We start from the raw sequence: 105,400 nt of genomic DNA on the forward strand, positions 1-105,400 counted from the left end.
TTAAGATACATCACTATATCGAAATTTCAAGCTGGTCTACTGGTAATGTATCTGATTGTCTTGCTTGAGGCAGCCCTCCTAAATTTGAAGGTACAAACACACTTACCAGATTTATCTTGCGAGTGAGTTTCAATGTTGGCGGGTGACTTAGGTGCCCGCTTGCGCAGGAATCTACTAAGAAACCAAATTCTGCAGCAAAAACAATGTTCATTCAGTAACATGTTTAAAGTGATACAAACAACTGTTTGCATCATGCAGAGAGTGGCGGTGTACTTCTCAGGGGTGGTGAGTTGTGATTGGTTGGACCGCTGTAGTCTTGAATCCTCATTGGAGCTCCTGGCAGGAAGGCTGTACCTGGATCCGTCCGGCTCTGTGGGCATCTGCGATGTAGGCAAGTGTGTCAATGGCGTAAAAAAATAAAAAAATTAAAAATTTTAACATTAAAAAAAAAAAGGGGGGGGGGGAGAAAAAAAAGCGGAAGACTTTCCTCCCTCTCATCTTTAGTAACCCCAGCCCATCTTCTGCTGTTCTCCCACCACCACACCATTTGCTTGGCACCTTCACCATTAAACACATTTCATTCAAAACTGCACCATGTGTTATGGCCACCAGCACTTTCTCGGCCTCCTCATGCACACACAAACAAAAAATTAGCTTTTATTTATTCATTTTATGTACTCTACCAGCCTGTATTATAACCACTCAAGTGTGTGCATAATAAACATAAATGAAAACAAGAAAAACAACAACTTACAACTAACATGCCGTTTTTCATTTTTTATGGTAAGCAACAACCTGGCTACAGTTGTTGACAATATATATATATATATTTATAATCAACCTATTTTGTGTGTGTGTGTTTTTTTTTAATGGTGAGCAAGCATTGGTCCCATTCAAATGAATTGAAGGGCTCACATGATATTTTACAACGTTAAACAAAAAATTAAATCAATAATTCAAATGATAAATAAATGGGGAGGTGGGGGGTGGGGACACATTTTGATTCATGTCTTGGTACAAACCATATAAACCTAACTGGATGTTTGTTTTTTAAGTACAGTATATATCTCATTACAATTAGTTGAGAACACAACAGGATGACATGATTTGAAAAAATAAAAGTTTTAAAAAACCCTCAAAATATACATTTTTAAAAAGTATGAATTGTAGGGCAGCGGTTTGCATGTCTGCCTCAGAAAGAATAAAATCTCGGCATAGGCCCTCCTGCATGGACTTTGTAGGTTCGTGTATTGATTACTTGCTAAAGAGAACTTAAATGCGTAAGTCAGAATTGTGAGGTCAGTGTCAATGAATCAGAAACAAGCTATAGAAATAGAAAGAAGTGTTCCCTTTTCTTTCAAAAAGCATCAGCGCATTCTTATGCTCATTGACAAGTCCCACAACATTGCAGCCATCCATCTCTTTTTGGGGAACATGCACATGCAAGCCGTGCAATGCGCAGCAGCCTCCTCTGCTCTGTACCTTGACCCGAGATTTGAAGGCACGGACGTCCACGCTACTGGCCGAAGTCTTCAGGGTGGAAGCGCGGGGACTGAAGGGGGGGAGCGGAAAGCTCCAGTACTCGTTCTCCTCGGAGCCGGCAAAGTTAACCATCAAGCCACTGCGGGCGTAGGCTAAGCGCCGCTTGCGCCTGGGATTTTTGCGCAAGCGCACCCTGACCTGACAGGGGGCCAGGGAGATTTTTGAAGCACGTGTCCTCAAGAGCTTGCGTGGTTTAATACACGAGGATCCTCCATTTGGGTGTCAAGTACAACTAAAAATGCAAATGTTTCTAAAACGTTTATTACATTACCTCGCTAGCAGACGGTGAGCTATCGGAGCCAGATGAGCTGATCTTGGACAGTTCATCAGCGGACATGGACTTCCCCTTGAGCCTGTGGCAGGTGAGTACATGATTGGAATGAAAACATGAGACTTCAGGTGAACTGTATCCATCCATTCATACCTAAAAACATCCCATCTGTACATTTGAGTAAAACAAATATTCCTAAAATATCCCTGTGGGTCATCAGTCCTTCTAGTGAATACAGGTGAGGTGAAGCTATACCAGTCTAAACATCCATCCTTATGGTGACTTCAGGGAGGTGCATATGTACTCGTCTCGTCTACACTTACCGGAAGTCATCTTCGCGTTTGTCTTGCCGCCTGTTCACCTCCGGACTCGACTCGTCGCTTATTCTCTCCCGCCACCTCTCGGCCTTCTCCTTAAAGTCGCCTGTGTCTTTGTAGCGCTGGAGGGAGCTGCTCTTCGGGGAGTCAGCATTTCCGGGCGTCTCGTCGCTGCTCACTCTGGCGTCCAAAGGCAGGGACAGTGGCCGGTTGAGGGGTGGCGGAGAACCGCGACCATCTCGCCTGTCCCTGCTCGCAGCGGACTGACCGTTGACAGTGTCAGCCTGCTCGCCTCTGTTAGGGCTCACCTCCACGTTGTGTTGGCGACGTAGTCCTTTTCTTGACAAGCTGTGCAGTGGACCAACGTTCTGGTGAACTACTCTTATTCATTCCTTTTTTGTATGGATAACACAGAAGAAAAAAAAGCCTACCTGGCTCGGGAGGGTCGACCTTCTGATGAATTCTCTTGACTGCTTGTTTTGTGCTCTTTCTCAGACCTCTTGAGTGAAGTCCGCCACGCTGTCTGGATGACTGAGGCGGCTTTACTTCGGTTCTCGTGAAACTCGCGCCAATTCCTCTGGAATGATACAATGAAACAATATGCTTGGGCACCTTTAGTCTTCTCTCTTGTTATTACAAGGTAGATTTCGAATAACTGATCAGGATGATAAACAGGGAAGTAACTCGTTTGTTTAGTTTAAGTAATACTGTGTACACTTTAAAAAGAGAATAGTTGAACCAACTTAAGTCTATAAAAAGAAGTGTTGACCAACTTAATTAAATTGCTTCAAGTGGTAACACACGATTGAATTAAATTAATCCAAGTTAATATATTAAGTTTAATTAATGATGAGGTCATTAAGTTTAATCACATCATCATTTAACTTAAAGAATCTTTGTGCAGTTTGTCACTTTTTTTTTTACTCGCGAGCATCTGTGTCAGGCTTGTCATGGTGCGCGTGCGAGTACGTGCACGATCTTAAAGCGACAGCCACAGTTATCAAACGAAGACATGACTTCAAATTAGGTAAGAAAAACTCTGCCCCCTCCACAAAGAATCTGTGGAGTGTGCGGGTCCGCACAGTCTACTATAAAAGGAAGGTAAAAGCTGATGGGTGCAGTCAGAGAAACAGTCAGGGCTCTTCGTACTCATCTAGGCATTGGTGGAGCATGCATAATGTAGAAAAAGCTTTAATATTACCTTTTCAAACAGCACAATACACCTTTAATATATTAATTTTGGATTAACTTCATTCAATTGTGTGTTACCACTTGAAGCAATTAAATTAAGTTGGTCAACAATTCTCTTTTTAGAGTGTAGTGTGTGAAAGCTACCTGTATAATGAGCGAGGCATCTCTCTTCTGCAGGAAGTGAATCCTAATCAGACATGCACGGAACCAGCGCTGCAGGACAACGATGCGACGCATCACTTCCTTGTTACGGGTGTCCTGTATCAGCTGCCTCTCCTTTTCTTTAAGGAACACCTATATTACAATAGTAGTGCAAAATAGTGAGTGCAAATGACGTTTTGCCCCTTAATTATACCTTAACCTACCTTGGTTTTTCCTATTTGGTAGGTGGTCTGATCCAAGCCCATGCTGGTGAATAGCTTAGTGATGTGTTCGGGAGACTCTGTCGCCTCTTTAGGAAGCAACATCCGGAATTTTTCAACAAATTCCTGTGATTTAAAAACAGTCATTAGTTCTCTAATGTACTGCAAACCAGATATAATAATAATAATAGTAATAATAATAATGGAGCACCTTAAAAGTATATTTTGCGTTATAGCCAGACTTGAGCACTTGAACCATGTGCAGGAGGCCGGTGTAGCGGATTTGCTGACGCACAAGCTCTTCATCAAAGTGTAATTCTTTCTGTAAAAACAAACAAAAAGTTAATTAAAGCTGTGAATAGCTATGAATGGAAAATAATCTCTGGAAAAAAAAACGGCGAAATAGCAAGGTTCAACCCAAGATAAACCCCATAATGTATGAATTTTGGACGCAAATACAAATAGTGAATTGCGAAGTAGCGAGGGACCACTGTATAGTTCTTCAGCATGTGAAAACCCGCAAGATGAAGATTCACTCGCATTGCCTGGTGCTCTGACCTGAATTACTTTCATGTGGAGAGCAACATTACATTATATAGCTAACATTGCAATTGGTGTACCTTTTCCACGTTGGAACGCAAGCAGAAAATGAAGAGAGGTTGGGCTTTTCCGATAGTGTCCATCAGCTTTGTGAGTGATGCCTGTGAGTAGAGCAAGGAGTGTCATCAATACATCTCTATATTTGATTTATTGACTAGGTAGTAAACTGAACAGACGGACCTGAAACTGAGCGCAAACGGTCACCGTTGCAGGCCGTAAGACGGATTTACGCGTGCGATTGTGCGCCACAAGACCCACAACGTGCTGGAGTGAGCGCAAATTCATGAGATTCTGATGTGAGGGGGAAAAAATGTTAAAAAACATTCCAGTCCACTTTAAAGCAACCAGGAGAATCAGATGATCACTTTACCTTTGGAATAAGTTGCTTCTGTCGACCGGCTCTTGTTTTCCTGCAGAAAATATATTGTGAAAAGCGCATATAGTGGTGTTGACTTAATCAACGCAAGTGCTGCCATTTAGGTTAGCAACAGAGTTCAAAGGGGTTAAGCAGCATCACTGAATCGAAGTTACATGTTTTTTTACTCACTTCCTCTTTTCAAAGTTGGTAAAGATGTCCTCAAAGACGTCAAGAGGATGTTCGTCAGAGCGATCAAAGGAGAAGTCCAGCGTACAGCTGTTGCTACAGAAATCAACAAACAATGCTTATACCGTATACTTAAGAGTGAGGTGCAGACATACTTGTTTAGTGTGTGAAAAAGCTACAACTACATCTCTTCTTCACAAGAGACCACAAAAAGAATAGTACAGTTCAACACCACAAAAAATGTAATGGGGACATTGAAATACCTGGAAAGTCTGTCCATGTGGCTGCTGCTCTGTTTCATGTCCCTGAGGGATTTTCGAGAGGCGTGTCGGGCGGCCACTGGGTTGAAAAACACAAAACACGCATAAAACATGCGGGCCGCGCTTCCAAACATTTATCCGCTAAAGCTACCCACTTTTCTCCGCGTGCTTGAGTCCCAAGCTCTTGAATACAGCCAAGATGCGGAAGATGGCTCGGAGCACACCCCAACGGAATAACGCCTCGGGACTGGACGCTACCAGGTGATGCAGGAACGCCCGTTCGCTGCCACGGAGAAGAGATACGACCTCAGGCTTCACATGCTCCGTGTTTTTCTCTAAGAAGCCCTGCAAGAACACAACAAATGACAATTAAATTGTACCAGTGCAATGATGCTGTTTTCTCTTGAAGTTACAGAAGTACAAGTGATATCATTAGCTGTCGAAATAGGCTGTGATGAAAGTAACTCAAAAGAGAGTTGAAGTTTAAGGGTGTCATAAATACTGCAGTACTATATTCATTAACTGGACTGCATTGTTTCCGCACAAATTTTTGGGGAATGTGTGTTCAAATTCATATACAACATCCATAACAAAAATAATACAGTAGAATCACCAGTTAGGGAACAAAATGAATCATTTACTTGGCCACCCCAGATTATCCTGTTATTCTGAGCTGCCTTATCTAAAAGCAAGTAAAGCCGTTAAACACTGAAATCAGTGAGAAAAACTGTCTCACCTTGATGCAATATGTAACATTGCCAGTAAAGTGCTGAATGACAAATGATAACTCGCGATCAATGGAGGCTGCAAAGAGCGAATCGTCCTTGAGCTGCAGCGTTAACTTGTCAAACAGCGCTTCATCTGTCGCTTGAGGGAGGCTAACAAAAACACAAAAACAGACATTTAATCGGTTTTGCTGAATTCTATCACATATTTCGCGAGACAAATGAAATCTGATTAAGTATGATCTCACTTGCTCTCCTCATCCAATAGGTTGAAGAGACCTTGACTGATAAGACAAATACACTTGCTGTTGTCACTGTACTCAAAGGTTTGCCAGCTGATGCCCTCGGCCTCATAATCTTCCTGAAAATTTTGTTACAATCAGTATTCACATTGCAAAAGCAGAACACGTTATCCAAGTGGCACAAAGAACCATACAATCATCAAATTCATATCAATATTTTTCCTACTTGCTGAAGCGTGAAGATTTGCCGGTTAATGTAACATTGAAGTTTCTCGTTGCTGTAGTTAATGAACAGCTGCTCAAAGCTGTTTGTGTGCAAGTTTTCCAGGCCAAACAGATCCAGAACCCCGATGGACAAACACTGAAAAACAAACATAATGCAACATTAAGAAACATAACAAAGCACAATGTAACGCACAGATCATACTGTAGATTAGATATTGTAGCATACCATAAGATAAGATAACATCACATCTCAATGTTTGATACAGTAACAAAACAAGATACCATGGCGTAACATAATATTAGAGGTGTCAAAATTAATCGATTAATCAACAACTACTAATAGACTAATTGTTTAGAGCGGTTGTTTAAAAATTATCCAAATTCCCAGATGTTGGCTTACAGAAATGGACTCCTCCAGGTCCCGCTTATTGTGCATAGCATGGTTGATGTGAAGGACGATCCAGTCAAACAGAGAGGCATACAAAGACTTTGCCATGGAGTCCCGTGCTGCCAGGGCCTTGAAACAAAATAAAAATGTAACTCCAGTTGCAAATTACAATGCACAATGCAGATGAACAACGAGTCATTCTGTACCTCCTGTAGTGTGCATTGTGAAAACACTGTGTCATTGCCCATTAAGGCCCTCTTCTTGGTTAAAGTCTTCACCAGCAGCTCTTTTTTGACCTGAAAAGAATAAAATCAGCTTTGATTGACAGAAGTAATGCACATAATACTAAACACAGCCTTGTTGAAAAACATTCCACTTAGAATTTCAACATACCTTGAGTAGGTCTGACAAGGTGGACAAAATGTCAGCTGGCCCCACCTCCAAAACTTCATTGTTCTCCGACGGAGTGAAGGTCACGTTGCCCAAAAGCAAGATAGCTGAGAGTATGGAAAATATGCTGCACACAAACACACACACAGACATTGTTTTAATGAACGTGCATCAAATTTACAAATACCGCTGACATTGTGTGCCAGTCAGTTTGCAGCATTATTCACCATCGAAACTGACACTGTCAGACACTCTCTTACAAACACGCCACATTTTTCTCCGATTGAGGCTTGGCGAGCTCGGACTTGTCGTCGACACTTTTTTTTGACGGCAGAAACTGGATGAGGTGAAATTAGTCACTCCCTCACTTTATCGACGTCGTTCCTGCGCTAAGACCCTTAAATTGCCAGTCTCTAATCTATGGGGCGGCGTGGCTCAGTGGTTGAGTGGTCATCTCCCATCTGTAAGGTTGTGAGTTCGATGGACCTGGCAGCGCCTTGCATGGCAGCAGTCAACCACTGGTGTATGAGTGTGTGTGTGTGAATGGGTGAATGCGAAGCTTAATTGTAAAGCGCTTTGGGTACCATATGGTGTAGTTTTAGTGCTATATAAATGCAGTCCATTTACCATTTAATCGAATGAGTAGCTGCACTTGGAAGTGTTCTAAAAGTTACCCACAGAGGCCATATAAACTCGATTGTGAACCAAAACAGCAGCAACTACCAAGGAAAATACAGTCTCTCAGATGAATTTAAGTGTGTAAATGAGTTCCCTGTGCGCTATTAAAGATGATTTTACACTGTCCAATGTCGTGTGTGCGTCTGTGTTTGTGATAGAGCAATATCAAGAAAGTGTGTTGACATGGTCTCGACCGAGAGACTAACATCTTTCTATGTCAGGGAGGAGGCAAGTATAGCCTGGGTTAGTGGAAGTTACGGAGAGTCTTCACCACATGTGCACATACACGCCACACAGTGCTTTTTTTTTCCAAAATCAAATATTCTGGAAGCCTTTTATTTTTAAGTATACTAGTGCTTTGAGATACACGTTTATTTTGTTCCATGACATGCTCATTACTTAAACACATCTCAAATCTCCCTTTCCAATTGAAATTAATGGAAATGCCCCCCCCCCCAAAAAAAAATTAATTGTAACATTTTATAATAAAAAAAATAGCACTATAATATTGGAATTTGTTAAAACATTAAGTAATGACATAATGATCACTATCCCAAGCTTAATGGGTTATAACGCCGCAACCCTGATGCTATTAGTTAGCCCGATATTGGCGTTTTGTGTTGTGTTAGCATGAAGCTAGCTTGCATTTTCAATGTCATCAATTTGTTTTGTAGAAATCAGTTAATAGGGTGCCGCACAAGTGCTATTTTTGGACCGGAAGGCAGCAGCGTGAACCGAAAGGGGGTCAACAGACGTACACTCGCAAACGACCCATGCTCGTAACTGCTTGTTTTTGTTCTCGTTTGTCTCAGAAAAAACATGCAAAGTAAACATTGCTGCTATGGAACTTGCAGAAACAACGACCGTCCATATATGAAGAATGCATTTCATTTTTTGTATTCATTCCCCGAAGCCAAAAACTCAGAGGGATAAATGTGAACGGGGGTTCAACTTGTGCGGACGTCCAAAAGACCAGTTTAATGCCAACGAGGTGAAGCCTTTCACCTTCATATGTAGTAAACATTTTGTTTGGGGCCAGATGGCAATCCTGATCCCTTGCTGGCCACCGCCGTTCCGAAGAGGTAAGCGATTTTCGTCTTTTTTTCGGCATTTGACCCTACCCCGACAAAAATAATGAATGATGAGAAAAAAATGCTAAAATAGCTTTGCCACTGTTGTTCACATGCGTCCAGCATGACTGAACAGCCGAGTTTGACGGCCGTCATTAGAGTCATGAATAGTAATTCAGTGTGGTGTTACGTATTCTGCGGTACGCTATTACTAATTAATCTTGATACGGCCCTCTTATAAAATAAGTGCCAATGTTTGCTTTATTGCTGAGGTCCTTTAAAACAATTTCAGGGGGCGTCACTAACTTGTGTTTTTTGTACAATAAGCGGCAGGGCTCCCCCGTAAGCCGTAAATATCAAAAGTTTACTGTACTTGCAAAAATATGTTAACCTTGAAAAGCGTACATACTGTTTCTTAGTGGAGGGCAGGAAGCCGACCATCTCCATGGCTTGATGGAGCCTCTTGTACTCCTGCACTAGCTTTTCCTCATCGTCCAAGGGGAGGTCTTCCTGAAGAACAAGTAGGACAGATATAATGACAATTCCCACAACATGGGCTCAAAAGCGTGTGAACAAGAGCAACCATATCGTTTGACTTGGTGATGCGGCATGTTGGTCATTAGCCAAGTGTTTTTGCACGCCTTGTTCCAGATGACTAAGCAATTGTATGTTTATCATCACGAGGCGGCTCCTGTTAGGTCTAAGTGAGATAGCGGAGGTGTCACCCTGAAGATCTCGTATAGTATTAAGAGGTGCTGCATTTAATCGATCAAATTAATTGATAACTAGTTGATAATCAATTAGGGTAATAGTTTCACTTGAAATTGCCCAAATCCTTGGCATTTCAGTAAATATTTTCAGATTACTATCGTACTCCATGAAAGCAGACTGACTGACTTCATTGAATGAAAACAAGACATTTGCAAACATTCACTTTTAGGCTGGAAAACCATCATCACCATTTTTCCCTATTTTCTGACACAAAATAGAGAACAAACCAGTAACTGAATTATAATCAAATTTGGTTAGTGCATTTTTTGCACTGTCAATTTGAAACAATGGCATGTTATTGAATAAAGGGATGGAAAAGAAATAGTTACATTGACATTGAAATCAACTTGATTGACACTTTAATTTCCTGTTATGCTCGTTTCTATGGTCTCTCGGGATACTTTGGTGAATATGACCTGCCGCATTTCAAACCATATGGTTGGGAAAGGCTTCTTTTATAAAATGTTTTTTTTTTTAAACTACAATTCCTTCAATGCAAATGCTATAGTTTCCGCACAGACATGAAACCACGGAATCAATTTCAACTCTGTTGCCAACCAAAACAACAGCATTTACCAGGGAACATAAACAGTTCCTTGGATTAATTGGATTATGGAAAACAAGTTCTCTGTAAAGCAGTAAGATTATGCAACATTTCCTAATAATATATTTTAAATATCTTTTCTAGTGTTAAACTTTAAAGTGAGAATTTTTTTGACCCACAATATAACAGGAGGGTTTTAATATCTCAATTTGAATTTCAGCTTCAGTAAAATGACTCCTTAGCTGTCTGCTCAAAACATTATGTTCCCTTTCCAAGGTTGGCTGATACTACGAGATAAGAAAGCTTTTCGAAGGCATTTCAAAAGACACATGAATAGAAATCAGGTCAGTTTCTCGCAGTCACTTAAAGCCTCCGAGTTATGCAAAAACGGCCTGCACGCTTTACATCATTTTACCTGATGTAACCACATATGCATATCCAGCGATTTAAATTATACTATAAAAGTGATTATTCAAGTCTCTAGTTAGTACAATATTCAATGCTCAGAACGTACTTCATCCGACAAAGAGCAAAGGTACCTGCTTGAGGTAGAGATACTCCTGAGGGGCTAACAAACAAAACTCCTCCCGCTCCTCTTTGGACGCTCCCGCCAGCAGGTAATAGAAGACGTGGTAGTTTCTGCATGTAAATCCAACAGTCATAAATGCGTTTGTGTTGGTGAAAAGATTTTATGATGTTGGCACCTGAAAAGGTGTATTTCACGTTTACCTCTCCCTCTTATCTCTGTGAACCAGTCGGGACTTTTCAAGTAGGTACTTCTCGATAACTGCCCTAAAGACAAAAGAGCGTTAACAGGTTGCCGATTACCACCTAGTATTAAACTCTTACCCTCGGATGACGCCGCTCTCCAGGTAGTTGAGTTGGATGAACTTCCCGAAGCGACTGGAATTGTTGTTTGCTACAGTCTTTGCATTGCCAAAAGCCTGTTGGAGACACAGGAAGACTGCTTTTGACTTTTGGTATGAAGCAGACATTTTTGAGTCATTCTGGTGAAAATGGTCATTTCCAAGTAGCCCTGGAAGCCACCGTCACTTGTGCACATGAAATTTTGGCATGCCATAAAAAAGCCTCAACAGAAAGTCTGCCCAAGTTGTTTTGAAGTGACCATTTTAGAGTCGTTTTGGTCAAAAATAAACTAGGGATGCACGTTAATATCGGTGGCCGATAATTATCGGCAATTATCGGCCAATTTGACGTCATACAGATAAACCAGATAATAAAGAAATCCACCGATAATAATAGACTTGCCGCGTTGGTCCATCTGTTGTGGTTGTGGCTCAGGATGTCTCCCCAAAATGTTACCCTCACAGTTTTTTGTAGAATTTTTAAAACGTGACTGTTTTGTGCGTTACAAATGTTTCGATGTATTTGTACTTATAGTAGGACTCGAAAGTATATTTGTATTCAAGTTAATTATGCAAATAATTATCGGCTTACTTATCGACATCGGCACGTTCTAAATGATTGGTTTATCGTATCGGTTGAAAATACCATTATCATGCATCCTTAAAATAAACCTTTTCAAAGCCCCTAGATTTTTTTTAGGTCAGCCCCTGAAGCCAATTTCACTTGGCAACATGACATTTGGTAGACATGTTTATTATGACATGTCACACAAAAAGTCTCAAGAATCCATTCCCAAAAAAGACAAAGGAAATCTGCTATCACAGACTAAACAATTATTATTAGGATGATGTTATCCATTTCCAGGGATCCTTCAAAAACAAACTTTCCTGCCTATTTTGTTAGATTCCTACCAAATACCTGTATGTGTTCGAGACAGGTGGATGACACTACTGTATATTGCGAAAAATGTTGTTTATGTGTGTGGGGCCTATGGGCGCATGGTAGTAAAACACAAGACTCAAGCAAGCTCCACAAAGTCAGATGCTATTTGACCTTTCCAGTCAGGAAGATTTAATGAAGGTGACAGCGGATCATTTCACCTTACATTATTTCTTTAGGGAAAAAATGGCTTTGAAATAACTTGGAAGCCAACCAGCATCATGGAAACGATTGTGTTGCATGTTGGAGGATCTCTGTTGACAAGCATAGCCTAAGTTTCCTTCTCATCTCACCAATAAATACACACACAGGTCTTTCCCCCACAGGGAAGCTAAACTATATCTGAGACCTGAGTCGTCGAAAGAAGGCACGGGTTGTTCCTCATTCCAGTGGCAATGTTGCTGAGGGTCGTGTCTTAACAGGCAAACACATACAGAACTCCGCTACACCTGAACACTACGCTCAAGATACACACTGGGCTGGTACTGTACACACTTAACAGAATCTCTGGAATGTTCCGCTTGGATGCTTTCATCTTTTTGCGGATATGCGGGAATAAAGATCGAGCAAGATGAAATACTTGTACTATCACCATGGTAACAGCTTTGTTTATATGTTACATATTGATATTGTTCCTGACTTATCCGATTAGTGCACAGACCTCCACCAAGGCCCTCTTGAAATGAACTCTATTAATGAACACGTGACAGGGTGTTTTGGTTTATGATGAACTTCTGGCGCTGACCTCCGAATTTGTAAGATGAACGTGCCATAAAGTCACAAACTTGTGCTAATGGTATGCTATGTAGTAGTAAATGGTAAATGGACAGAACTTGTAAAACACTTTCTAATCCATATGGTGCTCAAAGCACTTTACACTGCACCTCATTCACACAGCAGTGGTCGGCTGCCACCATACAGGGAGCAAATTATGGGTTCAGTGTCTTTCTCGGGGACACTTCAATTTCAACATGGTCACCAAGGCAAAGGATAGATCTCATAACAGTTGCATTGGGATTCAGAAGACAAATGCTCCACCACTGAGCCATGCTGTAAAGTCATTCAGTCAGTTGTAGTAAAGTCATTATTACAGTAAATATTTGAATGAAAAACACTTTCAGGCTATTGGCGTAAAGCAAGCCTATAAAGTGCTATTTTTACAAGCGTTACATATTGAGCGGAAGGATTACTACAAATTCCCTCAATATCAACTCCAGTTGTTGTGCCTTTTTTTTGCAAATTACTTCCTGCAGGCCTATAACTGAGTTAAAAGGTTGAATGGATAGGACTTGGCAGCCCGCACATAAATAAATATTACCAAATTTTTTTGAACATAAATCGTTCCTGTAAAGTGTTCAAAGTCCAAATTGTTCAACCTCCAAAACATTTTTTCCCATAGGAAACAATGTAAATGCAATTAATCCGTTCCTAAACTCCAAAAACAGAAAAATACTATTTTAATTTATATTTATGTTTTTTACATTTACAGTACAATACATATTTAAACAATAAAAAAAATCTTACTTTTTGTTGTTGTGGTGTGACGGCATCAGTGGATGATAAATGTTAATGCTTGCTTTAGTTCAGTGTTGAGTTTGTGTATTTTACATTGGGCATATTCTGTATTTTACATTGGGCATATTGTTAGACTACTAAGCGGTCCTTGTGTGTGTTGTTTAACGTCATGCACGTTGTTGAACAGCTAAGGGGGGGTCCTCGTGCCAGTATTTACAGAAGTAGTCACGGCAGTTACAACAGCGCGATAATCTCCTTCCTAATTCCATTGTGGTTCGTAGCACTGTATGTTTTTCTATGCTGCCACTGGCACTGTTGTCTTTCTTTGGGCCCATGGCGAAGAAAAAGCAAAATACACTCGCGAGTATGGAGCACCTCCGGGAGAATTCACGATCTGACTGGAAATGAGCAGTGCATCGTCTCAACTACCGCAAGGTGAGCATTTGGCATTGCTCGGTTTCGCTCGGCTACCCGTTTTCAAGGTAGGTTCGGCTTAGCTTGCTTTGCTTGGGTGTTCGAACTCCGAAAATTTGTTCAGATTCCGAGGCATTTTTTACTCCGATTTGTACGCGTTCCGAGACGTTCAAACTCCGAGGTTCAACTGTACATTAAATTTGTTGCATGTAATATTTATATATATCATTGTCTGCTTAGTCATTTTTAAATTGTTTTACATATTTAAGCGCCATTTGTCAAGTCAAAATCCTGTCTACTTGATGCATTTGAACAAAAACGATTCTAAATTGGAAGATGAAGGTAAAATACTATAAAATTATTTTAAAATAAAGTTCACACAAGAACTCAAGTAGCATGTAGTCACCTTCCTAAAATAATTGTTAAAAAAGTTATTAAAAAAATAATAATCTGAAAAACACAAAAAACAGAACCAAATACTGATTATATTTGTCAATTTCATTTGAATTGAACGATCTGATTAACTAAGGAGGATGTAGAACGATTTTAGCAGAGGTGGCCAGCCCAGCATCCTAATGAGGTGTTAAAGGCAAAAAAAACAAAAACATTAGGAGGCCATTATTTTATGAGGGTGACAAGTGTGTATGTGTGTGTGTATGCATGCGCGTGCGCACGCATGGCGTGATGTGCGCATTAAGCTGCAAACCTGGCCGAGCCTGTTCTGACACGTTTCACCTTCCCTCTGTGGTGTTACCTCTCCAAGACAACGCCCTGCATATTCCCACCGTGAAGCGCCACCCACCCGACACAACAAAATGCGCAGTTAACGTGAGTCATCGGGACAAAGGGGAATCCTCACATTGGGAGCGAAAAAAATGCACCAAAACTATTCCAGTAAATCGTAAACAACATCCCTTCACACTCAGACACGTGAATTCCAGTGACCACATTCCAATACGCTTGCACTTCGGTCCTAATTGTGATCAAATTACGAATGGTTTGGCTAAAGGCCACACCAATACAACCTCTGTCTTCCAATGCATATCAAATCAGGAAGCCAAACTAAAATCCACATAACGGGATTTGATTCAGCACACCAAGTTTTCCTGGTGAATGGCTCATCAAACTTTGACGCCATGATCAGTCGTTGTACAAATTGCAGCTAATTTGGGCAAATTCCTTAGTAGCAGTTTGGCAAAGTCCAAGACTTGGTGATTAATTTGTCAGAACAGAAGAATAACAGACACACTAATTCCAAGAGAGGCGTCGCACCACCTAGTGCAGTGGTGTCAAAACTCGGTCCTCGAGAGCCGGAGTCCTGCAGGTTTTGGATGCTTCTCTTCTCTAACACACCTGAAGCTCATCACCAAACTCAGCATAAGCCTGATAATGATGCTGTTCACTGGAACAGGTGCACTGGAACAGGGAAATATCTAAAACCTGCAGGACTTAAGGACCGAGTTTGGACATCACTGATCTAGTACTTGGGCACAAAAAAAAGCTGAAAACAATGATGACCAGACCCATGATTCTCTTTAGGGTTGGACCTTTATCACACACAAAAAACATTTGTGACCAGATTTTTACGACTTTAGCGTTTTATGGCTGCCATACTCCACTTACATAAAATGACAAAAACTCAAATCCATATGAAATTTGGCATTGCCCATCCATCTAGTATATGTAGCTCAAGTTAGGTCAAAATCAGATAAAAATTGCGAGGATTTTGTTCTTGAACCCCTGGAAGTGGATGACATGACACTAAAATGGCCGCTTTTTAAACCAAAATGGCAGACTTGATGTGTCTTTCATGCGTCTACTCCTAATAAACATCATGCCTACTAAATTTCATGTTACTCAATGAAACTGACTTTGAAAATATCCCAAGGAATGCTACCAAACACATTTTCATCAATATGACCTACAAAGGTGCTGTGTCATCATAATGCAGACTCTGATTTATAGATGTGCCTATCAAATGTCATGTTACCACTACTTGCTTCCTATAAGATCATGTGACCTACATACTGCAGATGTATGTAGGTCACATGATCTTCCTGGCCACGTTTTAGCGTTCAGCCTAGTTTTATATCCATGTGCACTCAAACAATGTTGCACTGGTTTGCCAACTGAAACTGAAAGCTGGTGCGACTACAGATTGTAATTACTACTGACTACGACTCACGTGTACAAAAAAGGTGACCATAGCACAAAGAGAAAAGCCACTTAAAGTTGACCTGTGAGAAACAGCAATGTGACGCTGACTGACTGAAAATAAAAAGGAGCAACAGCAAGGCTACATGTTACCTTGTTTGATAATCGGTCAGAATATCTTTGTTCATCTCATGTTATGTATCATGGTGAAAATGAATGTACTGAACACGAGGCCCCAAACATTTGCAAACACTTAACTAGGGAAAGCGCCCAAGTGAACCCCAATCGGAATCACGTTATGGTAGATTGTGGGCAATTTTAAAACGCAATTATGTGATGTGAAAAAGGTGAAATTATGTTTGCCCTGGTCCTAACCAACTGACACATAATTTATTGGCTGTGCCTATCGTAACAGGATGCAGTATTTTGACGAAGTCCGACTAGGGAAATAGTTCTTTAGTTTTGCTTTATATTCCAAGGCAAAAAATAAAAATAAAAATCTCCCACAAATGCCTACAATTGAAGGAACTTTAAGGGAGTTTCTCTTATAACAAAATATCACATTGGGGTTTCCAAGCTTTGTGATCACTCAGCACTTTTTAGTGACAGTCATGTGTAGAAAATAGAAATAAAAAGTGTTTCCCGTACGCATGATCTGTACTGTTTGCTTTCAGTTTTGGAGCAGAAGTGATGATGAATGCGTCCTAAAAATAAAAATAAAAGAGGATCTGAGAAAGAGGGTCTTTCTCTAAACTAACTAAGGAATTTCAAATATTCCTGCATTGTCTTGTACCTGGTCTTATATTCAATAGTATCTGATTTGCACTGACAGAACAGTGGAGTCCTGGAATAGTTGACATTAGTGACATATTTGATTTAGGGATGGATGGATGGATGGATGGATAGATAGATAGATAGATAGATAGATAGATAGATCACATTCACCCATTCACATACTGTCCACATTCATACACCAACTGGGTCCACTGGGAGAAAATTGGGGTTCAGTGTCTTGCTCAAGGACACTTCAACATGGTCACAAGGGTTGAGGATTGAACACACAACCTTCGGGTTGGGAGACGACCACTCTACCACTGAGCCATGCCATCCCTCGTCATCAAACATTTCTTCTATATAGTTTTTAAAATTACAGTATTTTCAGAGTACCAGTCGCACCAGTCAAAAATGAATCATGAGTAGAAAAAAAAACCTTATAAAAGTCATTCCAGAGTTAAGCTTTTTTTTTTTTTTTAGGGAAACTTCTTTTTACAAAACCAATAGACCTTTCATAGATGGACTAATCTAACTAATTATTCTTCCCATATGTGAAACGCCGTTATCGGTATTGTATGAGAAATGCGTTGCGTTACAATTTATTTATTAGATTCAAGGCTCGAAGTAAGCTTGCAAGACATTTTGCAGTGAAAAGTGTTGAAAGAAATATGCTCACACTCATGGAGTGACATTTGTATGTGAATGATGCACGTTAAACCTAGAGTTGGCCTTTTTTCTTTTTTTTTTTACATAATTCAATCATTAAAAATGTGTAGAATTATAATCTGAAGATATATCACCATACTCTCATATTTAAAAGTGTACAAAAGCATATGTTTTTCAGAAAGGTCAAGTGGAAGCTGATGATTCTGAGGGGTAAATATAGTAGTAGTTATGGCTATGATTTTGGCCATGATAGCATTAAGCAAAGTATATTTTAATAGCATTGGCAATTTCTTTTATCTAATATTGGTCATTTTAGCCCGCAACAATCATAAAAAATGCCCGTGAAATCCTGGAGGGACTGGCTAAGACTGTCTACAAATTACCTACAGATGACATATGTGCCACAAATCACCATCTATCCAGTATTTATTTTATTTGTATTATTATTATTGTGATTGCTGTAGTAACTGGCAGTGATAGAACATACATCACCACTCCAAATTTAATAAATTATTATTATTATTATTGTATGATGTGTCATATTATGGAGTAAGGCATTTGTGTGACATAAATACTCACAAAAATAAATGAAAACAGCCTATAAAGCCTGGACGTAATTTGAATTCCTTGTATTATAATATAATAATAATAATAATAATAATAATAATAATGTTTAAAAAATATATATACAAATTGTTTGGTATAAAAAAAAAAATTTTTAGTAGTGAAAATAGTTTTATATAGTTTTAATTTATTACTTTTATTATGAAGTAATTCAATCACTAACTCAGTTAATTTTTTAAGTAAGTAATGAGTAACTATAACTAATTACTTTTTTAAAGTAACGTTCCCAACACTGCTAAACACACAACTACTACTACTTTTTCTTCTTTTTTTTGGCACTTTGCAAACAATTTTGGGCGCATTACCGGTAACAGCCACTTTCTTCAGCTTGCTACAAGAAAGTAGAAAAAATCATGACATGAACTTTACATAGCGTGCCACCTCAACCCACAGACTGCAGGTTTCTCATTCCTAGTTTCATTAAAAACAAAATGAAAGGGGAAAAAAACAGCATCGTGGGCCTTACCTGCAGCACAGGGCTGGCCCCGAGGATTGCGCGCTCCATGCCGCTGCAGTAAGTTTGTTGGCTGAGTGCCGTCAGGCAGTGGACCAGATAGCTGCTGCTCTCAGTCTTACCAGAGCCACTCTCGCCGGACATCACCATGCACTGGTCTACCTTGTAGTTCAGCATGGCTCTGTAGGCCAGGTCAGCCATGGCGAAGATGTGCGGGCTGAGCTTGCCGAGCGGCTGGTTCTCGTACAACTTGACATACTTTGGGTTGTAGTACGCCGGCAGAAACTTGTTGGGATTGAGCGTGACCAGGATGTTGCTGGCGTATGTGTAAATTTTGTGCTTAAGGAAACGACAGCGTAAAACCTCCACGATGTTATCCTCGGTCACGGCCGGGAGGCTGCAAAGGTCGTCGTACACCTCCGCGGGGTTGTTCTCTGCCTCCTCCAGGGTGAAGTAGTACCCAAGGCTCTGCGAGTGCCACTTCTGGGCCTCCGGGGGCCACAACAGGACCCTCTCCATGGGGTAGTCATTGACACGCAGCAGCCGCTCCTCGTCGCTGCTCGTCCTCACCTCCAGCAGGCTGTACTGGCGGCTGGAGTCCAGCCCCAGAGTGACCACGGCGTTGGAGACCACCACCGCGGCCGTGTCTCCCGCACCCACCTGCAGCGAGCAGTGGGCGGCCGCATCCCGGCAGAGCTTCTGGTAAATCTGCACAACACGGGCCTCTCCATCGGAAGTACTCATCCTGACGCAAAGATGAAGCCAGATGGAATACAATATTTGTAAAAGCAACTTAAACTACTCACTTTTACCCTAATAGCATAATTGCATGAGTCATTTTTAATTTAGTCACAATAAATAAATAAAAAATGTAAATGCTCGCAATAAGTGGTACAGGAAATGGATGGATGGATAATATATATTATAAATTAATATTAAAACAAACATCAATACTAGAAAAAATAAAAAAATAAAGCATTGCATGGAAAATAGATAAATATCCATTTTGGCAGAAAAGTAGAAAAATACACAAATTATATATATGAAAATGAAACCTGAAAAATAAAAAAATTACTATATGAATAAAAAAGACTTTAAAATAAAAATACCAGAACAAAAACAAAAATCTTAGATTAAAATACTGAAAGTATACCAAAACATTATATTATTAATTCTGAAATATTGGGAAGGAAATACAAAAACAAGAGAGAAAAACACAAAAATATTAGCTACCTTCCGCCATGTTTCATAGCTGTTACAAATCATGCTCTTTACTGACCAAGTTGTATCTAGTCCACTTCTTTTCATTTGTTTCTTTGTTGCTATTGCACCACATGAGAGAAACGGAAAGGAACGCTTTCTCTCGAAGATGCTAAATAGAATAGCAACGATCAACAACTTTTAAACCATAATACTTACTGTTTGAAATGTTAACATGATTTACTGGTAGAGCATTTTATCCATACAAATTATGTTTTACCTGAGCTAAGAGATAGAGATTTTTTTTGTGTCACCTTGAAGAGTGTAAGTGATTAAATGGATAATTAATATTTTAATTTTGATTAACATTTTCAATAATCTGAATCAGTAAAACGTATATCAAATGAATCAGGATTTTTTTTTTATTATGTAGATATTTCCCCCCCCCAAATCTAAAAACAAAACATACACGTGTTCAAGCAGGTATGCTAAAGTTAATTGTCAAATAAATTATATAATATATGTATACGTATATGTCCATGTTATTTATTCCAACTTAAAGTATTTGTGACTCAAGTTATTTTAAATGTTTTGTGTATATATATATATATATATATATATATATATATATATATATATATATATATAAATAAAAGAAATAGATTCTGCATGGTGTAAAATGCTAACGTTCGAATGGATATCTTTTCCAATCTCAACAATTCCCTTAAGAGCAAACACACCCTTGTGATCAACTCTGCGACATTAGTTCATGTAACACTTTGCAATGATAAAATTGAGCTTACCTTTTAAGAAAAAAACTCTCATTTCATCTCGGGAAAGCACTTCTGTCGAGGAGTTTTCTCGTTACAAAGTATGTTAAAAAAAAAGAAAAAAGTCCAATGACACGAATCAGGGGGAAAAAACAAACAACTATCTTCACCTGCGTTTCTTCCCGGTGAAGGTAGGCGAAGAAATCACTCGAGTCCACTTTTAAATGACGAAAAAGCAACTTGGAAGCACTTCGGCGACGATAACGCTTCTTTTTCAGAGAAATGAGAAGTATGTAGAGAAGTTTTCAGGATTCGCGTGACGTCTTCTCTCCTGCTGCTTGTCGTTGGAGGAAAGTTGAAAAGTTACTTCCTATTTTCACCCCCACACCCCATTTTCACCTCCTCGAGGCAACAATTCACAGCTTTGCCTCAGTTTAACTTAAATGTGTGCCTTTTAAGTAAAAATTATATGAAAGAAGAAAAATAGTTAAAGCAAGAGCTTTTTTCTTATAGGTTTCAGCCTAAGAATACAGACTGACATGTGCATTCTAATGTAACGTGTCGTTACAGGTGAGCTTGAGGGCTTGAGCGCCCTCCAAAGACAGGTAAGTGTTACTACAAGATTATTTATTTATCTTTTGGCCAAACTTAATTTTATTGCACAAACCAACAACACACAATTCAAATAATAATGTACACGGCATTTACAGCATACATTCTTTCCATCTAAAACAAAGATTTGAACAAATTCATCCATTAATTTATTCACTTAAAACAAAGATTTCTAATGAACAAAAACATCTATCTATGTTTTAGAGCGCTTGTTATCATTGGACCCTATTCGAGATGGGCAATAGGCTGACCACCGGTCAATCACTGTCACATAATCACACAGTCATTTTACTAACTTACTGCTAAGCAATTGACAATAATATATATTTAAAATTTTTTTTTTTAGCAATTTTTGTGTTGCCGCCTTGGTTTTATAAGTAAAGGCCTCCGATGCAGAAACAGCCATGTTTAAAGTTACAGTGTGTAGAATTTACTGCCATCTAGTGGTGAACTAATAATTCATTAAAAAAACACTTAATTTCAATAATATGCCCAAAAAATTGTTCTATTACATCAACGTACATTTTTTAAATATATTAATAATATATATATATATATATATAATAGTAAGTCTTGTAATTGCTAATTATATTCCATAGCTCACCTTTAGGCTGACTTATTTCACCACCATCTTTCTGCCATGGATACCCAAAGCAGAAGAACTTTGCGAATGTAGTAATTTGTCAGTATATCTTTTTTCTAATATCCTATATTTGACATTTTGTCAATATTTTAGTACTTTTTGGTGTCACATTTTTATTATGTGTAGTGTATTTGGAATTGTTGCTGCTTGCTTTTTGTTGCACTCCAAACCTGGATGATCGTGTTGTAGCTAGCCGCCTTTATGAAGGTCGTCACAAGAGTTGTCACTCTTGTTCCTGCTGAACTGAGCCAGTCTTCCAAAAATGACACACTGGGTCCAGTTCAGTAGGCACAGGAGTACATAACCTAAAGTCTTCACAAAAGTCGAAGTGGACAGTTTTTTTGGTGTATTATGAATATTTGCAGGAAAAGACTCCAAGTGAAATCGGAACTGAGAGGGGAGGAAAAAGCATTATTTTATGAAATATGCAGGTAAAAAAAGAGAATTGAGTTAACACTTACATACATGTTCAGTCCTGTTACATACATGTTCAGTCCACGTGGAATTCCACGAGAGAGGTTGCATTTCATGGATAAAGATACTGGCTTTACCCAGCTCAGGTATTAGCACCCAATGCGAATAGCCAAAATTAACAAATCAAATTATTTATAAATATTAGTATCCTCAAACCTTGTACTCAAAACACTTAAATAAATCCTTTTTATTAGTTATTACAACACTTCCCTTTTGCAAGAATGCTGTAAATGTGGTCACTTTGCAAGCTGTAAAAATACTAATTACAGTAGCCTACAACTTTCCTCGCCTGCTTTGTTGGACCTCTACCAGAATCATGCTGATATTTGTCATCAAGCCAGCTCACCATCAAGTGACTGTCGCAAGAACTACTCCCACGATAATCTAGCACCTTCGGTGGCATCTTTGGGTGTTTCAGAAATTACCGCAAAATAGAAACCAAGGGTTCAGTTTATTCACCCTAACGTATCTTTTTTATGTTTTACACTTGTAAGGAATTAATACTCCAACAGTATTAACCTTACCCTTGCAGTCAGACGCTTTTTAAAGGTAGAAATAAAGTGGACATCCATCACTACAGAGTTATAAGAAAAATACTTAATTTCCTACCTACTTAAATGCATTGTAACAGGTGTAATGTAAGAAGATGAATTTGTAATGGTGCCTTGGGATAGAGAGGTTTGCGGTAATTTGTTATGTGATCTGAGATTTGTTGTGAATGTATTGCTGTTGATGTTTTATGTTATGTTTATTTTATGTTGTGTTTCTGTAAAGCGCTTTGTGATAGCCAAGGCTATTTGAAAGCGCTATATATAAATAAAGATGACTTGACTTGATCAGGCTCGTAACACTCATTTCTTAAATCATCGTTAGTTGGAAATGCAATTAATTCATTCCGGGCCCTTCCCAAAAACACCTTAAATTCGTTTTTAACATGATTTTTTATTTTTTTTTAAGGAAAATTGTAGGGGAGACCGGAGCTAGTTGTATCACAGATAAGTTGTCACATTGCAATTTTCTTCTCCACCAGAGGGCGCAACGAAAAAGTGGAATACTAGTTTTCTTTGTATAAATGGTCAGGGGTTGTGTACTGTCTGAGAAGAGAATAGCACAATGTGAACTGAGATGAGTGCCAATTATCTGTTTTGCGCAACCCAAAGTAAAAAATTTCAACTCCATATATCTTGAAACAGGCGTCGCACCTAGACAAATTCTAGTAGCAAATCATGTGGACTTGTTATAGGGGAAAATCAGGCATCTTGTCATACCTCAGTCACTGCTCTATTTTAAGATAACTTTAAACTAGAGCAAGTAATTGCCAACATGGTAGTTTGGGGCAACTTGTCTCAGTCATTTTGGGGTTTGTTGTCACATATGCAAAGAATGGGCCAATGAAAAACGCAGCACTGGCAATTCGGTTTACAAATGCCAGAATTGCCCTTAAAATGTCTTATTTTGAGGAAATTAGTTTTGTTTTATTGTCTAAAAAATGATTTTCCAGTTGTTGCTGGAACTACAGTATACCCACGTCAGGACTGGTTTAAGTTTCATGATGAAACATTTATCAATCCATTAACTGAAATGCTTTATTTTTTAAATTCAATTTAATCTCAAATTTCCAGTTAAAGGGGAGCAAAACAGGCATTTGAGGCTGAGAGCTATAACCTACATGCCAGCAGTTCCTAAGGACTTTAATCTATTTCATAAAAATGTATGTTAAAGTTTGCTCAGTGATGATGGTAAATTTTCAAGAACAATGACACTTTCTCTTGCTGTAGAAACAAACAATCCCACCAAAAAAATAACAGGGAAAAATTGATAATTTTGTCCTTTTAATCCAGTGTGACATTTTACCCCACATAGTGTGACAACTTACCCATTGGTGGGGCAACATGTCACATGTTCACTCCATCTATTTGATGGCTTATAACTCTGCACTGACACAAAGTATGAAAATGACATGAATACAAAAATATACCTAAGACTTTGGTCTTTCATCTGGTATACATTTTGTTTATATATGATGTATTGATTCCCAAAAATATATAAAAATTTAAAAATTCATACAACTAGTCCCAGTCTCCCCTACTCACCATTTAGTGATGTATACAATACTGTATATCAAACAGTAATAACATTTGTGCTCCACAATATACAACTGTACCAAATAAATACAATGTATGTCCTTGTTCCTTTCGTAACATAATGCACAACCTTATACAGTCCTGGAATAATGACGATCTTTTTGCAATGTGTGAATGAAAACACTTGGGTACACAGGTTAATTGGAACTTCTGCCATCCAGTGAAAAGGCATTTAATTTTAATCCACTAGAATACAGTAGATAAATTAGCAAAATATGCTACTTGTAGTAAACAATTATTACTGTGTAGGCACTTCATACTTACAATTAAGTGAGTTACTTTACTTAGATGCTACTCCCAACACTGATGTATAGAAATACATTAAATATTTTTGTGAGAGAAACTAAAACCTTGATCAACGGTATCTATGCAAGGTTACCTGAGACCGGCCGCCATTATGTCACTCGTCGCCTGGATGCTCCAGGGGCAGAAAAGAGGCAGCTGTGGCCTTTGTCGTCGTTCTCGGTTGCGGAGTAGACGTGTCATCACTGAGGCGGCTAACAATAACTGCAAAGCGCTTTCCTTCATGCAAGGCTGGTTAAACCTCAAGATGGAGGACAAATAATCGAATATATATAAAGGGAAAAACAATTCAAGATTCAGTCTTTTATCCATTTTGTGGACCACTTGTGTTGTAATCAAGAGTTTAACAGGTGTGCAGCGGAATATCTAGTCCAAAATATTCACAGTTCATTATTCATAAAATTCACCTATTTGAGTGTTTTTTGTTTTTTGGTGGGGGTGGCTATACTTGCTGAAAAATGCCTTTTTGGCATCTTGGTTTCACTATACTATGTTGAAGTGAGTTGAGGAGCTTCCTTTAGACAAAGGTAGTGAGGAGGATGGGGGCCGGGCATTAATTACTTGCAGATTTTTACTGTTTACTGCTCTCGGTTCAAGTTCCCCATGAATAGAATAGGGTTACACTAATGTATTTACTGAAAATAATGTACTCAGTAAATGTTGTAGAGTAAATTTTTACTCTAAACAGTTATTTGGTTCCACTCTAAACAGAGTAAAATTTACGCTTGGAAGAGAGTAAAATAAAACAAATTAATTTTTTTTTTAAAAAAGTCACTCAAGGGTTGATAAACAAACTCACAACTTCAGGTTGGGACACGCAGGTCCTACTGTGTGTTAGTATATCACTGGTGTCAGCTGGAATCTTTGTAACTCCAAGAGACCAAAAATGATGTTTTGTCTCCTTTTGGATATAAGCAAACAGTAGGAGTGGCATAGCTCAGGTGGTAGAGTGGCAGTCTCCAAAGCTGAAGGTCGCGAGTTTGTTCCTCATCCCTTGTCTATTTTTTGTTTTTGTTTTTTTGTAGCAGTAGTCAAAATCTCCCCTTACAAAATTTTCAAAAATATTTACTAGTTTTTTTTATGGGATAGGCAAATTCTCTCGTACACACTAAAAATACTTTGAGTAAAATTCACTCTGAATATTTTACTCTATTCCAAGTGTAAATTTTACTCTGTTTAGCACTAGATCTCCCAGAGCAGTCATTTTGATCATTAAATGCTTTTCCAGTCAAATAGGAAAAAGTCCATAATTTGATGTTTCAAATTTTGTTAAGTTAATACAAGATTGATACAAGCTCATAATTATTTCAGTATACTTTACTGTACTGCATATATTTTTTTCTGACAATTTTGTTTGGTGGAGTCCTAATGTAATAAATATGTGCCTTAGCTTAAAAAAAAAAAAGTTGGGAAACACCGATATAAATAATCATTCACTCTGGCATTCTCACGAATGGACAATTTGAAGTCTTCAACGAACCTAGCATGGGTGTTGTTGAGATATGGGAGGAAGCTGGAGTATCCACGCAGGCGTGGGCAGAACATGAAAAATTCATACTGGAAGCCTGGAGCTGTGATTCGTTCCCTAAACCTCAGAACTGTGAGGCAGGAATGTTACCCATAGCGAATAACAATAACGTGAAAATGACAGAGAGGAAAGCATGCTATCAAACCGTCCCAATTCCCTTTCCATTAAGTGTCCATCAGTCACCTATAAAGTGAGTAATTACCGTGGTGTGTTTAGCATGCTTACCAGCGCCTTCGGAGACGAGGCCTTCAAAGCTTTTCTACTGTAGGTCGTTTTTTTACAGCCTTGTGCTCGTCCAGCTGCACCGTGTAACAGTGAGTCGGGAGGAGAGCTTGTGTGGATAAAAAAGAGAGGAGTGGTAAGGGGAGGAGAAACAGGAGCGCGGTGGGAGGGAATGAGAGAGAATGATGGGGCAGGTGTTGAATGGACTGTCGGGTAGACTCTGGACTGGTCGTCAGCCATCAAATATAGACAAACAAGCATTCAAAGTCACTTTCACTGCGGAACTGTGAGGCAGATGTGCTAACCAGTAGGGCGTCATGCTACTAGGTTTACTTATTCAGTTGAATCATTTAATACATTTAAGAAAAGGGTCAAATGTGGTATACATTTAGCATACAGTATTTGTAATATAATGTGTTTTTAATACTTATTTAAAAAAGATTTGGTTCCAATTTAAAACAAATTCATTGTATTTGGAAAATGTCTTATTTTTTGATTATTTTTCATTTGTGTAATTATATTGCATTATATTATACTATATATTATATATGTTGTAATTGTGCAATAAGTACATTGAATAATAAGGCTTTCAGCTTAAAAACCTCTCCCTAAAATTTCTCATGTGTACCGAGTCAGCTTGAATGATATTGAGAATTGAAAATAGGCTAATAATAATAATAATAATAATAATAATAATAATAATAATAATAATAATACATTTGACATTGTATGCCTGACATTTGAGTTCAAGTTTGAGCTATAAGTCATTGTTGCCTTATGTTTGCATATGTCTTGTCTCTCAATAGGTCATTGTTTTTATTTTGGACTATGCAGCAGCTTGAGAGTGTGAAACCAGATCCAGTCTGGAATGACGGGCCGTGCATGGCGCGGATTCCTACGCTAATGGGTTAGCTGCCCCCCCCCCAGACTTGAGCAGTCCATTAATGTAGCTCTGGGTAGTAAACTTTCAAGGTAAACTGCTGCACATGGCCTTTACACACTGGTTATGTGGGTTAAAAGCCCTGATGTATTATTGCAGTTACAGTTACTTTTCTTGAATATTATTATTAGATTTGATGACCCTTGTTCCATTGAGAAGGTAATAGTATGACTATAAGTTTGAAAATGAGGAACTTGTCCTCTGCTTCCTGTGTATAAACTTCAGGATGTTGGCAGTTAACAGAAGCCTCTTTTGCTTTGTGTTTTTACACAGAACCCAGCGTTGGCCCAATAGTGCCACAGCTGTATGTACTTTCATACAGTGACACAGCACCAGAGCCACCACAGAAGTCTGTGTTTATCCTGTTTACGCATAACCCAGCGATATTACGCTGTTATCTTCAAGCAAGTATAATGTATTCAGACATAAATCTCAGAATTCATTTAATAGGTTCTTTAACTGGCTCTGCCTTTTACACAGAACCCAGCGAAGGCAGGATATTGCCAAGACTGTCTGCACTTTTCATGCAGCAATACAGCTTTAGAGCCGTGACGTTTATACGTCTTTTACACAGAATTGCGCAAAGCGTGGATATTGTCGTAACTGTGTGCGCTTTTCAAACTGTAACACATGAGCAAAACTCCAAGTGGTTTTCGTGCCCTGCCTTTATGGTATTCCTTCACACAACCTGCATACCCACTTCTGTTACGGGAGTAAAGGAGTAAAATGTCAGATTATACAGCCATTATGAAAAGGGCAGAAGTAACCACCATTTTGGAGCAGAGTGAAGTGAATTGCTTGACATTCTTCACATTCTCAACTTGGGGTAATGTAATACAGAAGGAGGATGGGCAGGCGGGCAGGCAGCAGAATTTTGGTTGCACTGCTACGACTTTTTAAGTCTGGGCAGTAGAGGGCACTGTTGCATTTATTAAAGAAAGCCCCCCTCATGTGACAAAGCAGCTCAACATCAACTGTATTTTTCAGAGTGACAATCGCAATCATCCCAAATGTAGTGCCTCCATACCCTAAAGCCTCCACGGTATCATTAGCGGGTAACCAGTTGCATGCACAACAGTAAAAACAACATCAGTGAGCATAGCATGGATGAACTTTGAACCCCACAGGAGCTCGTGGGAGTCAGGGACACATTCCAAGCTGTCACGTCTGCTGTCTTGCTCCCTGCTGCGACCACCCCAAACCTTTGATGCTCGTTGAGCTGAGGTCTTGCGTGTCTCAATTCTCAAATGTTTTTTTAAATATATTTTTCTCAAAATTCTGATTTGTACAACTTCAGGAGAATTAGAGTTCAGTGGCTTTGTTTGACTTTTTATGACACATTTGATCAGCTAAGACAGATTTGATCATTTACACAAAATCACTCAGTATCAGAGCCGCAACGGAAGACCTGCCATTTAGCTTCCTTTTATACAGAGCCCAGCGAAGACAGAAAATTGCTGCAAGTGTGCGCACTTTCACACAAAGACTTAATAACTAATCATTTGTGTACAACTCACAAATGTAGAGATTTTTTTGACAGTGATATGCAGATATGCATGTATTGACACATTTTATGAGTTTTTATTATTTTAACATTTTGAATATGCAACACTCACAAAAATTCTGGATATTGGGCTTATTAATTCAGTCACTCCCAGCCATTTTCACTGAAGCAACCCTCTTCGCTCCCAGCTGGTTTACTGGATTTTCACTGATTTGCAAAGCTCACAGAATATTGTGTTCTATTACTATGAAAACATGGGACCAACCAAAAGAAAGATTAGTCTCTTCTTTTATCAGGAAAAAAAAAGTGTAGCCTATTTGTATCTGTTTCCGTTTTGCAGCATTTAGCATTAGAATATAGCTACGTTTCTTTATTATTCACAAACCTGTTGAAAACAATGGGGAAAGGAGGTTGATCTCTTATACTCTGCTGTCACCTGCTGGCCGTTTTTGTAAAGTACCATTGCCTTAAGCGACCTCTTCAGGTCAGAAGCGGCATCAAAGCCTTCTGTATGCTTTAAACTAAATTTGACTTTAAACACAATCCAGAAAAGCCACGACTGTGCACTTTTACACAGCAACTCAGCATAACATCCATGACAGCAGACTGGTAATTTATCAACCATAGGCTTTTAAGTACGTAGAACCCAGCAAAGACAGAATATTGCCACACCTCTGTGCCCTTTCACACCGTGACCCTGTATCAAAACTGTAACTGAAAAACTGGCAATTACCACCCTTCGCCTTTCACACATAACCTAGAAAAGTAATATGTGCTACGGGAGCATTGCACTCACTTAACAGTCAAGCTTGAAATTATTCAAACCCTCGGCAAATTTTGAATATGTGGACATTATAGCATGGCAAAACCCCAAAACACACAGCAAAAATAGTTAAGAAATGGTTCACGGACAAAAATATTAACGTTTTGCAGTGGCCTAGACAGTCCAGACTTGAATGAAAACCTGTGGAGGGAACTAAAGATCAGCGTGATGACAAGAAGAGCTCATCGCTAAAGATGAATGGGCAAAAATATCCGCCGAGTCATGCATAAAGCTGATCAACAAATATCGGATGCGTTTTATTTGCTGTAATAGCCAATAAAGGCTTTTGTATTGATTTTTGAGGAGAAAGGTACGAATAATTTTGGGCGTGCCACTTTTTGTTCAAATGTATATAAAAGTTGAGATTTTTTTTCCCACAGAGACAGAGAGAGAGACTATAATGCAATGTATGTCTGAACTAAGTGTAAAGTTGATTATTCAGCGAGTCACACACACTGTAAACTACAAACAAGGCACATACGGTTCTATAAAAAGCCACCATGTGATACAAGTGTCGATATACAGTAAATAGGCTACCTTCTTTTTTTTTTTTGTTCAACTTGATGTATAAATGTCTGAAAATCACGCTGTTCCTCTCTACACTCTTTCGTCGTGATTCACCGACTTCCCTTGCTTCCGTGAGAAGAGGACTGAATTTAACGTAATGACAGCACTTTTTCTGTAAAGCACAAGGGCTTAGCTTTCAGACACCATTGGAATTATTCAGATAGCACAAATGGTACCGGAGTTATGGTAATCAAAAGTACACCTATGGAAATGGCACGCTCGGTAAAAAGTGTTCCACAGTAGCGCACGGGATTGAGGATTTAGGAAATCAAGTTAGCTTTTGGCATTCTTCCTAAAAAGCAGGACAAATTGTGTCCTGGGAAAGATTTTTTATTTTTTTACCAGCTGTACTGGTAAAAAAAAAAAAGAGAACAATTGTGGGAAAAACTGGACGGGTGGCAACTCTAGTGTTAAAGCAACACTGGCACATTCCAGAATGCTGTCACGTCAGCGTCAACAATAATTTAGAGACGCTGCAGCACTCGCAGACACGCCGGCACTAAATAAAAAGACCGTCACTTAGAAAAATAAGCGGCCCTGTCTGCTCTGAGCTAAGATGAGACATGGTGCCATGCCAATTCTGCATTTTAAAAAGCAAAGTTCTTCTTCAGAGCTCAGCTCTTCCTCCCAAGTGGTTCAGCCAAGGTCTCCCGGCGGTTGGCCAGCTCCCTTTTAGCGGTTGTTTGCACAAGTACATGGACGACTATACAAGCTTTCTCCAAATGAGGTCGTACATTATCTTAAGTGTAATCTCCATTGTTGGTAATTTACGGCAACACAGCAGATCATCCACAGTGGAACACAGCCCGTGATGTTGGTTGACTTACGAATTGTTTTTACTTTGAGTTCATTTTTGCTGTCACCATAAAATAAAATAAAAAGGCAAATAACATTTGCACTTTCCTAACTGTAGTACAAGTACAAAGATATGAACAGTTTTAGAGGTGTTTCGTGTCTGTCTGTCAAAAAACTGCCAAAGAAAAAGCAGGGATAGGGAACCACTGTCCTGCCTCTTTTCCATGTCTCTCACCTCAAACACAGCTGACTTAACCGATCAGCTAATCAGCAAGCTTTGTAGAAGCCTGATAACGATCTTGTTCATCAATCAGGTGTGTTGATGGAGGGAGACACGGAAAACAGGCAGGACAGCGGCTCTCGAGGACCAGGGTTCCCTACCCCTGCACTTGTGGAATAAATACTTATAAATAATATTAAAATTACTTATTTAAAATTAGGTGTTTATTTTTTTCTTTTATGTATTTAATTAAGTATTTGGAGGATGCCAGTCCGACCTGGCAGACTCCCCCGTCAGAAAGCGTTTCAGCACCCACCTCCGGCAGAACTTCGTCCATGTCCCCCCGGGGAGGTAGGGGACATTAAGTCTGAGTGGACCATGTTCTGTGCCTCCATTGCTGAGGCGGCTGATCGGAGCTGTGGCTGAAAGGTGGTCTGGGGCTGTCATGGCGGCAATCCCCGAACCTGCTAGTGGACACTGATGCGGTAAGGGATGCTGTCAAGCTTAAGAAGGAGTCCTATCGGGTCTTTTTGTAGGACTCTAGAGGCAGCTGACAAATACCGGTTGGCCAAGCAGAACGCAACTTTGGCGGTCACCGAGGCAAAAACTCGGGAATGGGAGGAGTTTGGTGAGGCCATGGAAAACGACTTCCAGGCAGCTTTGAGGAAATTCTGGTCCACCTTCCGGCGTCTTAGGAGAGGAAAGCAGTGCACCATTAACACTGTGTATAGTGGAGATGGGGCACTGCTGACATCGACTCGGGAGATTGTGAGTTGGTGGGGAGAATACTTTAAAGATCTCCTTAATTCCACCGACACGCCTTCCTTTGAGGTAGCAGAATCTAGGTATTCTGAGGTGACCTCTCATATATCTAGGGTTGAGGTCACTAAGGTGTTTAAAAAGCTCATTAGTGGCAAAGCCCCGGGACTGGATTAGATCTGCCCGGAGTTCCTTAAGGCTCTGGATGTTGTGGGGCTGTCGTGGTTGAAGCACCTCTACAACATCGCGTGGGCATTGGGTACAGTGCCTCTGGATTGGCAGACTTGGGTGGTGGTCCCTCTTTATAGGAAGGGGGATCAAAGTATGAGTTCCAATTATAGACGGATCACACTCCTCAGCTTTTATGGTGCTGGAGAGAAGGGATTGTCTGGAAGTAGAATCTTGGATTTCGGAGGAGCAGTGTGGTTTTCCCGGCCGTGGAACAGTGGACCAGCTCTACACTCTCGGCAGGGTCCTCGAGGGTGCATGGGAGTTTGCCCAACCAGTCTACGTGTGTTTTGTGGACTTGGAGAAGGTGTTCGACCGTGTTCCTTGGGGAGTTCTGTCGGGGGTGCGTCGGCAGTACGGGGTAACGGACCCCCTGATACGGGCTCTTTGATCTCCAACTCTCACAGGAATGGTTCACAACCGAGCGTGAAGCGGCTGGGATGAAAATCTGAGACCATGGTCCTCAGTCGGAAAAGGGTGGAGTGCCCTCTCCGGGCCGGGGATGAGATCTTGCCCCAAGTGGAGGAGTTCAAGTATCTTGTGGTCTTGTTCACGAGTGAGGGCAGAATGGAGCGGGAGATCGACAGGTGGATCGGTGCAGCGTCTGCTGTGATGCAGACTCTGTATCGGTCCATTGTGGTGAAGAAAGAGCTGAGTTAAAAGGCGAAGCTCTCGATTTACCGGTCGATCTACATTCCTATCCTCATCTAAGTTCAGGTTGGAGCCAGTTGAGGTGGCTCGGGCATCTGGTTTGGATGCTTCCGAGACGCCTCCCTGGTGAGATGTTCCAGGCATGTCCCACGGGGAGGAGGCTTTGGGGACAACCGAGGACACGCTGGAGAGACTATGTCTCTCGGCTGGCCTGGGAGTGCCCTGGGATCCCTTCGGAGGAGCTGGATGAAGTGGCTGGGGAGAGGGAAGTCTGGCATTCCTTGCTGATGCTGCTGCCCCTGCGACCTGACACACATCTTTTTTACACATACATTTAATGCGTATTCTCTTTTAATAAATAATTGATTTATTAATTTAATTTAAAATTTATTTGGTTAATTTGTTTAAGTCCATTTGGGTTACACATTAAGAATAGAACTCAGTCATAAACCTGTACAGAGCAGCTGGAAAACTGCCAGCTTTTACACGCAGTCTAATATGGGACTCAGTGGCCACTTTACATTCCAATCATCAAAGTCTTCTTCCGTGTGGTACTGTCTAATTAACAATGTACTGTGTCTTATCTGGGTCAGCATGCAAAGAAAGAAGTTCCAGTTTCGGAAGTGGCATCAGGCCCCGCCTGACCTTCCAGTGTTCAGACGGTCTTCATGCCGGATAACTGGATCCGTTTCGAGGAGCGCAGAATCATGCACTTACTGTAGTAGTTTGTCACCTTTTTATAGCAACATGCAAATATTTCCATGCGAGTATGGAAAATGGCTTCAGAAGGTTCTCAACAATGACTAACTGCGTCTTAGGTATTGAGTACTTCAAAATTAATATGCTTCTTATTTGCCGTTGGTTGCCGATTAGAATTCCATTAAGACGCATTAAAATTGATGGGGGTGGATTTACCTCTTAAAATGCTCTCATGAGGTTTTGGAGCAAAATCAGCTGCGGACAGGAAATAGAGTGGTCCATGGTGGCAACACCAGCTGTGACCGTCAGCAGAAGTTAATTAGTAAATGGTTCACCTTCTAATCAAACCTCAGCTAAAAACCTTCCTTTCAGGCATATTAACCAATTACATTCCAATCACATGCTGCTTTGCCGACCACATTTATTGATCATGTATAAATATTTTGGAGATAGAGAGAGGGGGGGAGGGGTGAATTGTATTGCACCTTATGTCCCGAGATATATATATCGTGGTCTTATATGCACACCTCTCGTCGTCTTTATTTAGTCTTTCACCTTGTCACCAGATAGGAGTCAAACTAGGTGAAAAAAACTTTCCCCCCCGCCCCGCCTCTCCCTGTACTTTATCTTCAAGTCCTCTTGGCGAGAGCAACCTCATGCCAACAGGACCAAGCAAGTCATTTTCGCTCTCACTTTGGTTAGCCTTTGCTGTGACAGCAACTGTCAGCTGTGCACTGCCACTTCTTAAGGCAACGCCACCTCCCCCCACCGTCATCACCCCGTCCATTAGTGCTTTCCGCTATTGTTGTGTGGATTCCAGGACGTTTTAGAGGCCTGACTCTTGTCCCTATGGCTTGGCGCATTAAGACAAATTGGCTGCAGCACCCCGAGGCCTCTTTGTGCTCGCGTACGTTATTTCATGAGATCCTTTGTAGTCAGAGTCAATGGACGCTGATTAAAGTAAAAAAAAAAAAAAAAAAAGATTACTTCCAAGTTTGAATACCGCAAAACTGTCGCAGTGTTGATTACTTGCCAGGTATCCTTTTAATTCTTCCATAAATAAACTTTATGTTGTTTGCATTTATTTTTGTCCCAAAGACACGAAGCTAACAAAGCGGATCTTTGATCTTCTACTTCGCAGTGCGGACCGGTTTCACCTAAAGGCAGGGGTCACCAACGTGGTGCCCATTGTGGAACATTCTCTCATTTGAAAATGTGAACACTGGCAGAGACTTATAAAAAAGTTAAAGTCAATCTTAAACATTTCTTGACAATAATATGTTATATGTGACCTCTCTAGTCTAAAAATGTCATTCTGATTAATATTGCATTTGTGGAATATGACTTATGAAGCAAAATCCAGCCGTTTTAATCCATCTCAGAGGGCGGCCATTTTGCCACTTGCTGTCGACACAAGATGGCATCAATCTTGCTCGGCTCAGGCAACGACCAATCACAGCTCAAATGTTTTCTGAAGCGGAGCTGAGCAACTGTGACGTCATTTTCACTCGACAGTAAATAGCAAAATGTCCGCCTTCTGATATTGATACAAACTTTGCTGCTTACCTCATATTCCACTAACACAATACTTATATTTAGACTAGTATTGCTGCATAGAACATATTGTTGTCAATAATTTTTGAGGAGGTTGACTTCCCCTTTAATAACATTTAAAAAATTGAAGTTTGTATCAAACTGGTACCCAAGAAGTAGTCCTCACTCAGTTTCAAAAAGATTGGTGACCCCTGACGTGAAGCAATATTTTTGATGGACAGGCATAGAAAATAATCAACAACACAGCTCATTACGTTGAATGCAGATAGTAATTAATGGGAGCCCCGCTTTTGTTGCTCTTCAACAAGCCAGTCCCGTTTTGGTGTATTGGGAGATAAGGAGTGTGTTATTTATGTCTAGTCTAATGCATCATTTAGTTTTCAGTCAATGAAGGAAATCTCACTTCACAAAGAGAGGATGATGGAAATAGAAGCAAGGTATTTAGTGCTTTTTTGGGGCCGCCATTTTGAGCGCTTGAGTGCCTTATTTGTCAGCCTGTCACCACATATAATACAGAGAAAATCACTTGTAAACAATAAACCTGTATTTTAGTACGACTGCTTAAATGCAGCGTTGTGCTTAGAAGTTGCAGGTTCTAACGTCTCATTTGGCCTTTTTCGCTTTTTGGAGAAGCTCTGCGAAGGTGTTTTATTGAACCCGCTTTTTACAAGCTTGTGGGCTGACCGGTGCTTTTTGAATACGGTATCACATGGCCAAGACGAGCAGTTTGACATGCACACAGAGGCATCGGCAGATACTCCGTGGAGTAGAGTTTCCACTGTTATTTGGTACCAAATGACCTTCAGATCAGTCCCAGTCCACAGTATTCGGAGGCCGCTGTCGTGGGTTGATTGAAAATGTGATTATATAAGCTCACAGAGCTCATTTGCATGCAGTGTTTCTGCTGCCATTCAAAGTAGGCTGAATAGCTTTTAAGACTAACTACAGCCAGATTGCTTGCATACTTCCTGGCAAAACTACAACATGCCAGTTTGTCTTTTTATACGCGATGATGAGTGCTTGCAGACAAATGCGTTACTTGAGATCAACATTAAAAATGGCCATTTTTGTCCAAGTCGAGGCAAAAGTCCCACCAGCTGTGCTTCCGCTACAAAAACAATTAGCAGATGGGAGCAGACTGCTCATCCTCCTGTTGGGACAACTGAACCCCCTTCATCCTCCTCTGCGCTTACTCTCTGCACAGCTCTCCTCCGCAGAACCTATTGTTTCCAGAGTTCCTGTTATTTTCTTTGAAAATAGACACTGGCTACACTTGGCGAGTACACGAGGGCCTCAACGAAGGCACATGACTCTTTAGGTTTTAGTCCTGTGCTTCAAAGTTTTCCGCTTTTTGTTCAGTCAGATCGAGAGTGATTTGTGGGAGTGGAATGAACTCTTAACTGCTGTTTTAAAACACCGCAGGGTTGACGTTCTTTAATGTTGCGCTTTGGAAGTTTGCTAAGTGCTCAAATTGGGGATAATCGGTCTTGAAATAGTTTCTGCTTGAAATTTCTGAAACTGCTGGAATTGTAATATTGCGCTTTCAAGTCTTAAGCAATTGTAAGCTATCATATTGGCAGGTTACTTAGAGGTGCTTTTCCTCATTTAGGTATGAGAAGTGAGAAGCTTGAATTTTGAAGAATTGAAAACAATTTGAGTTTGCTTGAAATTTCGGAAAATGCTTAATGTTGTGTTTTAGAGATTTCAGAAGTGATCATAAGATATTACAAGCAGGGGTTGTCTAGGTCATTGGCTTTTTGTGAAATTCTTGACTTTATTGTACTTTTTCTTGGAAGTTTGTAAAGTGCTTGAAACTTTGACTAATTGTGTGAAGGCTGTGTTATTCCTTTTTTTTTTATTCATCCCATTTTTTGGGCATCTATCTACTTCCTCATAATTCATCTGATTCTCATCATTCTAATTTTAACATATTCCAAATATTTGTACCATTCTTACTTACAGTTTTCTTATTCCAAATATTCACGCCTTACCCACAATTCGCAATTTCGTACCCTCATTTTCCCCATTCATTCTTAATGGCAGATCCAACATTACACATTTACATCATTTCAAAGTGATATTCAAATCATTTAACTCATTCATTTCACTTTAGGGATGATTATTAGTCCATTCCTTACTTGATTCTTCAAACCTTATTTCATACACTACTTGATTCTTAACACCTTACCCCTTTCTGCTTTTTCCACTACAATTTCTACTTACTTTCAACTGTTCAGCGTTTACCTGCCGACTATTTGAACATTTCTTGATTGATTCAAACCATTTCAACTTCAACATGCTCAGCTAGTTCCAGCTCATTGTATATCATTCCATGTCACTTATTACACTTCACATCATTCAATATCATTCCAGAACATTCTTGTTGTTCATTCAGCCTCACAGTCTTCACACGCAACTTCTTTAGAAATTGCACAATTTGTAGCTTAGGGTTGAAATTTATGAAGTTTTAATTTTTTTGTCTACTCGCGCATGTGTGGCGTTTAAAATTATTCCCCCACTCCCCCAAAAAAAAAAAAAAAAAAAAGTGGGCGCAGTGGTTATCCTGTTGCAAAGAAGTCCATATAGCTTCTTTACATTAACAGCAAATACAGATTTATGGAGCCCAAAGGAGAGCTTGAATGTACGGTAAACAATATTGCAGATTACACTACATTACATGGGAAACTACAACACTGTGCATTCTTGAAACCTATACCACCAGATACTGTATTTTCAATTGTATTTTATAGTTGTGTTTTTTTGTATTTTATCTTTAATCCATTTTCAAATGAACTTCAACCCAGATGAACATCTTCTTCGCACATGTTGAAAAACAGGTCGAAGTTGCAACCATGTGGGTCGCATGCTGAGCCCAGATATCAACATTTAAAAAAATAAGTAAACTAGTTTTTTTTTGGGGGGGGGGGGGGGGGGGGTTGGGGGCCAAGTTATCAAAATGCGTATTGTTCAGTACTTGAGAGTAAAATATAATTATTTTTTACTAGGAGTGTCAGGTGATTACATTTTTTAATCGTAATTAATCGCACGACTTCAATAGTTAACTCACGATTAACCACAAATTTGATAGCTGTTCTAAATATACAATAAAATATTTTTATATTTTAAAATAGTTTTCATACTCTTGTTAACATAAAAGTGGGAAAAAAATTTAACTAATAAAAATATGGCTGCATCTTTTAGTCATCGTTACAGTCATTTCATGATAATTCATAAGAATGTGTTAAAATTAAGAAGATGTACTGTACTGTAAAAATCGAGTGTGATAGTGGTTTGTGTTGAGGTCATTTTTGTGCCACTATATGGCATAATTGCATTTGTATGGCGTTGGTGACAGCTCTGTGCATTTTTCTTTTCATATTAAGAGCTATCTAACGTGAAGTCAATTTTGAAATTTTGCACATTTTTAAACTTGTAAAATACAATTTGACCCCAGTCTCCACAAATATATACATTATTATTAAATTTATTACTGCAAATTTTTGACGTGGACGTGTCTGCTGCGTTGTGACTGGAATTCGCCCAGTACAGGCTTTCAAAGTCATTAGTCGCACATTTAAAACAATTAGTGCCGTTAAAGGAACTTTAAATTAACTCAAAATTAACGCATTTATTTTGACACCCCTACTTTTTATTTTACTTTTGTATCACATTTTTGATAGTCTATACCTTTTGTTGAAGTAGCCTGTGCTTCTACTTAAGTACACAGTGTGAGTACTTCTGCCACTTCAAGTATTATTTTTTTGTCGATACATCGAATGGAAAATTAGTGGTAAGGATCAGGATCTTTTTCCCCGCACATAAACTTTAAACATGCAGACAAAGACGGAGTGACTTTGCTGTAGATGGCAAGGGACAAAAAAAAAAAATCGGAGGTAGTGCGTGAGCGCGTGCTGCAAACACGGCAGTGTCAATGTCTCCTTGAGTCAGTGTGCTGCCACTTCCATGCTGGCGTTGTTGGAAACCCCACCTACCCACTTTTTGCTTCTTCGCTCCCACCCCCTTCCCTACAATCCCCTCCTCTCTTGCTCCGTCTCTGACAGAGGAATCTTGGGCAGCGTTATTATTGCGCTGTGCGTTACAGGACTTAAGTTGGGCTAATGATCTGGGCTCCGGACCTGGCTCTCTTTCTCCACAAGGCCATATGGATAAGGCCATATGGAGTCCGTTTCCAGAGAACTTCTGGATTTCACGCGGAGACGAAAGAGGGGCTTCAAAAATCCAGGTACAGCCGACCATATGTGAGCAAATGAAGACGGAGTAAGAGAAAGAGAGGCGGAGGAGAGTGCAGGGGAGGGAAAAAAGCCGGAATACAGAGAGAGGCAGAGAGCGAGTGTGTGAGAGAGAGACAGAGAAAGACTCCTGAGGCAGCAAATGAGACAGAGCAAGGAAGCGTGAGAGGTAAAAAAAAGAAAGGCAAGAGGGGAAGGGGGGAAGGAGGAGGAGAGAGAAAGAAGGAAAAAGTTGGGAGAAAGAAAAGAGAGGGGAAGAAAAGAGCTGGGGAAGAGAAGTGGGGGAAACAACAGACAGGAAGGAAGGGGAGGGAGACGTCTTGGGTGGAGGGAGAAAGAGCTGAGGAGAAGTTTTATCGAAGGCACTAAATGAGGAAAACAGAATGAGTGAATGACGGGACTTCACAGAGCCAGCAGAGGTTTTTCGGACCCGTTTTCCATGCGAGCCTCTTTGGATATGTACGCAGAAGGCGGGCAAGCAACGGGACACCGACAATTTGTCCAGCCCAACGGCATCGCCGGCTCGTTCCCTTGCCAGCGCTGCACCCGCCACAGTGGATCGGGGTACCAAGCAGCATCAGGCAGACAGCCAGACCACCCACATCTGGATTGCCACAGAAACAGCCAGCTTCCTCGGGTTAAGGACGCAGGGGGAAGGGCATCCAGAGGTGGTTATTGCAGCCCCCAGAGACACCCAGTGTTCCTGGGGCCCGGCCCTTTCAGCCAGTCAGATGACTTGGCCCAACTCAGTCCCCCGTGGGAGTTCAACCCTGCCCAATGGAGCCGCTCGTCAGAGCTTGGTGCGAGACACTGCCAGCCTTTCAGGGAGCAGTGTGACTGTGTGACCACATACAACCACGCCAGGGCACAACCCTTTCACGTCCGGGTACCACATCCACTTCCTCATCTGCGGGTCAACGGTCAAGCGTATGGATATAGCAGGACTATCCACTATAATGTACTTGTGGACAAAGGAGAGGATGGTTCTACTTGCGTCCCGCAAAATGGCCATTTGGATCATTCTTTTCCCGTGGCTAACGGGCACTGCACACCAAAGTCTAAACCCTCAAAGAGAAGAGATGCCCATCAGAACTCTGGTGGATCAGGGGAGAACTGTAATGGACATGCTCACAAAGGTTTCTTCGCCACTGAAGTCCCACAAAAGCACTTCAACCGAGATAAACCAAAGGAAGTTTGCATCCATAGCCCAGTCGACGATAGTCCGGAAGTGCCAGTTGCCAACCAGCACCAGCGCCAAGATTCATCTTTGGCCAAGCAAGCCAAGGGGCAGGATTCAGTAAAGGATCAGATCCGACAAGTGGTGACGGATCTGGAGGACGTCTTGGGAGGTTTGAAGCAGGTTCAGGTGGAGATGAAAGAGGTAGGACTCTGCTATTGTCTTGTTGTCCCAACTTCTCAATTGATATTTCTCAACATAAAAGGACATTCAAGTCCACAAATAACAGCATATGCAGTGATGAGGTCACCCGCTGTGCAGTTCACGCTTCAGTTTATTTCTGCGTGATCACGGGACCGTATCGGTGTGTGACCGAGCGATTTACAGCAATTTTCACTGAACTTCCTTCGGAATGCTGCCATGTTCCCTGCAAGCCTGCCTTGAGGCCAACACTAAATATCCAGTCTTTATCCATATTTCCTTGATTTAAAAATGCTCTGTCGTCTTATGTTAGAAACCATTGTACTTGTCAGATATACCCATACAAGTTCTAATATAGTCTGTGTTCATAGTTCTGCCTGTATCAACTGGTACAGCGACAGGAACATTGTTATTTTACTTTGCTTTATTTAACCTTGTTTTGTTCATTTTGTTGTTGTTACTTTTTGTTTGTTTTCCATCAGGTCATTGAGCAGATTGATCATCTCACGGCCAGTATGGACCTCGGCGAGGATCCGCACAGGATCGCTTGTGGGTCAACAAGCGACGTTCACGCCTCCGCTCATCCGGGGGGAACTCCGCTGTCGCCTCCGTCCAATCGCAAGCAGGCTTCGGTCGAGTGTCCGAGGCGTTCCGACGAGGAGCGCATCATCCTGAGAACAAACTCCCCATCCCCTGTTCACATGGCGTCTGTGGTCAAAACTCGCTGCTTCACGCCGCCTGTTCACACGAAGGACCTCAAACACGCAAACGGACATCCACCTCTGCCATACCTCAACCACAAAGCGGGCAACCCAGAGTCCCGTTCGCACAATCTAAATCCTGAAGTTGTCATTGGCAACAGCACAACGATGCACTCGAGGACTCAAAAGCCTCCGCTGTACCCGCAGAATGGGAATGGCAGCAAAGACTCATACCCAGCTAGCAAAGCGGCGAGGACCCCCGCCAACGTCTGGAGATGCCGCAACAACAGCATGGTGTGAAGAAGGGGAGATGTGGTGGCAGCGGCGGTCCGCAGCCCCAGTGCCATGGGGGCTTGAAACATGATACCCCGCGGGAGTGAGTGGAGGTCAGCGCAATTCCAAGCAGGGGAACAACTTCATGGTAAGGTCACACTCAACACAGGATGTCTTTCTTAGTCCTTAGAGCAGTGACGGCTTTGCATTTGGTACCTGTGCCTTTCGTGGGGGCTTAGCTGACTTGTACCATTACTGTCATGTCCCAATTAATCAAAAACACAGTATAACAGCATGCGACAATGTCCAATACATTGCCCGGGGCTGTTCAGACATGACAAAACATAAATACATAAAAAATCATCAAAATACATCACACTCACCAAGAGAGGTAGCCTATTAATGTTAGCAGAATGCTACAGATTGGTTTTGCTCGTTGAACATGGCTGTAAAAGGTTTTTCTCTGAGGAAACAATCAAGAGGATGGCAAGATGCTGACATTTAAAATCGGACTGGATTTAGTTGAAGTTACATCAGCCAGCACTACTGATTCTGAAGGTGCCTGACAGCAGGTTAAATTGACAAGAAGGAACCTGAATAAACAACAACAACAACAACAACAACAACAACAACAAAACATTCACAAACTGAAAATGCACTTGAAGTGCTGCAGCCAAGGGAAACACTACGAAATTAAGAGAATAGGCTGTTGGCAATGAATTCATACAATTTTAAGGGGCAATGTATTAGAATTGAGATAAGACCACTACTGCTTTACAGTGTTGATGACGTGGGCCATGTTTACAGGCAGTTCAGTCACAGTCGGGAACTGAATTGCGTCTCTCTTGCCTGTGACTAAAAAGGGTTTTTATGTGTTTTTCATGTGTGTGAGGTTGTGTGTGTGTGTGCGTGCTTCAGTGAGTGCAGTTTCTGTGTGTGGGCGGCAGGGAAGGCAGCGTGTCTGCATTTGTTGATGTCACATGACTTCCCAGTCCACACTGTAAAAGCTGTCTTGTTGAAAAGATCCAATGTCAGTGGCAGCAAATAAAAGAAAAAAAATCTTCATTACTATACTTAATTCGATTTTTAAGGGAGCTGTCTTGAGCATTGTTTCTAAAGACTTTTGACTTTTACTCCTTTCATCTTAAAACAGATATCTATAGTTTCTATTCCTTACTTGGTCAAAATAGACTGGTTAGTTTTTTTTAACCTCGGCAGATGACACCATGACGTAAAAATGACATCAATAAGTCTGAAGTCAACGGTTGAGACCTTGATTGGCTGATCTCGGAGGCTGAGGGGAAAAACAATCTGAAAAAAATGCATCCAGGTTTTGTCTTATTTTTCAGGTATTTTGAGCTTTTTGTTTATCTCCAATGTTAACAAAGCTATTAGAACACATTTGATAGCTCAAAATCCATAATTTGCAGCTAGGTATATTTTGTAATCTCAAATATGAGAGGGAACATTGTATTGTATATAACTGACCGTAAAAAAATAAATAACAACTTTTGTACTAGTAAGTTTCTACGGAAGAGGATTAGGTCCAGTGAAGAGAGAAAAAAAAAGTTTTGTAGGGTTCTTAGAATTCTCACTTTATTCTCAGAATTTCTGACTTTAAAGTGAGAATTTTCACTTTAAAATCAGAATTATGAGAATAAAATGAGGATTCTCATTTTAAAGTGAGAATTCTGAGATTAAAGTGAGAATTCTGAAAATAAAGTGAGAATCCTGCCAAAATATTGTTTGCTCTCTTCACTGGCCCTAATCCTCTTCTGTACATTTCAGCCTATATATTTTTTTAACTTAAGTAAATGAGTTGAATCAGTACATCTTTCTTCACCAAAGTAATTTTTTTTACACTAGAATCCAATAAGTAATACACTGACTTCACCTTAAGTGCAGCATGCGAATCAATTTGCCATCTTTTTTTCCATGTACCGTGAATACAGTGTGTCTGCTTTCTTGAGGTTTTCAAACCCGGTAAGTAATTACATTTTATATTCTTGCCCATTCAGCATTAAAATCCGAGGACACAAAAGCAGATAATGGTGAAACGCAGCCTTTTTTTTTTTCTCAATGTGCATTAGTCATGCCTGAACTGGAAGCTGGCGGCAGCTCAGATGCACATTTTGGCACAAGAAGACCCCCGCGGCCTATCGCCTGCAGTCATGTGACACAACAGAGGCGTTATTGTATTTACAGGATGATCACAGCTCTGACTCAAAATTGCCATAATTAACCCATCGTCCACTTTTCTTCTTCTTGGTGATTACCCATGACCTCAGCAATGATAAATATTCACCCCTAAAAAAGACAACATTTGCAGATGTTTTGGCGGACTCCCTGTACTTCCCTCTTGTGCAGACTATGTGCAACTGCAGTATATTTTTCTTTTTGGGCAAGCACAATCTGGTTTTAATCATAAAACCCACTGGCCACCTGCCATACGGAGTGAGGCGAGCGCTCGGTATATTTGCGGCGTCCATGAAAATCCCACTGTGCCTCCTCCACCGCAACGAGGGGACATGAGCGTGTTTAGCTCCGACGAGTTTATTCACTCCGAATGAGAGTTGAATTTGTTTTCCAAAGAGGCATACATTATGATGCAATTGTTTTTGATGGGTGCTTTGGCTTCCTCTTACAGCCCAAAAATGTGCACGTTAGGTCAGGGGTTCTCCAATTGGAGTCCGCAAGCTGTGACTTGAGGGTCAATAAAATAATTAAATTTAATAAAGTGCATACCTGCTCATTAGAACTGGCACCAATATAACGAAAGGGACCGAGCCCATTCAAAAATGGCACAAATCTGCATGGAATTGATTGCACCACCGCAAGAAAAGGTTTCTAATTGCCTGGAGATGCTACTTCCAAATTTGATGGGGATTTGGCGCCATCTTGTGTTATGTTAGGGTGTTCAGAAAGAACATAAAGACAGCAAATAGTTGAGTTTTTCAGTGAATTTTGGAGGATAATGTAAATAAAAAATCAACATTGAACAAAATCTGCAAATAGTTGAGTTTGGGAGTAGTTACCTTGGCTTCGGGTTAATTAAAAGCTCTGATATTGTTGACATATTTTCTCTACATGAATAAAGCTTCTTAATTTTTTTTAAAGAACAAACGGGTTATTATTAGATGTATAAAATTCTATTGTGTATATATATATATATATAGTATATATACATATATATATATACATATATATATATATATATATATATATATATATATACATACACATGCATACATAGTATTAGAATAAATGAAAGGCATGATATAATAATACAAGAATAAAGTTGTATTTTTTTGAAGTTCTCTGTTTGAAAAGTAGATTTTTCTTAACCTTTTATTTACACTTTGATAATAAAAACAAAAAAACATTAGAAAAAAATATATATAATAATAATTATAATAATAATAATAATTGAAAGGATTTTTATTTATTTAAAGATGTTTAAAGGGCCCGAATCAAAGGCATGTGAAAAAAGCAAAGTTTTTAACCTGGATTTAAAAGCAGGACTCGAGGGCCGATTTCACTTCTGTTGGCAGCTTATTCCATTTGTGTGCAGCATAACAGCTAAATGCAGCGTCACCATGTTTACTTAAAACCCTGGGTATTTAGTGGTACACTGAGTAGTACTACACATTAAATTGGCATTAGGATTATGCGGGGGTCTTTGGAACAATCTCCCCCTTATAAAGCGTTCCTGGATCCACAAGGTACGAGAACTCTTATTTGAAGGCTCTAAATTGCGACGAGAATGTGAGTATGAGTATTTATTTAATGGTCTATTCCGGACCCTGAAATTGACTGGTGACTAGTCCAGCGTGTTGCTTGCCTTTTGCCCAAATCAGCAGGGCTAGGCTACAGCTCACCTATACAAGCCTAATGGGTACGAAAATGGATGGATGGATATTCACTGAATAATTTAACCAAATATTCCCATTAGTGGAGAAATTTATTGTGGGGGTGGTTAGATGTAATGTGTAATTTCACACTCGCTGGCTGGCCAGGTACTCCAGACACCAAACTATTTATAGAAAAGCAAATGAAAAGTCAAATTTTTGTCCCTTTTTAAGAGTCCTTCAGCATCTCTGCAGGCAGCGTCTTCCATATTCAAGTGATGCTGTTGACATTTCCAAGGATTTAGTCACCCAGAGTGGCTTTGATGTTAAATGGCTGCCACAACAGATTGGGTGCAATGTTACTCAGTCACACATGCACTATTATTCACTCAGGAATCCGGCTGCAATCGAACTGCCAATGTTGGCAGACCTCAAGTAAAATTTGGAATTTCTGATTATATATAGCACAATATTTCTCAACCTTTAAGTCAGGCACATATTTTACATTACAAAACATTTTACAACACTCCACCAAGCCAAAATGCTCCCTGCATTTCTGTCAGGCTTTTTCTTTTCTTTTTCTTTTTTTTAAACCGGGTTTTACTTTATTTATTCTTGTCATGGCATAATTTTTCTTTTCTGTGTGAAGGTCTGACAGCTCCGTTGGTATGTGCAGAGACTCTACCATGGATAACAACTTGATAATTTGATTTAAAAGAAAAAAAAGAAAAATGCTCAGCGCGAGTGAAGAGAACATGACTCACAAGGACACAGAAAAAAAAGAGGCCTTTTCAGCATGCGAAGAAATAAACACTCTGCTTTTTGGGACTATGCCCATGTTATTTAACAAGAAAATCCTTGAGCTGAAGTACAGCGTGTATGTGCAGTCTAATTCGATGAAAAGATATCAACTCAAAAAGGTGACCAATGTTGACCAATTTTTGTTTCTCTTGTGGGGATGTCTTTCCAGCAGGAGAAGCGGTGGAGCGTGGCCTCGGAGCGGGGATCATTCCGAGTGGAAAACTCTCCCTGTGAAAGCTGTACCGTTCTGGTGGTGAATCTGCCAAATAAGTTGATGGATAAACTGCAATCAAACAAGAGCCAAGAGGAGGTGCGCTGCTTCCCGGCAGGATGCGGGCCCACGTCCAGTTAGTGGCAAAAATACGTCTATCTTATGTAATTGAAGAAATGAAAGCGGACCGTGGACTGATTTAACCGGAAAACAGACAAATGGATTACAGGCACCAGTGGATCTTCAGTGATCCAGTAGTTCAGTGCAATCTTAGATTAGAGCTTCTCAAACTAGGGCCCCAAACCCTAACTTGGGGGTCTGCAAAATCATGACCAATAAATCTTATCATATCATTTTTAAAGGAGCGCTTACCTACACATTGGGATCATCACACCGATAAAAATCTCTCTACCTCAATTTTGAGTCCATTAAAAGCTTTGATATGATTGTGAGGTATCACTTAAATCTGACATTAGCATTTCTAGCTATCTCTCACACTCTTTTCTCATGTAGGCTTGTATGTCTTGGAAGCACATATCCCGGGTCAAAAAGCTCCCAACATGCTCAAATCACTGCCTTTGCAATTTATGAGGGGTCTAACAGCCATTTTGTTAGTGCATGTAAGTCAGCAATTAAATATTACATTGAAATCAATTGGACACAATTAAGGGGAAATTGCAGTTTTAGAAAATCTAGCAAGACTTGAACGTAGCCTCACTTTACTAAAATGCAACGCCCACAACCCCTCATCCCCTCCCACCAAGTCTCTGACCAAAGTCGCGCTCCTCACTTATGTGCACAGGCTTTGGATGTCTAAAAATAACCTCGACTAACAGTGGCCTCTCGTGGATGAAGTCAGAGGCCAGACAACATGTGTTGCCACTGTTTCTGACAACTTCTGTTTGGTTTTAGCTGAAAACACCGTTATCCGCATCGTGATTTATCGAGGTTATATGGTTTTACATTTCATAGTAACAGTCTCCTATTTACTGAATATTTTCCTGACGGGTTTTGCTTCAATCAAATTATTAACATAACTTGATGCATATGATTCTTTTAGTAGCCCTGGGAGATATACCTTTTGAGAAAGGATTTATAATCGCATTCTTACTAATGAAATGTGAATGTAGGGCTTCTCACAGACTTATTGATACACTATTGATACCCAGACTTATTGATACACTGTATGCCACACACTATTGCATTTTCAAAAGTGTGAAAAAGCCACAGAGAAATCACTCTGTATTCGAGTTAGGCACAAGTGCCAACGCAAGATGGCCGCCGGTGGCTTCAATTTTCACTACGGCAAGTAGATGGCATTTATTATTTGTTATTTTTAGACATCCGTGACAATTCTCAAACATGGCCGTTAATAAAGACATGCGATTGTGAAAGTGCGTTGCTGTTTTAGTTACAGAAAACTATGTCCAGCTTCAACAAAATTACAGCGCTAGCAATGCTAAGCTAGCATTAGCACTGTAAATGCGCCGATGTTAGCAACAGCTGCTATTTTGGTAGCATGACTTTTTTTGTAATAGTGTTACGATAAGCCTGAATGTTCAAAATTTTATTATCCTGGAAATTGCAATCAATTAAAACTCGAAAGAGTTGATAAACGTATCTGTCGCGCAGAAATGTTGCTAGTTTGTGTTGCTTCTGAATCCTCTCACTGTCTGAGGTCCCTTCGCTCTGCTTCTGTTTGCTCATCTGCCCCAGTAGTTGGCAAACTAGGAATGGACACTTCTCGGCAGCCATTTTCCAGTGGTTGATATCCCAAAATAGTTTTTGCAAAGGCCCTGAAACTAATGCTAACAGGTCAGCGTAAAGCTGCAGGGAGTTTCGCAGTGTTTGGCTATTGACAATTCCGAGCTTACGTCACAGTCAAAATGGCGGTCTTACTTGGTGAAATGATGCTTTCTGCTCATTGAAAAGTATTGGACTTTGGATCCTTGTAATTTGGTTTGGGAAGATTATTATACTATAACAATCTGTCTGGTTTGTATGATAGCCACAGGCAAAAACAATACAACCCACCGTTTGTTTTCATCGTATAAAGTAAGCATTTGCATTGCATTGCGGAAATATTAGAAATGTCCCAGATGTTCAGAATTGTCAATTAGAGTGCCTGTGAGTGCACGGCAATTGATTGACACCTCGTCTGTTACGCCTTTTGTCTCTGATATGTAATATTCCTTGGGCATGGTGGTTTCTTTAAAGAAAATAAAAATAAAAAATAACTCTACTGGTTTATGAATATTCAAGCTGAAATATTCAAAAACTAAATAATTCTCATGGTATTCACACACATGGTAGCAATGTTAAAAATAGCTGTTGTGGAATATTTTCTCCCTCCTTAAACCCAAAATGTTGAAGAACCCATGTGCTACCCAGATAGCCGAAAAATGATTTGGATGAATTACAAGCACATTTGATGTCCAGTCGTTCGTTGGCTATTGACAATCAGGACCCAGGATGGTTTTCCTGGCCTCTTAGATGTTAGCGTGTCCTTGCTAGCTTGCACATGTCATCCACCGCACAAAAATCCCCACCCACTCAGGTTATAATTGCTCAAATATTTGCCCTTTGACACTGCCGTTATGAGTCAGCTTGAGATCCACCGTACACCCAAAATCACGGTTCGTGTACAATGCATCACATTTTGATGATTATTTCAAGAATTTCCCACGAAAAGGGGTTGTGATGGCCAGTTAATCGCTGCTTTGAGCTTCAATTATACTCAAGTTTGAATGCTTCCACCTGTGTCGGTCATTTAAGTACAGAAAGCCAATTTTTAAATTTGCTAACAGAGCACCTAAACATACTTGCTAAGCTCATTCACAGGCAGGATGAATCAATGTATGCAGATATTAAAGTACATGCACAGTTTGAACACTAATACTGTCCTTAAAAAAAGTGTTTCTTAATTATTTGATTTAAAAAAAAATGCACATAAAGGATATAAAAATGTATGCCAGCAAATGTAAAAAACAAAACAAAAAAAGTCTTAAAGATGAAATGCAAAAGTATTGAGCTTAAAGTTTAATACAGCTAAACAATGCTTGTGATTCTTTCCTGTATCACTAGAGGGAGCCTGCATACCACACTTTATCACTGCTTTAAATTGATAAGGTGAAGATATTTGTACATAGGAGAAAAACGAACTTATCTTTTTATGACATGATTAATGTATTTCAGTTAACATCAAACCGTAGTTGGCAGCTCGAGATGTGTATCGTTGAAGCTGTTAAAAAAAAGGGGGGGGGGGGCGGTTGTGATTTTTTATTTATTTTTTACTGTGTGCTAGATGAGATAGAAGTGTAGTAAGGTTGAATTCGCGTGCGTGTGCGCGCGCGCGCTTGTGTGTGTGTCTCAAATAAATCAATTTGACATCTCAATTATCTGGTGGATGAGGTAATGCAGCTCTGAATGTCCCACATTTTAACTTTGAAATAAAATGAAGTGACTAGCATTCCTGTGTCCTCGTCAAGTGATTTATGGGAGATGGATTCCTGGGAGAAAAAAAAAAGCCAAGTGGGAATAGGGAATACTCCAGTCGATCATGAGGTGGCGCTGTGTGATCTCTCGTTTTAGCCGATGCTAGCTTGACCGTGGTTTGGCCAGCATCTGCGTGTGTGTTTGTTTAAATCTTGTCTGAGAATTTCACCCGGCTGCTCTCACGAGCGCCTGCTGATATCACAGCTCACCGCCTTGGCCCGGCAGCAAGTACAGTCATCTGTGGGCCAACTGCTTGATTCACTGAAAGCAAGCCTGTCAGGGTAAGATGGTCATATATGTGGGTCTTTGAAAAACGTGTTCCCAATTAGCCTTTTGTCAAGACACGCCCCAAAAGGATGACTTGCCGATCACAGCACAGAACAGCCCTTTTAAAATATAGTATGTGTATGATTTCCTATATTGATAGTGTGAATTCTAAATATAATGCAAACTATGATCTCAAAAAATACACCAGAAGTGCACCTGTGCATGCACATCTCTATGACTGCCACAAACAACCCAGGCTAAGTTTAGCTCCTCCCCTACATACAATGTTTAGTTTCTCAGCCAAGATGTATCACTTCAACATACTTACTTGACAGCAATGTACTATTTTCCTATTTCGACAGACATTTCACAGCATCTTAGGGAATTCCAGAAAGAGCACCCAAACCACAACAAATGTTTTGGTTTTGTTGTCGAACTCATTGTAGTTACGGGTCGGTTTCCTTTGGATGGCCGTTATGACCATATGATTGATTAATCACCTCCTCATACAGAGTACAACAAATAAATGGATTTTGATATTGTTTAAATTGCTCATGTAATAAGGGGTTTGGTAAGAAGAAAATGCTCACAATATTTCAATGATTCTTTATTACAAATGACAATTTTAAATGTTGATGCACATTTTAGCAAGCATCATGGAAGTTGATGTGCTTGATTTGCTTTTGCGAACCACCTGAAATAATGTGGCAGGCTAGATCTGCCATGAGTTTGACACTTGTGGGTTAGAATCAAACCCACAATCATCTAAACGTTAGATCAGGAGTGTCAAACTCATATGAGCTCAGAGGCCGCATTGGAGGAAAATATATTTCCAAGTGGGCTGGATCGGTAAAATAATGGTATACAATTTTAAAACAATTGCCGTCAATTATACACAGATTTTCGCTATTTGTGGGCCAGCCCTAAATTACAGATCTCAACTGTAATCATATTGTTAAAATTGCATATATATTGTTCCCAGAATGTATTGTGTGGCACAGTTAATGAAGTTATAAGGACATTAATCCTTGTCATATGTATTTGTGTTACCAGTTATTGAAATAGTTTCGTATTTTGAACACGTTTATGTCGGTCTATGATTAAAAAAATTTTTTTTTTAAACAAACTAACTTTTAGTTGTGTGTAAAATAATGACATCCAGGACGATTCCATGTACAAGTTGCATTGCTCATCTGAGGACTGCTTGCAAAATTACAAATGTATACGTTTTGATTGAGGCCAGCTGATTAATTGGTTCGACATTACTTTTTTAAAATGTATTATTTACTGTACAACATCGTCTCGCGGGCCGGATTAAACCCCTTTGCGGGCCTGATACGACCCACTGGGCCATATGTTTGACTGCATCAGATGAATCAGTTAAAAATCAATAGGATACATTTATATGGATATCCCCTCTACGTAATCAGTGTAAATTCACATGAATTACTTGAAGGAGACACCATGCTGCTTTGAGAGTTAGTAGAAGTAATAAGTAAGCTGTCTTAAAGTTCTTAAAGCTAAAGCAAACACTTGAGATGAAAAGCGGTTATGTGGCGGTGTTATAAAGCTCATGACGTTAGTGTAATCCGTCTGTAGTCTAAGCAAGCAATGCTAGCTGTTGGTTACAGGCTGTAACTTACAGCATTTGTAAGTTTACATAACAGAGGGGTAGGCTATGTAAACTTATGAGCGCACTCCATGGTGAGAAAAAGACTCGGTGCCCATAAAATCCAACATACTGTGGCAATGGTTAAATAGAGATGTGCACGTGAATCTGGGTGACGATTCATAGCATTTTTTTTTTGGTGTCATTAAGTGACGTTTCGCTTTTGTACATTTACAGTTGTGCTCATAAGGTATGTAAACTTTCAAGCACAACTGTATGTTGGCCTGTTGCTATGCTATGCTATGGTCTGTCCAAAGTCACCAGTCACCCCTTTGTATCCTCTAACATAAAGGAAAGGAAAAATGGACAAAAACAAAACAAAAAAACATAAGCAATACTGTACTTAAATGTTGTTGGATCAAAATGCTAGTGTTAGCCAGCTAAGCTAACAAGACTAGCTTCTGTTGCAACATCTTGTTTCTTCTTCTTCTTCTTCTACTTCTTCTTCTTCTTCTTATTATTATTATTATTATTATTATTATTATTATTATTATTATGTTGGTAACATTTGAGCTATAGCCTGCTTTCCAGGAAAAATGTTTCCCCTTAATATTGTTTTGCTCTGTGTGATCTGTGTTTCAAACTATTTCCTTGAGTGATTTTGATATGGCCTAAGTAACAACCCCGGCGTGGTTGCTGTCAAGGCTTTTCAATCACGTTGGAAAGAGGAATGCATTTTTAGCGTTTTGTAAATACCGGAGTTGTTCTGGCATTTCAGACAGCAAACCAAGAACAACACTCACCATTGTTTCCTTGCTTTTGTCTTGTGAGACTTTCAAGGACGGAGTACTCACCTTGTCTAATATTGTAGCTGCTTATTGCCAACATTAATTTTCAGTCCTTAACTCATCGTTGTGTTATGTTTGATCTGATCATGGTGTACACGATTATTAACGATTTAGTGGATGTGAACTTTTATTTTTTGAGGATGCACTGTCGGATCGAACAAGAGGTTGTACATTTTAAAACTCCAGGTTAAATGTTCTAAATTTGATTTTAGAAAAATATTTTAGGTTAGTGCCATTATGGAACAATCTTGAGTGATGTCATTAACTCATTTGCTCCCAAAAACGTATAAATATGTTCTATTTTAAATATTACCAGTGTCCTAAAAAATTATTTCTACTTTTTTTTTTTTTTTTGCTAGAGCATACAGAAGGCTTTGATGCAGCTTCTGAACTGAAGAGAACGCTTGAAGCAATGGTAGTTAACATCACTAGTCAAGTGACTGGTGTTGGGGTTGGCTGCTAAATGGATGATCCAGGGTGCACTAAACAGATGGTTCGCAGGTACACTAAAGGGGAGCCTTCCAGACAATGAAAAATAAAACACACTGCAAATCCTTAGAAGCATCCCTCAGTGAATACCACCCAAGTCACCATACCACCCAGCTCGAAGGAGAAACATTTCATCACGGGTCCCCACTCAAGAGTTGGAGCGTTCCAAGACGTCTGCACCGACGCTGCTCTTAATCTTGAGCGGATGACAGAAATGCCGAGGAGTTTCTCGACTCTGCCTGAACAGGACTGACGTGATGCTTTCCTGCCTGCCTGTCAGTTCTTACGTGGCCCCGGCTTTTTTATTTGTAGAAATATGACCCCGTACCAAAGGGTGGCCGAAGGAATGTCTCCAAACGCCATGTGGAAACTGTCTGCCCTGGTAACAGCTTTCTGAGTTGTGAAATGTTCTATAGAATCTTGCAAGCAATTGCAAAGCATGATTCAGGTCAAGGCACATACAAAAGAGCAGGCTGATTATTTTTTTGTACAATACTGGTTAGCATTAGCATTCTGACTTCTTCATGATTAATTTTGACAGTCAGCAACAGATTGCAGGTGTGGTCTCCAAGCAGATGGTGGACTGTGCCCACCTGTGTGCTGTGTTGTATTGGCACGGGCCAAACTTGTGCTTGCCAGCCTTCGTGTTTTCGCGCCTCAGTGCTCGCGCGAGGCCCGACTGGGTCCAGATGTTGGTGCGAAGGCCCGCAGCTGAACAAACAGAGGTGAGTCCTCTCTACGGCGCGATATGTTTAAAATGACACCCGGGTCTAAAAAGATGCCGGCCAGCTGAGTTGGGAGAACTGTACATTGAAGGGATTTGTGAAAATGGATGAAAATTCAACTGTCCCCTTTTCAGCATCACGAGCATGTTGCGGGCACACATGTATCGTTGGAAAGCATACACTTTCGGACAGTGCTTTTCAATTATTTTTTGTTAGATGAAAATATACCCCCCCCCCCCACCCCACCAACTCTCCGCCGTGACTAGAAATAATCATAATAATCAATTATCTGTAAAATGTTTGTAAATACAGTAGAGCTAATACTCCTTCCACACTCTGACAATGAGATTGGCACTGCCACCTACTAGGGTGGATGTGCAATTACACTTCAATTGAACTCATTCTGATAATTCTGATGTAGGAAAGTGTTCCTAATTCTGATACAGGGAAGTCTACACCACAACTGCTCATTGGCCATTTCAATTAACTTAATTAATTTTCAATTAACACATTTTTAATTTATCAAATTAAAATTACTTAAATATTTAATCAAATGAATGTGTAATATTTTATTATTTATATATGTTTGTTACCATTATCTTAAAATTTACATTGACAGTAAATTATCTAACTATTTAATAACATTATTTAACAATCATTTTATATACAAGAAATTTCCAATCAAAATGAAGTAACAAATATATCCTCTTTGCTAGTTTTTAGCTTAAAAAGTATTTAAATAGAGTTCTAACAAGTCTGGAGACATTCCTATCTGCCGCTGCGGTCCACAACGTTCTGATTTGAGCACAACCGGACAGGAATTGGGTGGACTTTCCAGTCACTTTGAATAACACAGACAATCTACTCTGGCAAGGAAGCATCTTGGCAGCATTGAGTGTAAATTTCAATTTGGGATTTATCTCGTTGCAGCTCTGCCACGGAGTGCGGTAAACAGCCAACATCTGTGGCTTGACAAGCATTGTTAGAAACCTTCAGATTTGTTCTCCCCAGGTTTTGCTTATTATTTCTCCCAAAACACCAGCAGGAAGGAAACAAAACCCTTTTGCATGATGACTCACTCTGGTGTGGGTTTGTTGTGCTTATGGCAACTAAAACCATGTTTCAATGAAGGTCGTCTTTGCCGGTGGCCTTTTACTTTTTCAACTGCGCCCTGGAGGAAGGGCGGCGGAGAAGGAATTCATTCATGCGGCTTTCACAGAAGCCTGTCAGCAAACATGCCGCCTCTGCCTGCGTGCCAACTGTCTCAATCTGCAGCCACCGAGCACAAGCACCAAAGCAAAAATACCTGGAAAGTCCTTCATCCTCAAATAGTATCCTCAAATAGTCCCAAGTAAGAATAAACTGTCAATAGCTCAGTTCACGGATGCTGTCGTTTACAAATGGGAAATGGTCATTAGAGGGTTAGCCCATTTGAGCACCATTGCCAAACAAAACAGCAGCACATTTAACGGCCTATAAATATTGGTTGATTTGTGATGTGGCTGCTCCACAGTGTTGTGTGAATCCAACTTTATGTTGTGGGATACTTTTGCACAACTTTTATATATATTATAAAATATATTGTTATATATATATATTGTTTTCTCCTGAGCCTACTGAATCGCTGTTGCTAACCAAAACAGCAGCTCCTTTAACAATGTTTTTTTTTTGTGTGTGTACAATGTCCGCAATCCTTACAGTTTATGGAATGACGCAACAGTTAACTCACTTCATAGACTAGCTGTTGTTATACTGAGCCCATTTGAACTCAGTTGCCAACCAAAACAGCAGCACCTACAGTTATGATTAGCGTTCCAGCAAACCCTGACGTGGCTGCTACGCAATGTTGTGCACATCTATCCAGACTGTGTAACAATTATCTCAGTTCATAGAAGCAATTGATAGCTGCTGAGCTCAGTTGCTAACCAAAGCAGCAGTCAAAAACAACTACCTTCTTAATACAGTTTTTATTGTGTCAAATCTGACATAAACATGTTCAAGCATTATTAATATATTATATTGTAATATATTGCACATCTCGGAACGTCCTCCTACACTTTGGCTCTTATTTTTCATTATTGCCAACAAATTCAATTACAAATCTCAACAAACAGTTCAATAATTATGAAGGAGTATTAAGGCCACCCTGGAAAAAAATATATATTTTAAGAAAAACTTATATTTTCAAGAAAATGGTTGTATCTTTTTGAAGAAAAAAAAGCAGCAATATCACTATTATTATATTTCTCATCTTAAAGTTGTCATAGTGCCAGCTAAGATAAGGCTAGTTGCAATGTAGATGGATTTAAAATGGGACCAAATGGAAAAAAAAAATCCTTTGTTCTGCCATTGGCGAGGGTACGGCGCAGCATCCTGGAGGGTAACGTAAGTTATTTCAAACAAATAAAGTTAACCTACGCTCCGATACATGCATGGTTGGGGAATCCAGGTCCAGAAAGTAAAAACCCTGCCACAGGTTGGCTTTAGCCACAGATGCTTCTCCGCAACTGGCAGGTAAACAAGCTGATAGAAGCGCCTGAGGCTAAAGTCAAACTGTTTCAGGGTTTGTCTATGACTATGACTAAGTTTGTAAACATATGAACATTTGTCAACCCTGGTGCTGGGAGCCCACTCTCCAGCAGCCTGTTTTCTACGTCTCCCTATTCGACACGCAGCTGATTCCAATGACAGCTCATCAGCAAGCTCTGGAGAAGCCAGATAACGATCCTCACCTGAGTTGGAATCGGGAGACATAGAAAACAGGCTGGATAGTGGGCCCCGGGGACAAGGGTTGAGAAAAACATTGGACTGTGGCATGTTTTTTGGCAAAAGTACGATGAGTTAGTTTGGTCATTCGGTGGTTAATGTTAATACGAATAGCGAGTCCGAGCTCTATAGCGGATACCTGTTTAGATGTATTTTGTATTTGTGCTTTTATTTGAGGATAGACTAGCATATTTTGTCTCTTTTTTTTTTGTGTGTAAAATATTTCCACACCCTTAAGGCACTGCTGCTAGTTTGCTGTGCAAACTTTTGCTTTCTGCTAGGCGTCCATTTTGTTCTCGCCAAAATACGTTTTGGCAGTTCATCAATTTCAAGCGCTAACTGTCACTCCAGAGTGGTAAATTCAACTCGTGGACTCATCGACAAATCGATGTAGCCCCGAAGTTCCTGGTACAATTGACTTTGACTAAACATCATATTAACAAAAAAAAAATAGAATATATTATCATCCTTTGACAGAAAGAAATAAAACATAGCACCACAAAAAAAGTAATTCAATCAATAAAAAAAAAAAACACAATTTAGGACCATGACATGTTCAATACAAAGCAACTGTATCAAATGCAGCTGGAATGACCGAAAAAAATAAAATTAAAATCTCATATGTGAGGAGTTTCTGTTGAAATCCGAGGGAATATTCACCCCCTGAAAACAAGAATAAAATATGAGTAGCACGCATTAACATTAATTGGACATGAGTGAATCGCCTTCCAGTACCTTGCTAATTGACAGTTGCGCGTCCGAACGTAAGCCCCCGTGTACGTGACGTCACATCTCACGATGTTGTTGGTGAAGTCCGACTCCAGTACATGGAAGTCTGGATTGACGGTGATCTGAGAACATTGTTAGAGACTGGTTACGAGAGCATCTCAATGAAATAAATTCACATTGTCTTTTTTTTTCTTTTTTTTTTACCTTCAAAATGTAGTTTCCTGGTGTGACGTCGGTGATGTCAATCCACTGGCAGTCAATGTTGGCGGCGTAGAGGTCGTGACAGCCTGGGCTCAATCCCTGAAGACAAAATGTTTAAAAAATAATAATTTACATCTCAAAACAGCAGGGAAAAAATTGTCTTAATGTTCCACAGGATGACCCCCGGGGGGGTTGTTCTTATACGCTTCTGTTATTCTTGATCACCTCCCTGACAAAAGACCTTATGAATTGAAATTAGAATTGACTCCACCCCACACGATGTTGAATTGAAATTGAATGAAAAGAAGTGGAACTGAATTCAGTGCAATTCGGAGGAATTCATTCTCATTGTCAGTTTTCTTCCAAATGGAAGTTCAGAGACTAACATTAAGTGTAAGGTTTTTTTAAATCTAGGAACGCTTAGCAATATATCTTCATTTCAAAGTAATGAAATGAAAAAAAAAATTTTGTTGTTTTTTTAGTTAGGAGAGGTACATTTTCAGGCTTGTTGCTATATGTCTGTTGGATCATCCTTTTGCTTCATGAATTTCTTTGAATTTCACTTCCATTCTATTTCCTCCAATTTAAATTTAAATTGCAATTCTGCTTCCTGTTTGTTACCTCAACTCAAATTCGAATTTGATTTCAAGAATTTAATTGGAATTTGAAAGTTTGCCCAGCCCTGGCACCTGTAGTGATGAAGTCAGGTGAGACTTCCAAGATCTGCTGTGAGCCTTTAAAGTCCCTCAAGTCGTACATTTAGGAGCTGATCTGAAAATTAAGTCACACAAAATTTGAATGGTTTAACTGCTGCCATGGATGAGGTCACGAGACTTTCAGTCGTTGAGTGAGACGAGATCTCACGAGATTTGAATAAATGTAAAAAAAATAATAATTATATATATATATATATATATATATATATATATATATATATATTAATTTTTGTATTTTTTAGATAATATTTTTTTTACGATTTACTTTATTTAAAAATGCCATTTTCCCAAAAAATTCTGTAGAAATTTTTAAGGTGTTAGAAAAAACAAAAGTAGATGAAAGTTTTAAAAATGACCTAAAAACCTCCAAAAAGTGACCATAAATTTTCTAATAAGAGAAAAAGCTGAAAATTACCATAAAATGTCCATGAAATCGCCAAAATATCAGCGAATTTAATTTTTAAAAAGGCAGAAAATAAAATTGTTAAAAAGTAACTATAAAATATCCAAAAACAAAAGATATCCTAAAAATTACCATAAAATGTCCACAAAATTGCCAAACAAGTCAGAAAATGGATTGAAGAAAAGGCAGAAAAGAAAATGTTCAAAAGGTAACCATAGAATATCCAAAATCAAAAGAAGAAATCCAGAAAATTGCCATAAAATGTCCACAAAATGGACAAAAATATCAGAAATTCAAAAAAGGAAGGCAGGCGGAAAATAACCAGAACATGTCGATAAAATTCCCAAATATATGAAAAATTTGACAGAAAGGCAGAAAATCTACAAATGTATTAAAAACAAAGCGTGAACATTTTAAATAATAATAATAACAAAGACGAAAGGTAGAAGGAAATGAATCTCGCACTTTTGGGCCGTGGAGAGACCGCCTCACCTGCGTGTGAGCCGTGCAGGCGTATCGCCGTCGGATCCCCGTGTCGCAGCCCGTGTCCTCAAGGCAAAAACTGGCCTTGTGTCCCTCGGCCACTTTGTGGCCGGTGGCGGCATCCAGGAGGTCGTAGTTGCTGAAGGCCTCCATGCTGTGGTAGTGTCTGTTGAAAATCAGAAAACATGGAGTTTGCCATTTGAGTATTCACCTATTTGGGGATTTTGTTTGGGGGGGGCTTACTGGTGACAGCTGTGCCATTCCCACTGATGCTTTGGCTTGACGGGGAGAAAGTCGGCGGTGCCCTGGTTCTTCACCTTCTGCGGGAAGCGTAGGAGCACCCGGAAGTCGATGTCTCGCACCGACGGACCGTAGGCCGACCTGGTCGGAACATTTACACTTCACTGACTGACTTGGTGCGTGCGTGCGTGTGTGTGCATGTGTGTACCTCGCCAGGCAGTCTTCCTCCGCCGCACAACGCAACGCAAACATCTGCATGCGCTGGACGTAAGCGCCCGCTTGAATGGCGTACGGGTCTGGCACCAGGTCAGGAAGCCCTGGGAGTCGAATAATTTTAGAATTGGTTATTCTATCCATTTTTCCATCGATTAATCAAATAATCAGATCCAATTTTATGTTGCAAGCATTTTTTCCTGATGGAGCTCACGGGACACCCAACCACTTTGGCTTGTCCCGACTCCCACAGGTGATGAGCCAATAGGAAGGGGGACCCACTTTGTTCTTACAGGCTGATCCATAAGGCCTTTGAGCCCCACATCCTGGCCTGTCTCCAGAAGGGGGCCACATCCGGCCAAGGGAAAACATATTCCAATATTTCTATACATTTGAGCCATGCTTTATTTTAGGACCCATATATAGCCTAATTTAGTTCCTTGGATTAAGAGGGAAATATAGTCAAAACAGGAAATAGAAAAATAGAGTACAGAAGTACATGACTGCTCAATATAGAAACATGATAGTGTTCGCTTGCATAAATTATCCAGTCCAATCTATCACCAGCGTTATTTTTTTGTTTATTTGAGTTTTGAGTGTTAATTTTGACATTTAATTTGTGATTAATCCAATTATTGAATAGACTTGCTAGGTTGAAAGCACTTTTCTTTAAAATATCAGCAGTAGAATACTGGGCTTAATAGAATAATATTCAATAATAATAATAATAATAATAATTAAGAACAGGTTTCAATCTTACGCAGAAGGCTAGTAGGCTACACCACATTGCTAAATGACAAAGTGTCACTCCAACGTGCGCTACCGTTTTGGAAGTATCTCGTCCCGTATCCCGCGTCTGGGGGTCGTCGCGCGTGGGTCCCTGCTCGTCCTCTGGGGGGGTACAAGTTGTACATCACCGAATTGGAGTAAGCCTGAAGCGAGTCGTCGTTAAACATGCTCTCCGACTCGTCGGAAGCGTTTTCCTCCAATGGGTAGTACGGCGCGGGGGGGCCCGGGTCTCCCTCCGAGTACCTGAAGGCAGGTCTTGCATCCGGCAGCGCCAGTAACGGTTCTTCCTCATAACCACGCGGGACCGAACCGTCCCCGGTGAGACCGTCGGCCCACCTGAGGGGGTCCCTAGTGAGGGCCACCATGGCGTCCACGACGTTACCGCGGCGTAGTCCCGTGCGCGCCTGGTGCGCCCCGGGTGCTCCATGTGGGATCCTCACCCTGCCGCCGGATCCCGTTGCTCGGTCCCGGCTGCTGACGTAAACGCGCGCCGGGCCTTCGAACTCGGAGCCGGTGCTGATGAGGCTGTGGATCTGGCCGTTGTTCTCCCACTGGATGCGGTGGCGCCAGGGGCCAGCGTGCGCCGGCTCGGGGTGCTGCTGTTGCCCGCTGATGACTTGGAGTCGTCCGTGCAGGGAAAGATAGAAGAAGACAAGAGACGCAATTGCCATGGCAACCAAACTACAAGCCTAAAAAAACAAAACTCGTGTACGCGTGAACAATTAAGAGATTCCACGCGCGTAAAAGTCTTGCGTGGCCCCTCAGGTCCACTTCTATCAGGACTCGAAGTGGGCTGGAACCCCCCCACCCCCCTCGCTCACTCTCTTTCTCTCTCTCTCTCAGTCATTTATCCGATTGTGCCCTCTGAACTCCTTTGGTTAAACCTTTATTAACCCTTCACTCGTGAGACAGTTTGCTGCGTAAACTTCACGCATGGGTGTTAACTGGCAGGTTGGGTGGGGGTGGTGGCGGGGTTATTTGGTGGGCCAAATTTCTACACACCACTTCACCCACAAGTAGTTGTATGGTAGGTTGAGATACACTAAACAATAGTGATCGAAATATTAGTTTTTCTGGAGGAGAGTCCAAAAGATAAAAGTCAGAAATCAGTACATTAATATCGAAGAAACCATTCCCCCTAGTGGCCGTCTTAATGCATGACATCACATGAATGAGAAACATTTTCACATTAAATATCTTAAGTTGCTATATTTTCTTTTTTCTTGCTGGACTTCTTAAATACATGAAAAATAAATACATTACATTAAAATATATTCGAATTTTAAATCAACACCCTCCCTCCCCGCCCCCTTTAAATCCTTGATTTAGTTCTAATAATTGAAAACACTGATTGGTTAGCACGTCTGCCTCCCAGTGCAGAAGACGTGAGATCGAGTCCGGGCTTCGGCCTTCCTGGGTGGAATTTACATGTTCTCCCCGTGCTTGAGAGGGTTTTCTCCGGGTACTCCGGTTTCCTCGCACATTCCAAAGACGTGCAAAATTGGCAGGTTAATTGAACACTCCAAATTGTCCATAGGTGTGATTGTGTGGATGGTTGTTTGTTTCTGTGTGCCCTGCGATTGGTTGGCGACCAGTTCAGGGTGTACTACTGCCAGAAGCCGGCTGGGATAGGCTCCAGCGCCCTCCCTTGTGACCCTTGTGAGGACAAGCTGTTAAGAAAATGGATGGATGGATGGACATTTGAAATTCAATACAAATATTGAATGAATATTAAATTGTAAAACTTTTGAATTTTTTTTCTGGACACACAAAACTATTGTGTTCGTGTTTGGCATTATCAGCAGAAGAACCTATAGTGCGTGTAGTTTTTAAATCTACCAGGCGAGGGCAATGTTGCCAAACTGATCTACCACTGCCCACGGGGATCTTGGGAATGTCGTGTCCACACGTTTATGAAATAATAATAATAATAATAATAATGATTTGGAATGGAAAGAAGTTATTTAATTCATAGTAGATAGCAATGTTCTAAAATACATTAACTCACGCACCACCACCCCCAAATTTGTGTTTCAAATCATGACTTTTGTTTCTAAAAAATATTTTTTCAAAATACAAAAAAAAAAAAAAAGTACAGTATAACTTCATAGTTTGCCACACAAATATAAACCCATGTTCTAAAAATAAATATGACTAATAGTACAAAGATATGTAATCAGTCAACATGAAACAAAAACATTTACACCTTGTGTATTTAAAACATAATTTAGCCTTTAAGTCTGCTATCTTAATGCTAATGGTAATTAGCATCTATGTTGTGGTGCTTTAATCCTTGGACTGAACATAACAATGCATTCACATGAAAGCTGTACTTATGAGTTTAGACTACTTGATTAAAAAAAAAAAAAAAAAGGTTTGCGAAATATAAACAAACTATCACAGGAAGTTTGGATGGAGCTCACAGAGTTAACATTGTCACACCGTGTCCATTCGAGCCGTCCTCTTGCCGCATGCCATCAATGCCGCTCAACTCTCGGCCCATCCAAATAGGGACAATCTGCTGTGTGGTTCTATTTTCGGTGTTGCACGTCCCACCCAGTGGCATTCCCGCTCGCTTTATAAGAGCCCCGCAGCCTGGGCACTGGTTTGGCACAAGACCTCCCAGAGCACAACATGTAAAAGGCACACATAATAGCCAGTAAGTATTATGATATCATGACGCTGTATTGAGACTTGATTGTGTGTGGAAAGTAAAGCAATCACATTAAAATGTTACCACCCAAAAAAAAAAAAAAAAAAAAGGCGGCAAACTAACCTTTACTTTCTGCTTTGGAAATAAAACACTTGAATACTTGACGCTTTGAATATATGTTATAATCTGTAGGTGTCCTCCATGGCCTTGCTTCATGATGATGATGATATATGGAATACACAACTTAATGATAAGAGCCACACACTGCAGGTGAGATGCTGAAAACATTATTTTCACACAATGCTAGCTAGCTAGATAGCTAGACATCTAGCCAGATAGATAGATAGATAGATGTGATGTGTGATTGACAAGTGCCAATTTTACGCACCAGCCTTCACCTTTTGTCTCATGTGTCTTTAAACGTATCAGCGTGACTTGATGGTTTATTATAGCAGGGTAGCCTGTGTGTGTGTGTGTGAATGTGCGATCATGCGATCATGCGTGTTTGTGTGCAGTCATGCTTATCCAATAGAAAGGCACGAGACTTGTATGGCAAACTGCAATAATAAAGGGTGTTTTTTGAGCGACGAGCTCCCTAACCGTGTCAGTGAAAAGTGAGCTTTCTGATCTTTTCCATACAGATCTTAATTGTATTGGATCTCATTAGAATTGTGCAGTGTCGTCTGCCACTTATTTTACTAATTGACATTCATGACATGGAGCAGACTTTACATTAGATGTCATTGCCACAAATCTTAGAGAGAAGTATAATTTAACATTATTAATATTAATGTACATTGCAATATTTATAATATTAATACATATACCTGTATAACAATTGTTAGGGTTTTTTATTTATTATTAAATAATTTGCTACTAAAAATATGACTATGATTTTCTAATTAGGAATTATTATTTTTTAGCAAACACTTGGACTTTTGCTCAATTAGAAAATGTACAACTATTTTTCTCATTAAATTACAATAATCTAAAAACTAAACTCTTTTCAAAAATACAAAAGTAAGATTGTAACTTTGTACCTAAAAAACAATAAATTAAAAAATAAGTTTTACAAAAAAAAAGTGTGAAAAAACATTTTCTTAAGAATTTAGGATGACAACTTTTTAATTAAAAACAATGAATCAAAAATGTTTTTTTTATGAAAAACACAGCTTTTTATGAGTAATACACTTTCTTCATACAATTACAACTTTTTATAAAAACATATTAATTAAAAAATACTTTTAAAATGCAACTTTTGAACTTTTTCTTTTCATATGATTACAACTTTGTATATACAAAAAAAACCTAATAAAAATGTTTATCCAACTTTTTTTTTATAGCATTCCCAAAAATTGTAATCTAATAAATACATTAAAACCTTTTTTTTTTTTAACATTTTATGGGAAGGATACACTTTATTATATTAAATTTGAATTTCGAAAATACATTTAAAAATCAAAACAAATTATTTTAGCCTTAATATGTACCTTTTAAGTGAGAATTACACACACACACACACACACATACATAATTTAAAATTAATATACAAGTGGTATATATATATAAGTGTCTATTTATTTTTCTTTATTTTTTTACAGAAGTAAAGGAAAAAAAATTCTAAACACTCAGTCTGCCCTTTTATAACGCGAATGACATCACTCCCACAAGACACACACATTCATACACACATTTATCTCCCATGTCCACCAAGTAAGGAGGGCCGGACTGTATTTTTGGTAGTTGCCATGGTGATGGCTGACGTGAGGGCCCGTTATCGAGTTGTCACCTTACCCTGCCCCCGCCCCCGCCTCCGCCTCCGCCCAGCAACCGACCTGTGGTCCGGTGGCGTGTTTCTAAAATAACTCCCTCCCACCTGACACTTGGCCTGAATATAAAATGTCAGGCCAGCTGCCATGCACTCAAGAGCTGGTATGTCAAGACCAACGCCCCCTCAAACATATCACAAGACCCACTTCAAAAGTGTTTGTAACATACTGTATGTGCTTACGAATAGATATCCTGTACATTTTGTCCGACTGAGTTTTGGACAAGTATTTGACCCCTGCACTTAAATATTAGCAATTATCAAATACATTTTAAAACAGTGGTACCTCGACTTACAAATGACCCCACTTGTAATAATTTTTTTTTTTTTAATGCCCATTACAGCTTGAATTGTTTTCTTGACTTGTGAGCAAAACTTTTTGAGTGACGAATGCAAGTTACGTGGCAGCAAACTTCACAAAAACGTCATTTCTGCAGCTAGTCAACTAGCTTAATGCTAAAACGCAATGCAAAAAGCAATAGATGGGCTAACGAAACTAGCATTAATATAATTATAAATCTTTAAACAACTTATATTTACACAAGTGGTTGCAACACATGCAGACAGAGCCTACAGCAATACTAGCAGGTATATTTTCTTTACCCACAGAGAAAAATTAATGAATAGTTTTGCACTTTAGTTGCAAACTTCTTCTGTTTCTACATGTACTATGGTGCACAAACTCTTTAACCGCTGTAGAAGAATTTTGGAGCCCACTTTTCTTTGCAGAATCAGCCATATTGGAGCGTTTTTGAGAATGTACTGACCATTAAAATGAATGATTGAGTGAGTGAATTTATTTCAAATGTATCAAATTCATTTAAAGTCATACCACAGAAGCTATGACCAATAAGTGCGTGCTTTTGCGTGTACATGTGTGTGTGAATGACTTTTTTCTTGCCAAATATTATCTTATCTAGTTTGCTCATTATACATTATAATACATTATCTATTAATTAGTGCTGTCAAAGTTAAAGCGTTAACTGATTAATTAATCACAAAAAAATTATCGCATTAATCATAAATTAACGCAGATTAATCGCACTATTAATTTTGACCATAGATTATCCTTTAGCGTGACAGCGGATGGCTACGTTTAAGGTAGCACAGGTTATGTTTGAGCAATAAACATAATTACATGCATTACAGTAAAGCATTTAATAAATGTTTGCGTATCACATTTAGAATATTTTTTCATGTCAAAATATTGGGGTCATTTTTTCCCCATTTTAAATTATGCAAGTAATTAACTGATTAGAAAAAGAGGAGGATGAGCGTGTGCAGTGGATCCAAAAATGTTGAAGACGTCCTCATAACATTAAATGCCAAAAGAAACAACACATAACCGGTGCTGAAGAAATTTCGATAAAAAGCCGTTTTTTCAAATTAAGCAATTATTCAAAATTCTACAATGTGATTAATCTGATTTAAAAAGCTCTACTATTGATATATGTATACAGTAATCAGTGTAATATCAACACATTTGATATTTGATCATATACTGTATGATAAATTAAATATCTTTTTTGTTATTTTTATATTTTCAAAATACTATGTGTATATAATATGCACTTAAAATATATCATATATATTGTACAACAATAATCAGTATATAAAAAAACAACAACCAATATCTACAAATAAATAAATAAAACATGTTGCGCTTTAAAAATACATGTTTTGCAGGAGTTTTATTCAATTGGTACTTCGGGTGAAACGGCAGCTGTTGTAAAAAAATAAAAACATAAAAATAAAAAAAGGTAACAATGGCTTGTTGGTTTTCCTGCTGTTTATTGCATACCATAAATGTTTATGATCTATGATTTGATCTGTAGTCTCATAAAACATAAAAACGACTGAGTGAAAAAGACAACAGGAAACAGACTGGAGTGCAACGTTGAATTTATGTGTTTTCGGTTTGACAAACGTGTACAGCAACATGTACATGGATGTTCATTCACCCCGTGCTGAAGCAGGGGAGGCTTTTTTTTTTAATTATCTTTTTCGGACAGAGTGATATAAAAGACAAATGTGTGCTGCTCAGCACAACTATTTACACATTCTACAAGGCGTACATGTCATCAAAATGGTCGTTGTTATTTACATTATCTATACACAAGATCCTCCCAACCGTCATCCTGCTGTGGAGAGACGAAAACAGATGTCAGTGCTAAATATCTATGAATAAATAAATACAAATAAAGTAAAAAAAAAAAAAAAAAAAAGTAACCATCAGAAATCACAATAACCATAATCTATAATATTATCATGATAGTGAATGTACCTATAAATTGTTGAGGAGGGTGTTCTGGATGCTCTCAAACACGATGGAGTAGATATCGTCTTTCGGCATCATTCCGTCGAGGTACTCTAAAAGGGGAATTGAGTGGTTAGACAGCTTTTAGGATGCTGCAAACGAGTCCATTTTATATTTGGGGCAAATGAGCCAGTGCCCCACCAGATCCAGAAGTTAGCGCTTAGATGCAAAGCAATAAATTGTTTCGAATTTCCTTTGTAAACAAAAAGTTAATTTTTCTCTGCTGTACCGCCAGCCAAGTAGACAACGTGATGGTTCTGACTGCCGTTAGTTTTTCTTAATAGGCTCACTCAAAAGTACAAATAATGGAGCCCTGTGAAGTCTGCCAGTTAACATGCGACTGTATGTTTAGGTTTATGTACATGTTTGGTATGTACTGTATATCTTCGTCTGCTTACCAGCTTGCTTACTAAGATGGACTCCACATTGTGAGATTTTGGATGACTTCTTTTCAGTCCAATGATTAGCTTGGTTTAGCAGTCACGCTAACTTAACAACCTATTCTTTTCTGTCCATTTATGTATTTTCCGAACCGCTTATCCATTTCCAGCAAATGTTTACAGCCAGACTAAACTTTAGTAGGAACAATTGCTTGTCCAATACTATAGCCACGTAGCATATTCTTCTTTATCCATAGCGTAGCCTAGTTGTTGCTACTATCAATATTTTTGTTTTTTTGTCCTAGCAGCAGGCATGCTAACAGCAGCCAATTATTTCCTGCCCAGATAAGTAGCTAGCTACGCTAGGTTAGTAGGTCGAGTATATTGTCCAGTAGTTTAGTTATGTACCTTGTTCTTTTATATCAGAAGTTTAGCCATGTCCTTTTTTGTCTGATTACCCAAGCTAATTTCACAGGGAGGCTGATTAGCAGCCTATTCTTTCCTGTTTAGTAAGTAGCTAAACTTTACAACTAAGCAGGTGTCTGTTGCCCTACTTATGTTGCGTACATGTTGTTTTAGTCTTAAACAGTTTCCTTTCTTTTTGGGGGGGGGGGGGGGGGGTCTGAGCTAATTTTAGTCCATTGATTTTTTTTATTTTGTTGTTGGTCTGAGCTAATTTTAGTCCATTGATTCTCCTGGTTTAGCAGTCAGGCTAACAGCAGCCAAGCTTGCTGAGGAGGCAGGGTACATTAGCACCTAGCTAAGCTAACAGCTTGTTCATTGGTTAGCCCAGTTATAGTGGGCTGGTTAAACACCGTGTGGTTTCATTGATTATTATTTTTTTTAACTATGTAGTCTATCAAAAGGGAAAGGGGCTGCTATCCCACCATTGCTCATCTTCGTACCTATTCTGTCACATTGGCTCTCCATTTGCTTACGATGCTTCAGATACATGGGCCAGACATGGCCGTCGAACAAACCGGGAGGGTCGGGGACCGTGTATGTTCTCGTACTGCGGAGACACAATCAAAACCGTATTAGAGGACTGCTGCGACCGTTGCCATGACAACGGCGAGATTGTCCGCTACCTTCTCCTCGTCCTGCACTCCTCATAAGGAAGAGAAATGTAGAAGCAACTGTCGTACACGTCGATAAGAGGCCTGCAGAGAGATGAGATCCTGTTACGATGAGCTTTTTGAGGCCTGGAGGTTGCCAGTGACGTGTCAGCAGGAGGGTGACCCACTTGTAGTTGTAGATGAGGAAGCCCTCCACGAGGAGAATATGGATCCCTTTCTGGTCCGAGCCGTATTCCTCGGCTTCTGGTGACAGGCTGACGCCATGGGAGCGGGCAAACTTGACCGGGTTCTCCTGCCAGCCTTTCACTGTGCTGACCATGGCTTCCATGTCCAGGGCCGAGATGACTGGCAGGGAAAGAGAGAGACAAAGAAAAGGCAGTTTCAGCACATTGGTGAGGCCAACACACATTAGTCACTGTTAGCGAATGTCTCTGGCATTCACATGTTCACATTGTTTTTAGATTTAGGATTGGATTGGTTACCAAACCAAAAAAAAAAGGGAAATGTGCAGGAAAGGAAAAGTACATGACTGCATATGGTTTTCCTACACGGAAATCCATTCTTACCATCCCACTGTCTAAAGCCGTCTTCCCCGACTTCTATTTGACCGGGTTTCTGAAATAACAGTCACCAGTAAAACATTGCTGCAACCTAGTAAGCCTGTCGCAGCTGATCACACCTGGACAGGGCAAGTCAAGGACCCGTCTCCACCTAAAGGAGTGCGCCATCTTTAGGGGGTTATTGTGGTTGGAGTCGTACAGGATAGTTAAGCATATTTAAGGGACTCTTTAATGCGAGGGTGCTTGAAAAGATCGCAAGAGGGACAAACAAAAACGTGGGGGTTCATTCATCCTCGTAGCAGAAGAAGGATGAGATGAAAATGTTTTGGGGGGTTAATTTAGTGGATCCTACCGATGAGGTATTTCACAAGCAGGTAACGCAACAGAGGGATTCCAAACATTTGTGCAGCTTTTCATTCATCAAAACCTACAGACCACATATTTCAGGTGGTTCATTTGGACGATTGTATCGAGTCGATTCAGTAAATCCTTTACACAGCGTATTTCGCCAAACGGAAAAGTAAAGGGGGGACAAGATCGGGAGTCACTGAGAGTCTAGTGGTACACATGGCGGATTCCTACTCAGTTACTGTAGACCAGTTAGATTTTCTGTCTGACCGCAAGATCTGTGATCGATTGGCGATGGATCCTGAAATGGTCGCTTACTAAAGTGACCAGTTCCCCAAAGTTCTCGATACAAAAACCTTGACGGTTGCTGTCGTAGCCAATCAAAGCTCACGTTTCTTTTGGACTTTAAGAGGGGACGCTGGACCTTGATGATTGGCTGTCCAGGAGACAATCAGCCGCTCGCGTTACTCGGCTACTGCCATGGCAGGACAGAATTTTCGGCTTGTGTCCTCATGCGCAATCGGTGTATAGCGTACCTTCATCGCCATCAACTCTTACCTTGAAAAAGTCATCCTGGTGCACCACGCAGCAGTTGGGCAACGTCCTGAGTAGTTTGTTCGTCAGGGTGGTTTTGCCACCGTTGGTCACGCTGAGGAACGGACACACGGAAATGACCGGTGCTGTCAAGAACCTGGACTTCAGACGGGCTCAAACGGATACTCACCCTCCAATACCGATGATGAACTTCATGTTGGTCGCCTTTTTTTTTTTTTTTTTGAATTCAGTAACTAAAAGATGGGGAACCCCGCTACGCTAAAGCTCTCTCAAAGCCTTCTGCTCTCTCTCGGACCTCTGCCGTTCCCCCCCTTTTACTACTTCATTGATAGACAATCTCGGCGTGAGCTATTTAAAGGACGAGAGCTGCCCGCAGCGCCAATCAGATCGCTTCGCCTGGAGGAGGCAGGCTCTCATTTGCATACAAGCCCAAAAATGTTCCACTTGTTGGGGAGGAGGGTCAGGGGCAGGAATGTGGCACCTCAGAAGCTTCTTAAAACGTGATTTGATGCCAAGCTGCCAACATGGATGAGATTTTAGCAAGTAGTCCTAAATTTAAACACTTCAAGTGAATCCAAAGTGTTTAGGGGTTTTCAAGGGGGAAACCATGGTGGCGCTTTCATGGCGCTATATTTAGCTCACTCTGCGTCACACATATTTCTGATGCAACTGGACGGATTGTGTGGCAGCAAGCCATGTGACTGGCAGCCTGAGCGAGTCATTGCCGCTCTCAGGAGTCATAAAAAAATTAAATAAATAAATAAATAAATAAAAACCTTGCAGAGAGGTGCTGACTAACTGCAAGCTGCATGTATCTCATGTTTGTCGCGTTTATGGCTAGAAATCATTGGTTAGCTTATACAGTGGTACATAATTCGTTCCTGCGAAGTGTTCAAAGTCCGAATTGTTCAACCTCCAAAACATTTTTTCCCATAGGAAATAATGTAAATGCAATTAATCCGTTCCCAAGCTCCAAAAACAGAAAATGCTAGCTTTAGTTCAGTGCCGAGTGTGTGTATTTTACATTGGGCATATTGTTAGGCTACTAAGCAGTCCTTGTGTGCGTCAGGCACGTTGTTGAACAGCTAAGGGGGGTCCTCGTGCCAGTATTTACGGAAGTAGTCGCGGTAGTTACGGCGCGATAATCTCCTTCCTAATTCCACTGTGGTTCGTAGCACTGCATGTTTTTCTTTGCTGCCACTGTTGTCTTGGGCTCATGGCGAAGAAAATTGTCATGGAAAAATCCAAATGCACTCGCGAGTATGGAGCACCTGCGGGAGTATTTACGATCTGACTGGAAATGAGCAGCGCATCGTCTCAACTACCGCAACGTGATCGGCTACCCGTTTTCAAGGTACGTTCGGCTTAGCTTGGGTGTTCGAACTCCGAAAATGAGTTCAAACTCCGAGGCATTTTTTTTTTACAGATTTTTTGGTTTAAGTCCGAATTGTATAAATTCCGAGACGTTCAATCTCCGATGTTCCACTGTATAAGTAAATGATGACCACACGTGCAGCAATGACAAGCTTGTTTATTCTTTGACAGTTCCCTTTATATCACAAATAGAAGGTCACATTTTTTTTATTTATAAATAACACTTTTATCACCTCTGAATTGACTTCATTTGTTGACAATTTCCATCTGGCAAAAACGACACATTAATGACAGAAGGATATCTACAAGCATGCCACCTTTGCATCGTCCACAGAGGCTCCCCAAAACATCATTGCACACGAATCAACCACATGGCATTCAGAAGAACAAAATATGTAAGACAATAAGACACATTTTTCCCCCCTCCAAAAAACCCCAAAACAAAACCCCACAGTCCCTTCATGCGAACGAAGAGAGTAAAGCTTTTCAATAGGAGCTTGTGTGAAGCATGTCCTTCATGTCCTTGATGGGATGCGAGTGACAAATGATTGTCTTGCATGTTTCACATCCAGTCAAGCCGTCTCGACTCGAGCAGTCGTCAACATCCGAAGCTCTGCAATGCAAACACAAGATTACGTTTGTTTCCACCTTTACGCCTAAAGTACTACAACTTTGACCCAAACATCATAGCACACTTCATAGGAAGTCAGGGTCATATACGATGTTGGACACCGTGAGAATATGCCTCCTGGTGGTGTTACACGGTAAATGCAATCATAATACCTCGGCCGGGACGATTATATTGTTGCTGTTATATGGCATTTTGACAAATATTGGCATTGACTTATTTTTAAAAATATTTTTTTTTAATCTAATGGCCAATAAGAGATCAGTTTAAAACTGGGTTAACTTCAAGAGATCTATTTATTTATTTTAATGTTCACTTGACTTTATAGGAAATGCTGCTGACCTTGAGAACTCTTTTTATCTTAGAAATTAAAAAAAGGAGGGAAAGTTTCATGTTTTAGTTTTTTTTGTTTTAGTTTTTTTAAAGCTTTACGTGCTGTATAAAACTTTAGGGAGCTATTTACTTATTTAAGTTTTAATTTGACTCTTTATTATGATATGCTGATGAGGTTGGCAACACTTTTTCTTAGAATAAAAAAAAAGAAAGATATCCATTGTCAAAGATGAAAAAAGAGGAACCTTCAAACTGTTGAAGTCTGTTTTATTATTATTATTTGATACCAGTATTTTTTTCTCTTTTACTGCAAAATAATATTGGCTCCAAATATCATTATTGGCCTCCTTTTCTATTAATAATTGGTATCTGTATCAGTCCTGAAAAAAACGTAACCTAAAGGTTGTCTATAATTTGCTATATAATTGTTTTTTCTAAACCACCTACCATGCTTTTAATATTCTTACGGGGGGAAAAAAATAATAAAAAATTCTCTCTTTTTCTGGACAGAATGAAGTCTTTAATCTTGTCTTAATAATAATTATAATAATAGCATTAAATGTAATTTGAGCAGATTTGTTTCAGAAATGTGTATCAAAGTGGTGGTAGGCCAAGAAATAGTTCACATCTTAAAAAAAGGTTGGTGACCCCTGAACTAGCAGATGGAGTTCAATATTTTTGTAAATCGACATTATTGATTCAACGTCACGTCACCCATGTCTCCAAAACAGTAGCCCTAAACTGACTATAGCTCTTATAAAGATTTCCAATTGAAAACACATCATGAGGCAAAGTATAGGAATTTTAAAGAGACTTTTTCTCAAATTCAGAGATGAGAACAAAAAAATGAAAATAAATAAAATAATGCAATAAATGAAATCACCATTCCCCGATGCAGAGCCGATGAAAGAATGCATAGAATGAAGCGATGGATGCGATATTTGAAGGCAAACAAAAGAAGAAATGAAAATCAAGCAAGTCCTCCTCTCACATTTCCCAGCATAGCACGCAGACAGCCGGAATCATTTTACTGGCAGTGGCTCGTGATCGATTTGGGCAGCCGAGTGATGTGATGTCACACCCCTGACGCCGCTCATATTGCTCAGATGCAAGGTCAAAAGTGGGTCAAAAATGGGAATTTGTTGGACATGTCAACATGAAAATGACATCTACTTCAGTTTGCAATTTTGTTGTTTTGAATGGACATGACTTTTTTTTCGAAATGTTTCAGATGTGGCCTGAACCACCTCAATAAATTGACCTCATGAAATCTGCTTGTGGGAAGTGGGAAAATCATTTTTATTTACAATTGAATCCACATTTTTTTAAATGTCAAAATACAGTGGTGCCTCGAGGCATGAGTGCTCTGACTTAGGACTTTTTCAAGATACGAGCTATTGTTTAGCTCATTTTTTGCTTTGACTTGTGAGTGGAAATTTGAGATATGAGCGCTGAACGGTCCAATGGACTCAACTCAAGTTTTTCAAAAAGAGGCTTTAAGCTATTTGTTGACGCTTTTGCCTGAAGTTTACTGTCAAACTACACATTAAACAAAGACAATTATTTAAAACAACCAAATTGTGCTGTCCTGTTTTTTAATTATTTTTTTTAGCCATATTGTGTTGCTTAAAATCTGCTTAGCTTAAGGCTAACAAAGCCAATCACTGTAGGTGAGCTAACAAATAGCATTGGTGTCTAGATTCTTTATCCTCTGCAGTCTATGCGATGCGGTCGTATGAAAAGTTGGCTATGACTTAATCATCCAAAGTGTGTCAATGCTTCTTCCCCGGCTTGAACCCTGTCAAGCATTCCCAGACCAGCTGAAGGCTTATGGAGCGCTCACAAACGGCGGGCGGGCCGAGCGCACTGCAAATTTCCTCCGATTTCAGGACAGCATGTGCGACCGGCGCGGATCAATTTGCTTGGTCCGGGTTTGGCCTGGGGTTTTGGCGGTTAAAAATAGAAGCTATCAGGCGCGTGCAGGACGACTTAAAAAGATTAGCAGCTGCGCTTTATGTAACGCGGGCGTCCTCAGGGAATATGAGGTGCGAGGATCTTGTGACACACACACATGAGCGCGCAAGCACACACACGATCCGGGCCAGGATGTGATTTAGGACACCTTTAAGTAAAGCCAAAGAACACATTCATAGTTAATCCTGTGATGTTCATAAAATCCCCATTAATTGGACTCGAGCGTCATATTACAAATGACCAAAAGACGAAAATCACAGCTCAATCTTTTCGATAAAGGGTCACAAAAAAAGTTCAAGAAAACGCAAAATACAGCCTTCATAAAGTGACATTTGTAAATGGCATAGGCCGACTGTAGAAGTGTTAATGGCTGCCATGTATTTTATGTGGTGAAAAAAACAAAAGAAAAAGCATAGCCACTTTGAACTAGAGTGGGCTAACTCCATTTTTGCCATTTTGCAGGAGAATAATTTGAATTTTTATAGCTGGAATAATCTAGGGGGGTTATATCTTGGTGATTTATTTACAAAATATTACAAAAATTAAAGTTTTTCTCAGACTTCTGTCAATTAAATAATCAGTGTAACAAAATTAGTATAAAATAGGAATAATAAACAATTACAGTATTCATTTAATAATACATATAAACTATAATATCTAGTATATTTACCAATTAGATTATTAAAATGTTTAGCTAAATAGTGCTCCATGTGCAAACTTCTGTCAAATCAATTCATATTGAATTAAAGCTATAGAATTTATAGCTGGAATAAATTTGGGGGTTTATATCTTGGTGATTTATATATATTAAAAAAAAAATAATAATAAGTTTTTTTCTTTTTACAAAAATTATAGTTTTTCAAAAAAATCTTTTGTCAATTAAATAATTTGTGTAATAAAATTAGTATAAAATAAGAATAATAAAAAAGTACAGTATTTATTTAATAATACATATAAACTATTATATCTTGAATATTTAACAATTAAATTAACAAAATTAGCTAAATAGTGCTCCATGTGCAACCATCTGTCAAATCAATTCATATCTAATTAAAGCTGTAGAATAGATTTTAAAATTCTGCTGCCGGCCTCGTCTAGAAATCACTGAACGGTTTGGGTCTTGAATATATTAAAGAAATGCTAATTGATTTTAAACTCTCTAAGGTCTGCAGACCCGGCCGGGTCTATTAGTGGAGCTCAGACTTCAAAGCAAACATGGCGAAGCAGCATTTAGCTGTTATGCTGCACACAACTGGAATAAGCTGCAAATAGAAGTGACATTTTTATTTCTTGACTGCATTTTCAAATGTTTGAAACGTTTTTAACGTCTTCTGTTAATGTGTTGTCGTTGCACGTTCTTTTAGTCATTTTGGTAAGCTACTTGATATGTTCTCTTTCCTGCTTCTGAATTTCGCTCATTTGAATGCCTTTTCTCTATTCATATCTGCACTTGACTTCAAAATGACAAAAATGGGCTTAGCCCACGCTTGTTCTTCGTGTCTCAATTGACCAGAGAGGGCTACATGCTACATGTGATCGGGTAACAATATATTTCTGTTAAGTAACACTCATTATGCAATACATTTTCTGGACTATGTAACTGCGATAATATCATGTATCAAGTTGTGATATGCCTAACTTTTACGATCTTATTATCTTGCCAAGCAGGAGCTGAGCGTTAGCATGACTTATCAAAGTGTCGGAGCTCACTGTACATCCCCCCCATCTCAGCTGCTCCGTTCCACCAGCGGCTGCAACATTGGATCTCACGGCCCCTGAGCCGGGATCTCCCCTTTCTTGACATTCCGACCCACGGCCCCAGCGGACGCTCAAAGACTCTCAAAGTGTGCTAGACGACTCGCGTGCCACTCGTGGTACGCAGGCTCTCTCTAGTGGTATGCAAAACAAGCACCGAATTCAATACATGTAACATTAGTCACAGTTTAAACATGAAATATAATTACACACACTAGAAAAAAAACTGCTTGTGTCATACAGCCTTTTTCCAGCACTGTGCTAATTTTATTTTATTTTTTACTTTTCATTTTTATTTTTCAAGTACAGTGCTTTTTTTTTCTATCAAATTGGATGTATTTAACGTTTAAGTAAAGGAATAATGCATTTGCATTAATTATTTGAGGACTATTTAAATTTATTTATATTTATTTATTTACTATTTAAAAAAAACTTATCTGCAATATATGTACAATGAACAATATATAAGTAGTTTTTTTTTTTACCTACTAGAAGCTTGTGTCATACAGCCTTTTTCAACTTAAAGAAACAACAACAAAAATCCAGCACTGTGCTATTTATTATTATTATTATTTTCAAGTACAGTGCTTTTTTTCCCTATCGAATCAGATGTATTTAACGTTTAAGTAAAGGACGAATGCATTTGCATTTAATCTTTGAGGACTATTTAAAAACATTTATTAAACTATTTAAAAAAAAATTTTTATCTGCAATACATGTACAATGCACAATATATAAGTAGTTTTTCTTTTCATATATTCAAGTGCAGTATTAAAGTTCAAATTGTGCAAAATGTTCTAATGGCTTGTGATAATAAATGCCAGTAGTCACATTTCATATTCTACTAATTATGTGTATGTTCATATAAAGTCCAATTCTCTGTAGTGCTATTTCATTATTAAAAAGTAAATGCACGTCTTTGTTTTTTTTTGTTTTTGGCGGGCTGGAATAAAAAAAATGGCATTTCCATTCACTTCAATATGGAAAGATGATTTGAGACGGAACAAATGAACCTTCCAAGTCAAGGAGAGCACCACCGTCTACTGTTTTGAAAAAAAATAAAAATTCTCGTTTTTGATGACTTAGGTCTCTACCACATTACCGTGTTTTATTGTTGGTCATGAATGTGCTAATTTTAGAGCCAAGTATTTTGTGAAGTGGTACATGGTATGAAAAGTTTGAGAAGCAAAGCTCGAGTTCCCTGAGATTGGCGATTGGCCAAACGCGGGAGTCGGGGACCCCACACCGACATTACAAACCGGCCCTGGCGTCACGCCAAACTCACCTTAGAATGTCAGATGTCGCGGCCAATCTCGGCCATCGTTGGCTTCGGTCTGGAAGGAGGGAGGGAACAACATGCCGGACGGAGTCAGTAGGGCCACTACACTAATTCAGCATCCGTTCTTGGGTCATTGTACAAACTTCTTGAAATGAAATGTCATAGAAGCTGAAATTCACTTCACCAAATTACTACCGGAAGTAGAAATCATTTTTGTTTGCTTGTGTTTGATTTGACATGTCAAAACGTGTATGTGGGCGTGTACATTACAGGGCAGAATGAGGTCACCTTTCTCTCGGAGGTGGCGAGTTGCCGTTCTCGTTCTGTTGCTCTTGCTGCAGTCTGCACGCAAACAAACACTAGGTAACTGTCAAGCGCCATAACAACAACAATAATAATAATAATAATAGATGCAATTCATGGCAAATGGACTGCTTTTTATATAGCGCTTTAACTACACCATATGGTGCCCAAAGCGCCGACTGCTGCCACACGGGGCGCTGCCAGGTCCAAATCGGGGTTCAGTGTCTTGCTCAAGGACACTTCGAAGCCACAACCTCACAGATGGGAGACGACCACTCTACCACTGAGCCATGCTCTTAACTCATTCACTGCCATTAACGGCTATAGACGTGTTTCCACTTTTACTAACAATAGTATTAAAACCTAGAATTTTTTGGGGTAAATTTAGAACAGATATAAAATTTGTGATTAATCGTGAGTTAACTAGTGAAGTCATGCGATTAATTGTGATTAAAAACTATAATCGCCTGACGGCCCTAATTTTTAATAATCTTTTCTTAAAAAAAATATATATAGAGATTTTCTTTTAAAGGCGATTAAAATTTGTAATCGTAATTAATCGCATGACTTCACTAGTTAACTCACGATTAATCAAAAATGTTTTATTTGTTCTAAATGTACCCCAAAAATTTCTAGGTTTTCATACTCTTTAAAAAAAAAAAAAAATTACAATTACAATTAAAAATTTTAATCGGCTGACGGGCTAATTAAAAAATGTATATATTAAAAATAAGGGGCGTTTAATCGTAATTAATCGCGTGATAATTTTATATCTGTTATAAATGTACAATAAAAACAATTCTAGGTTTTCATAAAAAATATAATGAAAAAAATGTTAAACTAATATATATATATATATATAAATAGTTCACATGAATTTTTGACGTCTATAGTCGTCAATGGCAGTGAATGAGTTAATGTAACATAGTAAGCACTACTGTAGTAAGTTGCCTAAGTTATTCAATTGCATCTGCAGCAACACTCACCTGGCTTTTATCTTCTCGTCATCATACCTGAAGAGTCGGAACAGATAAGCGTATCAAAATGAGCGATGAAGTGATGCTGATGATGTTAAAAGATTTGGAGCCCGTTGGTGGCCCAGGGTGCGAGGCTACTCACTGCAGCACGCACTCGGGCACCTGCACGTGCTCCATGGGGATGAGCAGGCTCAGCTCGGGCAGCGTGTGCACGTAGCGGATCTTGTTCAGGAATTTGACGCTGCCAAACACACACAGAGATGGGATGAAGGTCAAGTTTTTTCTTCTTCTTCTAGAAAATGCGACCCACCTGATGAAAGGTCTGGAGATGGCCAGGATGGTCCGGATGAACCACGTCGGGTGAACAATGATGAGACACTTGAGGTTCTTCCTCAACCTGCGAGGACAATTAAAAAAAAAAAAAAAAAGCATAATTTCATGGTTTTCCGACCGCACAACCAAAGACTCTTACTTCCTGTCAATCATCTGGTAGCATCGCTTCAACCAGCCGATGCCGGGCATCTTCCTGCGTGGCGTGGCGCCGTTCAGGTAGACGATCATGTAGTCGTCGGCCACCAGCAGCTCCAGGCTGCTCACCACGTACCTGATCACAAACACACGAGTGAGCGAACGGAAGGCGGGGTATGAGCGGGCACGCCTCCAAAAGTACCTACAGGAAGAGGTTCTCCATGATGTACGAGTAGTCATCACAGCTGCTGTCTGGCAGGTAGCAGGCCGCAAACACTATGATGGCATTCAGGCCTTCCCCGTAATAGCCTGAATGGGGGGGGGGGAAACGGAGCTAAATACGGCTAAAGCTGAAAAACGGCGAAATAAGGTGAGGTTGTCACTCACTTTATCATGTGTTGCATCGCGTCACATTATATTGCAATTGAAGAGTATGTTTATCATGTAAGTTGAATGTATTGTATTGCGTATAATTGAATGTGCGAGTGAATCGTATTGCACAGTGCAGGGGTCAGCAAAGAGACATTTGAGGCCAAATGATGTGAATAAAAAATCAGTTTTGAAATATTTGAAGATTGCGATGAATGAAACAGTGTTAGTTTGATGTATTGAGGGCCCAAGAGCTAATTAGAGGTGCACCGTAACAGAAAAATATGCAGCTTCCATTGTCTTCCGTTTTTGGATTTTTTGGGGGTTAACTTTTCATACATCATACATTTTTAGACTTTTCTGCCTTTCTGTAATTTCTTGCAATTTTATTGACATCATATGTTAATTTTCTGCCTCATTTATTCCCTTTTTATACATTTTATGGGTATTTAAAAAAAAAATGTTTTTGTCTTTTTTTGCTATCAAATTTCTGACATGTTTGACAATTTTGTGGACATTTTATGTTAATTTTGGGGATTTCCTCTTTTTGAATGTTTTCTTTTCTGTATTTTTTTTTTCCAAATCAATTTTCTGACTTTTATGGCAATTCCAAAGACATTTTATGGTAATTTTCTGCCTTTCTTCTTTTTTTTTTATTGTTACTTTTTTTTAAATAAATAAATCCTCTTCCTTTTTTAACATTTTATGGTCATGTTTTGGACATTTCATTTACCTTTCGTTTCTCTTTTTCTGACAAAATAAAAATGGTCTCTGACATTTATGGAATATTTAATTAAAAAATTTGTTTTAAATAATGACTCATTTAAAGAGCCACATGTGTCTCCAGAGCCGCAGATTGCAGACCCTTGGTATAGTAAAAGGAGTGAATCATACTATTGTAATATCGTAATTGGAGTGAATTGTATCATAAATATAGTCAATCGATTGTAATAAATCGTAATTGTAATAAATTGCCTTGTTTCACATTAAGAGTTATCACATCGAATCAGAGAGAATCAGATCACAACATATTTCGAGTAAATTGCATCATAACTGGAGTGAGTTGTTTTATATCATAATTGGAGTGAATCATACGGCAAAATAATTTGAGTGAAATGGCAGTACAGTATATTGGATAAGATCGTATTGTAATCGAATGGCATTACATCATACATTGTACATTATGGCAGCATGGTACAGAAGTATGAATCACATCACTGATTCCAGAAAGGCAGGACATTTTAACTCATTCACTGCCATTGTCGGCTATAGACGTCAAAGATTCATTTGAACAATTTCTATTAGTTTAACATTTTTTTCCCCATTTTTGTTAACAACAGTATGAAAACCTAGATTTGTTTTTTATTGTATTAGAACCGATATAAAATTTGTGATTAACCGTGAGTTAACTAGTGAAGTCATGCGATTAATTGCGATTAAAAACTGTAATCGTCTGACGGCCCTAATTATTAATAATCTTTTCTTTAAAAAAATAGAGAGAGCGATTTTCATTTTTTAAAGAAAAGATTATTAAAAAATTAGGGGCATCAGGTGATTAAAATTTGTAATCGTAATTAATCGCATGACTTCACTAGTTAACTCACGATTAATCACAAATTTTTAATCTGTTCTAAATGTAATTTTTTTTATAGGTTTTCATACTCTTGTTAACAAAAATGAAAAAAAAAAGTTAAACTAATAGAAATTGTTCAAATGAATCTTTGACGTCTATAGCTGTCACTGGCAGCGAATGAGTTAAAAAGACACATCAGGTGTGACCCCCGCTCACTGAGAACTCACCCCCGTGCGTGACCACCCTGAGGTACGGCCTGATGACCTGCATGTCGATGCGTTGCTCCTGGTCGCCGATGATGACCGTTCTCCACAGGCGGCCCGACGAATCCCTTTCTTCCTCGCCTTCGCCCGGGAGACACTTGGCACTGGCCACAGGTGTGTCGTCTACATAGAAACAGGAAGAAAGGTTGACCTAGATTGTTATTATTACACTAAATGTATCTTTGATTGCTATCTTTGATATTGATTAAACATTGATTGAAATTGATTTAATACGAGAGAAACATGGTCTTGATCATTTTCAACTTGATGTCATGAGTCCTCGCCGTTGCACCTGACACTCACCTTCCCACTCCAGCTCGTTGCCATTATTGGCAAAGTCCAGCGAGTCGGTGTCGTCGGGGGTCTCGATGTCGTCCACGTTAATTTCCAGGTCGTCGGAGAGCAGCGAGCCCTCGCTGTGCTCCAGCGACAGGTTCATGTCGGGGGCGGTCAGTGTGCGCCGCTTGGACTGGTCCCTGGCGGACCCTCCCACATTCAGACTACTGGGGGGGTCTACACCAAGAAGACAGTAAGGTAAATGTTACATGACATAAAAAACATGACCAAAATATGTCAGTGGTTCACATACTGGTGGTCCTGTTGTCCATCAGGCCACACGTGGAATCGCCATCTTCTGGAAGAGGCCTGTGGAGATACACAACTTATGTTTTGCCTTATTTTGAGTTTGGTGGGGTTTTTCTGGCTGTTTTTGGTACTGCGTGTTTAAGCCTACTAGTAAATAGGGCCATTCAAAAACACTCCCAAGATTTGTATTTTTGCAGAATTGAATCTTTATGCTCCCTGGTCAATTAAAGCATGCCAATGAGAATCTTCTCATTGCATTAGCAGGGGTGAAATAATTTAGCAAATTGTTTCATTTGAGTAATTTGACAAATTGTTTCATTTCAATAACTTAACAAATTATTTGATTCCAGTAATTTGGCAAATAATTTCATTTAAATAATTTAGCAAATTATTTCACCGCAGTAATTTGGCAAATTATTTCATTTAATAAATTTGGCAAATAGTTTCAATAATGGCAAATAATTTCATTTCAATAATTTAGCAAATTATTTCACCCCAGTAAATTGGCAAATTATTTCATTTAATATATTTGGAAAATTATTTCATTTTGATAATTTTGCAAATTGTTTCATTTGAATAATTTGACAAACTGTTTCATTTCAATAATTTAGCAAATTATTTCACTGCAGTAATTTGGCAAATTATTTCATTTAATAAATTTGGCAAATCGTTTCAATAATGGCAAATAATATAATTTCATAATTTTGGCAAATTATTTCATGTACAAGTATACATAGGATTAGGATTTTTCGCATCAATGGCTTTTCCCTATCAACAAGTGTATTTTTGTACTAGATTTCCCCCCAAAGAAACTCTGTGATAGTCAAGTAGGAAGATTTTTAGAAATTTGATGAAATGACATGGAATGACCCATTGGATCAAATATATTGTATTACAGCGTTCCCTCGCTATAATGCGGTTCACTTTTTGCGGCCTCACTGTATCGCAGATTTTTTTTTCGTGCAATTTATTTTTGCATGCTTTTTTTTTTTTTACAGTAATGTAGCTATTTTATCAAATTTATGAAGGTTTGAACATTGAGAATGTTTAAACAAGAGGGAAATGTAAATGCCTCGATGAGAAAAGTATAAACTGTGTGGCGAGAGGTTTTAGAGCCTTAAAACATTTATAATAAATGTAAAACATAAAGCTAACTACTTAGCGGATTTCATTTACTGCGGGTATTTTTTTGGAACCTAACCCCAACGAAACGGAAAACGAGGGAACGCTGTATATGTACATGTGATCTATCCTTGCTTGACGTTTATTTTGACAGCAAACTTCATCTGGGCCTCTTTTTGAAGAATTGTTATTCTTATTGTGAGGTTGCAGCGCATGTATTTTAAGTTAGCAGAATGACGGCTCGAATCTTGGAAAACTCGTATCTCAAGGCACCATTGTACTAATTGCTATCCCCAAAAGGAAATGAAAGCCATTACCTGGGGAAGTCTTCGTCCTGCCACTCGTCCTTCACCTCCATGCTGTCCATGCGTAAAGTGGCCTCGGCTGTCCCCATGGCGGATGGAGCTTCGCCAGGAATCAGCTCGCTGAATTCCAAAAGTACACTAACGTAATCAATGAATCACATTTTCCCTTTTCCCAGTTTTCTGGAGCACTGGCAAACGGATTCATTTTGGATTCCCAATAAAGTTGCTGACCCTTGCACAGAAAATGGTATTATTATAATATTAATATTGTCATTACCTTAAAGTCATTCACTGCCATTGACAGCTATAGATGTCAAAAATTCATTTGAACTATTTCTATTAGTTGAACATTTCTTCCTACTTTTGTTAACAAGAGTATGCAAACCTAGGAAAAAAAGGTACATTTTGAACAGTTGTCAAATTTGCGATTAATCGTGAGTTAACTAGTGAAGTCATGCGATTAATTACGATTGCAAATATGAATTGCCTGACGCCCCACATTTTTAATAATCTTTCTTAATCTTTTCAAACAAAAAAAGAAAAAAGAAAAAGAAAAGATTATTAAAAATTAGGGGCGTCAGGGCGTCAAAATGTTTAATTGTAATTAATCACATGACTTCCCTAGTTAACTCATGATTAATCACAAATTTTATATCTTTTCTAACCAGATCAGTGCCCTGATCAGATCAGTGGCCTAGTGGTAGAGTGTCCACCCTGAGACTGCGAGGTTGTGGGTTCAATGGCCAGGTCATACCAAAGACTATAAAAATGGGACCCATTGCTGCCCTGCTTGACACCCAGCATTAAGGGTTGGAATTGGAGGGTTAGATCACCAAATGATTCCCGAACTTGGCGCCTGCTGCTGCTCACCGCTCCCTCAGGGGATGGGTCAAATGCGGAGAACAAATTTCACCCCACTTAGGTGGGTGTGACAATCAGTGATACTTTAAATGTACAATTTTAAAAAATACATAGTTTTGTTTTTTTACTCTTGTTAACAAAAAAAAAAAAAAAACTGTTATACTAATAGAAATAATTCAAATGAATTTATGGCAGTGAATGAGTTAATCAACTATATTTGTCTGCGATATTGTTAGTCTTTCTGTGTTATTGATATTTGACTATATTGGTCACAATATGGTCATCCATGCGTTAGCGGACATCACGCGCATCAATAATGTGCATATAAGGTGGGTGAGAGTCAGAGTTCATTGTACAGTCCATTTGTTCACTGGTTTGGCAATAATGTGTGACACACACACACACACACATATAGAGTGAACCAAAAAAACTAGCAGACTAAAAGGCCTGCCGGCTACAAAATGCTGCTCGTGTTGTGATCGGATTCAAAATGGCGGCAGCAAATGGCATTTTGTAGCTAGCAAAAAGGGTGTCAGGGGCCAAAGGCGAAATAAAACATGTCTCCGGACACATTTATCAATAACATGGCCGGTAGCAGTATAGCGATGATGGCAAAGTATCAATAGAGCAATGCTGAGTGACGCCTTTCAAGTTGCTCCAAGCAAAATCCAAATCCATGCGATCGTTCAATAAACCGTGTTAGATTATTAACATTGTTTTTCTGTTTCAATTTATATTTTAATTGTTTTTGATATTAGTTAGAGCTGTGTAATAATAAGACAACAGTTAATTCAAATGTTAGTCAATCTATAGTCCTTTGTTCTTCTCTCTGGGAAAGAAATGTCTAGTAAGGTTTCTGAGTTATCTAAATGAGGGGATGTTTGAAAGTGCAAGCAGAGGTCTGTCCATCAATTTCCTGGTGCAAGGAGGTGCCGGGGACCAAGTGTTTACCCACATCTGGAGTGGACTGAGATAGGGACTGGTGTAGGATTCTAAGTTGTGTATTTCACTCTGCTGACAGGGCAGGATGACAGGGGGGGAGTATTCTTTCTGAACACTGTTTTTGTATAAGTGTGCAAGAGCAGAGAGCGAGAGGCACACTTTGCGGTCACTGCTGATTGAGCAAGGATCCAAAGTGACTTCGGAAATTTCTGAATAAAAGCTTGCAAGAAAACTTCTTCACGAGATCTCAACTTTGAGTTTTATTTTGAACATGCAAGAAATCAAATGAATGATTTCTAACAACAGCCATTAAAGAAAAAAGAAAAAAAGCATGCATAAGCAATCTGCAACACGAGGCAACAATATTGATACACGTGACTGCATAGTTTGTTAGGTTAATGTCAGTGTTCATGAAAACATTGTAAGTGCATGTTGATTGACTTCATTGAAGACGCAAAAGTTGATTATGAAAATGTATGTAAACTTAACTGAAGAGCAATTCGTCGTGCTACGGATACCCGAAGGACAATTCCGCAAACGTAGTTAGCCCTGGTGGTGCTTGTAGCTAGTGTCGGACCCAATGGGTTGAGCGCTGTTTAGCTTCCACAGCTGGGGCCTGCAGGTGGACGAAGACAGAGTCCTGTGATTTGGGCTCATAAGCTTTTACAAGTACTAGCTTCTCCCGCTAACCGCTTTTGTTAGCCACTCAATCCAGCCTATGGCTCCGGCTAACTCCCACTAGCCACTCTTGTTAGCTTCTCCGCACGTTAGCTTCCTCGAAGATACTAGCTAAATTGTCCTTGGTGTTTCTGGGAATGTACGTTATTGAAAACTATTCATCATCTTTGATGTTGACAAAAATGTCTGTTGCCTTGTCTGACTTGTCTATGAAAATTCGTTAAAAACTTAATTGTTGATGTTGAAAACATGTATGCTAGGTTCACTGAAGAGTTTAGTCATCTTGTCTACAAAAAAAAACAATCATCTTTGATGTTTACAAACTATATGTTCAGCCAAGTCTCTAAATTTTCTTTAATGTTTATGAAAATGTACATTAGCTTCATTGAAGACTGTTTATGAAAATGTATTTTTTTAAGAGACAGTGTGTTGAAATGTTTAGATTTTTCAAAGTTCATTCATTTTAAAAACCCACTATTAACTTCAGCAATATGCAAAAAACAAAACACACAAAAAACAAGTTCTATCACTTCAATGTATTATTTTTATTTTTTTTAGATAATCGTATGTCTCGTATTCGCTAAATATATTGACATAGGTTGCGCTGCGCCTTACAGGAGGCTGACGTGTTTTGCCGCCATCTTTCTGCTATGGATACCCGAAGGAGAAGAACTTAGCCGATGTCGTAATTGGTGGTAGGCTTGTGAAGTGTGGACTCGCTGAGGCACCGTAGTGCTTGCTTCAAAATGCATGTGCTTCAAACTTTGGTTGTTGCATTTGATTAGTTCACCACTAGATGGTGAAAAAAAAAATTCTACATGCTGTCCCTTTAAAGACTTGATGTTTTCAAAGAAATAGAAACCTTATCAATTATCTTAAATGTCTACAAAAACAAACAAACAATCATATTTGATGTTTACAAAAGTGTATTTTTGTTCAGCGGTCATATTTACAAAAAAAAGTGTACCAAATTGTATTGATGTGGAGCCCCGCCTTCCCTCCCTGCGCATGTTTTTCCTTCAAGGACCAAAGATTGTAGATCAGGGGTGCTCAAGTTTGGTCCTCGAGAGCCCCTATCCAGCCTGTTGTCCGTGTTTCCCTCCTGCAGCACAGCTGAATCTAATGATCAACTCATCAGCAAGCTTCGCAGAAGCCTGATAACGATCCTGATCATGAATCAGGTGTGTTAGTGGAGAGAAACATGGAAAACAGGCTGGATAGGGGCTCTCGAGGACTGAACTTCAGCACCCCTGTTCTAGATTGTCTTTAATGTTATTTAATGCGTCAAAACTTGTGCATCAGCCGTGTTTTTGGTACCGTCACCGTGGATTTTGTGGAATTTGTCAGACTGTGCTGAGCCATGCTGGGCATTCTGGCAGACTGAGGATGTTTTATTTTACATGGCGCACCTGACAATTTGATGAGATAAAAGCAGGTCTAAGTTGTGGTGCAGGTGCTGTTTAATCAGGGCGCAGCCAGACACATTCTGAGCTCCACGGATGATGTGTAGTGAATGTCGTCGTATTTCATTCATAAATATGAAAACATTGTGTACCGAACCACCGAACCTTCTGTATTATATATATATATATATTTAAACCTGGACTGCAGCACACACCGATACGAACAGGAACAACCGCCTGGCATCTTCATGGTTGAATAAAATCACGGGAGACAAAAGTACAATCTGCTACTTCAACGTCATCATTCACGGCACAGGCAGGCTGCTGTGCGCGTGTACTCACATAAGAGACGGGCGCCTGTGCGATGCGATGACGATGCTGCGCCTTCAAAGGCGGCCGAGCATCCCCCGTCTGGCGGGAGAGAACCCTCTGGGAGCGCCTCGGTCCTTTTAGGAAAAGAAACAGCGAGCTGTCAAATCCATCCTAGCTGACATTGCCAATTTTTTGCCCCCCCACCCAAAAAAAGACGAAACAAAAAATAATCCTTCCGTGCTGTTCACCTCTGAGGACTGGTCCCTCTGCTAAAGCCACGCCTCCTCTAATCCCGCGATGATGATGTCATCCATATGATGCTTATGTAATCAAACCAGCCTCCTCTTTAGAATTCAGTGCCTCCGGGATTGCACGTTTCTCCCTTCTCCTCTTCGTCACGTTCTTTCTGTTTGTCATCTGGTGTGTTTATTTTTAAAAGGCACTCACGCACTGGCCAGTGTGGAGGTTTCCACTCTGCTGTTTCCAGGCAACCGCATCCTCCTCCTCCGCCTCCTCTCGGCATCCCTTTTAAGCTCTCTCACTCTTCTTGCTGCTGCACGTTAACATTCACCCTCTCACTCTCCCGCTAAGCTTTCAGAGTAATGAGGGAGTGTTTTCAAGGCTTGAGATGTTTCTGAATGAAAAATAAGGTATTGAAAACAAATGACTGGGAATGATTAGGAATTAAGGCAGATCTAAATGAAAAAAAAAAAAAAGGAAATATAGAAAATGCAAATGCAAATAAAAGACATTTAAAAACAACCAAAATAAGAAACAGTGAATTAAAAAAGTAAAACAGTTGCATTTGAAGAAAAAAGTTCGAAGTAAAAATAACAGATAAAAACCCATTTATTACATTTTGACAGATTTCAAAATTATTTTAAAATACAAAATATTTAAACATTTAACAAAATATTTTTTTTAAAGTAAACTTTGAATTTTTTTCAATTAAAACATTAAACCTGAAATGTAAAAATGTACAAATTAAAATATACATATAAATAAAACAAAAGACAAAATGATTTAAATGTATAATTTTAAGTACAAAATAAAAATAAAAGTTTTAAAATTAATGTAAAATGTACATTTTTGTTAGATGTTTTCAAATTAAAACATTCAAAATGTATGTAAAAATCAATACATTAAAAATATACAAATAAATATGAAGAAACGTACTTTGGAAACTAAATACATTGCGATAGTGAAAAATTAAAAACAAGTAGCACTGAAAGAAATAAAAACATGAAAAATACTAATCCTCAAAGAACTTTTTTTGTGTGCTAATGTACAGTTTAAAAAAAAAAAAATCATATACCGTACCTGTAAATAGAGGGGGCAAGTCACCACTAGAGGGCATTATGGTGCGTGTGAAGCCGTGAAGGGCTGACTGTCAAAAATCTGCAGGCTTGAAGCCTTCCTTCCCCTTGTGCCCTCCTGCCTCCATTCAACCAATTTGGGAAGATTCTCATAAAAGAGCTGTTGTCCACATTTCCAGCGAGGTGTTGCTGAGTGTAATGACAAACTATGACCTAAATGTGCATTAAGCACGGATTAGCACGCCCGATTAGATGAACTCGCCCTGTACACACACGCACGCACGCGTCTCCTCCAAGTCACACGCATCACACCTCATAATACCTCAACGACTGATAAGACATCAAACTGATGAATGGAATTTGGATTGTTCATATTTTTGTCAATGATTTTGATGAATGAGGTTCACAATAATGATACAAAATGGAGGATTTGCGATCCTCTTCATCGCTTGTGTAGTGATCGCTTCATATCAAGCGAGTCAATTACTGAATCAGTTAGTCGAGAAATAGCTCGGGTGTGCAGTTATTAAATGAAGGCGAAAGTGATCAGGCACTTTGTACACGGTGGCTGAATCAGCAGATGCTAACTTGCCTGTGGTTAGCTTACCACGCGCAAAATGTGGGGGAAATAATCGGTTTTGTTCGTTTGTGCTGCTACGGTTTAATAGATATTACACAGTTGAATTTAATAAATGACCAATATCATAAACAAGACTTTTTTTTATGGCATAAATATTAGCAGATGCTAAGTTAAATTGCTAACCTACCTAAACAACACGGCAAGACTTGCGTGAAACTGCTAACTTTGAAGGCATTTTGACCACACATAAAGGGGAAATAAATCCGGATTGGACAAACTTGTAAAGCCTTTGTCTCGGGTCTCGGGTCTATGCGTAAATTTAAATGTAGTCCTTTGCAATCACAATAATATTACGAGGGAAACCTGTTGAATGGTAGCTCATTAAATCATTTAATTTAGGTGTAATCCTGCGGGGGAGAAGCAAAATATAAAAATATTATTCAAACGGTTATAAGAAAAAAACGGCGCGCAACACACAATATACGCTGTGATGTGAGCGAATGACTACAGCGCCGGTAATGTTGCAAATGTAAGGACGGATTAAGTTGTGTATGTATGGACTGTGATGTGAAACGGTACCGCTCCAAAAGATAACTGTCCGGAAATGCCAGCATATCTATTGCGGTCTGATAACGATCTCACCACGAATATTTAATTCCCTTCGCAATACTTCATCAATAGGGTCATTGTCAAAAGGACATGTCATGTTGTGGACTTTACGCTATAGACCAGACTCAACCCCGGTCCTCGAGTCCCCCTACCCAGCCTGTTTTCCATGTCTCCCACAAGCAACACATGTGTTTCAAACGATCAGCCAGTCAGCAAGCTCTGCATGAAGCCTGATAACGATCTTCAGCTGTGTTGGCTGAGGAGACATGGAAAACAAGCTGGATAAGGGGTACTCGAGGACCGGGGCTAACAAACAGACTCGCCGCAGCCGAATTTATGAATGAAGAAATGAAATGTCGTGTGTGGCTGAAAAGAGGCGGGGACAGAGAAAACCTCGAGGTTCATTGAGAAAAAACCTGCAACCAACCAGGTCCGGTTTATGGACACTGTTACTACGGAAACTGACCGAGAGCTTAAATGACCTCTTTTTATGGAACACGCTAGAGTTCCCTCTTTTTCTCTGGTTTCAGTTACCCCCCTTTCTGAAATGGAAAACACAGAGTTTCCCACATTTCAGGGTTTCTTGACCCAGAGTTCTCACTAAACCGGCTTTGTGAAATAGACCCCAGATCTGCAATCACTCACCAGTATAAGAGCGCGGGGAATTCCATGGAGCAGCGTCGCCAAGTTGAAAAAAGCATTCAACCATCCATCCCCAACATCGATCAATCCCACCATCCATCAACATCCATCCATCCCACCCACCCATCCATCATCCATCCATGCCACCCAATCATCCATCTATCATCCATCTATCAATCCCACCTATCGTTTAACCACCCAAAATCCATCCATCCATCAAACCGATCCATGCCACCCAATCCATCCATCCATCTCACACACCTATCCATCATCCATCCCACCCATCATCCAACCACCCCAACATCCATCCATCCATCCCCAACAACCATCCGTCAATCCATCCCATCCATCCATCCCCAACATCCCTCCATCAATCAAACATCCAACCAACCCATCATCCATCCATGCCACCCAATCATCCAACCATCCCCAACAACAATCCATCCATCCTTCCCACCAAATCACCCACCCACGCAATTATTCATCCACCCACCCACCATACATCACAAACATCCATCCATCACCCATCCATCCACAACATCCATCCATCCCACTCACCCATCATACATCCCAAACATCCATCATCCATCCATCCACAACATCCATCCATGCCACCCAATCCATCCATCTATCCATCCATCAACATCCATCCATCCCACCCACCCATCATCCAACCGCCCCAACATCCATCAATCCCCAACAACCATACATCCCACCCATCCATCCATCCAGCCAACCCATCTATCCATCCCACACACCTATAAATCATCCATCCATCACCCATCCATCCACAACATCCATCCATGCCACCCAATCCATCCATCCATCCATCCATCCAAGTTGGCTGTGCTTACTTTGCTCGTGTACCCCGTATACTCAATCAAAGTTGATCGGACAGTTGTTTTGAAAACTTTAACTGTGTTGACATCAACGGGTAGTTAGTGATGCATATTAGACGGCGTGCACTTCCTGTTGTGTGCACCGCGCTATGACATCAACGGATGCATAGCAGCTTAACGGGGAAGATTTAAGTTGTGCTGTTTATTTTATTTGGGCTCAAATTAGCCAAGGCCCAGAGAAGATCGGATTAACTTCATACGGGACCGTTCAGCCAGGTGCTCCCGTGTCAGGATGTCACTGTTTAAACACGCCTCTTAGCCCAGTGCACTTTAAAACAATAATTGTTTAATCACATTAACATCTCCAGTCGCTACACTGACGTCATCTTTGCGCCAGCGGAGGTTCAAACGAGTGACCTGACATAAGGCGAGCAGTTAAAGGGTAAAACGGCGGAAGAGCAGGAAGACAGGAGAACAAGAGTGACGACATGTGCCAAGCTGCACGTAAGCTTATTAAATGGGAGGCCTCGCTCTTCTTGCAAAGACCCCTTCGTAGAGGTGTCGACTGGACTGTGTAGACTGTTATGTCACCAACCTCAAAACATTGCGTACACAAAAGCTTTTTAAAAAATCACATCAAATGATTAACTGTCAAGTGAAGCAGAATATGATCAAAACTCTTCTTGATGCTAGTGAGAAATGAGGAAGCTAAACAAACACTTTGTTAAACAAAAACTCAAGCTGTATAACAAAAAAAAATCTAAATTAAACTAAAAATATAAAAGTAAAATATACTTCAAGTTTTACTTCTCATCATTCCAAGCACGGCTTACCTGTTTTATGAAACTGAGCTGTGATTGGTCGCTACCTGAGCCCATAGCAACGGGGATGTCATTTTCAATCAACAGCACATAACAAAATGGCCGCCCCTTGAGATGGATACAAACGGCTGCGTTTTGCTGTTTAACTCATAGTCCGCAAACACAATATTATTCCGAATTCTATGTTTAGACCAGCGGGGGTTCATTTGACATACTGTATTATTGTAAAGAAAACTTTTGGGTTGACATCCCCTTTAAGGTGGTTTACACGCGCCAATACTTGTCACTCTCTAAATGATCTATACGATCATAACAATCAATACAGATTTCTACTACCGGTAACTATTACGGTAGGCGCTACCATCATCATCAGCACCACAACCACTCCGCCACGAAGCTTTGCTCAAAGCCACCAGCTGACTCCATGCGCCCTTTGAACTTTTAATAACACCCGCCTTATGTCAGGTCACTCGTCTCTGACCTGCAACTCACATGGAATACAAACAGCCATTGATAGATTGATGGATGGGTAGCCAGATGAATAGATAGAGATAGCTGGTACAGTAGATAGATAGAGAGTTGAGTAAAAAATTGCATAACAAACTAAACTCCTAAAAAAAAATCAACGGAAAAAATAAATAAAAAATAAATAAATAAATAAATACAAAAATCGCTGAATTTATTGAATAAAAGTAAACAGGGGAAAAAATGAAATACACCTTGTGGTATTAAATTTGGCCAAATCAAACTAAATATAAAATGTAAATTGCAATTGAATTATTACATTAAAATGAATGATATCATAAATCAAAGGTATAAATATAACATACCAAACTAAATTCTGTCCTCCTTTGTAATATTTCAAACCAAACCGAATTGCTTTTGTTTGCTGATTGGCTGAGAGAGGTGAGTCAGGTGACCCAGCGCTCCTTCCTGCAGCAGTGGACGTAATGTTGAAGGGTTTGTCTTTGAGCAGAAACAATCCTGTGTGCAATAAGGACGCCTAAGCTGGATGAATGCAGGAAGGGTTTTAACCCCTTTGCCCATTTTGGCAAACTAAAAGATTAAAAGATAAAGCGGCAGAAAAGCTCCCAAGGTTTCTTCAACGCTCGCCAAACAACTTGGTCTGTTGCGTCACCTTGGAAAACGTTGCCAATTACGTTTGTCTTTGTGCTGTGTTGTTATGTTTATGGTTTTTGTATTTTAATCTCTAATATGAGACGGTTCATCTCAAGAAGTGATAAACAAATAAGCAAAGACAACCTCAGTGTTGACCACCTTCAAGGACATTTTTCGCTAGGATTTGGGAAACTTTGAATTGAATTTGTTCAAAATTATCACATGAACAAATAAAATACATGACAATAAGAATATACATAAATAAGTGGGCTTCTATAAAAAGCAAAATATTCATATTAATATTTTCTTTAACTCATTCACTGCCATAAATTCATTAAAAAAAAAAGATTATAAAAAATTAGGGGCAAGAGTCGATTAATTTTTTTGATTTAATTAATCGCATGATTTAACTAGTTAACTCACGATTAATCACAAATTTTATATCTGTTCTAAAAATGAACAATAAAAAAAAATCTAGGTTTTCATACGCTTGTTAACAAAAGTGGGAAAAAATTGTTAAATTAATAGAAATAGTTTTTGACATTTATAGCCGTCAATGGCAGTGAATGAGTTAAATAATACAAAAATTACACATGCACTCATATACATATATAATTACAGTTGTCCTTTCCCCCCAGCATTTGTGCTGGTCACATGGGGTCAGGCAGCTGACCCTCCCCTCCATCATCTCCCTTCTGTCCTCCTGCCAGCCCATCCCCCTTTCTTTTTCCTGCCTTGCTCCCTTTCTTCCTCCCTCGTTGCCTTGCAAGCTGACACAGCGCCTTTGCAGCGTTAGCCGCTTTGTGGCTAATAGGATGTGGCGGGCTTAAAGTGTCATCTGATAAAACTAAGATGCTTGGTAGCTACATGGCGCCCGCTTAACCAATTTGCACTCAATTAGGATAATGGTGGGGGAAACAAGCAAAGAGGGACAGCTTTAATATATTAATGTGATAACATGATTATCAATTTCGCTCGCCAATGACTCGCTAGGTGTCACTATTGACTCCCCACATAATATGACAAAAATAATTACAATTAACTGTCTTCATTCATGTTTTCAGGCACATTTTCAGTTTTAAAAAGGGTCATTGTCCTTTAAAATGGTTGAAATGTTTCAAAATATATATCACGTTACATAAATAATTGAACCTATTCATAGTAAGGCATTTGGGATCTATTTTGTTATCAAAAAGGCTCCTAAATATTTAACAGTATTTTTATTTGCTGATTGACTGGGAAGAATGAAAAGCTTCTAATGCCTAATAGTGAAGCATGTGGCATCCATTTTGTTTGAATTGTCATTCTGGTCCCTCTCTAACTATATAAAAAATATATTCTAAAAACTGTAACATTTAAAAAAATATATTATTTTTTATTTTTGTTCCTTGAAGTCACGTGACTTACTGCTTTTCTTTGCTGTTGGGTTGTCACAACTTGTAGGGAAGCATGTGGCATCCATTTTGTTACCAAAATATGGTTCTTAGTCATATCAAATCTACAAAACTAATTTCAAAAATTGTAAAATTGAATACAATTATAATATTACATGCCTCTTCTTTGAAGTAATTTTACTGATGAGCTTGGATTCCTTTCCATGCAAACCAAAGCAACGCGTGACGATTCCTATGTAACGTGACAGGATTAAGCCATGTTGTACGACTGAGGTGAGCGCTCTACTGTAAATGGAATTGTTGGCAAAGAGGTCCGATGTTGACAGATGGGTTTAATTTTGTTAGCAAGCCTTTGAACAACAACAAACTCGATGCAACACGCACAGCCTGAATGGGTGACATTTGTTATAGGAATACGTCTTTTGGGACGACTGTACGCTATCGACTCGAGTGGCGTCTTGAGATCCATGTGTAATTTGTTTCGTGACCTGGCTTGTAACTCAAAATACTTGCATCCCAAATCATCTTCTTCTGTTGAAATGTATAGAAATGTCAATCTGTTCCAGCCTTACGCGCCCCAAAATAAATTGTTCTGATGTGTATTTAACTCATTCACTGCCATTGACGGCTATAGACGTCAAAAATTCATTTGAACTATTTCTATTAGTTTAACATTTTTTCCCACTTTTGTTAACAAGAGTATGAAAACCTAGAATTGTTTTTATTGTATTAGAACAGATATAAAATTTGTGATTAATTGTGAGTGAAGTAATGCGATTAATTACGATGAAAATTTTTAATCACCTGGCGCCCCTAATTTTTAATAATAATAATAATAATTGTTTAAAAATTAAACAAAAAATGTTTTTTTTTTTTAAAGAAAATATTATTAAAAATTAGGGGCATCAGGCGATTAAAATTTGTAATCATATCGCATGACTTCACTAGTTAACTCACGATTAATCACAAATTTTATATCTGTTCTAAAAGTACAAAAACTAATTCTAGGTTTTCATACTCTTGTTAACAAAAACGTTTTTTTTTTTAAAACTAATAGAAATAGTTCAAATTAATTTTTTAAAGTCGATAGCTGTCAATGGCAGTGAATGAGTTAATGCGGAAACATAGCACCCCATTATGAATTGAGACGTCTCAACTCCGCTGAGCTCATCAGTACAGGACTTATAATTAGCCATTCTTCGCAGAGGATAAAGAATATGACTGTGTGACTATATATGTTGGCGTAAGGTTTGTGTTAAATCGGTTGCTTAAGATTTTATACAACATAGATGCTATTTAGCATTAGCATTAAGCTAAAGGACTGAAGCATCAAATCCTCCCTTTCTATTTGTTTTTACATTTCGTTTATTGTCTTGTTGACATTTTGTTCCATTACAGAAATAAATTAGTGTTGGAACTAATGGATAGATGGATGGATGAATACTAGCAAACAAATCGACACAAATTTCTGAGTATAACAAAATGCCCCCCCCCCCCCCACACACACACAAAATATTCCCTATTAAGACAAAAGGGTGTCCTAAATATATTGTGTGTTGCAGGGAGGAGTGAGGTCAGAGAAAATCTCCAGCGAAGTCTTTAGGCTCATTAAGCAACCGGATTGATCTGTGCATCACCTCCTGATGGAGCACATCAACAGCAACATGCAACCCCCCCCCCCCCCCCCCCCTCATGGGAAATGTGGTCTTCCTTCAGGCATAACATTACCACTTTTGTCCATATGGCGCCGCCATCATCAACGTAAACTAAAAGTTCCTTAGTGTTGCTTTAAACTAGGAGTAATATGGCTGCATCTTTTAGTCATTGATACAGTAATTTCATAATAGTTCATAAAATTTAGTTAAAATTAAAAATATGTAAAAAAATTGTGTGATATTGATTTGTGCTGAGGTGATTTTTCTGCCACTACTAGATGGCAATTCTGCATTTCTAAGACGTTGGTGACAGTTCAGTGCATTTTTCTTTTCATATTAAGAGCTATCTAATCTTTAACATGAAGTAACTTGTGAAATTCTGCAATTTTTTTAAATTGTAAAATACAACTTGACCCCAGTCTCCACAAATATATGCATTATTATTAAATTTAGTGTTGTTCCGATACCGATATCGGCAGAGGCCCCAATACTGCATTAAAACAGTGGTATCGGTATCGTGAGTACTAACAAGTAACATGCCGATACCATTAATTCTGACGCTAATATAGGATTTTGGATGCAGAAGCTTGTGTCTTGCTCATGCACGACATTCACTGATGTGACATGTTCACTGCATGCCAAGCTAAAACATGCTATTGGCCCTTGAATGCTCTGAACCAATGGCAGGACAGCTTTTTCATGTTGAGAAAAAAAAAACTTGGGTATCGTTATGGTATCGGCATCGGCCGATACTGCAAAGCTGGGTATCAGAATCGGTATCGGGGGCAAAAAGCGGTATCGGAACAACACTAATTAAATTTATTACTGCTACATTTTGACGTGGATGTGTCTGCTGCATTGCGACTGGAACTCCCCCAGTACAGGCTTTCCAAGTAATGGGTGGTCATTAATCGTGCGTTTAAAAAAAATGGTGGCGTTAAAGGAATTAACTCAAAATGAACACACACATTTTGACACCCCTAGAAAACTAAAGTCCATTTTGAACACTGCGAAAGAGTAATTCAAATTTTTAATCGCCAAAAAACAAGTGCCGAACGTTCGGCCACTCATGAGAACTAGCTAGCTAGCTAGCTTTACAGTCCAAAAAGGGAAATGATCCAAGGGTCTTTCCAGTTGTTGCGGATTCACGTTAAAATCCTTTTTTTCTGTACTTTGAAACTTTTAAAATGGTTCAATGTGGCCGGCAACATGACAGGAAGGTGTTTGTTTAACATGTTTTTTTGGTGACAAATATGGAATTGTAAACGATTGGTGGGCGTTTCCAGCGGCTACGCATCAAAGTTAAAAGTCCATCCATCTCTTGTGTCTCTGGAGTGCGTAATGAAGGGATTAGCGCACAACTCTCGCTTAGTGGCCTTTATCTGGCGCACAATGGCTTTTTTGAAAGAAAGTTTTGTCAAGGCTTCATTAGCGACGGCCTCCAACTGGGCCCTGAATGCAGCGCACATTTGGAGCAATTACTTGGGCAGAAAACAACTGTCATTCATTCTTAAAGGGGAAGGATCCCAATTCATATGCCTCTTAATCCCTCCTTCGTTTGTCTTCCTTTTCACGGTCCATTGTTTTTTCTTTACGGAGTCTTGGTTTGTCGGAGGAAGACGGGACGCCGTCATCACATTTGCTCACTTGGGGAGGAGGCGTCGGGGGGGGGGGGGGGGATTTGGAGGACTTAACGTGGCGCAACAAGTGCCACTTGCAACAGGATAATGTCATTAGACCACTTGGATACTACAGGCAAGGTGTAGCTTGTGATTGGACGCAAATGTAGGTAAGATCGCCTTGTGTTTCCTGGAGACTGTTCAATGGTTCCTTCTCATCGGAAGACAAACATGTCCGTCCACGGGGGTTCAGCAGGAGAAACGACAAAGTGATCTGAGCGTCAGCATTCCGCTCCATCCACTTTCCCACCATCAGAATCCCCCTAAAAAAGGCTCGGATGCATTTGTCAATGGATACCCTGGCAATGGTGGAAGACGGTTGCCTGGACAACTACGACTTGGCAAAAGGCGCCGCCGGGTCCAGTTCCGGGGTCAGAGTGCACAGCATCGATGTCATCCTGGGCTTCGCCAAGGAGCAGGACTCGCTGCTCCACCACCACGCCGTCCACGACCACCATCACCAAGATGACGAGGACAGGCCAAAAGCCACGCGGGACAACTCCCAACTTCAACATCTTTCGGAACTGACCGACAACTCCCAACATTCGTCTTATCACGGTGAGCGGTCGCGGGAAAAGTCATTATGTCATGTCAGACCACGCTTTTCACTTCCACAAACCAACGTCATCGTGCAAATCGAAGAGGCTTGCTATTCTCGGGCTATGGAACTTTTAACCAAAAGTTCTTTGGAAGATTTGGTGTATTGGAATACAGCAGTACCTGTATTTTTATAAATCAAATAACTCGTTAAAATCAAGATATGAGAAAAACGTAATTGTGACAAGATAATAAAAATAAAAATGAAAAAAGGTGCCAAACGGTAATAATAATAATTATTAACAATAATAATAAAAAATATATATATTATTATCTGACATTGATCTGAAAATAACTACTTTATTTTCTGGTGCCAAAGATTATTTTGAGGCAACTGCTGTACAAACCTAAATACATATATATGTTTCTTAATAAGTAATGCTGTCAAAGTTAAAGCGTTAACTAATTAATTAATCACAAAATAATTATTACATTAATCATAAGTAAATGCAGATTAATCACACTATTCATTTTAAGCGCTGATCCTTTCGCTGACAGCGGATGGTTAGGTTAAAGGTAGCACAGGTTGTGTTTGAGCAATAAATAAACAAAACTACCGGTACATGCATTAAAGTAAAGCATTTTGCGTCTGACATTGAGAATATTTGTTCTAGTCAAAATATTAGGGTAATTTTTTTTTTTAATTGTGCAAGTAATTAACTGCTTAGAAAAAGAGGACGATGAGAGTGTGCGGTGGATCCAAAAATATTGAAGACGTCCTCATAACATTAAATGTAGAAAGAATTAACAAATAATAGGTGCCCTTCAAAACATTTTTTAATAATAAGCCTTCTTAATGAAGTGACTAATCAAAATTCTAAGATGTGATTAATCTGATTAAAAAATGTAATCGTTTGACAGCTCTACGAATAAGTCAAACATTTTATCATAGTGAAAGCTTGTGAACCACCCCCTTGCCTCTGATAAAAAAAAGGAAATATTTTAATTATAACATTAATTACTTAAAAAAAAGAAGACATTTTTTAACTTATAAAATAGAACATTTTGAATTCCACTATTTTAAAAGTTTTTCTTATAAAATTGAAAATGATCTTTACTTTTTAAATTTTATTCACAAATATATTTATATGCATATATATTTATATACAGTATATATGCACATATACACATTATTTGTACAATCACACTATATGAATCTGTTGAAAGTTCGTTGATGCAAAGCATACAACAATATGTCAAAAAATTGAAATAAGCTATTGTCAATTTCTGATTGGCTGGAAGGAGTCACATGATTGTGCTGCGACAAGTTGAGGCATGTCCCAACTATGTCTCCTTCCTTACCCTATAAAATCTTACAAAAATATATTTACTATTATGAAAATGATTTTTCTCTGTTTTTTTTGTTTTTACCAATCTATTTCAGGACATTTTGACTTTATAAATCTGTATACTGCTTGTTGGGTGGGAGAAGTCGCACTTACAGTGAGGAAAATTATCCTTTTTGACTACAGTTCAATTTAAAAATGGTTCATGAACCTTTCAAATCTGGAAACAAAAATTGCCGTACTGTATTCCTAAACAGTTAATACATGGCCAAAATGTGTCGCAATAGGCATCCTCTAAGGTACTTACTCCTTCTTCCAAATAACTGTAAACAATTGTATGTTTGTGATTATGAGGTGGCCAATGCTTAGTCGATGTGCTGTTTGTTGTGTTAGCGAGAATACTAAAACTTCAATACATTTACAAGTTCTGTTTTACTCACAGATGTAATCAATGTAAAATATGATTTAGCGTATTCCGTATGACATGCTCGTATAAAAGCTGTATCCATAGGACCAAAAATATTTAGATGACCTAATCTAGCCACTGAGGCATGATGTCATCATTACAAGCAAATAACTGCCTTGTCTTATTACGTCTTAGTTAGTTTTTAGTAGACACAATGCGGACTGCATGGAAGGATTAGAGTGAGGCTGAACTAGTAGGTAGCATCTGTTCTTGTGGGATTACTTGGGAGGAATTCAGTGAAAGATGTCATGTCACTTGGGGCTCGCCAAGACCCCCTGTGGTACGGACCCACTGCCAAGAACATCAGTCAGATTTCACTACTCCGTGCACCAGGACATTATCTCCAGAGAGGCAGTTATTGAAATAATCCAACAATTACAACCGTCTTTTCAGCATCAGACCTGTTCTCCAGCGACAAATGCGATGGAGAGATGAGCAGCATGCAAAAAGACCTGGCCGAGGACTCCCCCAAGGCCATTGTGGAGGAAGAGTACGGCAAGAAGAAGCACCGCAGGAACCGGACCACCTTCACTACCTACCAGCTGCATGAGCTGGAACGCGCCTTCGAGAAGTCCCACTACCCGGATGTCTACAGCCGTGAGGAGCTGGCCATGAAGGTCAACCTGCCAGAGGTCCGGGTGCAGGTGAGGTCGGATTTTAAGTGCATAACATCACTCAGAAAACAGAATTGTCCCAAAAACGTTTAGGATCTTAAAGCTGCAACCATCTGGTCTAAAGAGTCCTTTGAAAATGAGCTACTATACCCAGTAGAAGCTCGAAGTTTGGTGCCTTGCATAAGGGCACTTGGGCAGTGACCTGAAAGTGAACTTGTCTCTCTGGCAACCAGTTCATGGATCCATACTAGTTACTAGGGACTAAAATATGGATATAATATAATATGGAAATGTGTGGGCAAACTCGGTCTTCAAGGGCTGGAGTCCAGTCCTGTAGGTTTTGGAGGCTTCCCTATTCCAGCTGATTCCAATCAACAGGATCGTTATCAGGGTTATGAAGAGCTGATCAAATACCAGCTGTGTTGGGGAAGGGAAACATCCAAAACCTGCAGGACTCCGGCCCTTGAGTTTGAGGCCCGAGTTTTTCCACCACTGCTCGTAGGACTTAAACCGGCAACAACCTGGTCCAAAGCCCTTATGAGTCCTTATGACAGTGGTGGGCACACATTGGAGCAGGGGGCTACTTAAGCACCTAGGGAGCAGGGTATCCGTGTCTCGATTCAGTGCTTCGAGGAGACCTCAACAGCTTTCGGAATGTGAACTCGCCTCTCTCTGGCAACCAGTACCAATTTCCATGTTTTAGAGCACAGTGTGTCTAAATCCTGACATGCTCTGAGGCTGAGCCAAAGCCAAATCTGTTGAGAGTGGGATACCGCGCCCCAGCATAGTTGCGGGTTCAGTACCTTTCTAAAGGGCACTGGAAAATGGTAGGATATTTAGCCGGTCTTTTGGTGAAAATCAGTCCCATATTCAATAACATTGCCTGTCGCAATCCTCTAAGACCAAGACGATCTGTACTCTAAAGACATTGAGGGTTCAGTGCCTAGCGCAAGGCTACTTCGACTCTCTTGTAGGAAATACGAAATTCCAGTCTTAAACCTAGAATCTTCCCGTCCAGACTTACAGTATGTACTAATTGTGGATGACATCAAGAATTGGATTAGTTTGCGATTCCCTCAATCAACAAAAAGCGCTGCTCTATTTTTAGGCTGTCGCTTTGGCGCACTGTGGTCAGCATCTGCTGACTGCCATCCTTTGTCCACTTTGCCGCAAGCGCAAAAATAAATGACAGTTTGACTAAGTGGTCTTGATGAAGGCTGCTGTAAGATGTATGAGTGACGGATAGGGGGAAAAAAATCAACAGTGTTCGTTTACAAGAAACTTAGCTTGAGAGAATTTAAGGGGGGGGATAAAAACACAGTGGCGATTGAGTGGCGACCAGTCCAAAACGTACACCGCCACATGCTCAAAGTCAGTTTGGACTGTCTTGGATGGACATTGGGACATCTCTTTCAAGCGTAAATCGGATGTGGCAACAGATTATGTGGTTGTTTGGTCTGTTCATTGTTGGTTGGTTAGTTCGGTAGACAGAAAACGATGCAACCAATTTCCCACGGGTGGCGCGTCTTAGTGGTAGAGTGGTTGTATCACATCCCAGAGGTTGTAGGTTCGATACCATGTCGAAGTGGCCTTGAGCAAGATACTGAATCCCCAGTTGTTCCTGATGCTGCGTCATCAGTAGGTGAATGAGTAGCTGAATGTAAAACCGCTTTGAGGTCCTTTTAAGGTGGAAAACCGCTATATAAATGAAGTACCGTTTACCACAAAAGGTACCTAGCATATTGTTATCCACAGCACCCTAAAAGTATGAATTGAGGAATACGTCTTAGACTTTTGCATTTGGAATTGTGCAGGCCAACCAAGCTAAAGCCACGTAGTTAGGGGGATGAGATACTACATCGAGTTTGGAGGCAGTGTCTTGCTAGAAGGGACAGGAACTCCAAAACCAGTTCCAAGTATCATCTCTTAGTCAATAGCAGGTCTTAGTCCAGAAACACTCTAGCCTAAGGACAAGTCCTTAAAATTTATTTTTGACGTATTTATTCATCAATGGCACTGAATGAGTTAAAAGTGCCCCTAACAGTTTGGGTTCAGTGCCTTGCTCAATGGCATGTAGATTTGGAAGCCAGTCCTATCTTCTGTATCTTAGGGCACACTCACACGAGGGCCGTTTCTTCCGTACCGTACTGAAGCCTGATTGCCCCCCACCCCTCCCCTGTCCTGCTCCGGCTCGCACTTACATTACTCTAACCAAACCGTGCCTGGGCCCAGTTGCCTCCGAAATATACGTCATCGCGTTGATTCACGCAAGAAGAAGACGTCATAATAGGGGGACTGCACTCCATCATCAGACCTAAGTGAGACCTTTGCTGCTGCCATCTCTTTGCTAGGGACACTCTGGTTGTTCTCTACTGTAGTTTCTACTGGTGCCACAGAGTGAACTCTGTTTGTATGTCCAGGTGTGGTTCCAGAACCGGCGTGCCAAGTGGCGACGTCAGGAGAAGATGGACTCCACCACCATGAAGCTGCACGACTCTCCCATGCTTTCCTTCAACCGGGCCCCAATGGCGCCCAGCGTTGGGCAGGTGGCCAACCACATGCCTCTGGATCCTTGGCTCACCTCGCCCATCTCCAGCACTACGCCCATGCACACCATCCCGGGCTTCATGGGCTCGCCGCAGGGCCTGCAGCCGGCCTACCCGGGCCACGGCTTCCTGGGCGGACCACCCGGCCTGGTGCAGGGCATGCAGCCCATGGGGGGGCCACCGCCATACCAGTGCCCACCTAGCTTCAATGACAAATTTCCTATGGAGGATGGCAGGAGCTCCAGTATCGCAGCGCTCAGGATGAAGGCCAAAGAGCACATTCAGTCCATGGACAAAACGTGGCAACACATGTGATCCGTTTTTTTTTTGTGTGTGGGCTGCTCCGGTGAATGTTTACAAACTGTGGTGACGACACACAGGGACTTTGGATGTTTTCATACTCAGAAACTTGGACATAAGGAAGGACTTAACTATCGCCTAAGTTTAGTCTTGGGTTAAGTTGTCGGGGCCAAAAGACGAGCCCTTGTATTTTTTTGGGGTCGAGGAACCTTTCGGGCGGAGTCTACAATTTTGAACATATCTAAAAGGTATCAGGTAGAAATGTGACTAATGTAAATAACATTGTTTTTTGTTTTTTTTATATATTTGATTTAGCATATTCATTTGAGATGGCCAGTTAACCACAACACATTTTTTTTCCCATCTGCATTGAATACAGATTTAACATTCATCTACGTACAGTATATATTAAAAGAAAAACACAAACATTGGTCTCATGAGGTAAACATCAAGCCTACATCCAGTGAAGATGACCTGCGTATGTATATTGGTTTAACAATGTTCTGTCTGAATAAAAAATAAAGAAAAAGAATGTCTTTAAATGCATCCACCTTCATTGTTTGGATTTTTGTTTTAAAAATGTCATTAGAACGCAAGCCTAAAAAGACAGAAGAATGCTGCATTCAAGGATGGTCGGAAGTCGGACTTTTTCGAGTTCAAACCAGGAAGTGTGCACGGGAACGCCCCCTTGAACTCGGAAATCCCACTTGCGAAGTCGGACAAAAAAAGGACCCCGACTTCAGCGACGCACGACAAGTGACGTCACTCTACAATGGCGACCCCTTTGGAAACACAGACTACGTGAATGGTAAAACGCAATTATCTCAAGTATAAAACTAGATAGCTTTGTTCATTCATAAATATTTGACATAACTTCACGTAACACAACGTGCGTGACAGTATGCCTCTATCTCCTTGCATGAAATTATACAGTGAACTACTGAACTGTATTGAATGCTTATGAAATAAGATAAAAACAATAAATGAAGCAAAATTGCAAGAAGCCAAGTTTGCTGGAGGTCAAAATTAGTTTTGCGGACCAAAATAAAAAACAATTTATCACTATCCGCCATTTTGGTTGTTTACTTTTGCCGAACGTTTTCAGGTCGGAAGTGGGA

At 39.6% G+C, this 105,400-nt stretch overlaps 6 protein-coding genes and 1 long non-coding RNA gene across 13 annotated transcripts in view; 3 read left to right on the forward strand and 4 right to left on the reverse strand.

The window, feature by feature from the left end:
- Positions 1 to 21,032, reverse strand: part of myo9b (myosin IXb) — a 33,173-nt gene extending 12,141 nt beyond the window's left edge. For 2 of the 3 annotated variants that reach the window (XM_086074901.1, XM_086074910.1), the window contains exons 1-27: positions 20,531 to 21,032; positions 18,540 to 19,272; positions 10,970 to 11,064; positions 10,850 to 10,912; positions 10,660 to 10,759; positions 9,215 to 9,315; positions 7,061 to 7,184; positions 6,874 to 6,963; positions 6,680 to 6,796; positions 6,281 to 6,415; positions 6,061 to 6,173; positions 5,824 to 5,965; positions 5,243 to 5,432; positions 5,091 to 5,166; positions 4,831 to 4,923; positions 4,654 to 4,693; positions 4,464 to 4,574; positions 4,304 to 4,384; positions 3,895 to 4,005; positions 3,687 to 3,809; positions 3,466 to 3,615; positions 2,562 to 2,707; positions 2,137 to 2,478; positions 1,814 to 1,895; positions 1,483 to 1,680; positions 274 to 380; positions 107 to 189 (exon numbers count right to left, since the gene is read on the reverse strand). In XM_086074901.1, the coding sequence (XP_085931027.1) occupies positions 107 to 189; positions 274 to 380; positions 1,483 to 1,680; positions 1,814 to 1,895; positions 2,137 to 2,478; positions 2,562 to 2,707; positions 3,466 to 3,615; positions 3,687 to 3,809; positions 3,895 to 4,005; positions 4,304 to 4,384; positions 4,464 to 4,574; positions 4,654 to 4,693; positions 4,831 to 4,923; positions 5,091 to 5,166; positions 5,243 to 5,432; positions 5,824 to 5,965; positions 6,061 to 6,173; positions 6,281 to 6,415; positions 6,680 to 6,796; positions 6,874 to 6,963; positions 7,061 to 7,184; positions 9,215 to 9,315; positions 10,660 to 10,759; positions 10,850 to 10,912; positions 10,970 to 11,064; positions 18,540 to 19,271 (3,745 nt within the window). In that variant the 5' untranslated portion in view covers position 19,272; positions 20,531 to 21,032. The remainder of the gene's footprint in view (positions 1 to 106; positions 190 to 273; positions 381 to 1,482; positions 1,681 to 1,813; positions 1,896 to 2,136; positions 2,479 to 2,561; positions 2,708 to 3,465; positions 3,616 to 3,686; positions 3,810 to 3,894; positions 4,006 to 4,303; positions 4,385 to 4,463; positions 4,575 to 4,653; positions 4,694 to 4,830; positions 4,924 to 5,090; positions 5,167 to 5,242; positions 5,433 to 5,823; positions 5,966 to 6,060; positions 6,174 to 6,280; positions 6,416 to 6,679; positions 6,797 to 6,873; positions 6,964 to 7,060; positions 7,185 to 9,214; positions 9,316 to 10,659; positions 10,760 to 10,849; positions 10,913 to 10,969; positions 11,065 to 18,539; positions 19,273 to 20,530) is intronic. The other variant, XM_086074919.1, reaches the window with a different exon arrangement.
- Positions 21,033 to 39,748: 18,716 nt separating this feature from the next.
- LOC147180918 (uncharacterized) lies at positions 39,749 to 50,094 on the forward strand. 2 transcript variants are annotated; one of them, XM_086066771.1, is made up of 3 exons: positions 39,749 to 40,794; positions 41,274 to 41,913; positions 46,584 to 50,094. In XM_086066771.1, the coding sequence occupies exons 1-2, from the start codon at positions 39,805 to 39,807 to the stop codon at positions 41,790 to 41,792; spliced, it is 1,509 nt and encodes a 502-aa protein (XP_085922897.1). In that variant the 5' UTR covers positions 39,749 to 39,804; the 3' UTR covers positions 41,793 to 41,913; positions 46,584 to 50,094. The 2 variants fall into 2 exon arrangements, with proteins under 2 accessions (XP_085922897.1, XP_085922898.1); XM_086066772.1 differs by having other exon boundaries at positions 46,587 to 50,094.
- A 6,235-nt stretch (positions 50,095 to 56,329) lies between these two features.
- LOC147180919 (protein-lysine 6-oxidase-like) lies at positions 56,330 to 61,332 on the reverse strand. The gene is made up of 7 exons (XM_086076532.1): positions 60,633 to 61,332; positions 59,805 to 59,913; positions 59,600 to 59,737; positions 59,366 to 59,522; positions 57,758 to 57,853; positions 57,560 to 57,675; positions 56,330 to 57,487 (listed from the first exon to the last, which is right to left on the reverse strand). The coding sequence occupies exons 1-7, from the start codon at positions 61,267 to 61,269 to the stop codon at positions 57,481 to 57,483; spliced, it is 1,260 nt and encodes a 419-aa protein (XP_085932658.1). The 5' UTR covers positions 61,270 to 61,332; the 3' UTR covers positions 56,330 to 57,480.
- Positions 61,333 to 63,070: 1,738 nt separating this feature from the next.
- LOC147180920 (uncharacterized) lies at positions 63,071 to 80,444 on the forward strand. The gene is made up of 3 exons (XR_015094758.1): positions 63,071 to 63,257; positions 63,444 to 63,521; positions 79,235 to 80,444. It is a non-coding gene; the product is annotated as an uncharacterized LOC147180920 (long non-coding RNA).
- LOC147180921 (nicotinamide riboside kinase 2-like) lies at positions 66,965 to 70,646 on the reverse strand. The gene is made up of 8 exons (XM_086092055.1): positions 70,485 to 70,646; positions 70,319 to 70,409; positions 69,419 to 69,467; positions 69,020 to 69,197; positions 68,865 to 68,936; positions 68,682 to 68,788; positions 67,364 to 67,449; positions 66,965 to 67,220 (listed from the first exon to the last, which is right to left on the reverse strand). The coding sequence occupies exons 1-7, from the start codon at positions 70,508 to 70,510 to the stop codon at positions 67,364 to 67,366; spliced, it is 609 nt and encodes a 202-aa protein (XP_085948181.1). The 5' UTR covers positions 70,511 to 70,646; the 3' UTR covers positions 66,965 to 67,220.
- On the reverse strand, positions 71,831 to 89,341 carry LOC147180922 (caytaxin-like). 4 transcript variants are annotated; one of them, XM_086074949.1, is made up of 15 exons: positions 89,140 to 89,341; positions 88,068 to 88,453; positions 87,850 to 87,953; positions 83,636 to 83,761; positions 82,201 to 82,256; positions 81,915 to 82,124; positions 81,576 to 81,734; positions 79,613 to 79,715; positions 79,411 to 79,542; positions 79,249 to 79,335; positions 79,081 to 79,179; positions 78,948 to 78,974; positions 77,947 to 78,000; positions 77,665 to 77,713; positions 71,831 to 72,302 (listed from the first exon to the last, which is right to left on the reverse strand). In XM_086074949.1, exons 4-14 carry the CDS (start codon positions 83,710 to 83,712, stop codon positions 77,674 to 77,676), a joined length of 1,044 nt encoding a protein of 347 aa, XP_085931075.1. In that variant the 5' UTR covers positions 83,713 to 83,761; positions 87,850 to 87,953; positions 88,068 to 88,453; positions 89,140 to 89,341; the 3' UTR covers positions 71,831 to 72,302; positions 77,665 to 77,673. The 4 variants fall into 4 exon arrangements, with proteins under 4 accessions (XP_085931075.1, XP_085931074.1, XP_085931073.1 ...); XM_086074948.1 differs by having other exon boundaries at positions 83,636 to 83,743; positions 89,140 to 89,340; XM_086074947.1 differs by lacking the exons at positions 88,068 to 88,453; positions 89,140 to 89,341 and having other exon boundaries at positions 83,636 to 83,743; positions 87,850 to 88,061.
- A 9,145-nt stretch (positions 89,342 to 98,486) lies between these two features.
- On the forward strand, positions 98,487 to 104,828 carry LOC147180923 (retinal homeobox protein Rx2-like). Its single transcript, XM_086097367.1, has 3 exons — positions 98,487 to 99,031; positions 101,216 to 101,466; positions 103,857 to 104,828. Exons 1-3 carry the CDS (start codon positions 98,752 to 98,754, stop codon positions 104,295 to 104,297), a joined length of 972 nt encoding a protein of 323 aa, XP_085953493.1. The 5' UTR covers positions 98,487 to 98,751; the 3' UTR covers positions 104,298 to 104,828.
- The last annotated feature ends 572 nt before the right edge of the window (positions 104,829 to 105,400 follow it).

Source organism: Leptonotus elevatus, chromosome 1 (genome assembly GCF_054856555.1).
Source record: "Leptonotus elevatus isolate MCC_2025b chromosome 1, RoL_Lele_1.0, whole genome shotgun sequence".
NCBI lineage: Eukaryota > Metazoa > Chordata > Actinopteri > Syngnathiformes > Syngnathidae > Leptonotus > Leptonotus elevatus.

Bases quoted from the DNA above. Each gene is read 5' to 3' on its own strand.
- LOC147180922 (XM_086074949.1), bottom strand. From the start codon at position 83,712: ATGGGGACAGCCGAGGCCACTTTACGCATGGACAGCATGGAGGTGAAG. The intron at 79,716-81,575 runs GTGAGTTCTCAG...CCCCCCATTCAG, and splicing joins CAGGGTGGTCACGCACGGGG to GCTATTACGGGGAAGGCCTG. The intron at 78,001-78,947 runs GTGAGTGTTGCT...GTTTGCGTGCAG, and splicing joins GACGAGAAGATAAAAGCCAG to ACTGCAGCAAGAGCAACAGA.
- LOC147180923 (XM_086097367.1), top strand. From the start codon at position 98,752: ATGCATTTGTCAATGGATACCCTGGCAATGGTGGAAGACGGTTGCCTG. The intron at 99,032-101,215 runs GTGAGCGGTCGC...CCGTCTTTTCAG, and splicing joins CCAACATTCGTCTTATCACG to CATCAGACCTGTTCTCCAGC. The intron at 101,467-103,856 runs GTGAGGTCGGAT...TTGTATGTCCAG, and splicing joins TGCCAGAGGTCCGGGTGCAG to GTGTGGTTCCAGAACCGGCG.
- LOC147180918 (XM_086066771.1), top strand. From the start codon at position 39,805: ATGACGGGACTTCACAGAGCCAGCAGAGGTTTTTCGGACCCGTTTTCC. The intron at 40,795-41,273 runs GTAGGACTCTGC...GTTTTCCATCAG, and splicing joins TTCAGGTGGAGATGAAAGAG to GTCATTGAGCAGATTGATCA.
- LOC147180919 (XM_086076532.1), bottom strand. From the start codon at position 61,269: ATGGCAATTGCGTCTCTTGTCTTCTTCTATCTTTCCCTGCACGGACGA. The intron at 59,914-60,632 runs GTAGCGCACGTT...TTCGACTCCCAG, and splicing joins GACGAGATACTTCCAAAACG to GGCTTCCTGACCTGGTGCCA. The intron at 57,854-59,365 runs GTGAGGCGGTCT...TTTTGTCTTCAG, and splicing joins CCTGCACGGCTCACACGCAG to GGATTGAGCCCAGGCTGTCA.
- LOC147180921 (XM_086092055.1), bottom strand. From the start codon at position 70,510: ATGAAGTTCATCATCGGTATTGGAGG. The intron at 70,410-70,484 runs GTGAGTATCCGT...TCCGTTCCTCAG, and splicing joins TTCATCATCGGTATTGGAGG to CGTGACCAACGGTGGCAAAA. The intron at 68,937-69,019 runs GTGGGTCACCCT...ATCTCTCTGCAG, and splicing joins TTCCTCATCTACAACTACAA to GCCTCTTATCGACGTGTACG.